This window comes from Gracilinanus agilis, chromosome 3 (assembly GCF_016433145.1).
Source record: "Gracilinanus agilis isolate LMUSP501 chromosome 3, AgileGrace, whole genome shotgun sequence".
NCBI lineage: Eukaryota > Metazoa > Chordata > Mammalia > Didelphimorphia > Didelphidae > Gracilinanus > Gracilinanus agilis.
In genome coordinates, this window is record NC_058132.1 from 559,113,507 (window position 1) to 559,257,685 (window position 144,179).

Genomic DNA, 144,179 nt, shown 5'->3' on the forward strand with positions numbered 1-144,179 from the left:
AAGACAGCTATGGGCAATAAGATGGTACAGTGGATAGAATGCCAGGCCTAGAGTCAGAAAGGCTCCCCTCCATGGCTTTTAGACAAGAGGGCAACAAGGGAGGGAGATGAAGGAAGAACAAGAGAGGGATTTGACCCTACCCTCAAATGCTAACTCCTAGGAGAAATACATCTGATAAGTGACTTATACTTCGGTAAATTTGAGAGGGAAATGACTGGGCTTTGAGTTCCCATATATTGTCGTCTACCAGTAAGTTATTTTTTCTGAGCACAAGTTAGACTAGAAATCCTGAGAACGGACATTTGCAGTTGCAGAGATTATAAAAGGGCCAATAAAACTTTAACTTGATAATGTCTGGTCTCTGTAATTTCTATAACTGCCTTCTCATATATATATATATATATGTACATATATATTTTTTATATAGAGAGATAGATAAAGATAGATATGGAAATGGTTTTTTATAAGACTTTTAAAACTGATAATGCTAATTTTTGTCATTGAGAAATTAAATGAATTAATATTGCTTGTATATAAAAATAGAATATATACATTAGAAGGATATGGCATAATATATGCATATATAGAATCTATACAAGTACAGAATATATACAGTCATACACAGTGGCATGAAAAACACCCCCGGCTTGGAAATGCCTGTTTCACAAAGTTTACTCATTTAGGAAGCATTTGTTGCCAAATAAAGGAATCTATATGAGAAAAAAAAAAGATCATCTCCTCTTTATTTTCAAATTTCTCAAATTCAGGGAAACCTTTTTGTACTTCTTGTGGTGAGTCAACCAATCTAGGGATTGTGTCGTAATTCTGAGTGTTAAAAATGTAAAACTTCTTGACTTCAAAAGTTGGACGTCACCTCCCAGAGGGAGAGAATTTGACTAAGTGCATCTCCCATGGAAGACTACCCTGTACTTAAGGTTCCAAAGTCAAGCCAAGTGATCTGGGACTTGATCTGTCAGATATTCTGTTGATATGGCTCTGAACAACTGAGCAGGACCAAGGTGGTGAGAAATATTTGTTTAGCAGGGTTTTTACCTTTTGAGGGAATCTGAGTATAAGAGATTGAATATTTTATAGTTCTGTATTTATTTATGAATTTCTATTTGTCCTTTCCATCTTGTAATGGTGGGGCACCAGGGATGTTAACTATTATTATTAAAATGTAATCTAAATGGTTTGTGGGTTCACACTGGGTTGAAGGAGAGACAGGACCAACCAGGATAGGGAGATCAGGGTTTACTGCCAAGCTTTTAACTGTCACAGGAATGGCACTTAGACCCAACAGTCACTCAGCCCTCCTAGGCCAGGGTCTATGGAACCAGCAGGCAAACGGTAAAAGTTTATAACAGTTTAATTGAGGGAAACAATAATGATGGATGGGAATAAGGGATTCTATACTGACAACCTAAGGGCAAACCACAGGGGCAAAGGAAGGACTTGACTACACTATTCTATTGACCTAAGCCAGGTAGGGCCCAAAGGAAGCAGTACTGAAGTCACAGGGAAAACTCCTCCAAACCTGGTTCCAGCCAGGTTTGGTCAGCTCAGCTAAAGGGCCCGAGGATGACTTTCAATTGGGGTCTCACGGTAAATCCAAGGATGGTCACAGGATGCCAGGAGCCAACTCCGCTAGGACAGATGATCCAAGGTACCCAGGTAGGGAGAGTGAGTTTGCAATGCTGTCCACCAGATCCCAAACCACTTCCCCACTTGGTGCTGCTCTGCAGGTCTGTTGTCCATTGCTGGAAGTCTCCACCTCTCTCAGGATCCCAGGGAATCAGGATGCAATTTTTCCCTAACTCTGAGATCTCCCAGGGTTAGCAATAGTTATGTCCCCAACCACCATGGAGTCTCTCTCAGAGTCCAAGCCCCACTTCCTGCTCCTTCATTCCATCTTGGAATCCTCCAGCCCTTCCTGCTAGGTCCAACACTAATACTACATTAATGTTCCTCACAACAATCTTAAACACTTTTTTTTGGTGGATGAAATAAAAAGTCTACCCTATATCTGCTGCTTCTATTATACTTGAGTTCTAATGTGGGAATCTCTTATACTTTGGAAAACTTAACTTGGAGGTGTACCTAAACTTTATTTTTATAGATTTTCACATTTATATAAATATATAAAATATTTATATTTTATATATTACATAATATATATAAATATATAAAATATATTTACATAAAAATCTATGTTTATAAATTTTTTTCAGGAAAAATTTCAATTGGAGGCACAAGTAATCAAAGAGAAATCATTCCTTTAAGACTAGACCTCCTTGATGAAACCTAGTTCATAAATAACCAGAGTCCTTGGTAGGGGTAGATGGAGAAGGATCCTGGGTCATATGTAAATATATGATATTAAATAAAAATCTTGTTATCTCATGTATGTATTATTACAATAGGTTTTTAATGCATCTCCCTGTTTTCATTGACTTCTTCCTTTCTAGGAGTTGATTCTTGAGCTAAGGATGGTTTTTATATTAAAAAAAAATTCATTGCATTTAAAAAAGTGAAAACCCTTCTTAGTTTGCAGGCTGTAAAAAACAGGTGGCAGAAATATTTTGTCCCCAAATATCTAATCTGTCTTAATTAGCATTGTCAGATTTTATTATATATTTTTAAATTAATTTTCAATGATTTTTTGTTTTAAATAATCTACATTTCACAATGTGTTTTATGGCACTTCCTTACCAGACAGCTATCCTTTATAACAAAGAATAAAAAAGAAGAGAAAAAGTTCAACAAAATTAACATATATATTTAAAGAATATTTAATTTATTTATTTTTATAAATCTTTACTTTCCATCTTATAACAATTCTGTGTATTAGTTCTGAGGCAAAAGAGTGCCTCATATGTACTTCTCATATGTATTGATTGCTTGATTGCTGTTTTCGTATTTAGTTTCAGTTGTTTTGTTATTTTTCTTCCCATTTATGTAGTTGTAGGTATTGATTTTGTTTTCCTATTTTTTTCTTACTTCACATCACTTCGTAGAAGTCTTCTCATGTGTCTCTGTAGTTATCACATTCATTGTTTCTTACGGCACAGTATTGTTGCATTGTTTTAATTATATCACAACATATAACCATTCTGAGCCTCAGTTTCTTGATCTATAAAATAAGAATAATAACTCTTTAAGTGTTTGCCTCACTGGTTGTGGAGAGGCTCAAATGAGATAATGTAGAGCACTTCGCCAACTTTAAAATGTCATATTCTCATTTACCAGACCTTTATGGAAAGGACACTGTGGCTATAAAGAACCAAAAGACCACACGGATGCCAGATCAGTGGAGCCCAGGTGGAACTAAACAGAGAAAATGAGATGACTCATAGGCAAGCGCATTAGGACTCTTACTAGGACCATGATGGAACCCTCCCTACCAAATTAGATGTTCCATTGACATGGCTCAGGTTATACAAATACAAATAACAGAGGAGAAACATCTGGGACTGATAATTCAGTGGCATTTGGGAAACACAAGGGAGAAGTCAGGTTTGGTTTATAGAATATAATGCCAAATGTTTGGGTAAGGAGCTATGATTATGTCAGTGAAGGAGACTTCTTCCATATCTCTTCAGAGGGAGTAGAGACTCAATAAATAATTCCAGAATTACTCAGAAACTCTAATGGTGGCCCTGTAGGAAAGGAGGAATTGGGGCTCTAAGAGTGGCAATCACTGGTCATCGGAGCCTAGAATTTATCAGTCTTGACCAAGAGGACACTGTTAACCAATAAAAGGATCTGGCTCTTTGCAAGGAACACCCAGCTCTAATTTGTAAGTGCTTTAGAATTTCTCGCCAACAAGTCAAGAGAGTTCTTTTTCAGAGTCCAACAGGGGCACAGGGACTTTCAGACCAGAAGAGAAGGCAAGTTTGCTGATGTTCCTTGGAGAGCATTGCAGTTAGGGGGACAGATATACCAGAGGATGAAATTGTATCTTGGGGAGCTAGACAGAGACAAATCTGGAGGGATTTCATATGAACAGGTCCCTAGGACTCTGCAAAGACATTAAATGAATAAATGAATGAATGAATAAATGAATGAATGAACATTTTCATGGTTTTGAACATGAATTATTTCTTAGTTGCCCTCCCCCTGCCTTTTATAAAAACCAATTCACTTTATACTCCCCAGAATTTTCTGTCAGGCTTTTTATCACTTCCCCTAAATCCTTTGGCCACTATCAAGGAATTGGTGATTGAACTATGCTTTTCTTCTCCCTTTTTCTTCCCTTTTTTAGCCAGCTGCTCCTTGGGCCTGGGGGATTTCTGCTGCATAGGTTGGGGGTGGGAGCAGGAATGGGAAAAGACTTTTAAGCTTCCTTAGAATAACCTCAATTTTTTAGCCACATTTATGACGCAGTGTTGTGAGCCCAGCCTGCCTGAAACTCTTTTTTTTACAATTAGACTTGAAAGAAAAAAATTAAAATCACCCATGTAAAGCACTTGCAAATTGGAGCTCCGTGTTTCTTGCAAAGAGCCAACTCCTTCTATCAGTTAATGAGTTTCCTCTTGGTCAGCCTGTGCCATCATGCTGGGACCTCACAGAAGCTGATACCACCTCTACCTGACACAGCTGGCTGCTCATTACATTCCAGGATTTTGAAATGGTGGGGAAAAAAAAGAATTTTTTTTCTTCTTCTAAATAGGCTACATTTTTGTTCACTCCCTGAAACACAGAGGGCACGTTGCAACATAAAAGGCAAAGGTTTGCTCCTGAGAAGGAGAGAGGAAGCAGAGAAACACTAAAGGGAAAAGAGACCCATCTATACATGACAGGAAAACCAAAAGAAATTGGGAATGAGGCACACAATGGGCCACATGGCCTTTGTTTCACTCCTGGCTGACTCCTTTTGAATTAGGGGACGTGCCAAGCTATGTGGTAACTCCGAGTCCCTTGCCAGGCTCTGGGTATTTCTGGCCTCTGAGCATCTGTCCTGTTTACTCCTCACAATGAATGTGAGGGGATTTCTTCCTGAACTAATCACAGGGCCTCACAGGATGGCAGACATCATTTCTACACTTCTTGTTTCCTGCAAGGGATGGGCTTCAGGGGAGACCCGGCTTTCCACTCCCTATCGCCCTCCCGCAGATCCATTTGAACTACCAAGACTCTGATGGAGCCATAGAGTAGTTGACCTTCCAACGCTTTCTTTCTAATGGCCTTTTCTTTCCTTTAGAAACATTTTGTAGATGACTTAGAAACATTTTGGGGTGGGGTACATATACATGCCATTCAGCATTCACAATACTAGTAATTTAAAATTAGAGCCAAATCATGTTGAGTTTATTTGGAATTATATTATGTACCATCTAAAATTAGGGAAATACCATGGTCCATTGTGGACAAACTCCTCTCTTTCAATTCCACGGTGGTTGTAAGGATCCAATGAGATGGCATAGGGAAAGGGCTTTGAAAACTTTAATTCACTATGTTATTTTTATTATTATTATTTTATCTTTCCTACTTCTCTTAAAATATTTTACTAATTTTTTAAAAAATACCCCTCTCACTTCCAATTAATTCCTTTCAGTAGAATCCTCCATTATATCAGATAAGTATAGTTAAAACACACACAGACACACACACACACACACATCATGTCTAAAACAGAGACCCAGTTCTTTGCCTCTAGTCCACCATTTCTCTGCCAAAAGGTAGAAATCATGTTTTACCATACGCTGCACTGATTAGAGTTCACTTGGCCTCAATTTATAAACATCTCCCCAAGTTTATCTGCATTCTCCAAATTCATCATATCTTATGGAGCAATAATATTCCATTACTTTCCCCTACCATAATTTGTTCAGCCTTTCTCAGTTGATAGACACCCATTTTATTTCCAGTTCTTTGCAACTACAAATGATTTTTTTTATATACATGAGACTTTTTCTCCACTGATTCTCAGTAGCTTCTCTTCTTGTGCTCAATGAAATTCATGTATATCCTTTGTCCCCATCTTTGTCACTTTATCTAACAGGCTCTCTCCAATTCTCTCCCATGATATAGCAGCTCTTTTTGTGGTGGTAAAGATTTGGAAACTGAAGGCATGTCCATCAATTGGGGAATGGCTGAAGAAGTTTTGTTATACTATTGTAATGAAATACTATTACACTGTAAGAAATGAGCAACAGGAAAATTTCAGAAAATCCTGAAAAGACTTGTGTGAACTGATGCAAAGGCAATGAGCAGGACTAAGGGAACACTGTACATAGTAACATCAATATTATAAAACGATCAACTCTAAATGGCTTAACTATGATGAATGCAGATTGAAGCATTTCATTTTTCACTTTATTTCCTTTGTGAGATTTTTTTACTTGTATTAGCAACATGTACCTTCTTTCTTAATATGCCAAACATGGAAATAAGTATTGTATGATAGCATGTGTATTATGTATATCATATTACTTGCCAAAGGGGAGGGGAGGGAGAGAAAGAACATAGATTGCAAAATGTGGGAAAAATTATTAAAAGTTATTTAAAAAAAGACCCACCTAGACTACCCATGTGGGAAGTATAAGGGCTACTCAGGTACCTGGTTTTAGTCTACTTGGCACAACAAAGGCAGGTTTGTCCTTCCTTGGGAAACCTTCCCTGGGGCTCAGAAATTAATGCTAAACTTAAAGTAGATATCTGATTGACTTAGCATGGCATCTTTTAACTGAGAATTTCTTTAGGCAATTTTATCATTTGAAGGTAGAATTTACAATAATGGAATCTAGGTCCATTTACCAGGAATTGCTTTGGCCAGTGTGTAATTCATTCTTCTGGCTTTGAAAAATCAGAACCTAGCTAGACCCGGGCAAGAATCAGTCTGTGGTCTGAGGATCCAGGCAAACACCATAATAATAATAATGACAAAAATATCTCCTGTTTAGGGCATTTAAGATTCACACTTTTCTTCACCATGATTTTATGAAATAACTAGTGCAAGTATTATTACTCTTACTAGTTAACATTTATTAAATGTTGTCCATAGTAACATGGCTATGAACAATTATTGGTGACATTTACATTGTACTTTAAGATTAAAAAAATGTTTCATACATATTATCTTATTTGATCTTCATAACCCTGTGAGGCAGGTAGTAGAGATAGTATTCTCATTATACAGAAGAGGAAACTCAGGTTGAATGATTTGACCATGGTTATACTTCCAGTAATTGATCAAAAGAAGTAGGATTCAGGCCCAAACTTGTTCAAGTAACTTAATTCAAATAAATGAAATCTCAGGGTTAATTAAGAAAGAAACTTTCATGAGTCACACAGCTTTTCTGAAAGACCTCACAGATGAATTGCTCAACTATTATGGAACATCTCTGAGGAATATGGGAGGATGAGAGAGAAAACAAAAAGACTGATTCATCAAGGAATAAGTTCCTGAGCTTGATATTTGTTCCTAGCAAATTTCTAAAACTGATGATTAAATTGATGATTTGAGGGCTGTTAGAAAGAGAAATAATTACCACTAGAGGCCAGCATGGATTCATTCTAAGTTTCCAAAGGATCCAGAGAAGTCATGCAGGACCAACTTCATTTCCTTCTTTGAATTGCTTACTAGAATGGCAGATGAGGAGAACGATGGAGATATACAGGGTCAAGATTTCAGTAAGACATTTAACAAAATCTCTCACAATATCCTAGAGGACAAGCTGGAGAGGTGTGAGTACATTGATTTTAGTGCAGTTAGGTTGATTTATAACCTATAGAACAATCAGTTCCAAAGAGTGTCAAGTAAATGAGATGTCTGGTGACATCTGAAGAATTCTGTACATTGTCCTTTTGTTGTCAACATTTTTATCATGGACTCAGATAAAAGATAAAAATGGCCTGCTTATCAGTTGGTAGATGACATTATGCTAATATGCTGCATAATAAAATCAGGATCCAAATCAATCTTGAGAATCCAGAAGGATGAGATAAATCTAACAAGATGAAATTTAACAGAAATAAATGCGGCCTTGTACTGAAGTTAAAAAGATCGACCACATATGTATAAAATAGGAAAGACATATCTGGACATAGTTCACATGAAAAAAGACTCTCTTTAACCTCAGATTCAATAGAAGTCAAATAATCAACAAGCATTTATGAAGCTCTTTTTATGGCATGCATTGTGGTAAGTACCAAGGAGAAAAGAACAAAAACCAAATAACCTCTACCCTCAAGGAGCTTTTTATTTTATTATTTTAATTTATCTTTATTTTATTGAGAGAACCCACATGTATACAAATAAATAAATGCAAAGTGTAACATGAAAATGGCAGGGTGGAATCCCTGCAAGATACAGGGTCAAGCCCCTCACCCAGAATTCCAGCCCCCCTGCCTGAGAACTCTGGGTGAGGAACAGTTTAGGTCAGTTGGGGGTAATTGGTTCCTGCGGGTTGAGGTGAGCAGATCTCTCTGCCTGCTGATCCCAGTTATTGATTGCTTTGGGAGGCCATTGTGGCAAAATCCATTTTGGTTTTTCTCTGCAGTTTGCCTATTTAGCTGAATTAGACCTTTCCTGCAATAGCATTATAGTTACCATTTAGTTATTTAGATATTAAAAGTGATTAATTATAGGCTTTGAGGGCAAGCTAGTTATAAAGTCTGCCACTCCCTCCTGGGAGGGAGGGGCTGTTTTTACCTAATAGTTCAGGGCTTCCCAGATCTTATCCTAATCCTTGAAAAACCTTCCCTTCCTTCCCCTTCCTCTTTTACCAATAAAACTTAATCTTTGAGGTAGCTGTGCCTGGATATTATTTTGGGGATACTCACATCCTTCATAAAGCTTGGTTCCTTTCAGTCATCAGCCGAATAAGTCAGATCCTCGTTCTGTCCCTGATAGCTACTAGACATCAAGCTTCTCCTATCTTCCCTAGTCAAACCTGTGGGGAAATAAGTTGAGAAAATAAAGGTCTTAAAGAGATTTGCCTGCCTAGCCTTATCAGAAGAATTCAGATCAACCACCATTTTGAACTGATTTCTAACTGCTTGTTGGGAGGGGGGAGAGTAAAGGAAGTACTCAGCCAGCTTGAGTCCCTTCCTTCTCACTCAAGCCTGTGTGTGGGGCAAGGAGTGAGACCTGCAGGTTTCTGGTCAACACTTCAGCTTCCCAAATATCTCTGTTAAATCAACATAACAAAAGCAAATTAATTGTTCCCAAGGGAACTCTGGGAGATGGAGGCATTAGCAGTAAGATCAGGACAGTCTCACATTGGAAACGAACTTTGAAGAAATCTAGGAATTTTAAAGTTGAGGATCAAGTGCCTTTTAGGCACAGAGGATAGACTATGCCAAGGCATGTCACCCAGATGGACAATTATGAAGGAGAGGAAGTAGGTCAGGGTAGCTAGAATGTGGAATATATGAAAAGAACAAATACGTTATACTCCTAGAAACGTAAGCTAGAATCAGATTGTGTAAAGGACTTTAAATATAAGTCAAGGGGCATGTATTTTATCTTAAAAAACATTTGTTTTTCCATGGGTTTAATATGGGCTGGCCTGTGTTTTAGGAATATCCCTTTGGCAGCTCTGTGGAAGCTGAACTGAAGAAGGGAGAGAAATGAGGTATGAAGTCCAACTAGGAGATATTGCAGTAGTCCAGGTGAGAAGTAATGAGGAAATAGAACAGGGAGATGTATATATAGAAAAAATATGACTCCAAGAGATAAGGAGAGAGTAGAAGCAATAAGATGTGACCACTGATTGGCTAACATGGTGAAGGAAAATAAAGAGTCAAGAATGTCTTGGAAGTTGCAAACTGACTGTAAAAAGGAAATGAATGGTGTAATGTGTCTTGAGGGGAAAAAAAGCTAATATAATCTGAAATTGCACAAAAAGGAGTGTAGTGCCCAAAATGAGGGAGATGGTAGTTAAATGTATATTGCCTTTGTCAGACCAAATCTAGAGTATTTCGTCAGCTCTAAGGATCACATTCAACAATACAAACAAAACATAACCAATGGCAAACTAGACTGTGAACAAAGGAAGGTAATTAGAACAACAAAGAAACTTGAAACCATGTTATTTTAGAACATAAAGATTTGTAGCTTTGAGAACGAGAATAATGAGGTGCTGGATTACTATATTCAAATATTTGAAAGGCTCTCTTGAGGAAAAGAGTATATTTCCTCTCTAGCCTCACCAAGTTGTGCGTTAGATTTATCTGTCCCCTTCTAAACACCTGTTCCATAACAGTGGAGATTTCACAATTAATATTCAATATCTCAAAAGTATAATATTTATAAAGATTTATTAATATTTAACTAGAGAGCTAGAGAAAAGAAGGAGTGCTCACCAAAACTCACTCATATGGAAGAGAGAGTGAGAGAGGCGTTACCCAAAACTTAAATACAATAATATAAAGGACCACAGCTAAACAAACAAGAAAAAAGGAACCTTGGGATGAGGGGAGAATTTTGGGAGATGAAGTTGAAAGGATATAAAATTTCAACTTATATGTTCCCCCCTATGATCCTTTGGGAAACCAGTCTCCCCAAAGGGATCATGGAAACAGAACTAACTTATAACTTTAACTAGAGGCATATACAAATATTACAGTTTTTAAAAGGGAAATTACAATAATCTGGGGATAAGAGGAAAATAAAAGAGAAAAAGAACAAAACCAATAGTAGGTGCATTGACAAAGAGCCAATTAGGGGGCAGTCCCCTTTTTGGCATAAGAGTGTACATTAAAAATAAATGCATTCAACAATAGACAGACTTCCTTTCATTTTAATCCTTCTATTTTTTTTAACCTATTTTTTTAAACCCTTGTATTTGGTGTATTGTCTTCGGTGGAAGATTGGTAAGGGTGGGTAATCCTTCTATTTTTTGAATACTCACTAAGACCTAGCACCCTTCTGATGATGTTTCATTGGCTACACTCTCTCATAGCCCCCATCTCATTGGTTGAAGTTATTATTATTATTCCTGTTGACTCCTTAGGAGCATAGGGCCGCAACCATCTCATGCCAGCGGACTCTGTTCTGGGCAACTTCCCCCAGCTGGGCCCATGTCATTCCGACTGTTTTTGTTTCATTTTCGGCAGATCTTCGCCAGGTCTGTTTTGGTCTTCCAACTTTCCTCCTCCCTGTAGAGTTCCAGCTCAATGCTTGTCTGGCTACGTTGTCCTCATAGTTTTCGTAGCTTATGTCCTATCCATCTCCACTTACGTTTCTTTATGTCCTGACTAATGGGATACTGGATTGTTCATTCCCAGAGACTAGCATTGGAGATCTTTTCAGGCCATCTGATGTTCAAGATGTGGCGTAGACATCTGTTAACAAAGACCTGGAGTTTATTGGTGTTAGAGCTCGTCACTCTCCAGCTTTCTGATCCATATAGGATGGCCTTTACGTTGGTATTGAAGATTCGGAGCTTAGTGACGAGGGACAGTGCTTTGGAGATCCAGACAGACTGTAAGGTGTTAAATGCCTGTCTGGCTTTGTTGATTCGGTTTCTGATGTCCTCATCTGCTCCACTGTCGTTACTGACTATGCTACCCAAATAGGTGAAGTGGTCCGTCTCCTTGATGTTTTCTCCCTGTAGTTGGATTGGCAGGTCCTGTGTGCTGTTGACTGGGATCACCTGGTCTTCTTCTTGTTGATCTTCAGACCTGTCTTCTCCGCCTCTTCAGAGAGTCCTGCAAGTTTGGCTTGCGCATCCTGCTGCTTGTGAGAAAGGAGACAGATGTCATCCGCGAAGTCAAGGTCCTCGAGCTGCTTGGTATGAGTCCATTGAATGCCCGTATTGTTGTCCTTGGTAATTCTTCTCATGGTCCAATCTATGACCATCAAGAAGATAAGGGGTGAAAGCATGCAGCCTTGCTTCACTCTGGTCTTCACTTTGAAGGCAGCCGTCAGTTTCCCATTGTGGATGACCTGGCAGGTAAAGTCTTCGTATAACTGCTGGATGATGTTGATGAGCTTCAGGGGAATCCCGTAATGCTGCATCAATCTCCAGAGGATGCTCCTGTCCACGCTGTCAAATGCCTTCTCGAAATCCACGAAAGTCATGTAGAGGGGAGACTGCCACTCGATGGACTGTTCGATGATGATTCTTAGGGTGACGATATGGTCGGTGCACAATCTGTGCTGACGAAACCCTGCTTGTTCTATTCTCAGCTTCTTGTCCAAGGCCTCCTTCAGTCTTTCTAAGATGACTCTGGTCAGGATTTTGCTGGGAGCGGATAGAAGCATGATTCCTCGCCAGTTGCTGCATTGGGATAGGTCACCTTTCTTGGGTAGCTTCACCAGGTAGCCTAGTTTCCAGTCTGTCGGGACTTGTTCCTGTTCCCAGATCTTCTGGAGGAGGGGTTGTAGCATCTCCGCTGACATTTCTGGGTCTGCCTTGAGTGCCTCAGGGGGGATGCCGTTTGGACCTGCAGCCTTACCATTTTTCATGGTCTTGATGGCTTTGATGATCTCAACTTTGGTAGGTGGGCCCGTGTTCACCTGAAGCAGTTCGGCGGCTGGTGGTATGTCCGGAACAATTGGTGGAGGCGGTCGGTTCAGGATCTCCTCGAAATGCTCTGCCCATCGGGCTCTCTGCCCTGCATCGCTTGTTATTGTCTTGTCAGTCTTGTCCTTCACTGGCTTGCTAGGGTTGTAATTCTTTCCCGATAGAGTTCTTGTTATTTCGTATAGCCTCTTCATGTTCCCCTGTCCAGCTGCTGTTTCTGCTTCTTCAGTCATATCGTGAATGAACCGTCTCCTGTCATATCTTGTGCTCTTCTTGACTTGACGGTTCATTTCCCAGTACTGTGTTTGAAGTTCTTCTTTCTCCTGTTGATCTTGGCACTGGCTGATCTTCTGTTTCAAATCTCTTCTCTGTTGTATCTTGGCCCATGTCTCTTGTGTTAACCATTCCTTGCGCTTTCTCTCTCTCTTTCCCAGGACTTCTGCGCAGGTGGTCTTCCAGGTCTCCTGGAGTTTGGTCCAGTGGTTTTCAGCTGTCTCTCCCGTGAGTCCTGTCAAGGCTGCGAACCTGTTCTTGATTTCGCAATTGAATGCTTCTTTTTCCTCTCTGGTCTTTAGATCTTGCACGTTGAACTTATGGTGTAATCTGCCTGAAAGGTCATTGAATGATTTCAACTTGGTTCCAAAAGTTGCCACCAGGAGTTGGTGGTCCGAGGCCACATCTGCACCACGTCTTGCTCTAACATCTAGAAGGCTTCTTCTCCACTTGCAGGAAACTGTGATGTGATCTATCTGATTTTCCGTCCTTCCATCAGGCGAAGTCCAGGTTGACTTACGAATTTTCTTGTGTGGGAATATAGTGCCCCCAATAACAAGATCATTGAAGCAGAAATCCGTAAAGAGCTCTCCATTTTCGTTACAGGTGCCTACTCCATGCTTTCCCATGATGAATTCCTTTCCTGTGTTGTCTTCTCCTACCTTTGCATTCAAGTCTCCCATAACGATCTTCAGGTCTCTTCTTGGTGCGCCATCAAGTAGTGCCTGTAGGGAGCTGTAACACTCTTCTTTTTCCTCTTCCTCTGCCGCATTGGTGGGTGCATAGCATTGGATGATGGTGATCTTCTTCCCCTTTGAGTTGAGCCTTGCTGACATAAGCCTTGACAAGATAGGTTCCCAACCTATCAGCGCCTTTTTTGCTTCAGGTGTCATGAGCAGCGCTACTCCCTGGGTGTGCGAATGGTCCGGGTCTTCATGGCCAGAGTAAATGATGGTTTCGCCTGATGTCAGTCTGGTCTGGCTGCTTCCATTCCATCTGGTCTCGCATAAACCGAGGACCCTGATGTCGTATCTTTTCATCTCATTTACCACCTGAGCGATTTTTCCGCTTTCGTATAAGGTTCTTGCGTTCCATGTCACTATTCTGGTTTTTGCCTTGGTCGTCAGAAGATTTATCGGCGAGCTGGCTTCCCAGAGGCTTTCACCAGCACGCGTCATGGACTCTGTTGGAGAGCAATCTTCCAGACTAGGCGATTGTCGGTTTTGTTGGTTTGATGAGGTTGCCGTTTCTATAGCAAATGTGATTTTTTACGGGGTGGGGTTGCTAGCCCCACGCCCAACCCTCCTCCTTTTTCAGCCGGGCTTGGGACCATCCTTGGCGGAGTTCATTGGTTGAAGTGGGGGAGTCAAAATATTCCTTGATCCCTATTGCCCTTCCAGACTCTCCCTGTACCACCATCATTCAGCAACTTCTCTTACTTTAATGATTTTGCTGTTCCAATCTATCCTCAATCCAGGTTGTGGTACCTGTTATTTTTGAGTGTCATGGCATTCCTTCAATGGGTTTAATGCTTGGCTTATTCTTTCTTTCCCAGTTCCTGCTCTCTTAACTTCATTGATGTTTTTTCTAACACTCTTAACTCCCTAGGTCCTATTGATGTTTTTTCTAACACTCTTAACTCCCTAGGTCCTCAATCTACTCTGCTCCCATGATCAACTCCTCTATTCTTCAATTACACATAATCATACCCTTGATCTTGCAATTATCAACAATTATTACACTTCCATGTTTGTGAACTTTGAAATTCCTTCCACTCACCCGAATATTTTAATGATTTCATCTTATGACTTTTAACACTGTTCTTTGTTTTCAACAGTCTCTACCTCTTAGTTCATTCTTGGTTATCACCTCTGCACTAATCATACTCTCCACTCTTTCCTATATCTACATTTTAGTGAACCAGTACAACTTTACATTATTCTCTACTCTTAAATCCCTTGCTTTGCTGTCCTATTGCTGATCATGCCTTGACAAAATATTTGTTTCCTTTGTCTTATTGATATAATATGTGGAATCGAAAGAAAAATTTAAAAACATTGATTTGGCCCATTACAAATTTATTATCAAGATTCAACAAGATTATTATCGAGATTGCAACAAGGCTATCTATTTTTCCTTAATCATCTTGCATTACCACTCTCTACTGTAGCTGTTGAGTATTGGTTCCAGTGCAGAAGAGCATAAGGACTAAGCAAAGGAGGTTAAATCTCTTGCCAAGAGCCACCCAGCTAAGACAGAAATCATTATCTTCCTCCCCAAATCCTTCCTATTTTTGAACTTCCCTATTAATGTTGATGACATAATTTTTTCAGTCACCCCCATTTACAACCTTGGCATCATCTTTGACTCCTTACCATTATATTCCTCTCAGATGTCCAATTCATTGCCAAATCTTGTTATTCCTTTTCCATGCCATTTCACATATGCTTTTCTTTCTCTCCACTCAAACAGTCACAATCCCAGTTCAGGACCTCAACATCTCTTACTTGTATTATTACAATAACCTTCTAATTGGTCTCTTGCCCTTTCAACTACATTTACCACTCATTGGCCACAGTGATTTTCTTAAATTGTTTCTTACCACAACACCTCTCCCAATACTCAGTATATGTCCTTTTCCAGTACTTACCAACATCCAATGCCTTCCTCTAAGAGATTACTGACTATATGCTGTATGTATAATATATGTATCTTGCTATTTATATGTTGTCTCCTCATTAAAATGTTTGCTTCTTGAGGTCAGGGATTAATTTTGTCTTTGTATTTCTAGCACTTAGCATATAGCAAATAGTAAATGCTCACTGGTTGTTTAACTAGACAAATCCCCAGCATTTTTGCCCAGTAGCTAGCAAGTAAGTTCTTATAAATGCTTATTCATTGGCTAGCCAGATAAGGGCATCTAGATACTACATTAGATAGAATGTGGAACTTGGAGCTGGGAAGTTCTGAGTTCAAATATAATCTCAGACTCTTATTAGCTCTGTGACAGTGAGCAAGTCACTTAATCTCTCAAAACTTCACTTTTCTCATCTGAAAAATGGAGATAATAATATCTATTTCCCAGGGTTTCTGTGAGGATAAAATGAGATAATATTGATGAAGCATTTTGTGAACTTTGAAGTGCTACATAAATACTATAAAGATTAAAATTAATATATAACAACTAAGTATTATATTTTATAAAGTTTATTAATAATAACTAAAGTAAAAAAAGCTAGCTAACCCAGCCACGGTCCCAAGAGAAGAGAGAAAGAGGCAAAGTCATAGCCAACTATATACAAAACATGGCCATGCAACGTGGAGGAGAGATTTAAAGGAATTTTGGGAAATACTAAAGAAATTCTGGGGAATGTAGTTCAAAGGTACAAAAATTCTCTAATTATACATTACTAATTATTGTTATTATTGTGATTGTTGTTATTTTCTGTATTGCTGATAAGGGGATACCAAGGATCAAAGATTTGGAGTTAGGAGAAGGCAGATTTCTACTTAGCAAAAGAAAAAAAAATTCCTAGCTATTAGATTTATTTGGAAAAGTAATAAGTTGTTTTGGGAAGTATTGAATTCTGTTTATTGGGTGTTCAAGATAAAGCTAGATGAGACTGGGGTTTATTGAGAGAGTTTATTCATTCAGCAGAGGTAGGAATAGATAAATTCTAAATTCTTCTCCAACCCTATTACTCTAGGATTCTCTGATCATATAGTGTCATGACAAGTTGGCACTGGTCTGACCCACTTATTGGTCATAAAGGACCAGCATTTTGCAAACTTCTGAGATGTGCAAAGTTTGTCTTCATTTTGGTCCAATCTTGCTTTTTCTCTCTCCTGCACATAACTGCCCTCTTTCCAGCTCCTATTCTAGGTTGCCATTCAATAGAGCCTTCATTTTAGCTGGCTATTAATTGATCCTGATTCAAGGGATAAGTTGACAGTCAGCATAAGTACTATTTGGAGATGACAAGATTCATAATTTGGTCTGGAGTTAAATTAGATGACCTTTGTGCCCCTTCTAACTCTGTTATTGATTCCTTGATTATAAGGTATAGGCTATTAACTGATTAAGGCTATAGCCTTCACAGGAGAATTGCCTTATAATAGTGGCCTTTTGAAGAAAAATAAAGCTGCAAGACTCAAAAGAATGTCAGGCACCACAACAGTTGGTCAGGGAGATATTTTTGGACCAGGAAGGAGATATCTGGCAGTTCTCAAATAACACCATGAAGTAGCTGCCTTCTTCAATTGCTAGCAAGGCCAAACCTTATTAGTTATCGCCAAAGCCAAAGAGCCCCTCAACCTTTTTTTCTTATGCTCGTTATCCAAAGGAAATGTGGCTCTGGTGTTTAGATTTCCTGCAGGGACAGTGGTGAAGGATGACTTTGTGGGAGGGGTCTGGGTTGGGAATCAGTGTGCAAATGGCATAGTGAATTCATGTAACTGATTATCAGAGTGTGACTAAAAATTCATACAGAAGAATTTGAGAATCTGAAACTGTGGAGGATCATGAAAGTGCATGGGATAGGGTCAGATCAGTGTTGTGCAGTATTCATGGCTAATATTTTCAGGACAGAGGAAATTTCTGTGGACTTGAAACTATTTTTCAAGTTAATAAAAGATCATGCAATTCTGGCCAGAGGGAGAAAATAAAACAGGGATTCTTCACCATTTTGTGTGTAGAGACCTTTGTGGCATGAGTGCTATGGTTCTCTTCCCAGAATAATGTTTTTTAGGTGCATATACATAGCCTTAGAAAGGAAAGCAAAGGTTAACGAAAATAAAGACAGAATTTTCCCTCAGTAGACTTCACTAATCCTCTGGAATCTATCCATGAATGCCTTGGGGTGGGGGCTGTCAATTCTATGTTAAGAATTCCTGGAATAGAAGAACACCCCAAATGTCAATGGGCTACAGGGAAGTTCCTTCTAACCTTTTGATTTTTTTTTTATGATCTCATATTTAGGTAAAGGGTCATGCTTCTTTATTTCTATAATTATTTAAGCAGTTACAATCATTTTCATATTTTGTAAAGGTAAGTGACTTCTCTAAGGTCATCTAGTCATCCAATAATAAAACCAATTGACATGATCTTTTCTTCTGACTTCTCAGTGCATTTGCTTACCTGGTCTATTCTCTCTCCTATAATTTCTGAAGATACCAACTAGATGTGTCATTAATTTCACAATGAATCTTGACTTTTACAAATGTGTTGGATTGCTGAAAGGACTTATAGCTTAGACTACAAGACACATGAATGCTATTAGAAGACCAGCAAAATGGAAAAATTACTAATGTTATCACTGATTGGTTGTTTTCCTCTTGTCTCTACTAGTTTTATTGGTTTTATTCCTAAAGGATGCACTCAGAATCTTTCCTAGGGCAGTGCATTTATTTTTATTTGATGTGTAATCTTTGGCATAGGTTCTAAGTAAGTCAATCAGCATTAAGTCCTTGTGCCACTACATTAATCACTATGTAGAATTCTATTGGCACATTAGTACAATGAAAAGTGCCAGATTTGGGGTCAGGGAGCCAGTGTTAGAATCCATGCTCTAATGCTTACTCTCTGACTGGGCTAGTTACTTAACTTCTCTACTCTGTATGTCTGATTCCTTTCCTGGAAAAAGAGGGTAACCCGACTAGATGATCCCCAAAGTTTCTCCCAGTTTGGAATCTATCATCCTTTAAGACTCTACTCTCCCACAACTCTTGTGTGTGTGTGTGTGTGTGTGTGTGTGTGTGTGTGTGTGTGTGTGTGTGTGTGTAACTCAGCATCACTTAAATCCAATTCTAGTGCAAGTCAAGATATCCCCCCATGGTGTCATTGGTCCTCTGGTGCTAACAAATAATAACCCTCCAGCAGTTTAAATTCTTAAGGGAGATGATAATAATGATATAAAGATAACAATAATAATAATGGCTAGAATTGATATAGTATTTTTAGGTTTGTAAAATGCTTTTATTAATATCATCTCATTTTATTAGATAGAAAAAACAAATGAATATAAACAAGAACTAAAATCAGAAATAAATGCTCATAACCAGTTTGCCGTTCAGTTGTGCCCAACTCTTTGTGACCCCCATTTGGGGTTTTCTTGACAAAGACATCATAGTAGTTTAGGTTCTTTCTTATTTTTAAGAATGAGGAATTGAGGCTAACAGAGTTAAATGACTTGCCTAGGGTCACACAGCTGGTAGGTGTCTGAAGCAAGATTCAAACTCATGAAGATGAATCTTCCAGACTTCAGTCCTGGCACTATATCCAATGTGCCACCTAGCTGTCCCATAACCAGTTGCAGCTATATAAAATCATATATACATAGAGCAATGACTTGGTAATTAGAACCAAGCGGGGTTAGTCAGGGAAGCTGATTGCAAGTATGGTCTTAATCAATGTTTCTTGAAAAAAGGGGGGAAAGCAAAATTGATAAGGACCCAGCCAGGTGGAAGTTTTCTGTTGTTAATGCCTCCTCTCTCTTTTCTATCAGCTCAGTGTACAACCTGCCTTGCCATTCTCATTCAGTTTTCTTGGACAAATAAGTAATTTAAAACCCAAAGCTCGGCAATTAGAGCCCATGACTCTCTTTTGTTAAGTTCCATGAATCTAAAAACAAGCAGCAGTGTGTTGGCTTTGTTTATTTCTTGGTATTCTCTTCTCATTTTAGTGCATTTGTAAAATGCAGGTTATACCTGGGATCAATTTCATTCAGTCTCCCCTGCCTCATTTATGGAAAAATAGTCATTATGTCGTTTAAAACATGTGTTGCCTTCTTCACTTTTGGAGGATTTGCATCTAAATAACACTACTCTTGGCTGCCCCAAGTCTGTGGGGGGTCAAATAAGCAGTCCATAGTAGCAACCTTCCAAAGCAATTAATAGAGGTTTTATGGGTGGGGAGGACTGGTAATGGGGCTGACTTTACATCTTAAAAGAAATACATTGGAATAGAATTTTTTGGAGAAAGAAAGAATGGAAAAAATGAAATAAACTATTTGTACTCTAAATTGGTATGATTATGTATTGCATATTTAATATTCTTTTCTCCTTGAATAGCTCAACTAACTTATGAATATACCAAGGGAGATAGAGAGATAGGAGATCATAGTATCAAAAATTCCAACCTAGAAGGGGACCTCAGAAACCTTCTAGATCGATGCTCTAATTTAACAGATGAAGTTAAGGCTCAAAGGTAGCTAAGTGACACAGATAGTATGGGATCATAGACTTAGAGTTGGAAGAGAACTTGGAAAGCCACTAAGTCCAATAGCCCTCATTTTTTAGATAAAATTGAGGCACAGAAAGGTTGTTATTTATATGTAGGATCATACAGTTAGCAAATTTCTGAGGCAGCATTTTTACCCAAGTCTTCCTGACATTAAATCTAATAATGTTACCACTATGGCAGGCTACCTCTCAGAAGTGGGACTTGAATCATTGTGTTCTACATCCACATCCAATTTTTTCCCCTTGTACCTACCAGCCATCCTCCCAAGAATCAGAATATACTACAATCATATCAGGGATTTGACTTGTATCTTCTTGCGACCTTTGCCTTATACATTCATTATGCAGATTGCCTAGTGGTTAGTGTTGGACGTGGAAGATCTGAGTCTGAATCTTGCCTCAGTTGGTTACTAGCTATATGATAACATTTGTAAAGTGTAAAAATAGAACTGTGCTTAATAAATGCTCATTCCCTTTCCTCTTTCTCTATCCTAGAAAGTCATTAAATCTTGATTCAGCATCAGTTTTCTCATCTGTAAAATTGGATGGATTAAAGTGCCTACATCATAGGATCAAATGAAATATGTAAAGCTCTTGGGAAACCTTAAAAAGTGCTCTACAAATGTTAGATATTATTATTTATAGCATGGCAGAATTAGCGTGGGGCCATAGGAATACAAGTTAGCCTAATTCTTCAGTCTATGCCTTTTCCTAAAGGTGGAAGTTTTGATAGAGAGACTTGGACTGAAAGTTTAAGAGCAAGGATTGTTTCAATTTTTTTTTCCTCTTTATATTCCCAGGATTGACCACAGAGCCTCTCACATAGTAGGTGCTTAATTTTTAATCTATTGAAAATAAATCGTCGTCTTCCCTTTCTCCGAGGCAGAAATTAATGATGGCAATGAAGATTAAATTATTCTGCCCCACAAGTACAGCCCAGGCAAGGGGAGCCTTTTGCAGATGTGCTTAAAATAGTCCTCTCCCTGGGGTACAGCCTGAGGGGACCTGGCTAGCCCTTGGAATTCTGGGAAACACTAGAACTGCCACACATTGGAGCTGGCTTTCATTCTAGCAGAAAGTCGGGACACAAAGCCTTAGGTAAAGCTTTTGTTCTCCGATTGGGTGGAGCTCCCCAGACTTGGCTTGCCAGAGATTGGCTCCTTCTCTCCTCTGCGTTTTGGGGGCACCAGGCTGCCAGCCCTTATCCCTTTGACCCTGGGAGTTCTATCCCTCTCTCTGGACTTAACCTGAATGCTTCTTTTGCCAGGGTGGATGTGTGGGCTCAGGATGCTCCTCAGAGTTGGCTAGTCTTTTGTGCTTCATGGCTTGGGAAAGCAGAAGGAAATAAATAACCTCCTCTCTTCTTCCAAAATCCAATTGTACCCTGAAGGGAATATTTCGGTTTCCTTTTCTTAGTGATTTCTACACAACACAAGGATATTAGATTGTGTGTGTGTGTGTGTGTGTGTGTGTGTGTGTGTGTTTATGTATTGGTCTGGGGAGGGAGGAGGCTTGGCTGTAGAAGAAGGGAAGACAGAATAGTCAGGCATTTCTATTTTCAGCCTGCCCTGTCTGAAATGTCTGGCGTCCAGCTAACCTCTAATAGATGAGCTAAGCTTTACTCTGAGACAACTTCCCAAGGAGACTTTGTGCTTAGGTTCATTCCCGTTATTTGCAGTAGGTGGCACTAGATTCCTTCAGAGCCCTGCCTCCGCGGCTGCCACAGAGCAAGCCTCCAGCTAGTTTTTTTTTTTCCCCCTTCCTCCCTATTGCCCAGGCAGGCTGGCTACCTATGTTACCGCTCAGGGAGAATGTAAATATGAAACAAAACATTTTATGCATTTTGAAAGAGCAGGGCTTTCTTACTGAGGCTGGCTCTTGAGACTCCAGAGACTTCTTTGGAAACTCCCTCTTCGACTGAACTTGTCATCGCAACCTTTCATTCACTCAGAAAAGCTACTACAAAAATCTCAGCTCATTTACCTTTGTCTCCTCTGACTTCTAATGCCCATTGGATGGCTGCCTGAAAAACAAAGATACAGCAGCTTTCCCCCCTCCCCTCTGACTTCTCCTCTCCCCCAACCTCCCCAGTGACTTCTCTGCCCATTATTTACAGTATCAAATAGAACATTGGTTTAATTGTATCTATAATATTTTTTTCTTTCAATATCTGCTCCCATGAGACAAAAGAGGGTCCTCAGAGGGTAATTTTTCTCTAGTCATGCACAAAGCAGAAGGTCACGTATCATTTAGGAGACCAAACATTTGAAAAACTAGCACAGTAAATGTATATTTGGGAAGGAGATATTTATGCAAATAAGTATAAATACCTGTATATATATATATATACATATTTGGGAAGGAGATATTTATGCAAATATACATAAATACCTGTGTATATATACATATTTTGGAAGAAGATATTTATGCAAATATGCATATATAAACATATATATACATGATATATTTGTGGGTGAATACTAACTCTGGAATCAGAAAACTTGAGTCCCTATTTTATCACCGATGCAATTTAACTTACTGGGTCTCAGTTTTCTCATCTATAAAATGAGGGGGATATAGCAATGGTTTGGGAGGGCCCTTTCAGCTTTTAATCCGTGATTCTTTTATCTGTCATCTATCTTTACATATTATAGATTATCTATCCACCCATCTGTATTATCTAGTATCAATTATCCATTTTATCTATTATCTATATTTCTGTCCATCCACCTGTTCATCCACCTATGGTCTGTCTCTCTTCACAAAAATTTGGTTATAGGCAAAGCCCCTAGGAGCTTACTGTAACCCTTTTGCAATAACATTATTAATATGCATATATTATTATTTTATAATATAGAATATATTACAAATGTACACATAAATAAATTGACATTAATATATGGAGAAAATTTACCATATAGTTCCTCAGACCTCACTATAAAATCATTTGAGCAGTTGCCCGTTTCTGACATCGTTCTCAGGAACTACAGTGTATGTGGATTATTTGGGACAAATAAAATAATTAAATTTGTTGGCATGCAATAAACTTAGCAATGCTTTGCATCTTTAGGAAACTGTTAATGCGCAGTATGTCCTTCTTTTACTTCAGTCATTATTTTACACAATTTGACATCGAGGTCACAAGATTTTGTCACATTCTTTAAGCTTTCATCAGGAAACCACACTACGTTAGATATTAAGGGTACCTTTAACAAGAGCCTGTTTTTTCCAGGTCAAACTTTGGTTATAAACCATAGGTTCAAATGGATTTTGAATAAGATAAATTTTTAGGCTATTGAAGCATTCTTAACTCTATCTCTTAGATAAATTTTTTAACCTTTCATGATATTTGGTATGTTGAAAGACTGCATTGCTAAACATTCCATCCCTATTTCTTGGGAATTTCTATAATTTTGGAATAATCGTGATTCTCAGGATATCAATGTATCTATAAGAGGTTATCATTCCCTCAATGGGGACAGGACCAGAAGTAAAAAAATTATGTATATAATCCCTCAAACATTTTTTGGGTGGATGTTTTACAATCTGATGAAGATGACCAGATCTTGTAGATTCACTTAGACTTCTTTTAATGACATTGGATCTTGTGATTTTGGAACCTGTTCATTTGTCCATTTTAAACTATGTAGACCTGGAACAGAGTTTCAAAGCTGAATGAATTAATTGCCTCAGAAAGGGAAGAATGATCTTTGGTAGTCTGGTCAAGAAGATGCTATTCCAAATGTGGAGAAGGAAGCAACAGTAGAACAGGCAGTATATAATGTTAAAAGTATTAGATTAGGAAGCAGGAGATGTGGATTCTAGTTTTGCATCTAGTAACTAGATCACCCTGCCCCCCTTGCTTTTCTCATTGGAAAAATGAAGGGAAATGCTCACGGAGAAGGGAGGATTGGATGGATAACTTCAAAGTCCCCTCTAGCTCTAATATTCTATAACTGATTTCTTTTATGATGAGAAAGCGGAATTCGGAAGCAGCATTAGAATTCACAATGCAATAACAGCTTCTAACTTATAGGTTCTGGATGATCTATTGTGCTCCCTATTATTTGTTGATTCTTTTTAGAGAATATTCACCAGATTCTAGATGAGAGGGGGAAAGAACCTCTGCTGCAAAACAAGTCTTGTGTCTGTGTATGTGGCTCAGCTATTAAACATCTTTTCAGAGGTCTTGGTCTGTTGCAATAGCCTCACCAATCCCTCAATTACTGTTTTTCTTTCATGAGGAATTGTTACTAGAATGCACTCACCCTTTTAGGGAGCTGTGAATGTGCTTATAATTGCTTGTTTCTAGGATAATTGGCTAGACTACATAGTCCTGGTAAAGTTACTCAAACAAATGGAATGTAGAGATCTTGAGTTTCATTCAGGTTTAATCTTGGCTGATGGATCTTGTTGCCCACTGAGTGACAGTCTCCCTGATGAATCACAGTGTGATTAGAAGAGATATGAACCCAGAAGAAAAGTTTTACAAATCAGACTGCCTCAAAATTCATTTGTTAATTGAGGTTTGACATTTCTGTGCTCTGCATGTGTATGTTTCTATTTGCCAGCAAATTCACTCTCTTTCTTTTACTAGGTTCCTATACAGAGGTAGCCAAGTGCTAGCTTCTCCAATTGAATTTATTTCTTGTAGGAGGTTTTGGAGATAATGGAGGTATTTGATCTTTAATCTCACACAATACCTCGTAGGAGCATAGAATGATGAGGCAGATAGAAAAGGGAGAATGATGATTTGATTGTAGGCATTAGATCAATGTTGCATTGGTCAAATATCCATATTATTAACTACAACAATAGCCTTTGATACTATTGATCTTGAAATTGTACCAGTTCAATTACAGTGATTAAAGTATTTAGACATGGAAGAGGACTCAGGGATCATTTATCCAGACCTGAAATTATACAGATCAATCAATCAATTAGCAAGTATTTATCAGTCAGTCACCTGATATGTGCCAGGCACTATACTAATACAAGTATAAACAATGATCTGATTTTTCATTTTCAATTAATTCATAATTTTATATGGGGTGGTGGTGGTAGTATTTGGGGTTCAGGGAATATTAGCATCTCTGTTGTGAGGGCTTGCAGAGCCCTTTTCAGGGTGATTTACCCACCTTTGGTTTCCATCCATCATTCAGCTCTTATTTGTGGCTCCAAGGGCATTGACCATACCCATTAAAACCATCTTGGCAGCTGGGCTAAATCAGGTTAAGGGTAGCCAACAGGCCTTAATCCTTCTCCAGGCCCAAAGAATGGGAAGAAAAGAACCATTTGTTCCAACAGCCACAAAAGAGACTGAAGTCAGCATTGTAAAGCACTTAGGGCTTGTCGACATTGAAAATGCCAAGATCACCCACTGAATCCCAGGCCATTGCCCGATATCCTGACTTTTGTCTTGCCACTAGACTTCAGTGACTCTGAAAGAGAGAATGTGACTGACCGTTTGCCACAACTCCACCTCACTTAAATCCAACTCACGCACAAGTCAAGATATCATCCCATGATGTCATGTCATTGATCCTTTTTGAACACTAAAAATGAACAACAATATTCTAATTCAGAGGTGATAAGTACATATAAAAACATACAGAGTGCAAAAATAAAGCTAATAAACACATACAAAGTAATTAAATATAAGGTATTAAGGAGGACGTTCACAGTTGTGGCTCAGGAAAAGCTTCATGTAGAAATGGTGCCTTTGTGGCATCTTAAAGTAAGAAAAAGACTGTGAAAATAGGGAGTACATTCTAGGCATGGAGAACAATAAGGACAAAGAAGATTGAGTGTCATGAATGAGGAACAGAAAGAAGGCCACTTTGGCTAGATTGCAGAGTGTGAATGGAGGAGTAATTTATTTGGAAATCTGAAGGAATTAAAGAATAGGCTACTGACTTGCCCAAGGTCTCACAGTAAGTAACAAATGTGGAATCTGAACCCAACAACTCTGACTCTGAATGTAGTGTTCTTATCACTAGAAAACATTGAAGTGGCTGAGTTCTTAGAGCTCGAACCTACAAGGAATTAGCTCCAACTGGAGACTTTTATATCATCTAATTCCATAATCCTTCATACCTGCCAATGTACTAAGCATCCTTGAGCTTTTCCATGTACCTTGCTGAAAGAACTTAAGAACCACTGGGCCTTTCCATCTGTCTATATATATTGTCTCTCCCAATTAGAATATGAACTCTTTGAGAGTAAGAATTGGCTCACTTTGACAATGTTTGGCTTTGCCTGTGCTTAATGAATCTGTTCATTCATTCACTGAGGAGAATCTAGAGACTGTCACATTCATTTATGCATCATACTACTGAGACTAAAGGCATTGTTAGAGCTGTTCTAAATTTCATATTTTTAATGGAGGGAGGTGGGAGAGAGAAGAAGGGGAGGGAGAGAAGAGAAAGAACATACCGTGTCGTTTTCCACTATAGCAAGATTGTTTAAGTGGGGCTTATTTGCTTAAACAATCTATCCCTTCTAAAGGTACTAACTTACTATTAGGAAGTTACTTAGGCATGCAAAGAGAATGGAATCCAGTATTATTATATTATGGAAGAACCCAACCAAAATTATCCTTGTTTTAAAAGCAGGTTGACCAGTCCATTAAAGAATATGTGGTAAGGAATAATCATATATTGCCAGGAGCACAAATGCAGTTTTCCAATTATATTTCAGGGTCTTTTTTGTGATAAATAAATCTTGTATATGGCCCTTCTTTTCTGCTACCACCGAAACCACTCATTCATGTTCTCATCATTTATCTCCTGTAAAAGCTTCCTAATACATAGGCATTGGAAGCACATTTTAAAACAGTTTGCACCCAGAGAATTTTATTTTTTGTAGATGAATAGTTATTGAGTATTTAATTCCAAAGGATATTAATATTAGTCACAAATAAAAATTTAAAACCCTAAACCTTAAATGAATTCAATTAAAATAATCATTAGCTAAGTTTTACTTTAACAAATTTTATGAAGTTTTCCTTTTAATCAAACTTTCCTTCCTCTTATACTAAAATACAAAATAACTTTTTTTTTTCTGCTATGATATAGGAATTTTACCCATGTGGAGATGCATCATGATATGGAGTTCTTTCTGGGTGAATAATGATAGATTTGAACAGGCATGGACATTTCATAACTGGTTCAAATCAGCTAATAACACGTTGAAGTGGAGCATTTTGATTGGCTGCAGAAGCATTCAGAAAAGCTTGTATCCTTCAGCTACAGTCTCCTTTCCTCATTATTTGCTTCGGTGGGGTCTTGGTGACTCTTTGCTTATGTTATCCCTGAAGGAATTGGAGTTTTTAAAGGGAGAGAGAACAAGCCACAGGAAGCCATAAATTGGAGTCTAGGCCAGGTTTCTTATTCAGTACAGCACTGATGCCCTGAGGACAAGGAGACATCTTAAGGCGCAACCTTTGAGACTCTCGCCTTACAGAAGGATTTGAGATTATAACCTATGTCACAGCCATGCTGCACCTAGACATAAATTTAGTGGGACCAAAGTTATATAGGAACTAACTAAATTTTGAGCCTAACTCAACTTTCTTTTTCCATTGAGTTGGTGAGGGAGACTTATGCCTCCAATGTATTGGAGGGGAAATGTTTGTTCTTTTATTTTTCCTATATATTTGAAGTATAAATTACTTCTTAAAAACTGTCTCATAAAGCAGAAGCAGAATCTTAGTTTCTGTCCCCTCCCCCAATGTAGAAAAAATGGTCAGTGGGGATATGAGCCCCTGACTTCCAACACCTCATCAGATCGCCTTGGAATGAACCTTGGGGAGAAAAATGTAACTGACCTGGCCCCGAAATAGTGGGGCTAGGGCCAATGACCTTACCTTTATCTTTTTGACTTAAAAAAAAACAACAAAAACCTCTCTCCATCCCCAAACTCCCATTTTTTTACTGAACTATGTCCCTTAGCCATGTGCATTGTCACAAATGGCCTATGATGACATTTAAAGACTGGTAACTAGAGGGAGCATCTTTTAAAAATGAGAGAATTTTTTTGCCTCCTCTGCTCATTCCTAGCAGAGTACCAGGATGCTGAACTGTGGGAAATAATATGGCCAGAGAAGTTAAAGAGGAAAAACAATGTTTACATTTTTTTTTATTTGTTGCATTCCCTAGTAATATCAGGATTATTGGTTGGGGTCCTTCTGGGAACAGGAAGGAGGAAGTGGACAACCTATCTGACCCAGACAGGAGCTAGAATCCAACACTCCAAAGTGTCCTTAGAACATGTGAGGCATCAATGAGGAGAGAGAATAAATCAGGGTCATAAAAGGTCTCTGCACTATGCGTGGGAGGGAGGGTAAGGACCAAGTCATCACACATTCATCACACATTCTTTCTTTTGTTTTATTTCTCCTCTGCTTAGAAGTATATTGTGATTTGAATATTAAATAAGATAAATGTTTGTTGCATAGAAGTTACTATTAGGCTTGATAATATACATCAAATATATATATATATATTATATAGAAATAATAATAATGAACTTAAACCTAGTTCTCCTAAAAGAAAAAAACAAACTTCCTAATCACTTATAATTGGATGATCTGCTTTAACTTCTTTTATTAAGAAACAAGAGCCAGAAAGGAAAGGGTTAAGCCACCTAAGGCATCCATAAAAATGGAAACTTATAATCACTACAGTCAGTCAGCTTCCACTTTGGTCTACTATCACTATTGATGAAACTGTTTCTACTTTGATGGGAAGGCAGTGAGTTTTGTTTTACTATTGGGAAAAAAAAAAACTTCCAGTTGGAACCACATTAACTGGAAAGAAACAAACAGTCTGTATTTGGATTCCCTAGGTGCCAGAGAGTCTTATTTTCTGAGAGTTTAATCTTTCCCCAAGTTGTCAAAAATCCTGAAAATGTAATAAAAAACACTTTGGCAAGCATATAGGTAATGACCTTCCAGTCAGTCCTGATGGGGGCAGAAGCACACGTCCTTAGGAGCAATTTGTGAGAACCTCTGCCTTGCAAGGATTGATTATAGACCGGACTGGAGATTCACTGACCATCTTACCCTGGGATTTCATTTTAGTGTTCGATATGACCTCTAAAATTTGCTACCAAGCCAGATTTTTTGCATTCATTGTAATTATTTGCATGTACATGTGTGTGAATATTTCTTTCTGTGTGTTCATGTACAGTTGGGTCAGGTTGAAAAGGATTTTTTGTCCTAGGAATAGGTGGTAGAGAAGGGGAGGAGAGCAAATCCACTCTGGCAAGCATACCGTGCATTGGATAGAATGATGAACTTGAAGTCAAGAATACCTGAGTTCAAATCTTGCCTCATTCACTTAATGGTTGTGTAACCGTGGGCAAATTATTTGCCCTCTCTGCCTTAATTTCTTCATCTGTCAAACTTTCTTTTTTAAAAAAAAGTAAAATATAAACTTTTATGTAGAATTAAAGCAAATACTTCAGTATCACAAACACAATATTAAACTTCAAGAAATATACTGCTAATTTGGAGTGAGCATTTATTTGCACAATCACAACATGCAGACATGTCGAGAAAAGATAATAAAGTCTGAAATTTTCAACATCCCACCACTAGAGCAGTTGGTCACAATATTTCGTACAAAACACAACATTAAATGCACTGTAATCGATGTTGACAAAATTTCTACAGACTCATCTTTACAGACAACGAGAAAGCTCTAAAGATGCAAAACATTGCAATCTAGTCTTCTTCCAAAGAGTTTCTCTCAAATGTGTAGGTCACGAAGCAAACATCTGGTCTCTTGGGGACAAGGGGATGCCCTGGGCTCACAATTTCAAAGCCGAAAAAGCTGAAAGTATGGAGCAATGCAGCTCTACCATCTCTATTCTTGTGGAAGCAGATAAAGATGTGATCAACATGAAGCTGTTCTTCTGCGAATTCCAGAAGAATTGCAAAACTACCTTTGCTCCTTCATGTAGAGCACCACCTGGAATTTCAATGTAGAGGCTGTTGTTGTTCAGCACTGCTCTCCAATCTGTCAAATGAAGGGACTTCTAGCTCTAAATTTATGATCCCATTATATAATCCCCTCCCTTAATACATAAGCACTGAAGTTTTGTTCCTCCTTAAAAGTCAACCCAAATGGTTAAGCAGTGTAAGTGTACATTTGTTAACTTTTCTTTCTTTTCCCCAGCACGGAGTAGCACTGGCCACCCATTAGCTATGCCTAAGTGAAACTGGTTTTGGTTTTCAGTAGAAAATGGCAAGGGAAGAACAGGCTTTCAGTGATCCTTCCACATGAAAATTGTCGATAGCCCCTATAAAGTAGTTTTGCAGCAAACTCTAGTCAAAATCAAACTTTGAGAACTTGGAAAACCCCTCAGTCTTAAAGGTGATGCCCAATGCTTTCCAATATAACAGAATTTATTTCTCCTCTTAGACACTGTGGATAAGATTGACCATTCTCCAACTTAGTCAGGATAAGGCCAGATGGATGAGAAACAAGAAAAGAGGACAGAAGAAACCACTTCTGTATAAAACCAGCATCTTCTTGTTCTCAATACACCATCCACTAATTTTTCCCTTTGTAAGTCCATAAAGAACAACTATTGAAATGTTAGTGGGGTAATGTCAATTTTTTAAAGTCTCCCATACATAACAAGCGTGTAAGATGTAAGAAGGACAAAGTAACCTTCTTATTGACTCAGTAGAAGCCAACTCTTTTTAAAGTGTTTATACCATTCTTCAACTTCACACTCAAAGAGAGACTTTGAGAGTGTGAAGAGGATTCACTGGATCACAAATAGAAAAGGATAAAGGACGGTTTTCAAATATGCTGGCTTCTTTTCTCCACTCAGTGGAACACACACATGTACCTACAACTTAAATTTTATAGAATTAAACTAGACGTTTCCTGAGATGGTTGTTGAGGAAGACTGTGGGAGGTGATTTTCTGAAGGTCTTTAGAAACAAGATTATCTTGTTTTCTGTCTCTGATAAAATTTAATGTCAAATAGTTCTTGAGCCAAACATGAAAGTGTAAAAGGATTTTCATTGATATAACATGGCTTTTAGGGCATTCTTCCATATCTGATTCCAGTTCCTAGTTATGGATTTATAAATTCTTTTTTGGTCTATATTAGTGATTCCCAAAGTGGGCACCACCGCCCCCTGGTGGATGCTGCAGAGATCCAGGGGAGCGGTGATGGTCACAGGTGCATTTATCTTTCCTATTAATTGCTATTAAAATTAAAAAAAAATTAATTTCCAGGGGCACTAAGTAATATTTTTTCTGGAAAGGGGGCAGTAGGCCAAAAAAGTTTGGGAACCACTGGTCTATACCATCCTTATTTCCATTGGAGTAAAGAATCAGTTTTCTCTTATTTCTTTTATTTGAATGAAAGGATCTAATTCTGGAAGGATCTAATCAGTTCCTTAGATGCCACCATACCAAAGTAATCTCTCACTACTATCATATTAATGTTATATTATTTTACTATGTATAAGATTTTATTGCGATTTACCAATCACAATTTGGGTTAAATATTCATATCATTTGAGTTGGATCTATCACAGGATCATAGATTTAGAGCAGAAAAGAATCTTGGAGACCATCAAATTAAATCTGCTTATTTTAGAAATGAGGAAACCAAGGCAGAGATAAAAGTTTAGTGATTTGCCTAGGGTGGTAATGGTGAACTTTTTAGATACTGAGAACCCAAACTGAGGCCCTCACATGCATATGAGTCCCTTGCCTTACCCCAGACAGGGGAAGGAGGAAGCTCTCCCATTGGGTTGCTGGGCAGAGGGGCAGGTGAAGTGAAAATTTCCTCAGGCATGGTAGAGACAGGGAGGAGACCAGCCCCCTCTGGCATGCATACAGTAGGTTCGCCAACATGGGCCTAAGGTCACAGAGCTAGTAAATGTCTTAAGGCAGAATTGGAACTCAGGTATTACTGACTTCAGGTCCATTGTTCTAAATATCATATTTTACAGAAAATCAAAGTCTATATCTTTTTTTTTAAATATTTTACACACTAATAGTACAAAATGCAGTGTAATGTTCCAGATACATCAACTGAATTGCTTCTGATGCTGAAGTTGTGATGGAAGTTGGGATAGGAATCTAACTGAATAGTTTCCTAGGCATATAATTGGGATTTTCAAAGCCCTGAAAATTACCCCAGAGAGTTCCCAGTGTCGGGAAGTATAGGCCACTTTGTTCATTTTGATTAATGATCTGTGATGAAAAGGCATCTATCTATGAACATCCAAATAAAAAATAAAGTTCTCTTTTCTAAATTCCTAATACACACTTTGCATAGAATTACAGTATGTCCCTTTATTCCAGCTGTACAAAAGGAGCTGCTGTGATCTTGTCCTAAAAGAAGACACATGGAGCCAGAAAAGAAAGTTTTTATTTGTAGTAATATTAAAGAATACATATTTTGCTTGATGAATATTAGACGCTAATTATTCCCATACGTGTGTAATCTCTACAGAGATGAAATTAGCAAAATATCCAAACAATTCATATTGGGTATTTGTACAAGTTACAATATCTACAAACTGGCCAAGAGTCAGACTGCTTTTTCCCTGAACCTTAAACCTGACTTCTTAAGGACAGTCATTTCTGAGGACTCTTCCAGAATGATTCCCCCTTAGAAGATTGCTTTCTGACATTTTTATATCTTACTGGATTATTTCTCTGGCACAGTTATCTTAAACAAGATTTGCAAATAAAATCCAAAAAGGATTAGACCCAGCATATTCTATTTAATCTGTAGAAGTTGCAGTGTCACCTTCTCCATATTACTGGACAAAGAGACAAAAGTTTATCTTAAGGAAATATTCAAAGTTTCTGAATAGACATATGTTCTTACAAAAAAAATGAAGAGGAAATTAAAGCAATGAGGAAGGTTAATATTACTACTGTGAACATTTATTTTTCATTATCTCTGTTGTCTGACTTTCATTAGGTCTTCAGCAATGGATATACAAGTCAGTGCTTATTTTTTTGGTGAAAATAGATCATTTGTAGGTTTCCTGATAGGAAAGGCATGATGTTTACTGATAATATTTGGTCAATAAAATTTCTAAAACATATCTAAATGTTTTAATGTTGTTGCCATCCTTTTAAGATTATAAGAGCACCAGTGCTGCTTTTTTTTTTTTAACAGTCTTTTGGATCAGAGAAGTCCTAAGGGCTTCTGAGTTCCTGTTTGGATATTGGTAAGTGAATTTCCCTCTGTAGTTAGAGAATTCTTCTAATCATTTCTTTTTTATCCTTTTCCTTTTCTATTATTCAGACAATGGGATAATATCTTTTATTTTATTTTGAGATAATGTATTAACTTGACCCCTCTATGTCTTAATTTTTTCATCTGTAAAAAGAGAAGATTCTTAGACTCATAGAATTTAAAAGCTAAAAATGACCTCAGAGATAATCTAATTTCAGATTTTTTAACCAGTCCATGAACTTTTATCTATATCAATATAGATACCTATTGTATAGATAGATATATCTATATCAATCTCTAGCTATATCTCTAAGTAACAAGAAAAAGATAAATCTATTTATTTATATATCTATCTTGATATAGAGCAATATCTACACATAGGTCTATATATCTATTTTTATAGATAGACTATATAGAAATTATAGGTATATATTACATATAAATATGTATAAAATAAATATATAAAATATAGTTACAGAGCTATATCTCAATATATGTTAACTATTGATAGAGATGAAGCTATAGATATATTTATGTAGATTTCTACATATCTAGCTATATAGGTTTATGTATAGATATTTCTATAGCTATATAGCTCGATCTTTTTGTCTATTGAGTTAAATTTATATCTGAATATACCTAACTGGATTGCAACAAAATTGGTTGCCTTTTTAATCCTAAATATATCATTTTATGCATTTTAAAGCATTATACTGAGTCCATAGTTTTCACTAGAATTCCCCCCCCCCAAAAAAAAAAACACACACACAAAAAAGTTAAATACCAGATTCAAATTCAATTTCCTCATTTTACAAATGGGAAAAACTGAATTTCAGAGAAGTACCTTGACCATCGTCACATAGTGTTTAAGTGAATGACAGAGCTTTGACTTGAACTCCTCTTCTCAGCCCTGGTCTAGTGCTTCTCCACAGCTGATTTTTCTATGCTATTGTTCTTTGACTAATTGAATTCTATGGTCCCTTTCAATTCTCTTGTAAATGCTTGTTGATGATTTTGAGTATTCAGGGAAGGTCTACTTTTCAATGTGCAATGGAATCCTCATTATTTTGAATATTCCTTTCATACTAGTTTGATTCTTTGAATGGCAGCAAAGTGGTGCAGGTAGATGACACAGAGGATAGAGGGCTAGACCTGAAGTAATGAGAACTTCATCTTCCTGAGTTCTAATCTGATTTCAGACACATACTAGCTGTGTGATCCTGGGTAAGTCATTTAACCCTATTTGCTTCAGTTTCCTCACCTGTAAAATGAGCTGGAGAAGATGGCAAACCACTTCAGTATAATTTGCCAAGAAAACCCCAAAATTGGATCACAGAGTAGATATAGACTGCATGCAACAACTGAATGACAACAAACCTACCAAAGGACCTTGAACAAATGTAAGAAAGGCAGACCAAAATAAAAGAAGTATTTAAAGAGTATTTAAGAAATCTAAATTATATAGTAATCAGCAGGACCTGATGATACACATCACAGGGAACTAATTGTACAACTATTAGCTCACATTTTTTTGAAAATTGGCAAATCTATTTTATTAAGTTCCTAATAAAGGAATAAAGTAAAAAAAATTGTTTATGGATTTTGGAGAATACAACTGTCTACAATTACATCCCATTATTGCTCTTTACTCCCTTAGCCACAATGATATTCTAGAATCACTGTTAAACTTAAGATTTAATACAATCTAATTTGTGGTTTTGAGAAAGTGATTCTAACTGCATCTGTTTCTATGAATGTGCTTCCTCTTGCAATCTCAGCTTATGTGTAAAAACCAAGAGGTTTCATTTCTATTTCTGCCAGGGAATTCACTGAGTTTTGGTCTTGAATTCAAACAGCAGATGTTTGGGCTAAAGAGAATATTTTGGAAACGAAGTGGATGTAAGTGTATTGGTCTTGCCATGGGTGTGCCCCAATTAATAGCTGAAAAAGACCCATATGTTAAATCTTTCATGGGCTTGAGACTTCTTTGTAGCATAAATGCATTAAAAACAGAGGGCTTTGCTACAGAAATTCATTTGCCTTTACTTCCCTGTTTTTCATCACTTCCATGTTCCTCTGGCTAATTACCAAAGGTACTTTTACCACTCCCTTCTAACAGCCTTGTCATCTTTTCCTCCTTGATCTAGCAGTAAAGTTGAAATGCTGAATTTATGACATTGCAATCATTTTCATGGCAACAGACTGTGGCATCATAAAAACAAGATTATGATGACTTCACTGCAGGATCAAGCAGAAGGAGAAGCTGGGTTCTGTGTGGGGAAAGCTCTTTTTCAGACACAAATAGCTTTGATAACAGCAGGAGAAAACATAGAAAATTACCGCCAATGTAAAATAACTTGTCATATAAATGCTTCTGTCAACTGTGCCCATGTTATAAGGGCCCCTGATGGATATGTGTCAGATCTTAGATATGTCTGATCGTGCATATTCAGTCATTGGAAATTAGTATTGGGAGCTCTGCAAGACTGATTTACATGTAAGACTTTCCATTACTTCTTGGCTTGTCTAATATTTGAAAAAAGTGACCAAAAGTGTTTTCCATCATATTTCTGGAATCTGAAAATTATCATGCATTTGAAGGTTGATTTCTTTTGTATAACTTAGAAAGTTAAATGTTTGTTTCAATTTGGAAAAAAGCTTGGAACCAAATTCCACTAAACTTCAAAACTTTATCACACTAGATCACACAAATTACCCTTTGTTGCTTGCAAAGATCTTGCAAAGTATGTTATTTCTTTTAATCCTCACAATCTTTCAAGGAGGCAGGTGCTATTATTTCTATTTTGCAGATGGGAAAACTAAGGTGGAAAAAAATTAAGTGACTTATTTAGAGTGGCATGACTAGTAAATGTCTGAGGCTAGATTTGAACTTAAGACTTGCTAATTCTATATTCTGTCCTCTGTGATGACATAGCTTAATGTTAATACCTCATTACTCCACAGTTAACTTTGGTTCAAATCACTTGTTTACAGAAGAAATGCAGAGTCTTTCGATGTCATGTATTAAGATCCTAACAAGTTTTATTCTAATATGAATTGTAGAAAAGATATAGCATTGCTACAGGTAATTCCCTACCTGTAAGTTTCCTACAACAATGGAAGCACAAGTCCAATCCCATTATCCATCTTATTTGAAATGGTTCAATTCAATTAAATATAACAAAAGCTTGTCAAAGTATGTGTGTGTGTACCTGTTTGTATGTGTGTAGGAGGGAGAGAGAGAGAGAGAGAGAGAGAGAGAGAGAGAGAGAGAGAGAGAGAGAGAGGTGGTCACATATGTGCTAGTATTGTCCAGCAGAAAAAAAGAGTGGTTTTGGAGTCAAATAATATAAAATCAGAACCTGGTTATATTGCTTGTTAGCTGTGTGACCCTGCACAAATCACTTGCCCTCTTCAGGATTTAGTTTATCTACAAAATGAGGGGATTGGACAGAATATACTCTAAGGTCCCTTTCAACTTGCAACCTAGAGTTTTATGATCTTGATTTGACTTATAAACCAGCAAAAAATGAGGAAGCATTGACAGATGGTTAGGAGGAGAACCAGGAGAAATCTGTGTCATGAAAGCCAGCGGAGCAGAGAAAATTCAGGAAGTCTAGTCAAATACTAGAAAAAGATCAGAGAGAATGACTATTAAGAAATAATCATTGGGGGGCAGCTGGGTGGCTCTGTGGATTGAGAGCCAGGCTTAGTTAGAGACAAGAGGTCCTAGCTTCAAATCTGGCCTCAGACACTTCCCAGCTGTGTGACCCTGGGCAAGTCACTTGACCCCCAATGCCTCTCCCTTATGACTCTTCTGCCTTGGAGTCAATACTTTGTATTGGCTCCAACACAGAAGGTAAGGGTTTAAAAAAATAATCATTGAATTTGGCAATAAACAAGCAATTGGTTAACTTGAGAGAGATATTGTAATAGAGTTATGGAGCTAGTACAAACTCCAAGAAACCAAGAAGAAAATATGTGATTAGGAAGTAAAGAACTCATGGGACATTTTTTAGCATGAGAGGATACCAGGAGAGCAATTTGCTCAATTTATAAAGAAACAACATTATAAAGAAAAACATCAGAAGATTTGTAAACTCTTACCAATGGAAAGACAGTCACAGTTCCAGCAGATTGATAATGAATAATGCTACCCTGACAAAAGTATGTACCTACTGACATAAAGATCATCATGGATCCAAGTTATAGAACAGAATGTATATTTTCAGATAATGCTAATGTACGAATTTCTTTTGTTTCACTATGCATGTTTGATATATAATAATAAAGAGAGCCTGTAACCAATGTTTGATAGAGGGGAGATAGAGAGTCTATAAAGGTGAGTCTCTCTTCCAGCTCTCCCCTGATGCAGAATATACACTGTGAGACTTTGAGGGGGTGTCACCCTGAAACTGGGTGAACTGGATGGTCATGCCAGCCCACAGGAGTTGGGGGCGAGGCTTTCCTATAAGATAAAGTATGTGGTACCCCAATCTGATTCTAAATGAGGGTAGGGTTCACACAAGCCTCCCCTAAGGTCAGTCAACTTTACAGTGGGTGGTCTGGCTTCAAGATGGAGGCAGCCAGACCAAGCTCTGGTTCCCCTCTCCCTTGTTGTCTCTCAGGCACTCTGGAACACTATCTGACTAATGAATGGCTTTTATTATTCACAATTCAGGGATTAGGGAAAGGGGTGAAGGGCAAAGGGATTTTAGGGTGCCCTCTTCTCTATTTCTGTGGGGTCTTTCACTCAGGAGGGAACTTTTGGGGTTCCCACTCCCAAGCTTCTTCCCCTGCTCCTTCTCCTTCTGTTTCTATTTCTAGTTTTCTGTTTCAATCCTTTTTCTATAATTGCAAATTTTGACTGAAAGGGAGTTGTCTCTCAACAAGGTTGGGTAATGAGAGAAGGAGACTAAGAGATCGCTCCCAAAATGGAGTACAAAAACTTAGTTAACTAGATGGTTGAAATCTTGATGTGATGGAATGGCTTTGATCAGGGAATCAGGGTTTCAATTTCCAAATGAAAGATCCTTAGGAAGCCCTCAGGACTGGATCTAAGCTGGGATGTCCTCATCTTCTCTCCTCCTAGTCCTCCACTGAAAGCCCCTCTCCTCTCTTCTTCTCTCCTGGAGAAAATACCCAGAATTCTCTCTGGTCTCAACTGTCACTAACTGTCAGCAACTGTCCGCAACTCCTTCTCTGGCTCCTTTCATCGCATCCCCCTTGCACAAATCCCATTCTTACAGGTGCAAGAGATTTTTTTCTTTATTTTTCTCCTTTTTTCCAATTAAGGATATGATTAGATAGGAGGGCTAGAGTAGCAAAAAAAAAAAAAAAAAAAAAAAAAAAAGGAAAGGAAAATAAAAGGCCATTTAAAAAACACACAGACGAAAATAAGTGGATGGATAGAAAGATGACTATATATATTTATTTTGATTTCAGCAAAATATTCGACAAAATCTCATGATACATAATTTTGGGCAAAATGAAGAGTTGTGGTCTAGATAATCATGGGATAAGGTATCATACATGATTTTATAATTGACCAATTTGGTAACTGAATCAACTAGTGCTCTTTTCTTTGGAGTATAAAATTTAAATTAATATCCAATAACTCCAAATATTATATTTTATAAGATTTGTGTATTATTTATAAGATTTATTATAATATTTATCAGTTTTAATATTTATAAGATTATATTAATAATCACTTAAAGTAGAAGAAATAAAAAGACAAAAGTAAAAGGCTGAGTAAAGAAAAGTTTTCCTAACCACATTAGCAGAAAGAGAGAGGCAGGGTCACACATCACAAACTTTATCTCCAAAATGTAAGGATGTAACATGAGAATGAAAGTGGGATGCTGGGAATTGGAGTCCTGGGGAACAGATTCTAATTATACATGAATGGAATGTTCCAGGAATCAGTCCTTGATCCTGTGCTGTTCAAAATGTTTATGGATCCCATGCTTATCATATCAATGGATGATGTGAAGCTAGAAGTGATAGGTGACACATTGTATGGCAGAATCACTGAGATGAAATCTAATCAATGTAAAGTTTTGCTGATGAGTTCAATTAACAACTTTAGAGGTATAAGATGGGAGAATATAGTCTAGATGAGAGTCACTTGATTCCTATAGAAAAGATCTCAGTCCTTCAGTGACTGCAAAATCAATATGAGCCAGCAGTCTAGGATGGTAGCCAAAGAAGCTAATACTTTTTTCTTAGGCTGCATTAAAATAGGAAGTGTTCAGGACAAAAGAGTTGATAGCTCGATTGTCTTCTTCTGTGGTCAGGGCATATTTGGAATAACGTTTTTATTTCTGGACATCATATTTTGAGAATGACATTGACTAAATGTAACATGCCCAGAGGAGAGGTAAGTGCAGTGGTGAGTTGAATGGAAAGCATATCTTTTAAAGATCAGTAGAAAAGTGATAATTTTGCTAGATAAGAGAAGACTTTGCTCTCTTCAAATATTTAAAGGGTTATTATGTAGAAAAATATGCTTGGTTGAATGACAGAGAGCTCTCATCCCCATTTTTTGTCATTGGGAGAAGCAGAAGATAATCTCAGAGGCATGTGGATAGATTGCATCATCTCTACATTTTAAATTTATTTAAATTTGATTTATTTTATACTTTTAAAAATAACCCTTTCCTTCTGTCTTGGAATTGATACTGTCAGTTCCAAGGCAGAAGAGCATTAAGGGCTAGGCAATTGGGGTTAAGTGAATTATCTAGGGTTACACAGCTAAGAAGTGTCTGAGGCCATATTTGAATTAGGACACCCCATCCCCAGGCCTGGTTTTCAGTCGCTGCCTCTATCATCTATACTCTTAAAAATCTTTAGTAGTTCACTTTTTTGTCACTGAGTAAAGTTCAAAATTATTTTCATGGTACTTAAAGCCCTCATGCCACAATTATATCCCATAATTCCAAACATGTACTCTATTTTTCAAAGTGGATTATTATCTGTTTTTTGAATATTCTATGTAAGTTCTGGCTTGAGCACCTTCGTTCATGTGATTTCTTTTTCTGTAATAGCTGTGTTTTTTTTTACTTAATTCCTACTCATTTTTTAGTCCAACTCAAATGCCATCTATTTCATGAAGCCTTCTATGATATCTTCTGTGAATAACAATTAGATTCTATGTAGTAATTTGTTTTTCACATTTTCCTGATGCACTTATTCTTTATTTTATATATAGTTATCTGTAATTGTTTCTTTTCCTTTAATTAGACTCTTAGCTTCATGAGAACAAGCATGATGTTTTAGCTATGCAGATTAAGCTCTTAATAAACATCTCTCAAACTTAATTGATAGTCATATTGTATTTTGAACTGGCCTCCATTTAAAGGATTGTCCTCAATGTTGACTGTTACATTTAAAGAGAAATATTGACAAAATGGAATTCATCTAGAGAAAAGCAACTAAGATGGTAATGATGATTGAAACTGTGTCATATGAGAATCATTTGAAGGAACTGGGAATGTGTAACTGGAAGAATGGAAGATTTAAATTGGGAAGTGTGTTTTCAAATTTTTGAGTATTGATCATTTGGGAGAGATCTTAGACTTCTACTTAATTCTAGAATTGAGGACTGAGACCATTGGATAGCAATTATAGGAAGGCAAGGCTCAGTATAAAAAAAATTCTCCATCATCTAACATATCAGTCTCTAAGTCAAATGAATTCTTCCATCAAAATATCTCTCCCTTATTTTCTAGTCTCAAAATATTCCTCTCTACATACTTCATATTGAAGCCAAACTGATTATCATCCAACATATCCATACCTTTCCCTCCATGTCATTCTGTAGGTTTGGAATGTCTTTCCTATTTTTACTTGTTGAAATTCTTTTCATCCTTTAAAACTGACTTTTTGATACTGTGCTTCCTGACACAAAGACTCACTTTTTAAAAAATGCCAATAACTAAAAATATATATGTATATACATATACATATATATATATATATATATAAATGGTTTCTGAAAGTAGACTAGCATATTTCCCATGATGCATTATTTAGGAAGTGTGTGACTGGAAAAGAAGGTGTTTTTGTTATATACAGTGAGAGTGACAGATAAAAAATGGATGGTTCAGTGCATTGGCACCCATAAAATAAAAAAAGACCTAGAGGCAAGATTCTGGTATATTGGATAGAGTTTTCATAGGGGACCTATGGAAGAAATGGACAAAAATTGCGTAGACTGGGAAGATGTAGTTAAGTTGTGATCTGTACCAAAGGAGACAAAAATCTACAATGATGTCATCACAGATCCAATGGAGTATTGAAATACACATTAGTTAACTTATTAGTACCCTCCTACTAACATGGAAGCAATTTTATTGGATAACTACAGTATATCCAACCTGCGATTACTAATTGGTTTCTACAAAATATCTTCCTATAGGAAACAGGGTTTAGGTTATAATTAGGTGCTCAGATTTGTAATTCTGGAGCTTAATCAAATACTATTACAACAAGATTTATGATAGTCAAGTTTGATGACAGTATACTAATTTTGCCACTGTAAAACAATGTTTGGAGGGTATTGTTAGGGGGTATGTTTATATTAACATGAGTTGGACTGACCTCTGGACTACAAAGTCCTCCTTCCTGCATTATGACCAATTATGACTTTATCAGCATGAAGAACTTTTTTTAAAGTGGCTTCTAAAATGTTTAAAATGTCTTTCTTTTACTTGAAGTCTTTAAGAGAGTGAGTTCTTAAAAATCAGTCAGTTTCTCAAAGGCCCTTAATTATATTTGGAGTCAGTCAAAAACCTTTTGGAAAGAACTAGAACATCATAGTGTTGTAGGAAAAAAAATGCTAAGCTTCAAGTTGGAAGTGGCATAGGCTCAAAGCATATTGTACCTTGAATATTCATTGCCTTTGTGACTGAGGCAAATCATTTGACTTTATAAGCTTTAATTTCCTAACCTGTAAAATAGGGATAATATCACCTTAGTGCTTATTTTACAGAATTGTTGTGAGGATAAACTATTGGTTTTTTCCCCTATAAATGGCAAATTTCTCTGACCTTGTTGGACACATAACTCAATTATCATAATAACTATTATTTTCAGTATAAAGATAGAAACTGAATCTGTGATTTTACTTGTATAAGAACTCTCTGGTGAAGATAACCCCCCAACCATTGTAGGTTGGCACCCTCTGGAACTGATAGTGTCAGAGATTTCCCAAGAACAAGGCTCTGGAGTCTATGATACATGCATCTACTATTTCTCTATTTTCTTACCTCCACAAGCAAACTTCAGATCTCATCATTCAACTGAAACTTCTCTATTCAAAGATCCCAATGATCTCTTAACTATGAAGTCCAATGACTTCTCTTAATCCTCATTTTTTCTTCACTTCTCTGTAGCTTTTGAAAGTGTTGATCACCCTTTTCTCCTCAAATGATCTCTTTTCTCTACATTTTTAGGATGCTCCTCTCTTCTGAGTACTCCAACTTATCTGACCACTTTTCAGTTTTCTTTGCTGAATCTTCATTCCGAAAATGCCTAATAACCATGGGAGACCCACAGATCTCTGCCCTGGGCTTTCTTCTCTTCTTCCTCCAAATTATTTCACTTGGTGATCTCATCAGCTCCCAGGCATTCAATTACCAACTTGATACTGATGATTCTCAAATCTCCTTATGCATTCCTAACCTTTCTGCTGACCACCAGACTCATATCTCCAACTGCTCATTAGATATCTTATACTGAATGTCCTAGAGACATTTTAAACTGGTCTTGCCCCCAAATGAAGTCATTATTCTGCCCCTTTCCTTCTTCTCCCAAACCTTCCCCTATTCCAAACTTCCCTATTACTGTCAAGGATACCACAATCTCTTAGGCTCACAGTCTGGGTGTCGTCCTTGTCTCTTCTTTTTCTGTAGCCACGATCTGCCAGTCTCTCCTCTTTATCATCCCTCAAATATGCACCCTTCTCTCTTCTGATATTATATATCACTGTGATGCAGGGCTTATTATTATTATTGCAATAGACTGCAGGTGGGTCTGCCAACCAGCTTCTCCCTCCCAGGACTGTTATGAGGATAAAACGAGATAATATTTGTAAAGTGTTTGGTAAACCTTAAAGTTCTATATTATTATTGCTAATTATTTGCAACATTAGCTAATTATTATCATCACTCATATTTATATAATGCTTTCAGGGTTGCAAAGACCTCTTTAAAGGTTGCAAAGACCTCTTTAAAGAAGAATTGTGAAGGGTGAGTTCTAGAGCATGTTTTGTTCATAAACATTCTAGGCAAATCTTAGCTATCATTACTTTAACCACTTCATATAACAGATAGAAATTGAGTTCCAAAGAGACACAAATAACTAGTAAAAGGCAGATTGGAAATTCAAACTCAGATTTTCTCACTCCAAATTTATGGTTTTTAATGTATGCTGACAAGTGGAATAAGACGTTGCTTTATGTAATGTTGGACAGTATCACAGAGCTAGGGAGGGTCTCAGATACCCTTATTCTAGACTGGAGTGAAAAGAAAAACAAAACAGAATGTCCTGTGAAATGTCAGTGAGACCCCAGTCTAGTTAGTGAAAGAGGTTAACTGGGAAGTCGATGTGATCTTGACTCGAATATTTAGGTTCCAGATAGGAAAGGGACTTCATCTTTCAAAGACTAGAAAAGAAACGAGTGCAGCAACTTGAGTCAAGACTGGTGGGTGAAAGTAAAATGGATAAATCAGAAGAACTCATCTATAAAATGAAGGGGTTGTACTGTCCCTGAAAGCTCTAAATCCTACGATCCCCTGAACTCTAACCCCTAAGATTAGGATATAGAGGAGGAAATTTGAGACTCGCTGGGAGTAAAGACAGAGAGTTCCTGTAAATGATTGTTCAGTGCTTTAACCTGGGTAAAGCTAACTGGCTAATATGAAATGGTGCCTTTTGAAGAAACTCAACTAAATATAGTTTTTATCCTGAAATTCCTTTATACTTTAGTAACGTTTAATTGTGTGTTTGAAACAGCTATTCAGAGAAAAAAAGGTAACACTGAAGAAGAGATGGTGGGAAAAGATTGGGGCCGAAGGTCAAAGTCTTTTACGGAGAAATGTTGCCATTTTTGCACTTGGAATATGGTGCCCATAAGAGTGAATCTAAAGTCCGCTGAGTAGATGGTGTGGAGTGCTGTGACCTCTTTTGTCCCACTCGCCGACTCAAGTTAATAAGGACAATTCTGAGGACACGTGGTCATTCCTAAAGCTTCTTTGTCCCATCAGACCATTTGAGAGGGAAACTAAAATGTGTGATGTGTGTACTATGAGCATCTAGAGGAAAAGAACTCTAGAATGTGCCCACCTTGATGTGATCTCTCCAAAAAGCCACAAATGAAGAAAAAAAGAAAAATTATTCTAATAGGAGAAAGGTTGATTTCCTTCGGCAGCCCTATGATTAGGCAGTCATGGATATAACACATGACCCAAATTGTGTGTAAAAGATAATATCTGTGCTTTGAATCTATGGACTAAATAGTCTGCTTCTGACAGGTTTGCTGCGAATCCACTGGGGGCTCAGCTGCCATTCCATAGGGCCACAGAGTGCAAATTAGCTATTCAGGCTCTATTGGCAAACAGAGAAAGCCATGTGCAATCTGTTATTTGGGCTAAATATCTGTGGCATAAACAGCCACTTTAAAATGATTATAGTTATTTGATCCTGCAATTTAATTGTGTGATAAAACTGTATGTATTTATGATCTATCTGCCTGGCTTATGAGAGCAAATACCACAAAAGACCCGGCATGGCAGAAACCACTCTATTTGTCAGTTACTTGGAGGACATGCCCACCAAATAGAGGTTTTTTTTTTTTTTTTTGAAGAAGGGTTAAAAAAACAACAAAAATCCAACAACAACAAAAAAACAACCCAGAAAAGTGTGCTTTGTTCTATTTAGGCTAATGATACAAAGTGACCAGGAAAAGACCAAGAAGGATGTTTTGGAGGGGAAAAAAAAAACCACCAAACAAACCCCATCCACACCCACCCACATCCACACACCCACATCCACACTTAAATGAAAAATTCCTTCACCTGTACTAAGAGCTGTACAGGCAGACACAAAGAAAGGGAGGTAAGTACATCATAATCTAATGGGGCTAGGGAAACCACTAGGCTGTCAATTCACTGAGCTGTAGATGTAGGAACAGAATGGAGCCTTTCAATTCTGCTGCCTTCTCCCTGGGGTTAGAGACCGGTTGCCATGGATATTCCGGATTCCTGCAGCTAATGGGCGGGAGCTCTGTAGCTGTGGTATCCTGGGGACTGGCTAGGGTGAAACATGAAATGGAGGCCTGTGGGTGTAGTGGTGGAGGACTGGGAAACAGGAGGTCAGAGGGTCACTTTCCAGCAGCGTTAAAGCTGAATTTTATTTCAAGTCACATTCATTTGGCAATCTGTATTTTCCTGAAAATCAGACCTTTTTGTCCTTCCCCTACTGTGCAAGAGAATCATCATCTCTTTAAAATGGTTACTATCACAGCACTAAATAGCATACACTATAATTAGATGTGCACCAATGGTTTGGATATCAATTTTTTTTAACATAACTTTTTTTTTTTTTGGGCAGCATAATTTTAGCCTGGTTCAGAGTTTAAACTGTTTTTGATTCTCAAACATAGTGCCCCAGAAAAAGAGATTTGTTCTTGCTTTATTTTATTTTTAAGAGAGATGATATTGTTCTTGCTTTATTTTATTTTTAAGAGAGATGATATTGTTTTGCTTTATTTTATTTTTTATTTGTTCTTGCTTTATTTTATTTTTATGAGAGATGATACCTAGCATTCTGCCAGTAGCCTATCACAGCCTTGGCCCTCTTTCCCTTAAGTCCCTCCTCCTCAGTTCTTAACCAGGTCACAGAAGGGAAAAAAAAAAATCCCATCTGTGTGATCATTTGGTTTGAAAGATTTTCCCTTCATAGCTAGATAATCAAGGTATTTTCTCAACACAGTGACTACAAATGCTGATACACTCAAGAGGAGATCATGGTCTTGGTTTTCCAAATTCTATTTCTCTACATGTTTCATTGAAACCATGACATATAATTTCTTAGATGATGTCGGGGAGTAAAATGTTAAAAGAAGAAATGTTGATGCTGTAATTAACTTTAAATTCCCACTTACTATCTCTAAAGGATTTGCTCAAAGGCAGAGTAAATAAATCTTTTTCAATTAATCTACCTCACTAAAAGAGAAGTATGTTGGTGGTGGTGAGAATAGAGGGATAAATTGTGTAGCATAAATTCATTTGGGGGATCCACTTGGTGTTTTGTACCTTTCATGTACAAGAGGGCATGACATCCTGTCTTCCTCTTCTATGTTCTAGCAAATTCTGGTGCAACTCAATAGAAGAGCAGAGTTGCTGTTGGTCTGCAATTGCAATTTGTCTTTAAAATGACTTGTATTTTTTTTAACGAGCAGTATGGATGGAGATGGTGGCCATTCTGTAGTTAAGAGAAAGGAACAACAGAGTTTTAGGAAATTGTGAAATTTGCAGTAAAGTGCCTTCATGGATTATGGGAATACTAAAATTATTTTCAAGTCACTCATAGTTAATTGCCAGCTGGCTCTCTCCTGTGTGTTAAACATGGAATTTATTATCTTCTCCCCTAAACCTACTTACCATCCAAACTTTCCTATTTGTCTTGAGGATGTCAAAATTCCATCCTCCAGATATGTAACCTTGGAGTCATCTTTTGACTCAGTTGCCTATTTCCTCCCAGTTGTTATGCTCTGTCTTTCCTCAATTACCTTATATTCACCTATCTATAAACATACTATGTTCCCAAACCTCTCAGCAGAAATTAAGCTTCTCAAGATCAGGACCTATTTTGTTTTTGTCTTCGTGGCCCAAATATTTGGAATGGCATCTTGCACATAGTAGGCAACCTAGTAAATATGCTCAAATAAATTCAATTGGCATTTCACTAGAAAACTGTAAGAACTTGGCTCTACAGAGGCTGAACTGAGCATGCACAGACTGAGTAAATATAGCTTTGTAAATTTTATGGATCTCCAAGGGCTCTGGTCTTTTTCTCATTAAACATCAAAGGTTTGTTTTGACTAGTCTTCCTTCTTTCTCAACTCCCTTGAAAAGGTTGATATGGACCCTCAGGTCTTCAGTAGATATCTGCTCCCTTCCCTTTTCCTTTTCCTTGTCTTGCCTTCTCAAGGTGGCCAGTCATAAAACTCAAATTCTGATATTATACAGATATTAAATAATTAGTATGTGCTGCATAACATTACATGAACCATTACTTTATCCGTAGAATATTATAACACTGGCATACTTGGGGCCTCTGCCTCTTTGTGGATCAGAAGCAATAGGACTCAGGCTGTGCCAAAGTGCAAGAGGCAAAATATTAGTGGAGGAGTGTAAAAAGCAGATACAATTAGCTTTTCTCCCCCATCATGATTTGCTAATGTCAAAACTATTTAAGAAGTCCAACTTAGGAAAAATGGCATCTGTGTAGTGCTTAGGCAAAAGCATTTAGTCTTTCTGGGCCTCAAGTTCCTTTTTTGTAAAATTAATTCCTGATGATTTTCTGATTTCTAAGGTTGAATTCCAGCTCCAAAATTCAACGATTTTTTAGTAAATAGTGGAACAAAATGTGCTTCTCTAGGCTCTCACTTCTAAATCAGCAGGCAACCATGTATATATATCTTGTGACAGTATTGACAGATTCATTAACAGATCTTTGGCAATGATGTTAATAAAGATTGTATATTTTTCAGTTCAAAATGACAGTATTCAATACAGAGACATGTCCAATGCTTTTTCAGCATGATCAAAGACATGTCCAAGAATCTGTGAGAAAATGACTATCTGTAGTAATCTCGATGTCAAGTATAGAAAAAATATATTTCACACAGCTACAGATGTTTTAAGATTAAATATTTCTAGGAAAAATTGCATATGATATTCAGCCAAAAATGTGCAAGTATAGTTTATCAGGTTTAATCTGGTTAAAAAGAAATGTCATTTAGCAAAACTTACAAGCATATTTGACTTTATATGTATATGTTTCAGAGAGTTGCCTTAGTCAGGCAGAAGGTTTGAGGGGTTTACCCTATGATTTCAGAGCTAATAAATATCAGAAGAACAGATTTGAAGCCCAAGTTTTCTTTACTTCAAGTCCAGCCCAATATCCACTAGCTTATACTATCCCTAATGATACTATTATTTATTTATAGGCTAAGCACAGTGGAGATTTTTAAGAAAAACTCAATAATTTGAACTTTTAGAGATAATCAAATGAGCTAGTATTTTTAAATTGCTTAGCACATTGCCTGGCACTTAGTAGATACTCTATACTTATTCTTTTCCCTCCTGCCATGCAACATAAAATAAATATTTTGCAGGAAATAAACTGGTTCAATTCTTCTCACTGGGACTTTGTCTAAAAGCACAAAATAAAATGAAAATTAGACATTTGGGGGAAAATTTAATCTAATCCAAATAAATAATGTAGATCAGCCCTAATTCAACTAGATAGTTTGTGCCAAAATTAAACCATTTAAAATCTGAATTTTTCAGTATCTACATTTATAAAATTAAATAGATAATTGCGATATCTTATTTTATTCCATTTTTCTGATCGACTGTTCCTACTTAGATAGGTTGCATAAAGTACTTATTTGTAGCTTGGTCTGCTTAAGATAGAGTTTATTAGGAATCTGTTTAACTATTCTTAACAACATTTCCATTGTCATTTGACTACTCTTGATGTGTGGCTAGCATTTTTTTTTTTACCCTTGTACTTCGGTGTATTGTCTCATAGGTGGAAGATTGGTAAGGGTGGGCAATGGGGGTCAAGTGACTTGCCCAGGGTCACACAGCTGGGAAGTGGCTGAGGCCGGGTTTGAACCTAGGACCTCCTGTCTCTAGGCTTGACTCTCACTCCACTGAGCTACCCAGCTGCCCCCTGTGGCTAGCATTTTAATATAGCACTTTAAGATTTGCAAAGCACTTTACACAATTATCTGAAAGGTAGATACTATTATTATCCTTCTCATTTTATACAGATGAGGAAACTAGGGCAGACAGAAGTCAAGTGACTTGTCCAGGGAAACACAGCTAGTAAGTGTTTCAGGTTGGATTTGAACACAGGTCTTCCTGATTTCAGATCTAGTGCTCTGTCCAAGACACCATTAAACTGCCTCTCTTAATAGGTCTCAGAAAAGGGGGCAATAAGGCTCTAAATGTGTCCAATGAGGAGTCCAATGTCTTTGGCTGATGAGGTTTAGTTCATTTGATACTTACTAGTCTTTTTAAAAGGGTTAACATTTTCCCAAAGGGACCTTCACGCTTAGTGAGGTGGATGGCTATTATCCTCCTTGTGTTCTCTGGTTCTGCTCCTTTTTAAGTTCATTTTGGGGCGCTTGGCATCTTCAATTATGCAAATCAAAGCCTGAGCCCTGACTAGTGCAATACAGAGATAATGAAAGAGCTTTTTATTACCAAGTCCAGCCATTCTACTTTTTAAATTCCCTTACTCCAAGAAAATCCCACTCATGCAGATTTCTTAGAGTTTTTTGGGAAATACAGCAATGAACAAGGATATTTGGGACCCAGTCATCATGGGAAATGTATTCATCTGACACTTCTCGACTTCCATGCTGAACTCATCATGTGTTTGAATGTGGAGACATAATTTTGCCTTGGATCCTCAGTGGAGGCTAAGTAGCACGCTATAGAGAGTGTATTAAGAAGGAAGATCATTCTGTATAACCTAAAGAAATTGGATGAAGAGGGTTGTAGGGAAAAAAACAGGATTCCCATCCTTTCCCTCATCTCTTCTCTCCTCTGTTAGACAGAAAAGCATCTAGATGGAGCTCTTTCCTACTCACTCTGATACCATACCAGAAGCTACAATTCTCTTTTTTGAGGTCACTGGTTTTCTTTTACGGCAGAAAATACAGGATCTGGCACCTAAAGATGTTGTCGAATTCCATTCTATATGTAGAGTTGCTTCTGTGCCTCCGTTTTTAGGGGTTTGTTTTTAAGAATTACATTTTAAAGAAGTAATTTTACTAAAGTATGCATTTTACTGAACTAGAACATTTCCCTCAAATCCATTATTTTACTCTAATCTTAATTAAATTCCTCCCTCCTCTTTCCTGTGTTCATAACAAAAACCTTGACTATTTTATTGAATGAGATTCAGATAGTTCAGTGATATAATTGGTACTTGCTAGAAGATCTCTGAGTTGCTGAATGGGAAGGGGAATCAGTTGTACCTCCAAGACCCTTATCAAAGCAATGTTGGTAATAGATTAATAGTTAATTCTAGTGGAGAATTTTTAAATCTCGAAGCATTCGTAATTCTGTTTCTATCCTTAAATACCTAAAGTAGTTCTAAAATTTGATACACCTGCATATTTTATTGTTTTTTTAAGTAGCTTGTTTCTCTGAAATATATTAGAATCCCTCAATGGTCCCTTCTAAGTCTTATTAGCACAACACAAGTTTAAATGTGTTTTATGGCCCAACGACTAGCTTTTATATGTTTTTAAAATGATAGGTGTAAACCATTTCAGTGACTGTTTCAAAAACTCATCCCTTTTAATGATGCTGTTTGAACACTGTTGGCCCTTTGCAAACTCTGCCTCATGAATAATACAGCAACCTGGCATCACATGAACTGCACAAGCGTCTTCCAGTAACCGTTCCAATTATTCATGCTTTTATATAGTTTCCAAAATCCATATTGGTGAGACTTGTAGTCGAACTTCTCCTCATTTCTATGTTTCACACTATAGTTCAAAAATTGCATTTTGTTAAGTCAGTTATTTGGTATATGTACACAGTTGTATGTGTGCCTCTACTCTAGGGACATTATTTCTTTTTACTTGTTTCTTTTATTTAAAAATTTTGTAATATCTTTTGTTTTTATAAAATATAAGTAAATCAGGAGATGGTGCACTGTGCTTGAAGTCAAGAAAACCTGAGTTCGAAATCTATTTCGAATACTAACTTTGATCCTGAGAAAGTCCCTGAACCTTAGTTAATCTCATCTCACCTAACCCTCACTCTCAGCCTCAGTTTCTCTATCTGTAAAAGGACGTAATAATAGCACTTATGTCACAGTGTTGTGAGGATCAAATTAGATAATATGTTAAACTCTTTGCAAAACTTAAAGCTCTTTCTAAATTCTAGCTATTATTTTTGGAGTTGACAAGTAATATGGAGGTTATAGAACTGGACTTTCACTCTGAAACACCTGAGTTTGAATTTTCAGACGCCAATATTTCAGTTTAGCCATCTTAATAATTTTGTTTTTAAAAGTAATAATAGATTATAAGAGGGAGCTTGATGTAGTAATGATTAAAATCCTGACTGGTTTCAAGTTCTGTCTCAGATACAGATGTGTGGTAGGGCCTTGAGCAAGTCACTGGAGCCCTCAGGATTCTGGGCAAATCTGCATATATTGGAGAGAAAGTGTTGACTGTAACGAATAAAAACATTCAAATACATGATGAGTTCAGCATGGCAGTCGATGACCTACCCTGGTAAAAGGATTTTCTGTATCTGGTTCTCTTTCCCAGGGAGCTTCATACTTTTATAACCAACATTCAATTTTCTTTCTCCTTCTGTATTCTCTCAGGAAATTGTAAAATCCTTGAGGGTGGGAAATATTTTTTATTTATCTTGTTATCCCCAGCATTTGGCACAGTGCCTGGCACATATCAGGTGGGGCTGATGGATTTCTGACTTCTTTGGCTCTGGGGAAAACAGAGTGGCCCAAATAGCTGTCACCAATGTCTCTGACCACTGAGAAGGGACAGAATAAAAAGGCAAGAGGGCATGGGTTATCACCGAAATTGTACTCCCAGGATGGACACTGCAATATTTGAAAGTCCGAGTAGGTCTGTAAATTCCTTTAGCTGTTAGAATAACAGCATGGGTTATTTTCATTTCCTTTCTCCATAGAGATATTGACCTTCTAAATAGATGATGAGCTGAGGTATATTAATTTATTCCTCGGACAAATATTGATTAGGCAATTTTTTGTCTAAAACTCTGTACTCAGTGCTTGGAGGTGATGCAAAAGTGAGCAAGAGATTCTTCTCAGGGGCAGCTGGGTGGCTCAGTGGATTGACAGCTAGACCTAGAGATGGGATATTCTAGGTTCAAATCTGGCCTCAGACATTTCCTAGCTGTGTGACCCTGGGCAAGTCACTTTACTCCCGTTGCCTAGCCCTTCCACTCTTCTGCCTTAGAACAAATACATAGTATTGATTCTAAGGTGGAAGGTAAGGGTATTAAAAAAAAAAGGAGATCCCTTTCTCAAATAATTTGGCCACTGTCCTTTTTGATGACTATCCTTCAATAACTCCTGCTTTTTTCAGAGGGACTTGCAGCTTAATACAGAGAAAAATGTCCTAGACTGGTTATTAGGAGCCCAGTATTCTAGCACAAGCTTTGCCATGAATTAGCTTCATAACCTGTGAGGTCACACTCAACCTCTCTAGGCTTATTTTCTTCATGTATTTAGTTTCCTTGTCTATTCCATAAGGGAGTTGAGAAAATGCTGAATGTTTCTCTTTCCCATCTTTATTTTTTCCTTTATGCAACTTACACTTAATATTTCTCTTTTCAATTTTATCCCAAATTAATTAAGAAGGGATAGTGCTGCCTTATAATAATTATTTTTATTTTAAAAACCTGGAAGTTCTTTGAACATGAAAAAAGGCATTCATTGCCACCATCCACTGTTGTATTTTCTTACTTGACTTCTGAGATGATCTTCATCTACTGAAGACCCAGAAAAGAAAGTTCTAGCCTCCGAAATCCTTAGGACTATCAAATGCTTCAACATTATAAACTGATATTATTTTATCAGTGGAAATGGCAATAAAAACATTAACATCTATTTTGCTTGCATGCCCTAAGTACCATGGGACTTTTCCATCTGCTTTGTAGTGGCAACTTTCCATATCCGTTTTCTCTTATTAGAATGTGAGCTTCTTAAGTGCAGGGACTGGTTTGCTTTTTCATTGATATCTTCAGTCCTTAGCACAGTAGCTTTCACATAATAAGCACTCAATAAAGGCTTCATTCATTCATCCACCCATTTTTGAGGTCCCTGCCCACCTCTCTGGCCTTTGGAAAGCCTCAGCACCAGTATCTGTATTTTAAAAAGTATAACTATTAAATCACTGGGAATAGGTTACTTGAGCATAAAATGCAGGAGAATGTGGATGGAGCTGTCTTTTGTAAGGGTGTATTTTCTTGAGTTTTATCCCAGGGTATGAATTACTCTCTCTCGTTCATATGGTTAAAATTTCTGTAACCAGAATTATAGTACATGTATGGAGTCACAAATGTGTAGTCTTGAAACTTCTGTTATGACTGGAGTCTGTCAAGTGGTGTCAGTGGCCAGATGTATGTGGTTATTCTCTTGGCATCAGAGAAATAGGTAGCATGTATTTCTGGAATGTGTTCTTAGATTGACTCAGTTTACAATTTAGTTTTTTTTTCCTGAAAGACAGAAAGTGACAGTTATAAAGAACTACGATGACAGACATTGCACAGACCATGTGGGGAAAGCTTACCCATGGTGGCTGGAAGGCTGATGGGGGAAATGACCACGTCTGTGGCTTTGTTAACATAATAAAAGACCAGTGAAGAAAATCTCCTTACCAGTGCAGATAGCACCTTCTCTGCAATTTTTAATCTTAAAGAATTATCTAGGGGCATCGAGAGGTTTAGAGGTTACTTACCATGGGTCACCCAACCAGTATATGTCAGAAGTGGGAATTGAACCCAGGTGTTTCCAACTACAAGTCCACATTCCATTTACTATACCCCACAGCCTCTCTACTAATTGGTTTAATAAGATGGAAAATACTCAGGTGCTCAGTTATTCAATTCATTTAAACTTGAATGGAGAAATCAAATTACCTGTGGGTAGATATGACAGGAGCAGACAGCTTTGACATTCTCAGTATTTCATGAAAGCAGAGATGTCCTTGTAGACTTGTTATTGTTCTTTCTCTCCCCTCCCTACTCCACATAGTTTCCCAACTGAAATCCATGTTCAGTACAAATCCTTCAGCAGTGAAGAAGATATTTTAATTTTGGATTTACCGGCCACATAATGTGCAAACAAGTAATAAAAAGTCTGTGTTGTAAAGGATTAAACAGAAAAAAGAGAGAACCTCTTGAAATATTATCATGTCAACCAATTTTCCCAACTTGTGGGGTATCTTAGCCTATAATGAGCATGGATATATGGATATGGTGTTTACGACTCATTTACCCTCACTCAGATAATTTTTGATTCATGTTACATAGAAAATAGAGCTGTCCCTGTTGTCCAACATTATTTTGATAAATCCTGGTGTTGTGAATTCCCTTTTGAATGCTTCAGAAGATAAGGAGAAAGAAAAGAACAAAGTTAGATTTCTTTGAAAATGGTCTTATTATAGCTTTTCAGATATTTCAAACATTTTTTTCTGGAAGGTTATGGCACTCAGGGGCTGAGTGTCAGAGAATAAAATAGTTAATAGTGTAAATGGATAATTTTTTTAAATTTTCAATGCACTTTCAAACCATTTATTGAAAAATGATTATTATGAGAAAACACCATCCTTCTTAAATGATTTGGAATATAATTTAAGGGGAAGAGGCAAGTGGAAATGAGAGAAAGAGAGAAAACAATTAGAGAAATGAAAGAGAAACATTCAATATTTTCATTCAGATCTTGAACAAACTTTTGTGGATGAAAAATTATTCAAAGTTCAAAGCTATGATTGTTTGTTAAATCTCCCTGTGTACTTTAAAAAAATTAACTTTGGCACTCACGGGATTCATGATTTTTTGGTGTAGATTTTTCCTCCCAATTCAAATCATAACCACTACTCATATTTTGATTCCCATGACATTGTTGCCATCCATATTTTCCCACAAATTTTCCATCAGGAATAAGAATTACTGACATAAAGCACTTGAAATTTGTAACATGCTTTACATCTGCCATCTTATTTTAGCATTACAACAAACCTTTGAGTTAGTTACAACAGCAAAATTACCCCCATTTTGCAGATGAAGAAGTTAGAGAATTTTAAGTGATTTGCCACATTCACATACCAGTAAGTGTCAGTGGCAGAATTTGAATGTAGGTCTTCCTGAGTCCAAATCCATTCTATCTGCTAGATCACACTGAGTTGGTATTTTTAAAAACAGTATCTTGCACCATTCTATATACACACCAAGTACTTAAATATGAATTTACTAAAGGAGTTGGAGGTTGAAGATAAGAGCAAATATTCTGGGGGCCAATAGAGATTGTTATAAGCAATGAATCAATCATTCAAAAAGCATTTAGACACCAGGCACAAATACAAATAATGAAACTATCTCTATAGTCAAGGAGCGTACACTGGTTATTCAAATTATTATTTCTGTTTAATAGGCAATAGATGACTATAGTACTGTTTTAAATATTGGATATGTGGGGATATTATATATCAATATTTTATGATCAATATATGGGAATATATTGTATTAAAGAACGTAATTTTTATGGTGTTTGAATCTAGCATTATATGATTTTTATATGCCTAACAAAAACTTACAGTGAAGGTGTAAAGGCTGAAATTCTCTGGAGACTGTATTTCTCAATTTAAAAAATATTAAAATGTTGAAATTTAAAAAACTAAAAAAGACAATTTATTAATAAATGACTCAAGAAAAAATAAACTAGGTGGTGGACTCCCTCCACAATCCAAATGGAAGCCAAAGAACTCCTAGCTAGGCAGTGGCCTGAGAGGTAGGGCAGAGGAGAAGGTTGAAAAGGAGTAAAAGAGAGCAGGCAACCCAATATATAGCCTTTGTGATGTCATCACTCAGTCTCTCCCCTGCAGATCATAGTCACTGAGGAGGTAGAGTCAGAGACTTCAAACCCTCTTACATTACTTTGTCACAGGAAGAGGCTTAGAATTTTAAGGATACTAAGAGGCTTGCTAATTTAATTTCCTGTAAATCTGTTTATTTACAGATAAACAAGGGGCAGGTCTCCATCCTATTTCTGACAAAAACAGGTCAGCCATACTCAAGATCTGGGACTAAAGAAAAATTGTGTATGAAAATGATTACAGTTCAATATTAATTTTCCACAGAGGTCAGGCTGACCTTAGAGACTCTGGGAAAAGTGGATGGCTGCAGGGAGGACATAAATCCCTTCCAGCTCATGTTTCGGGTCCACTTGTGTTTGAGGTTCCCCAAATTTGAACATAGCATCTGATAAGCACCTCAAATTGCCCTTCTCTGGAAAATGTCTGATGCCTATGAGCAATCAATCAGTCATTAAGTCCTTAAGCATTTGCTTGAACATTACATAACATAACTGCACAAAGACATAGGGAGTAACCCATACTTTTTCCATCTTTCTGCTATGCTAAATTACCTAATACAATTAGCTACCTCAGATTTGGGGGGTTTATTTTTGCTACTAACAGATATTAGGATTATTAATATGTTTGGTTTATATATATACGTATGATTGATATATATATATATATGTAGGCATGTGTGTGTTTCCTCAATATGCTATAAGGAATGATGCCCTCAATATAATGAATCTAATTACAGACATTCTTAATTATTGATGAGTCAGTTTGGGTATTATGGATGCTTTTCATCTTATGTCTTTGGGAAGCTTTTTAAAAAGCTTTACATGATTGTTTTCAATATTATAAGCAGATATACAGATACTACCACTTTGTGAGAGATCTCTCCTAATGAAGTAAAATGGTTAAATAAAACTAATAATGCAATGAAAATACATGCCACAATTCACTTCTGAAGCATTTTCCCACCTCTTTAAAAACAAAACAAAACATAAATCTATTTTCTTTCCATTTCCCAGTCCAAATAAATAATAGAAGGAAAGAAAAGGAGAAAAAGAAGAAAGAAAAACAATTCATTTTAGCAAGCATGTGTAGTCAAGCAAAACAAATTCTCTCAGCAGCTTCATAAAACAAAAATTATGTCTTATTCTCCTCCATAAGTCCCTCACCTCTCTGTGATAGAAAACACGTTTTATCATTGTTAAAATCATGGTCATTGTCTTGATCACAGTTCTTATAGCTTTTAAAGTTGTTTGTTTTTATGGTCTAACTGTTATTGCATAAATTATTCTCCTGGTTCTGCTTATTTCATTCTTCGTCAGTTTGTAAAAGTCTTCAAAATTGTTCAGTTTTATAATATTGATGCTATATCATAAAACATCGATTCTTCTCACTTCACTCTGTATCAATTCATATGTCTTTTTGAAATCACTTATTCCCTCATTTCTAATTGCATTATGACACTGACTTACATTCATATACCACAACATATTCAGCTATTCCTCAATCAATAAATATCTCCTTAGTTTCCATTTTGTGGCTAGCATAAGAAAGTAGCTGCTACAAATTTTTTTGTTCATAAAGGACCGTTTCTCCTTTATTGCTAGAATCTTTCTTGCATTAATATAGCTGCATCAAAGGGCATGTACTGTTCAGTAACTTTTGATGTATTATTCCAAATTACTTTCCAGAATGTTCATACTCATTCATAGGTCTCCTAACAGTACACCAACCTTTCTATTTTCCCATAGCTCCTCCAACATTTATCATTTTTCTTTTTTTTGTCATATTTGCCACTCTGATGGATATGACGTGGTTAATTTGTATTTTTCTAATTAATAGTGATTCAAGGCATTTTTAAAAACAGCTATATATAACCTGAGTTTCTTCCCTTGAGAAATATCTCCTAATAGTTTTAGACTATGTTTATAGATTTGAATCATTTTCTTATGTGATTCCCTCTTATATTTCGTACTACATGCCTTTTGGACATTTTAGTATAATTCAACAAACATTTATTAAATACTTGCTGTGATAGTTATAGGTATAGCTAATAAAATATTAGATAAGAAATAGTTCCTGCCTAAATGGATTTCATAGTCTAGTAGGAAGATATATGTAATGCATGAAATCTTATTGGACCATGTGCTTTGATCTCTTGGATAATAAGACAGTGTTTCAGTTCCTTTCTAAAAAACATGCACTACTAGCAGCTTTTGGTTGGTGTCTGTATGGCTTTCCCCCTTTGACTTGGGGGTTAAGGAGAGAGGATGATAGATCCATGTGAAGGAGATTATGAGCCTCCTGTTCAATGAACTTTTTCCCCCTTTCCTCTGAAGATATACTTGAGACTCCAACAGTATTCCCATGAAGTTCCCTCAAAGGAAGAAAGGTTCCCCTTCCCCATCTCCTCCAATTTCTTGCATGTGCTCTCCATGTGAGCCTGAGACTATTCTTCAGGTCTCTGCCTATCTCTTGTTCTTTTCTTTGACCTGAGCATAAGTGATTGAACATTGATTCCGAGATGATTGTTTCCTGGTCTTAGTGGAGATCTTGTGAGTTGTGGAGGTTGTAGAGATTCTAGATGTGGGTGCTTTTGGCTCAGCAGAAGCTCATTTCTGAATTGGCTTCTCAGAGGAGAAGATCCCCATCAGGAATCTAAATCTAATTATTCTCTAGCTTGCCAAAAAAAATATAGACATTGATAAAGTTAGTCAGATAGGACAACTATCTTAACAGCTTTGATAAAGGTAAAATGTATGTTCTATCATTCCACATATCATGTTGTTTTAACATTTTAAATAGCTGCTTCCCATGGCCTGCTCATATGTTTATGATACATGTATGCACATATATACACACTTATGCATCATAAATGTATGTATATATTTCTATAAATACATATTCCTATAAGAGTTAATAAAGCTATGTAGAATATACTTTAGGGGAGCTACAAATTTTCAAAATTGTTGTACTCTTTCCCAGGAGAGCGATTAGTTAGTGTTTCACGTTATAAATATTTATTGCTGTGGCTAAATGTGTTTTAAGAATTCCTTTTGTGGTAGAGGAATTAAATAGCAATCCTATATCTGATCAATATTCTATATTGGGTACTTTTCTAGAAGGAAGCTTGTTAATGAATTTTGAGGAGGTGCTAGAAATGTCTTCACCTAAATTAAAAGATATTTTGCCCAGACTTCATGGTAAGAGTAGAGTTCAATAAGTCAGAGAGTGTGAGAAGAATCTGACTCCTCTTGATTTGGGGTCAGGTTACCCCAGTATTAAATCCAGGCTACAGGAAAACAGGTTACCAAGTAGGAACCTCTGTCTTATGGGCAGCTTAACAGATACATATACAAATAATTAGAATGCAAAATATGATGTGGTAAATGCATGTGGTATTCTATGACTTGCATAATCCCTGGAAAACTGAATAAAAAAGATGCATATTTTTTTCAGGAAAAAGTTTGGCATCATTAAAAGCATTGTGGGATTTCCCAAAGACAATAAATACAGTCACCTTTTCTCCTGCTTTTTTCTGGATCCAGATCTACTCAATCTGCTGGGCACCTTTTTTCTATTAATATCCTGGGGATACCAATGTACTGAGCAGCCAGGTGGCACAGTGGAATAAAGTACCAGATCTGGAGTCAAGAAGACTTATCTTTCTTACATAAAATTTGACCTCAGATACTTACTTAGCCATGAGACCCTGGACAAGTTACTTAACCCTGTTTGTCTCAGTTTCCTCATCTGTCAAATAGAAAATGGCAAACCTCTCCAGTTTCTTTGCCAGAAAAACCCCAAATGGGGTCACAAAGTGTTAGACTTGACTGAAAAATAACTGAATACTAGTGTGCCATTCAAACCATTCATCTTTTCTTCCTTATTCTTACCAAATAATTAGTTTTATTTTCTGGTCACATATGTACTCTGTAATTTTTTTTCAAAGCTACTTCTGTGCACTGATTATCATTGGAAATTTTGGAACTTGCTTATGCTCACCATTCATATTTCCACAGTAATTTTAACTTCTGAAATCTTATTGTTCCACAATTCTCATAGTATCACCAAGAGAATATTGTTATTTGAGATGTGGGATTTTGTCTCAGTGAATAGTTTCAGATAATTAAAAGCATTGAACAATTTCTTTGTACTACTTAATCCACTTTGTTTTAGTTAATCTATTCATTGTGTGGTTTTGCTTTGGGCCAGAATTGCCCAGGCAGAAGAGTGAGTGAGTCAAGTCTATCTATAGCCTAACTTTTTCTAAGAAATTTCCTAGACTCTCAGATTATCCCATGTGTACATTCACATACAAGAAGACACCATTATTCATTATTTTCTTTTTATACTCATTTTCTTTTCACTATACTTCATGGCAGTGTTGTAAAAAGAGGGCTGATCTTGGAGTCAGCAGACTGGGTCAATGCACATCACTGTCATATCCTTGATCCATGATTATGGGAAATAACTTTATATCTCAGTGTTCTTAGCAACTTTCTAAGACTATACATTAAAAGAGTTGGACTAGGAAATAAAAAAGGTGTGTATGTTTTTGGTATAATACAATGACAATAAAGGGTCCCTTTCTTTTCAACTGTCTCAAGGACTATTAGAGTAGTAATTTCCCCTATTAGTAAACCGTAGTCATCCTAATCAATTTAGAAAATGAGATCCCCTCATATATACATGGTTATCAAATCCATCCATCCATCCATCCATCCATCTATCTATCTATCTATCTATCTATCTATCTATCTATCTATCTATCTATCTATCTATCTATCTATGTATTCATCCATCCACCCATCCATTCATTCGTCCATCTATTCATCCATTCATCTGTCTGTCTGTCCATCCATCCATCCATCCATCCATCCATCCATCCATCCATCCATCCATCCAGCTAGCTAGTTATTTTTCAATTGTGCCCAAAGCTTTGTGACTCTTTGGCAAAGGAATGATTTTTCATTTCCTTCTCCAGTTCATTTTATAGTTGAGGGAACTAAGACAAACAGGGTTAAGTGATTCCCCTGGGCTCACAAAGCTAGTAAGAGACTGAAGCCAGGTTTGAACTCTGGCTTTGAAGAAGATGAGTGTTCTTGACTCAAGGTCTGGCATTCTCTCCACTGCACAAGATATACATCTATTATTGTGTCATTATTTTATATACATTATGGAAACATACAAAAAGACAAAAGGATGTGATTAAGATGAAATATATAATGGTTTAAGTATGTTAGCTGTGTGAAAAACTATTGTAATTTCTAGGAAACATGACTAAATTTGCTTTATGATTTAGTACAGTGCTTAGCATATAGTAGGTGCTTAATAAACGATTGCCAATTGATTTTCAAATAAATTCCAACATGTGCTCAGGAAATAGTGTAGTTTTATAAATGATATTTTTTAGTAAAAAATGATCTATGTAGCTAACCAATTGAGACTTTTAATTCAAAAATATTTTATTTTCCCAATTACATGTAATATTTTTTAATGTACATTTTCCAAAATTATAAGATCCAAATCATCTCCTTCCTTCTCTTCATTCCCCCTGATACTTTAAAACTGTAAGATATACAATAAAACAAATAAGTAATAAAAATAAGAGTCAGTGAACATAATAGCTTTTCAGCAGGAGTCATGCTTTCTCTGTGTATTAGTTTGTTTAATACATATGGCAAAAAATACTAGGAAAAATAAGTTATCTCTGATTTCAGACCAGCAAAAATTTTTAATATAAAACCATTTTTTTAATTCTTTACATGGCTATGCTTAACAGATGGTATCATACCTTAATTTCTTATTTATGCTCTGATATTTAATTATGTTTTTGTGTGACTGTAAAAAATAGCAAGATGGCTACTAGCAAGGTGGCACTGTAGAGTGCAAGAAGGAGTGTATTGCTTAATAAGGTGGAAAAGGTAGGTTATGGCCAAATAGTGATGGGATTTAGAGGCCAAATAAAGAAGTTTATATTTTATATAAAAGTTACAAGTGCTACTGGTATTTATTGTATAGGAGAGGAACATGGACAGATCTGCAACTAAGGAAAAACACTTTGACAGATGTCTATATGATGGGGAAAGACTTGAAGGCAAGGAGACCAAATGGAAGGTCATTGTAGTAGGGCAGGTAAGTGGTAATAAAGGCAAGAACTAGAGCAGTGGCTATATGAGTAGAGAGAAGGGACTGGATATTAGAGATGTGGAGAGAGAAAAGACCCGATTTGGCTATTGCTTTGTTATATAGGGTGGATGAAAGTAAAGAATCAAGGAAGGCATTGTAATGATAAATTTGGGTGACAGGAAAGATGGTGGCACCCTTTACAGAAATCTGAAAGTTTGGAATCGAGATAAATTTTGGGGAAAAGATAACGTAATGTGATCTTTAGTGCAGATCTCAGGTCATGTAAGTCTGCTTAGCTTGTGGGATTTTTTTTCTATCCTGCTCAAAACAAAAAGGAGGAGGAGCTCTCTTATTGCTCTTGAACACAAAGTATGCCCTTCTGAGTAGCCCCTTACTGTAACCATGGAATGATCAGAGAGTGGCTGGGTGGTTGTTGTTGGTGTTGGAGTATGGAGTGGTAAGTGCTCTGGAGCAGCTAGGTGGTATAGTGACTAGAAAGCCAGACCTGGAAACAGGAGGTCCAGGGTTTAGGTATGACCTTAGACTTCCTAGCTATGCCACCCTGGGCAACTCACTGAACCTTAGCTGCCTAATCCTTGTTACTTTTCTGCCCTGGAACCAATACTTGTTATCAGCTCTAAGTGACGATGGCTCTGAGGGATTGATGAACTGTGCAAACGGGGTGTGTGTGTGTGTGTGTGTGTGTGTGTGTGTGTGTGTGTATACGTGTGTACAGAGCTTACGGAAGTGGGAAGGCAACAGAGTAAGAGTGTGTTGTTGTCCAATCTTGGTTTTTTAAGAATGACATTAGGGGGTGATGTCTTGACTTTTGCATGAATTTAAGTGAAGTAGGACCCATGAAGATGAAAGGCTTAAGGCAGTGATGGCAAACTTTTTAGAGACCTTAGAGACCAACTGCCCAAATTGCAACCTCACACCTCATGTGAGCCCCCCCCCCTGCCCCTTACCCCAGACAGGGGAGGGAGGAAGTGTTCCCCTTGGGCTGTTGGGCAGAGCAGTGGGTCATGTGAGAAATGTCCTCAGGTGTGCCTGGAGAGAGGCAAAGGAACAGCCCTCTCTGGCAGGTGTGCTATAGGTTCACCAACATGGGCTTAAGGCATGGTTGTTTTGGAGACAAGTCCCACAACTAGCAATGATGAGGAAGGTGGGATGCCTGAGCCCTCTTTCTACCCTCCTGGTAAGTGGTCCCACATCCCTTTGATGTTATGTTTCTTAGCACTACTTTGGAGACTGTTATGTTAGAGCAATGCTTTCTCCCTCCTCTTTCACCAAGGGTGTATTGTTTTCTCACCCAGCAGAGCAGGGAACTGATGATTTTGCAGCCATAAGAAAACTCCATCCCTCGTGTTCATGATGCCCTAATAATAACCCAGGCTTCAATTTGTGAAGAGAGATTTAGATTGCATGTTGATCAAGTATTTTTTTTTTAACTTCAGCGTGTCAATCAGGGAGATAGCAAATGGTTGAAAAGTCCTTGGAATTTTCTGACTGACTTATCCAATGCCTCTCTTGAAAATAGCAATTTTGTGGCCCAAGGAGATGTGTTAGATAAATGTGTACAGTCACAAATGTGAAGGGGGAAAAAGTGTGATTACATGGTATTTCTGATCAGTCCCTCCTTTGTAAAGTGTCTTTGAGGCACCATTGTGTGTGTTTATGTCCATGCTCTTGACAGACCAGCAGGGCTTTTATTTACTAATCCTTTCAGAGGCTCCAGATACAAATAAAAGATAGCCCTCCCACTCCACCCCAGTCCACCCCCATTTTATTCTATTCTCCAAGCAATTGTTTATACAGTTAAGACTGGGAACTCTGTCATCTGAGATAATGAGCTGATAAGGAGTTGGAGAATAATCTCACACAATCTGAGACCTCTGAGTTGGGGATGGAGTGGGGAGGTCACTGAGCCAGCTTCCTTGCTGTATCTGGCCTGTGCTTTTCAAAGGGCATTTTTAAACCAGGGTTCAATTTTCTTTAAAAAAAAAAATCACTATTTATTTTTTCACAAAAACCAGTCAGAAATTTCTGAAGTCAAATTAACTGCTTATAAATCCATCACTAATATGATGTGCAAGGAACTCTGGGGTCTTGAATGTTTGATGAAATTAGGGTAGGAGTAAGACCAATTAATTTAGACTCCTAGGACTATAACTTGCTATCTCCTTCCTTAGGACTGTGGCTAAGAACACAGTGACAACAATCACTGAGGAGAGATTGGGGCAGATGTTTTGAATCTTTACTCAGTATCAGTGGAGATAGCAAAGTCATCTTGGAGTCAGGAAGACTCATCTTGGTCAATTCAGATCCATCCACAGACACTACCTGAGAGACCCTGGGCAAGTCACTTAACTCTGTTTGCCTCAGTTTCCTCATCTGTAAAGTGAACTGGAGAAGGAAATGGCAAACTGCTACAATATCTTTGCCATGAAAACCCCAAATGGGGTCACAGAGTCAGACAGGATGGAAACAACAACAATACAGTATTAACATTACTAAGAAGAGAATTCTGTAATAACCAGATATAATCTGGATTAGATTTATTCTATGGGGAGCCCAGGTTTTACCAAACCAATCCTTCCCCAAACAAAAGACTTGTGCTTTATATGGGGTTTAAACTATAGACCATAGAGTATCTCAGAAGAGGACTCATAAAGGCTTCAGATCAGAGAATCTCTGGATTTAGAGCTAGAGGGGGAATTAAGAGATTATTTATTTCACCTCCTTTATTTTATGATAAAATTGAGTTGGGGAGAAGTTAAGTGACTTGCCTAACTGACTTTCATGATAAGTGACAAGACAGAATTTGAACCCAGGCTTAAGATACTCTACTAGTTAAAGGGGAAATTCTTAACTTCATTATCTTTATAATCCTATGAAGAACTATAGGGTGGGGGGGGGGGAAACTACCAGTTTTTACACTTCTTTTTAGGTACTTTTTATTCTTTGATAATCTAGTTCATGAATCATCCAGGCCCTTTGTTTTTCTTTCTCCCTTTTGCTGCCTTTGGGCTACTTGACTGTTCATTAACACTTTAAATCAAAGATGAAACCCAAACCAATCAGTTTGCCCTTTGCTTTGAAATACTTAGAAATCTGCACAGATTTCAGTTATTCCTACTGTTTCTGTACCCCCATGATTCATTATTAAGGAAGGATTCAGAGGTGTTACCAAAAAAAAAAAAAAAAGTACAATCAGCATTCTTTACTAAGCCCTCAGGAAAAATAATTGGTACACAGTTATTTTGGGGATGATGTATCTCTATGATATGCTAAAAGAACTGTATTTTTGTGGCTTTCTAAAATAATCAAAAACTAGAGCTAGAAAAGGGCTGTTTCTAGGAATAGGCGACTTCCTTAGTTAAAAGGTTAATTCCTTTAGCTGCTGAAAAGGCTGCCCTCTCAGGCATATCTCAGAGCAGAAAATTTATTACAAACAGCACAACCTCCCAGGATATGCAGAATAAATACTCTCATTAAGAAGGCTCTGCGAAGGAGACTGCTGTTTAACGAAGGTAAAAGAAACAGTAAAGTAAAGGGACAGATAGTTCACTAGAAATGCAGTCTAGTTCACTTGACTTATTCACTCCTCTTCTCATATTTTGTGCCTACAAAAAAAAAAAAAAAAAAAAAAGATTATGAGCCTAAATGTTTAGCCTCAGTCAGAGGCTCAGAAAGAGACCAGGTTACAAGGGCTGGAAGCTAGAGATCCCAATAGATTAACTGGAAGCGTGATTTGGGAATTGCTGTGGCGCGGTAGCTGACAACTTGTTGATTGAATTGGCTATAAATTTGTCTCTTCCTTAAACCCTTGGGAAAGTGTGAGTGTATGGGGAGCGGCAGAGACCGGAAGAGCTTGTGGACTTAGGAAATTTACAGATATGCGTTGTGTGCGTTCAGAGTAATGTCTGTGTAGCTAATGAGCTCAGTTTTCAATTGAGGACATTTACATAGTCAGTATCCCCGCTGAGCACTGAAATTGTCACCTAGACTCGTATTACTACAAAGGCAGAGTTAATAGGAGTCGATTTAATAAATGCTGATAGCCGCATTTTAGAAATAAAAAGTGCTCAATAAATGTCAAAAGGGAACATCAAATGGATACTTAAGAACTAATTGGTTTCAATGAAGTTGGATTTGAATTGAGGCATTTGACTGATCTGGAAGAACCAATCTTCCAAGACTCCCACATGAAAAATAGTCTCTTCAGGAGTTTCCTGGAAAGTGTGGTGTGGAGAGTATTAATATTAAAATCTTTAGATGACACTTAACCCCCATTGTCTAGTCCTTGCCTCTCTTCTGTCTTGGAACCAATACACGGAACTGATTCTAAGGCGGAAAGTAAGAGTTAAAAAAAAACAAAACAACCAAAAACCACCAAAAAAAAAAAATCTTTAGATGAACGTTTAATTTTGAAAATGGGTCTCTGATAATCTCTTTGTTTCTAGCCCTGGTAGGGGTGACTCTGTATCAAAGGGCATTTGTTGTTCGGCTGCTTCTGTCTTGTCCAACTCTGTATTTTGTGCTTTTCTTGGCAAGGATACTGGAATGATTTGCCATTTCCTTCTGCAGCTCGTTTTACAGATGAGGAAACAGAGGCATACTGGATTAGGTGATTTGCTCAGGGCCACACTCTGAGGCCAGATTTGAATTCGAAGTCTTTTTGACTGGCACTCAATCCACCGCACCACTTAGCCACCAAAGGGCATACACAGGAAAGTAACTTTTGGGGCGTAGTTCCAAATTGCTTTCTAGAATGACCAGACCAATCCATAGCTCCACTAACAGTGGAATATTCCCATTTCCCCCTAGCCCTTGAACATTTGTCATTTCAATCTGATGAGTATATGGACAGAGAGGATGTAGAAAATACGCATAATGAGACATCTTTTTGGACATGCCTAATGTGGGAAATTGTTTTGCTTGAATATGTATATTTGCATAACAAATGTTTGATCCCCCCCCCTTCTTTCCACAGCAATATTTTGCAAGGTAGGTAATACAAGTATTATTATTATTTTTAATTATATTTTACAGGGCTAAAACTGAGGTTCAAAGAAATGAAATTATTTGTCCAGGGTCACAGAGGTAGTAAGTGGCAATAAGTGGGATCTGAACCAAAGTTCTGATTTAAAGTCTGTCCTTCTTTCTTTTATTCCATGGTCATTCAGCTACTCCTACATAGCTAGGAGTGCTGTTACTTTTATAACTACACTGTGCAAACTAGAGGTAGAGATACCCTACATATATAGATGCATTTTATATAAATAAATATTAAATTAATATTTTTACATAAATAAATATTTAAAAAATTAAATAAATGAGACTGTGGCAACATGCTTCTTCACACTCCCCAAAATTCTTTTTCTTTTGTAGAAATTTCTGTTAAACAGAATTTAGTCAACAACTATTGTTTTCTTAGGGAGAAAATCTCATCGATGAGATTTTTTTTTCTTTTAAAGAAAACAGCAAGCACAAAATCTAAACTCTGGAGAAGGACAGGAAGGCATCTTCAGAGTTGATAAGAAAGTCCAGACAGTCTGTCAGCAGCCAACCCACATGGCAGACCTCAAGGCTACCCTAAAGCTGCCAGTCCAACTGCCTGGGGAGACTCCCATGGAACCAGATGGCACTGCTTGAAGACAGTTGTCCACAACTTGGCATCTGGGGTTTGTGAGTGCCATCCAGCCGAGTATTGTTCATGCAAAATACTAGGCCATATAGGCTTCCCACTGAAATCCATTTGATCTGCTCCAACATGATCAATTTTCTTTTTAAAAAGGGAATTTGTGGGGCTTTAAATCATACCAGCAATACCCACCCCAAGAAAATTTGTAAGATAAATTGAAAAATGCAGCCTTTATGGGAACAAATTTCAGACATCACTCAAGAATTGGTAAATCTGAGCAAGGTCATTCTTTAGAAGATGCTGATCTGGTTATCAGCCCCACAGCAGTAGAAGGACTTGGGATGAAGGTTTTAAATTAGTTTGGTTATTATTCTGATGGCTATCTCATTATTTGAGAGACTAGCACAGGTTTGGCTCCTTTGTGCTTGAGATGCAACCAGGAGAGGCAGAGCTGAAATGTTTTATTAAGGTGTGCTTCCTGCAGAGGGACCAGCATTCTCCTTTGCTGACCCAGAAGCAGTACAGATCTCCTATATGAAAAGTGCTAGGTACATAGAGAAAGGAGAAAAGGGTTATGGGAGGGACAAATCACAAAACTGTTCATAAAGCATGAACTGATTTAGATCTTATGCTTAGCAAACAGAAAGAAGGTAATAGTGTAAGCAGAGGATAGTGCAAATAAAATTACTCTTTGCCTGATTTCATATTTACATTTGTAGCCTTAACATCTATATGTAATGTTAAGTAAATCTTCAATTAGGATGAAATAATGAATTAAATTACCTGGTTAGAAAGGAAAAATATGTATTAGTTCTGCCCTGTCTTCTATTTAATTCCTCTGCCCACAAAAAGATGGGGTTAAATGTTAGTAGAATCAGATGGCTTTAAATGGCAGGGTTCAATGGATTTAAATGACTCAAAGAATAGTCATTAAGTCTTCAATGTCAACTTGGAAAGAAGTCTTCAGTGAAGTGCCTCAGATACTGTGCATGGTCTTTGGCTCTTTAATATTTTTATCAAGGAATATTTCCATGTCATTTCTATCAAATATACACATGGCACAGAGATGGGAAACAGTTGACATGCTGGTTGACCAAAAACATCTTGACAGGCTAGAATATTATACTGAATCTTATAAAATAAAAATGAGATATATTCCTAATTCAATTCCAGACCACTGTAATCAAGCAAATATATTTCAATAAAGTGAGTCACATGAATTTTTTGGTTTCCCAGTGCGTACAAAAGTTACATTAATACTACATTAAAGTCTACTAAGTGTACGGTAGTGTTGTGTCTAAATAAAGCATATGTACCTCAATTTAAAATGCTAATGATCATCTGAGTCTTTTGCCAGTCATAATCTTATTGTTGCTAGAGGGTCTTGATGGCTGCTGACTGGTTAAGGTGGTGTTTGCTGAAGGTTGATGTCATGGTGGCAAATTCTTAAAATAGGACAACAATGAAGTTTGCCACAATCAATTGACTCTTCCTTTCTTGAAAGTTTTCTCTATAATATGTGATAGTTTGAAAGCATTTTAATCACTGTAGAACTTCTTTTAAAATCAGTCAATCCTCTCAGACCCCGCTGCTGCCCGATCAACTCAATGCATGTAATTTTCTTCCCTGTTTTCCTGTCTCAGGGAATAGGGAAGCTTGAGGAGAGGAAGAGACATGGGAAAATGCATTTGGGGCAATCAGAACACATATAACATTTATTGCTTTAGTTCACTGTCTTATATGGGAATGGTTCCTGGGTGCTCCAAAACAATTACAATAGTAATATCAAAGATCACTAATTCTAGATCTCTATAACAGATATACTAATAGAAAAGTTTGAAATATTACAAGAATTACCAAAATGTGACACGGAGATATGACGTGAGCATAAGCTATTGGAGAAATGGTGTCCGTAGATTTGCTCCATGCAGGGTTGCTACAAACATTAAATTGGTGTTAAAAAATACAATATTTGCAAAGCCCAATAAAGCACAGTAAAAGGAGGTATGCCTGTTTCTGGGGGTGGTAGTGAACTGCAAGCTCAATGGGGTGATATCTCTGAAGTTAAGCTCATCACCATTAAAGTCTTCACCATCCTGCTAACTTGAGCTTTGATTGATTTCACCTTCCTCAGCCTCCGCTTCCCTCTAATTGGAAGACTGAAGGTTGGAATACCAAACTTCTCCCTAAACTTTCCTTTATAAAAGGCAGAAATTGGACTTTTCAGCTCTCATCCTTATGTATCTGCTGCCTTGCTTGGTCTCAACTCCATGGAACAAGATGCCCCCCAATCTTATCTCTTCCTCTCTGCCCTTACTGTTTATGTGTTGACTCTCTACATTAGATTATAATCTCCTTAAGGGCAGGGTCTGTCCTTTTTATAAATGATATCGCCAGCACTTAGCAAAGTTTCTGGCACATAGTAGGAGATTCATGTTTTGGATTAGGTTGATTTGGTGGCTCTCTTCTCCCTTCCGAATAAAATGAATGCAGTTTTGGGCTGAAATAAGAGGTAGAACTTCTAGGAATAAGGAGGCATTAATAGTTCTTCTGTTCTTTGCCCTGTTCAGATTTCTGCTTCAGGATTATGTGTAGTTGTGGGTTTAATAAGAAGTTTAATTTTAATTTTAATTTTTTTTTAATTTTTAATTTTTAATTTTAATAAGAAGTTTAATAAGAAGACTGATAAACTGGAGGACATCCAGGTGAGGGCAACTAGATGGTGAACTAACTGGAAAATCCATGCAACATGACACTATTTGAAGGATCTGGAGATGTTTAACATAGAAGAGATATGGGAAATATCATCACTGTTAATTCACTATCTTTTACTATAATAGCTGTTAATTAATTAAGAAACAGAGATTCCCTTAGTTTTTGTGAAGAAAACTTGTAACCATTGCCAAGACCAGTGTGTCTAGGAAGAGCCATAGCACCTGGTATGTTTGAAAAACAACTAGCTACAAGAAAACAATGGTTTACCAAGCAAGAAGAGAAACACTTTTGCCCCCGAGATCAAGAAAATGAAAATATGTCAAGGAAAACAATAATTTGTAAAGATTATTCATCTAAGGCAAGAATGCTTAATGAAGATAGAAATCATTTAAGAAATCTGTGGATGGATTTCAAGGGGTCTGTGAATCTGGAAAAAGATATTTATTCTTATTGGCCTCTAACTATAATCTGACCATTCCTTCCTAGATTACCAAAGAGGTCCATGACACAAAAAAAAAAGGTTAAGAAACCCTGATTAATGACCCTAGCCAATATACTTTTGGGAATCTTGTTTGTTGTAGAATAGTATGCCTGTTTGTTTTTGCCTGTTAATAAAATTTTCTTTTTCTCCATTGTAGCCAGCAAAGTTACAAATAGGAAGATGCAACTAGCTTCCTGGACAGTCCAGGAGAGACATTTCCTTAGATTTCTAAGAATTTGCTTGAGTGGGGCAGCTAAGGGTCTAGTAGATAGAGAGCCAGACAAAGAGATGGGAAGTCCCGGATTCAAATATGGCCTAGCTGTGTGACTCTAGGTAAGATTGTAAGGTTGATTTGTAAGGTAAAGTTCCATAACAAGAATCAAGAAGGACTTTGAATGAGCTGAGTATAGATTATCCAATATTTTCATTAAACAACAATAGCACATTAATCAGCTGAGGAATAGCAATAGCTTCAGATTACTCACTATTTTGAGTAAATCAATACTGGCTTAACAAGGTTATACTATAATGGATATGAAACAAATATTTGTTAAAACTCCAATCTGGAATGAGGAGGGTTGTAAAAGAAACATAGGACTCCCAAATCTAAATTAGACATTCACCTTAGCCCATAGGATCAAATCTAGCCCTATATGTGTCTTTATCATGGAATCATAAATTTCTAAGAATTTTTGTAACCATCTAGTCCATTTTCTACATGCAAAGATTCCATACTCAAACATATCAGCTAATCAGTATTTATCTGATGACTACTAATGATGGAAATCTACCACCTGTTGAGGCAGCTCCTTCAACTTTGGAACATACTGCTTTCTAATATTTAGAACTTCTCTATCAATGTCAAACCTAAATATGACTCTATGCAACTTCTACCTGTTATTCCAAGTTCTATCTTCTGGATCCAACTAGAACAAGTATAATTCCCCTCCCTCAAAACAGTCCTTCAGACATTTAAAGATAGCTACCATGTCCCACCTGAGGCTTCTCTTTTGTAGATTATATAGCCCTAGTTCTTTCAACCAATCCTCATATGACAGATTTCCTGCTAGTCATCCATATTATCCTTCTCTGGATGCTTTTCAACTTGTAAGTGTGAAGCTTAAGGAATGATATGTAAGAAACTTTGGGCAGTCACTTTGTTCAGAGACAGACATTATCTTTTGTGGAACCAAATAACTGAAGAAAATACCATTCTCATATCTTCAGTAATACTTTTAATTGGGGAATATTTCTCCTAGGAGTGATTGTGCTTTTTCTAAGTCAGAAAGCACATATGCCATTTTTATAAAGTAGCTATTTAATAAACCATGAATCAATTCAGTGGAATGATGATTGGAACAAAATGATTTTTCTCTTACTTTTCTTTATGATTCCCAGTTATCCTGTGATAATGAAATTAAATCAACCTTGCCCATCTTTAGATTTAGTCACCAAAGGTGAAAACATCTCCATTTAATCCACAACTTGGGTGGCCTGTAACCCACGTGTCTTAGAATAGTGACAAATCAGAATTTACTAACTGCCTCATGGGAAGTCCTAAGAAAAGCATCTGTTGTGACTGGACATGTAAACCTTTAAGAGGAAGCCACAGGAAGTGATGCAAGAGAGGCCCCTTTAAAAGGAGACCTCAGTCAGCTGGGCCCTCTCTTCTGGTTTGTGAACGGGACCTGAAGGAGCTCTGTTGGTGCATGACTGGACTTGGAGGAGGTCTGGAGCTGGTGAGATTGTTCCATGTGGTGAGTGTTAAGACTGAATCTTCCTGAACTTCTCTTAAGGAACTTCCTTTTAATAGAGACTGTGACTGAAGCTTTTGCTCCATTCGCCTTCTAGGCCCTTTGGGCCTCTGGCTTCCTAGCCTTGGGATCAAGGCCAGGTTTGTCTCAGTTGAGGGTTAATTAGATCTACCTGGATTGAACTAGGGGATCAGAGCAAATTACCCACTGTGTTAGATTACTTATCCTATCTTATCCTTTCTCTTATTTCCTTATTTCCACTTCCTCTTCTCATTTGTAAATAAATTTCCATAAAAGTCATTTTAGCTTGAAGTTAATCTTTAATTGGGGACTGGTAATTGTTCAGTCCCCTGGTGACCAACCTTTTAATTAATATTTACACAATCAAAACCCCTTTTAACCCCTTACAATCCTCAAAATCTTAAGAGATCTCATCGTGTTGACCAAGAATCTACTCAGATCAGTTTCTTGGTGTTGTGTAAACAAATTATTTGAATGATTGATGGACTTGTCTTGCTTCAGACTATGAAGGTATTCTTATGCCAAGATGAAGGCTACAAAGTGAAAAGAAAACTCATTCATCTGATTATATTTATTCAATAATGCTGTTGTTTTTTCACAAATAATGCCTTGTTGGAGTGTAGTGAAATTGATCTAAATCACAGATGGGGATGGAGTGGCTTAAACTGGTTGATATAGAAGTTAGTGGATATTTGGTTGTAGGAAGGAGGAAATTAGGTTTCTCTTTGATTCCTTCATTTTAACCTCAGTTTCCTTAGTTGTAAAATGTAAGGTCTGACTATTGCAATATACCTATAAGTATTTTTGCCTCTACCCTATTTTTAATCCAGTTCAGTCACAAAGTTCTTGCTTTGGAAAGTACCTTAGGGACCATCTAATTCAACGCTTATCCAATTTCTACTTAAAAGATCAAGAGGTACTTATAGACAACTAAGGCGGCCCAATTCCACTTTTGGATATTTCTAACTATTATGAAGTTTTATCTCATATCATACTTTCAGCATTAAAATCACGACTTTACAACCTCTACCTATTGATCCTACTTCTGTCCTCTCAGGCCAAACAGAATGATTTTGATTTTTCTTCCCCCTAAGAGCCCATTAGATACTTGAATAGAGAATTATGATGTGCCTTCTTAGTTTTATTGTATAGGCTAAACCTTCTTGGGTCCTTCAATGAATCCTTTTCTGTCATGGACCAGAAGCCATCCCATCCACTATCCTGAATGCTTTTATCAGCACATTCTCTAATATATCAATGTCTTTGGAATTTGTGGTGCCCAGAACCAAACATCATGTAATCAATAACTGTTCATTAAGTACTCACTATGTATCAGCGACTGTGGTAAGTATTGGGGATATAAATAGGAAAAAGGTAGTTCCTGCCTTCAAGGAGCTGACAATGTAATTGGATAAGGTAACACACAAAAGAAAGCTGGAAAGGGGAAAGGATGGTACCTGGTATTGGAATATACACACATATGCTTTTATATATACACATACGTACATATACTAGATACACTCCTTATTTTTAAAAGCTATAGCCCTCACCTCCACCCAAGATTACATTCAAATCACATCACTGACTCATACTAAATACGTATTCCATGAAACCCCCTAGATTTATTTTACAGACAAATTTGTGTCTTGCTATGCCTTCTTCAATTTATATTTGAGAAGTTGATTTCATGAACCCAATTGTAAGACTTTGCATATATCCATATTAAATTTAATCTTATGTGATTTAGCCCAATATTCTAGCCCCAAAGACTTTTGGTATCCTGACTTGGCACTTCCCTGCAAGACTTATTTTTCTAGTACATTGATTGGGTCATGCCACTCCTCCAAATATAACCCCTTTAATGGCTCTGTGATTGCTTGTTCAAATTTATTATCCTGACATTCAAAGTCCTCCAAAATATGACATCTGCTTACCTTTTCAGTCTTATCTCACATGACTTTTCCTTGTTCTTTATGCTACAAAGTAAATTATTTGCTGCTCCCTTATATACTCCTCTCTATTTCTGAAGTGGTGTGACTTTGCTTACTATTTTTCCTTATGACTAAATTCCCTCCTTCTGTCTCTGCCTTTTGATTTTTCTATCAGATATTCAAAATTAAACTCATATGCCACCTCTTTCATGACTTCATTCTTTATAAGAAAGTTTAATTGATGACTTTGCTTTTGATACCACAGACATTCTGATGAAGACCTTTTTCCATTGTGAAAAAAGAAAAAAAAACTATTGTGCAAAAATAATTGATATAGCAACTATATCTGACAGTATGTGTGATGGCTGATGCCTATAGTCTTTTACTTCTCTACTGATGGAAGGAAAGTTGATTTTAGCATCTGAGCTCTAGGATTAAAATGTCACTGAATTTAATCTGAATTCAGCTGCCTTTTAGTGTGGTTTTCATTTACATGATTGTAGTCATTCCGTGTGTATTGTTCTGGTCCTGCTTGCTTTGCCATGCATTAGTTCACACAAATTATTCTCACATTTTGCTGAATTCATTATTTTTTACAACACAATAATCTTCCATTATTGTATATCCCTTTGTCGCAATTTATTCAACCCATTTCTCAAATAATAGGTGCTCATTTTGTTTCCAGGTTTTTAAAAAAATTCTACAAAAGTGCTTCTATGAATATTTTGATATATAGGGGCCCTTTTCTTTTTTTTTTTTGACCCCCCACCCCAGACTTTGGAATGTTGAGCCAAGTCGCTTAGAGAATATAATGACATTTCTTGTATAGTTTCTATTTTTCCTGTCTACAGCTCCACCAACAGAATAGCCAGCTATTTGTTTTTTTTTTAATAATCTTTGCCATTTTGAGAAAACTCAATCTATTTAAACACGCTATTGACTCAGAAATGGAAAGCTGGTTAAGATGTTATAAAGAAGACATTGAGCATTATTACTGTCTGTCATTCGTTACAGAATTTTAATCAATGTAAAATAGTGCTCACAACTAGGAAGGAACCTAGGAAAAAAATGCCTAGAAACTTAAACAGCAAATAAGTTTATCTCTTTGCTAACTAGAGAGATGTTACAACCAAGGACATTGCCAGTTTTTAATACTAGCTTATTTGGAAAATATCATATAAGAGGATGATGGAAGATTATGAACAGTGTCACAGTAGAAAAAGCCAATGAAAAGCAGTTGAGGAGAAAACAATCATGTAGAGAGATTGACATGAGATCCAACAACGTTAGATTATTCTGAAAACATTGACGGATGAAATTAGGACAAAAAAGAAATGTAAAATGGAACAGATTTGTTGATGTTTCTGTAGGAGCCTCTATTTATCAATGGTATGGCCACATTTAGATTCAATTATCTCAGTACCCAAAATTCTACCTAAAGATGAAATAAAGAAGACTGGTTGGATTGATTAAATGCACAAAAGTAATTCACTCTCAGACTACATGATTTAAAATGTACTCAGATAACTGAATTTTAAGATTTCTTAAGAGGTTAAAAGAATGGAAAAGATAATAGACAATGAGGAAGTTTATAGAGAAGCTACAAGCAACTACTAGTCCATATGATTACTTTCTCATCTCTGTTACACCTTTATGGTAGGGGCAGCTATGTGGCTCAGTGGTCAGAGAACCAGGCCTAGAGACAAGGGATTCAAATCTGGCTTCAGACACTTCCTGGCTATGTCACCCTAGGCAAGTCCCTTAACCCCAAATGCCTAGCCCTTACTGTTCTTCTGCCTTGGAATTGATATCTTAGTATCAATTCTATAGCAGAAGGAAAGTTTTTTTTTATTTTTATGCTAAAAAGCTATAATCAATCAATATTTATTGAGTACCTAATTATGTGCTGACTAGACAGCTAATATATTAGTGGATAGAGCACCAGGCTTGAAGTTAGGTAGACATTTTCCTGACTTCAAATATGGCGTTAGACATTTTTTGTGACCCTAAACAAGTCACTAAGCCCTATTTGCCTCATTTCCCTCATGTGCTAAAATGAACTGGAAAAGGAAACGGCAAACCCCTTCAATATTTTAGCTGTGACCCTGGCCAAGTCACTTTACCTTGTTTGCCTCAGTTTCCTCATCTGCAAAATGAACTGGAAAAGGAAATGACAAACCATTCCAGTTTCTTTGCCAAGAAAACACCAAATAGAGTCACAAAGAGCTGGACAGACTAAAAAATGACTGAATAACCACATGTGCCAAGAATTGTGAGCAGAACAGATATAAAACAGGCAAAAGATAGTCCCTGCCTTCAAGAAGCTTATAATCCAATTGGGGAAACAACATGCAAACAATTATATACAAAGCAAATCTATGTATGAGATGAATAGAAAATAATTAACAGGTGAGGTACAGGAATTAAGAGAGACTGGGAAAGGCTTCCTGCAGAAGGTGGGGTTCTAGCTGAGGCTTAAAGGAAGTCAGGGAGGTCAATAATTGAGGCAGAGGAGAGAGAGGTTCCAAGAATGGAGGACCTCCAGGAAGGATGCCTGGAGCCAAGGGATAGAAGGTCTTATTGGTGGAACAGCCAAGAGGCCACAGTCTTTGGATCAATGGGTATGGTTGGGGAATAAGGTGCAAGAAGACTGGAAAGGTAGAAGGGGCTGGTTATGAAGGGCTTTGAATGCCAGTCATAAACTGGGGCTCAGAGACTCTTAATTTTCTCTGAGTAGATTAGTTTGAAAAGAAATCATGTTTCTGCTGCCACAGTTTTTTAGCCCTCCCCCCTTACCCCAGAACTCCAAGAGAACTCTGAGGAACTCTCTTCAGAGCTGCCTGTTGTTGCCTTCTGTTGCTAACTCCCTGGGTGGTCCCAGCCACCTGCTTCTGTTCCTCCTGCTGCTGCTTTTGCTGTTGCTGCTGCTGATTGGAACCTTTTTTCCCAGAGGCTTGTAAAGTATAAAATCCTGCTTTTCCTTACATTGCCAACAGCTGAGTGCTTCTTTGATGCTTTCCTTGGAAGCCCAGGTGTGTTTCCCTTAGGCAATCCCTCTCAACTCTCTGTCCACATGGCAGGGGAAGCAAGCTGCTCCCTGGCGTCTTATTCCTAGGGGGAAGGGGAAGGAAGGTTACTCTTCTAAACAGGAAGTAGAATTGCAAACATGACCCACTCTATGAAAGAGTAGTGTATTGCCTATTTCAAATAGCTCCCAGTTTTAGGATGTTTTTTCTTCCTACCATTCCTGGGTTCTCTGGTCCTTGTGATTAGCTTGCTTGAGATTCAGAGGAGAGATTCATCTCCCTACACCCCCTTGCCATTCTGGCCTGCCCAGTCTCTACAATACATCCAATACGGATTCCTCCACACTATGTTCAACATGGAATTCTCCCTCACTATGGGGGATCCCAGAGGTGTGATCAAAAGGAACCTAGATGGATGATGTTACAGTTCTGTTACACTATGTCACTTTAATTTACTGTGTTTTGACAATTAGTTATATGTACTGTATATATACTCTTTATTTGTACCTCCCCATATGATTGGACTGGAAAAAATACCATTGCAAAAGTACCTTTGAGTTGTTTGTAAGAAGAGGTAAGGCTCCATTTAGTAGCTGAAATGAAGTGCTATAGCACCATTACCCACCTCCACATTAAAATGGATGAGACATGTGAAAGACATGCCTTTTAGAGCTATTATACTCTCATGCCAAAGGAGGGAGTAAACCCAAGGAGTTGGTTATCCCTGATGGGTTATAATCTTATAAAGTTTTCCTAAGGGGCATGGGTACCACTAAATGGCTCCCAAGAGGGGACATTTCAGTCAAGATTGAAAGACATGAACTTCATTGGTTACCTGAGTGGATTCGAGTGTTAGTCAACACCCTCCTCAAGGGAAGATTGTGGAATTGTCATAGAGATTGCAACACCCTCCTCAGGGGGGATTGCATAATTGTCACAGGGATTTTATAATTGCCCTAAAACTAAAAAATCTTTTAAGAAAGAAACATTTCAGGAAAAGGAACTTGATAACTCTTTGAATGTAGAAGATGAACTTCTTGGAGAAAGCTCCATGGAGATGCCTACAGAAACCTCACACTGCACCAAAAGATCCAGAATGAACTTTGGGTTGTAGTGAAATTGAACTGTGGGGGGTTGTAACACATTTATTTTGTATGTATACTCTTATGCCAAAGGGGACTGTCCCCTAATTGGCTTTTTGTCCATGCACCTAGCAATCATTGGTTTTGTTCTTTTTCCCTTTTGTCCACATATTTATAAATTGGGTGGAGTTCTGTGTCTAGCCCTCTTTTACTGCCTGTTGGTGGCTTTGGTGGAGCGGGCATTTTGAGCAGGTAGAAAACTTAGTCATATGGTTCTATTTTGTCAGATAATAAACCTAAAAAAAAGATACTTGAAGTATCTTACAATTCATTTAAATGCTATGGTCTCTATCTCTCTTGTTGGACAGTCTTGACCTCAGTCCAGGTCAGAGCCAAGCCTGACAGGCAGGAGCCAGGTGGATTTCTGGCATCTTCCCTTAGAACTAATGTGTGGCCAGTCAAAGGTGAGGGGGGCTGATATCAACCAAAAATGGGTTTTCAAATGGGATAAGGGGGTACAATTTATAATAAATTTGCATGGCATCCTCTACTCTTAGCACAGTGCCTGGTCTCAGAGTGGGTTCTTAATTCTCATTGATTGACCAGCATATTCCTGCTGATGTTTTATGGCACAAATCATGAAATACCATCATTCCTCAGAAATCATGACTGCTGATGTCTCCAACACCAGCGAAGACAATCATGATGGGTGAAATAGGTAGTAAGATATTACCAGCAATAATTTGCATTCAAGAAAGTGGTGTGAAGGACTGTGTTAAGGGTCCACAGCCCTGAAAAGCAGAATTATGGAGGGAAAGCCAGTATTACAGAAGTTTTTTTGGTGTCCAAAAGAGACCCAGACCCCAGCACCCTCCCCAAACTAAGACAATCTAGAGAGAAGTCTAATTTGTTGATTAAATACTTTATGGAAGATTTATGGAAGGACATGAGAAAGCATCTCACACTGATAAAGGATGGAGCAGGAGAGGGAGTAACAACATTGATGAGATTATAAATACAACAAATATATGTGCATAAGACAAAGTATACATTATTTGTGTATTTGTATTATCAGACTATAAGCACCATGTGCATTAAACTTTATATCTACTCTAGTCCCTAGCACAATTGGAATTTAATAAATATTTGTTGAATTGAACCTATTTGATGACCTCCTTGGGTCCCTTTTACTTCTCAAATTCTCTGACTTCTTAAAGGAATCAAATATCATTCCAACTGTGGAATCAGTTTCAATTCATAAAATATGTTTCTAATGTTCTAAAGAAATGCAGTAAATGTCATTACATTGGTCCTTCTAATACAGCTGGAAACCTGCGGTAGCTAGTGAAAGTAATGAAGAGGATTATGAACACTTTCTGAATTGCCAAGTTGTCTTGGTTAAAAAAAAAAGTGACTTTCTTTGAGATAGACTTAAGACAGTAGTTAGACAGATGCTCCAAAAGAGTTCATTTTCTGACTTAAATGAGATTCAGGCATAAGCCATGCAATGAAGAAAGAGTCTGGGCATCCCTCAGGTATTCTCTTCTTTCTGAAATTTCATAGCCCTGACACTTCTACCACATCTGTGTGGTGCACAATTTAGGCAGTGATGATCATCCATCCACCCTCTTAATGTTGCTTAGAGCAGCAAGGAGACATTGACTCCTAGTGATTTAGGTTAAGATTTAAATAAACATAGCCTTAATAGAACACAGATATTGCCATGATAAGATTTAGGATTACTTTAGCTCTGTAGAAAACCTATTACTGTACAACCACAGGTCCTAGTCGGTAGTGGCTATGCACACATAAGTTATTTCTAAGGAATTATTTATTGAATGCTGGCAGGGCAGTTGATCCTAGATAGAGCATGAAGAAAGGTTCGGTCTGTGCTCAATGGCCTTTCCATCTCACAGGGCATGCAAGACAATTAATGGCAAAATACTCCTGAAAGGAGGATAAATTTCAAAGGTGGATGAAATGCAGAGTGTGCATATCTCTTACTCCTGAACAGCACACCAAGAAAGAATTCATTGGTTTCTGAGTAAAGACAGAGTTGGTACATCCCTTTTTCAAATGCTTATAATATTTCAATGACTGGCTCTCCATTCTTTATATTACCATCTAAGCAGTTATATGTGTTTTTAAGAAACAAGTCATGGATGTACAGAGAAAATTGGTAGGTCTCTGTCACCCAAAGCTTTTGGTATACATTGTGTAAAATTCTACCTGTGATTAAAAAAACAACAACTTCTAACTGTCTTACAATCAATACTAAGTATTGATTCCAAGAAGAGTAAGAAGGGCTAGGCAATTGGGGTTAAGCAACTTGCCCAAGATCATACCAGATTTGAAATCAGGACCTCCCATCTCCAGGTCTGGCTCTCTATCCACTAAAACACTAGCTGCCCCACTTACGCCTTTTTCAAACTGGGAAGAGCAAGAAGCAAAAGGAAAGGTGTGTGTATACATATATATATATATATATGTATACACACAAATATATTCAATCTATACTGAATAGGATTTTAAATTTCCATCTTCCACTTGTCATGATAGTTAGAGGCTTTCCAATTCCTTGCTATCACAGGAGGAGCTGCTTGAATTATTTTTGTATTTAGAGGTCTTTTTTTCTCTTTCTTTGATATCGTTGGGAAACAAATATAGTAGTGATATTGTTGGATCAGAGTATGCATAGTTTAATACCTTTTGGATTATAGTTCCAAATTGCTTTCCAAAAGGTTGGAATGGGTCACAGCTCTACCAACAATATATTAATATACCTGTTTTACCATAGCCTTTCTAGCATTTGTCATCTTCCATTTTTATTAGCTTAACTTATCTGAGGTATATAAGGTGGTACCTCAGAGTTATTTTAATTACCATTTTTCTAATTTAGAACACTTTTTGGTATGTTATTAATAACTTTGATTTCTTTCCCTGAAAATGGTCCATTCCTAACCCTCGACTGGGGAAATGTCAGTCCTCTTTCCCTTATATATAATACTTTCTCTACAAGAACTCTCCAACCCCTTCCCCTATACAGATTTTCTGAAGTTATCAATCAGTGTCTACTATGTGCTAGACATGGAGGACACAAAGACAAAAACTAAGAAGATGACAATCTGTCCATTCTTTCAAAGTCTTTCTCCTATATCCCAGACCTTTATTTCCTATTAAAAATCTTCATCTGAATGTCCTGCCTTGTCTTCTTTCTTAAAATATCCAAAATGGAATTATCTTTTCTCTTAAACTTAATAATCCTTCTTATGTTACTATTCTGTCTTTCATTCAGTCTTCTATATTTTAAACCTGACCTTTTACTTTTTCCTCTCTCTCCTTTTATATCTCAGGAGTCACCAAATCCTGTTGACATTATCCCTGCATTATCTCTGCATTATTCCCACTATCAGCATCACAGAGAGTCTCTCATTATCACCTGATTGTTACTTTTGCCTTTTCTCTTTCTTTATACACTGACTTTTTAATATCATTGACAATCTCTTCCCTATACTCAAATTTGGTCACTTTATTGATTATCTGCTGGACGAAGTTAAAACTTCTTAGCTGGATACTCAAAGTCCTATTGTTTTTGTATTGTCCTACCTTTCTAACCTTTTATTCCATCCTTCCTTATATCCTTTGCTATAGCCAAATTAGATTAGTCTTTGTTCTCTGAACATGTGCAGAACTTTTCTACCTCCATACTTTTGCCCATACTATTCTGCGTGTTAAGAGTACTCATCCCTTCCTCTACCCAATCCAAATACCCAATACCCAATCTGGAAACCTACTTTAATCCTTCCAGTTAGTAATATTCTTTATCCCATTAGAGACACAGCATTTTATACCTCTTTTGAGATTTTATCATTTATTTTTTGTAGACAAGCTATTTATGTATGTGTAATCATCCAGTAGATGTAAAAATACCAAAGGCAAGGAATATATATTATATTGAATTTGTATCTTTCCTAGTATCTAATACCTATTCTGTACATAGTTAGTGCTTAGTACATGTTTGGTGAATTGATTTGAATTGTATTGAGAGAAACTTACCAAGTTCCAATTTGTAAATGCATCATAATCATGTTTCACCAGGGCACAGAAACAAATGAGTGAAAATTGCAAAAAAGGGCAAAATGGGCTTGATATGTGGACAAGCTGTCTAAAAATGAGATCTATCCAAAAGTGGAATGGTTAGTCTTGAGTGAGAGATGAGTTCCCTGTCCTTTGAGGTCTTTGAGGAGACTGTGTGATCACTCATTGGCATATTAAAGTGGAGGTTCCTTTTGTTTTTAGCTTGAACTAAAAAGCCAGTGAAGTTCTTTCCAACTCTGTTTTGTAATTTAAACCCTTACCTTCCGTTTTGGAGTGAATACTGTGTATTAGCTCCAAGGCAGAAGAGTGGTAAGGGATAGGCAATGGGGGTCAAGTGACTTGCCCAGGGTCACATAGCTGGGAAATGTCTGAGACCAGATTTGAACCTAGGACCTCCTGTCTCTAGGTCTGGCTCTCAATCCACTGAGCTACCCAGCTGCATCCCCCCCCCCCCAAACTCTCTTTTTTAGTAATTCTTTTAATCTTTTAACTTTTTTTGCCTCATTTTCAAGCTGGCCAGTTCTGGCTTATAAGAAACTATTTTCTTATTTGGGTTCATGTGCCTCTGTTTCCAGATGACCTCTTTTGTTCAATAACCAAAAACTAGCATGCTAGTGGAGGGAATGATCTATAACAATCTTGATCTTCTCACTATAAGTCAAACTAGAAGAATGAAAGAAGTCACAAATAATTGGAAAGATAGCTTATAGGCTCTTTTTGGCAAGGTACCTAAAGGAGTCAACAGAGTTGGTATTATAGTGAACTAAAAGATAATAAATGATTATTTCATGAACTATTAGTTACCTTATATTCTATTGCTTGCTATTTTCATTTGCAAAAAGAAGGTTATAAAATAATTTTAGCTTATGCACCAAAATCTGTCATAGAGAATTATGAGATGGAATCATTCTATGAAAAAACTATGAAGAACTCAGCAAGATCCTCCAAATTAAATCAACATGTATAATGATACTCATTGACATCAGTGCAAAGTTGGGATTAGGCAAGAAAAAATTTGGAAAATATGGATGAGGAATAAGGAAAAGGAGTAGGCAAAGGTTTATAGATTATACAAGAGGCTATGTATTATGAAAAATTCCTTAAAGTAAAGAATTGGTAGACTTGGGCATGATAAATTATAAATTACATTAAAAATGAAGTCAATTATGTTTAAATAGATAGGAAATGCCTTGTTAATGATGTAGATATCATTACTGAATCAGCTATTTCTGTACAGTCAGACCACTGATTGTAAGATAAAAGGATAAAAATTAGTTAGAGACCAGAGGAAAGACTAAAAATGAGAAAAAAGATAGGTATACAATTAAAAGAATTCCACTGAATAATTTTAAACAAATTGTTGAAGAAGAGAGTCAATGCAATAGTAGGCAGAATTGGTTTTGAAATCCAAAAGACACGTGTTCAAGTCCCATCTTTGAGATATACTGGATAAATCATGCCCCATGTACTGGGCAAGTTACTTTTCCTTTCAGTGCCTCAGGAAACTCTTCAAGACAGGATTTCTTAACCATTATGCATATGTCATGGATCCTATTGGCAGTCTAGTCAGACTTATGTCCCTCCTCAGAATAATGTTTTTACTTGCTTAAAATTCAGGTGTTAATAAAGGCAACTAATTATATTAAAATATACCTCTTTGAAATAACAGGTTCATAGACCCCAGCTTAAGAACCCCTGTTCTAAGACTAACCCATCAGGTGCTATTCTGTACTGGAAATAGGAGTTTCCTTTTTGGGAGTTCCAGAAATATATATTCCATCTCCCCCAAAATGTGATGTTTAAAATGGGAAATAAAAAGAAAATGGATGTGATCTTTGAGTACAATAGTCTCATGTAGAGGTTTAACTGAATAACTAAATTATTATAATGAGGAGACCAATAAAGTGTAAGAAATACTTTGGTTGGCAAATGCTTTATTTGCTTGCCAAATGTAGAAATCACAGAAATCAATGGTAGTATTTGGTTATAGCATAATCTTGTTTATAAAATCTTATGGGGAAAGATAATGGAATTTTATGAATAAGATTATTTAGTAAAACAGAGAGAAACATTGAAAGGTAAAAATTAGATAAAGTTTTAAGCAAAAATAAAATAAATAAAAAATACACTAAGCAATGTCACCCCAATAATATGAAAAAAATGAAAATGTGAAATCAATAAGTAAATGACAAGATCTTTTGAACGTCAAGGACAATGGAATCACCTGATTTGTACTTATTAATATCAAAAAAGACAGCTTAAAGGTCATTAACACTATGAACACTATTATTAACACTATATGCCAACTTTACCCTCTCAAAAATTTTTAATGAGAATATTGTATGCATAACATTTGAAGTCATCCTTGACAAGGAAATTTATAGGAAATAAGTCAATTTTCAAACAATATTCCATAAAAACTATCACATTCTTGACTCTGAAAGAGGTAAAGAATACAGGATCTTATTTTCTATTTTGTGTGTGGTTTATAAAAATGTCTTTAATTGAGGGATGGCTTTCAAGGTGTTTCCTATGTATACAATCCAAACTATTCAAAATTTCTAGAAAGACACAATAGCATAGACAACATTGTTTATCAACCTTCAGATTATTAACATTAGGTGAGGCATAAAACTGGGATACAGATGCTTTCCAAAGATATTTATAGTGCAGTCCATTGGTCAGACACATTATAAGATTTGAAGACTAATATTCAAATTTCACATGATATGACATAACACTATCAATCCAAAAAAATTACTTAGGTGCATTAAATTATACAAAAGCAACTTTAAGATATGGCATTTGAGTTGGACACAGTTCAACCAAACCACACAGAGACACATTTAGGAAAAGACAAAAGACAATCTGCACTGTAGATCCAAAAAGCAGTGTGCCTTGGGTTAAGTGTATTTTATATGTTTTATAGAATGAATATAACATGCCTGAAGTTAAACTTTCCCTTCTAGGTGACAATCAGATGTCTTAAAGCTATTTCTTTTCTTAGGGTAGCACTGCCTCCAAGGCTACTTCCCTAATCTTATTTGCATTGGTGGGTTAGGTTCCTGGAGGACAGCTGGCTACTCTTTTTAAATGTTCTAATGCTTAGATTTCTAATTCTGTTACTCATGAGCCCCTACTCGTGTACTTTCCACTAACAATCAGCCAGACTTAATTAGCTTTTATTAGCAAAGGTATTAAGATAATATGGCATGAACAATAATTACAAAAAAATTCCTCTCAAAATTCTGGGATATGCTCTTCCACAAATAGACACCAGACCTATGGAGAGGTTGTGAATTAATTTAATGTATAAAAGTAATGAGGCAAACATGTAGAAAATAGGTTACAAAGAGGTAACCCAATTCCTTTGAATCACTGACTTGCTCTTTTTATGTGTAGTTAGAGAAATATGACTTGACTTTCTCATCCAATCAGAGGTTTTCCCTGTGTGGCATTATTTGTCTCTTTTATTCAATGTCCAAAAGCCTATAATTTTCTCAAATTGATTCAAGCCTTGTTCATACTTTGATTTATTGATTGATTTAATCAAATGTTGGGACTGCTATGATTACATTAATTGGGGTGGAGTTGAATCCTACTTTTAAACTAATGAAGTACTTTTAGGCTATTTGCTGAGGTGCCATTAGAAATGTATATGGCTACTTACAAGTGTGTCCTACAGGCTGTATTCACTTCAAGTGAGTTACTAAACATTTCTTATTTCATGACCCACTATAAGATATTTATCTCTGCCACAGAGGAGATCCAATGCAGAGTCCAAATTGAAGAGAATAATTCCTTAAAGAAAGTGACATCCTCCATAAGTTCCTGTTTATGAGTGTACCGGTTTTATTAAACCCTATAACAAAGAAAAACCTCCTCAAAGAAATCTGAAGACATGCAAAATAATTTTCTTAATAATCTACACAGGAGGAAAAAGCATGTGAAGGTTATATATTGTTTCAGTTATGTCCAGATATGTCCAGATGTGCTGAAATTCTAGCATTTGCTATCAGTGTTCATGTACTGGACAAACACTACAAGTTGACTAGATAGACATAAACTTTAAGTGGAGGAGGAAAACAGGCTGCATTGGCATTGTAAAATTCTTCAATGCCCCCAATCTTCTCTGAGAAACAAATACCTGTTTAAAAGCCACTACTATGCTACTAGTGATGTTGAATGGCTATAAGTCACAGAATTCTATAGTCTCTGAAGAATTAATAATGTGTTCAGAGGGCAATACATAGGATCATGTGGGTATGAGCAGGTGTCAATAGTTAACTAATAAGGAAATACAAAAAAGAACTGGCATCCACTTCTGTTTTATGGGAGAATTCATTCCATTCACATTTAAAATTATTATATATGTATTTTCCTCCATTTTTTTGTCAGAGGGTGATTCCTCTAATTAGAGGAGAGTGAAAGGAAGAAAGATACCTGGAAACTTTAATGAAACAAATAAATAAAAAGAACTGGCATAAAGGAGGTCATCCAAGAAGAATTTGATTTAAAGAAAAGATGGACTGGTCAGCTGGTGAAAGTGAAGGATAATTGGTAGATAGCTCTTATGCTTCATTTGTATACTAATGACAACAGATAAGAGTAAAGCCCCCTAGCCATTTGGGGGAATACCCTAAGGCAAACCTAAGAAGGAATGAAAGACCCGGTTGAGTGGCACTGATGAGGAGGGCCATATTGATTGCTAAAGGTATCACTGGAGAGAACATTCACATAGATAAACTCACACATCCATTTGTTATTTGAAAAAAATATATATACATACATACATACATACATATATATATATATACATATATATATATATGCTTCTCATGGAGGAGGAGATGCTGCAATACATTTGAAGAATTTTAGTAATTTAGAAGCATAGAAATGTAGATCAATACAAACCAGTCCTATACCCAACACTTAGTACAGTGCCTGGCATATAGTAGACATTTAATAAGTTTTTGTTTATTGATTACTGATTGATTTTATTGATTATATTCTTTGCAACAGGTGTGTCCCCTATGTTTTAGTATGATGGGGCTACATAGGATTGGTATTTTCACTAATTTCTTCTAAATTCGTGTTACGTAAATGGGGAGGAAGAGTAGTCTAATTTTTAAAATGGTAGGGTATTAGAAATCATTAAAAATTAGGAGCTACTCTTTAAGAAGATGTAGAGAAAAGAAAATCCCAAAGAATCAGAACAAGGTTTGTTTTTTTTAAGCCATATTCACTTTTTTAGGAAGTGAGAAAAATGTATTGTGCATCTTTCTTGGTGACAAGGAGTGTTTGTCCACATGACACCAAAACTAGTTGTTGACTCAGTCAATTCCATCAAATAACTGGTCGTTTTGGTCACTTTTAGGGGGGAAAATAATAATCAGTTACAATAGTTCTGACTGAATTGACGGGTTGTCTCAACTGTCTGTTTTACTTCAATCAAAACAGTCCAACTGGTTACAGTCCCACTTAAGCATAGCAGGGACTTTCCTATACTGGCAGCTTTAGGAATTAAATGTTGGAAATAGGGAGTAGAACTTGAGAAAAGGAACCAAAATGTGAATATCTACTCCATCATTAGCAAATATGATTGGAATTTTCATTGAATATCATGAATCAGTCAAAGGTCTACAGCGTATGTGACTATTTATCAACAAATGAATACAATAGAAAGAAAAGGATTACTTCTGCATCCAAAGCCAAAGTGTAGAAATACCTTTCTTTTTCCCTTCCTCATTCTTGGGAACGAATGATTATCAACTAGTTTTAAAGCTCAGGTGTCATCTAGTCACAATCAACTTTTTTTATTCTTCAAAAGTATTTTACTTTTCCAATTAATAATAATTTTCAACCTGTTTTCCTAAATTATAAGATCCAAATTGTCCCCCTCTCTTCTTCCCCTACATCCAGAGATTACAAGCTTTTTGATCTGGGTTATACATGTATTATCATGTAAAACATACTTCCATATTAGTCATTGTTTTAAGATAATATATTAAACCAAAACCCCAAAATAAAACCATAAATAAGCTAATGTGAAAGAGAATATGCTTTGATCTGCATCTGGGATAGAAATCTAAAAGATGGTGTTAAAACTGAGAGAACTCTACCTGCACCGAGCAAAAACACTAATTTTGAGTCTGAGCCCCCTCCTTCTACCTTTTGGGATGGTGGTGGTATTGAAAATAATCTGCTTTCTTGGAAGGAGGAAAAGAGGCTAGATATTAGATTAACTAGGTTCATATCTAGTCCTCTGAAGTTTATGGCAGGCACCTGTTGTCTAGACCTAGTTGTTTTTGAGAACTCAGTTAACTACTCAGGTGGGCTACCAGTCCTTTGAGAGCCGAGAAAAGTATTTTTTATGTGTGCAGAAATGTGGACCAGAAGGAGAAAAACTACAGAGTAATGTCACTTGATAATAGAAACACCTACACATATTTTTCTCAAGTGTTACCTTCACAAGTCCAATATTATTCACTCTCAATTTAAAAAAAAGTTTTTTATTCACCAAATGTAAAGAAATTATAATACATTAAGTAAAATTTGCATTATGTTCTATAGTATAGGGGTTATTTCTTTTTAAAAATTTTCAAAATTATTTCTTTATTTTTAGATTTAAATTTATTTATTTATTTGTAATATTTTTCTGTGGTTACATGATTCATGATCCCCACTCCCTTTCCCTGCCCCCTCCAGCAGTTGACAAGCAATTCCACTGGGTTATGAAAAGGATAATGATAACTATTAAGGTAAACTGATAAATATCTTGTGGGTTAATCAACAGAGTAACAAAACCTGTGGGTGAGTAACTCCATGGTGGTTTGGTAAAGGAGAGGAATAGGGAAATGGAGGAAAGAGGTAACCTCCAGGAGAATCAGCTGAGTTTATCTTGGTGGGTTCTTGTTGTCAATCAGGTGCCAAGTTTGTCTGGGAAAGGAGGAGAAACAAGGAACGTCTGTATAAAAGGGTTTTAATAATAAACTAGGATGGGGAAGTGAAAGGAAGTAGGAACAACTAATACTTAGGTTTAGTAAACACTGCCAGGGGATAGAGGGATGGTTAAGACTACTCTGAACACTAAAATATAAGGGCAAACTGCCAATGGTAAGCTCTGGCTTGTCAGGGGTAAGGATATCTCATGAAGATGTCCTTGGATTGTCTCAAGATGTTACAACTGGTCCCAGGAAACACAGGTTGCATAGCAAAGTAAAATCCAAGTGGGGAATGAAGAAAATGGATTATTTGTGTGTCCACCAGCACAGATATATCCATTTCTCTATCTATAATTTCTTGGTCTTGATCAAAGATCTGTTATCCAAGTTCATGGAAACAATTCCAGAGGATTGAGATCCCAAAACACACATAGGCTCACCCTGACAGCTGCTCCCAAAGCCAACTGTCAGCCCAGAGTCACTGTGAAAGTCCCCTGTGACAAGATTCCAAGTTCTCTTGCCAGCCAGCCAGGTCTGCTCTCTGCTAACTAAAATCTTTAATCTATATTTTACTATAAGTTATACATGTATCATTATTAAAAAACCTATTTCCATGTTATTCAGATTTGCAATAGAGTGATCTTTTAACATCAGAACCCCAATCATATTCTGATTGAACCACGTGATTGATCGTATGTTTTTCTTCTGCATTTCTACTCCCACAGTTCTTTCTCTGGAAGTTCTTCTGGATTGTCCTGGATCATTGTATTGCTGCTAGTAGAAACGCCCATTACACTCGATTGTACCACAGTGTGTCAGCCTCTGTGTATAATGTTCTCCTGATTCTGCTCCTTTCACTCTGTATCAATTCCTGGAGGTCATTCCAGGTCACATGGAATTCCTCCAGTTCATTATTCCTTTTAGCATAATAGTATTCCATCACCATCAGATACCATAATTTGTTCAGCCATTCCCCAATTAATGGACATCTTCTCATTTTCCAATTTTTTGCCACCACAGAGTGCAGCTATGAATATTTTTGTACAAGTGTTTCTCCTTATTATCTCTTTGTGGTACAAACCCAGCAGTGGTATGGTTGGATCAAAGGGCAGGCAGTCTTTTAAAGCCCTTTGCACATGATTCCAAATTGCCCTCCAGAATGGTTGGACCAATTTACAACTCCACTAGCAGGGCATTAGTGTCCCAATTTTGCCACACCCCCTCCAACATTTATCATTTTCTTTTGCTGTCATGTTAGCCAATCTGCTAGGTGTGAAGTGGTACCTCAGAGTTGTTTTTATTTACATTTCTCTGTTCAGGCGGGATTTAGAACACTTTTTCATGTGATTAGTTGATAAGAAAGTAATGGACACTGGAGATCTTTCTGTTAGCTCATAGCTGTTTCTCTGTCTCTCTCAATGAGCTTAGGATTTTATTTTTATAATGTATATCAAACCCAATTCACACACAAGCACAAAGGACTTCACAGTTGCACAGTCAAGCTGAAAGTTATGTCATGGTTTTACAGAGCACAATAAAGTTATAGTTTTACAAAGAATTTTCTCATGAAGATAATGCTGGATGAGAAAAAAGTCCCAAGGCTGAGTATTATACCTTATCAGGAGGAAAAGCACTTGCTGGAGGAGTCTGGTCTAACTTTTGTCCAGTTTTGAACTTGACTGTCTGAGAACAGTTTTGAGCTTAATTTTCTGCATTTCTGTCTTAAAGAGACTGTTAACCTCTTAACTGTTGGTTTGCTCAGAGATATTTTATAATACTTGAGGCTGTCTTCAAAACTAATTTAATATGTTTTCAATAAGGAAGAGCCATCAAAAGGGGTTCAGATAAAAATATCTATTTGAGACTTTCTCTTATTGGCCTCCCACAAATGGCTTGATTATTTTGGTAAATTTGATTTAGTTCCTTATATATTTGGGAAATTAAACCTTTATCAGAGAGTTTTGTTATAAAGATTTTTTCCCAATTTGTTGCTTTCCTTCTAATTTTGGTTGCATTGGTTCTGTTTGTACAAAACCTTTTAAATTTGATATAATCAAAATTATTCATTTTATATTTTGTAATGATTTCTATCTCTTGCTTGGTCTTAAATTCTTTCCTTTCCCATAGATCTGACAGGTATACTATTCTATGTTCAACTAATTTATTTATGATTTCACTCTTTATATTTAAGTCATTTACCCATTTTGAATTTATCTCGGTATAGAGTGTGAGATGTTGATCTAAACCTGATTTTCCCCATATTGTTTTTCAATTTCCCCAGTAGTTTTTGTCAGAGTAAGTTCTTGTCCCAAAAGCTGGGATCTTTGGGTTCATCAAACACTAGCTTACCGAGATCATTTACCCCTAGTCTAGTCTGTCTCTTAGCCAATACCATATTGTTTTGATGAACATTGCTTTATAGTATAGTTTAAGGTCTGGTACTGCTAGGTCCCCATCATTCCCTTCCCCCCACCCCCATTATTTCCCTTGATATTCTTGGTCTTTTGTTCTTATAGGTGAACTTTGTATAAATTTTTCTAATTCTATAAAAACGTTTCTTGGTAGTTTGATAAGTATGGCATTGAATAAGTAAATTAATGGGGAGGATTATCATTTTTATTATGTCTGCTCTTCCTACCCATGTGCAATTAATGTTTTTCCAATTATTTATATCTAGTTTTAATTATGAGAAAAATGTTTTATAGTTGTATTCATATAATTACTGTGTTTGTCTTGGTAGATTCCAGAATATTTTGTATTGTCTAGAGCAGTGATGGGCAAACTTTTTAAAGAGGGGGCCAAAGGAAAGGAAGTGCTCATCTGTCTGTTTCTAAGGCAACTGTTTCAAAGTTTCATTGTATTGTATCCTACTCATTGTATTCATCAGATTAGGAATAATGTCAGGCAGCCAGATAGAACATTTTAGAGGGCCACATCTGGCCTGCAGGCTGTAGTTTGCCCATCACTGGTCTAGAGTGATTTTTAAATTAAGTTTCTCTTTCTAACTCATGCTGCTGAGTTTTGTTGGAATTTTACAGAAATGCTGATGATTTATGTGGCTTTATCTTGTACCCTGCATCTTTGCTAAAGTTGTTAATTATTTTCACTACCCTTTTAGTTGATTTTCTAGGATTATTTACATAGACCATCATATCATCTGCAAAGAGCGATAGTTTAGTTTACTCATTGCCTACTTTAATTCCTTCAATTTCTTTTTCTTCTGTAATTGCTACTCTTAGCATTTCTAGTACAATATTAAATAATAAAAAAATATGAAAATGGGCATCCTTGCTTCACTCCTGATCTTATAGGGAAGGCTTCTAACTTGTCCCCATTGGAGATGATACTTGCTAATGGTTTTAAATTTATACTGTTTATTATTTTGAGGAATGGCACTTCTATTCCTATACTTTCTAGTGTTTTCAATAGGAATAGGTGTTGTATTTTGTCAAAGGCCTTTTCTGCATCTATTGACATAATCATGTGATTTCTATTGGTTTGATTATTGATATTGTCAATTATGTGGATGGTTTGCCTAATTTTAAACCATCCTTGCATTCCTGGTTTTAATCTCACCTGGCTATAGTGAATAATCCTTGTGATAACTTGCTTTAGTCTTTTTGCTTGTATTTTATTTAAGATTTTTGCATTTATGTTTATTAAGGAGATTGCTCTGTAATTTTCTTTCTTTGTTTTTGGCCTGCCTGGCTTTGGAATCAATACCATATTTGTGTCATAAAAAATTTGGTAAGACTTCTTATTTGCTTATTTTGGCAAATAATTTGTATAGTACTGGGACTACTTGTTCTTTAAATGTTTGATAGAATTCACTTGTGAATCCATATGGTGCTAGGAATTTTGTCTTAGGAAGTTCTTTAATGGTTTGTTCAATTTCTTTTTCTGAGATGGGATTATTTAATTTAATTTAACTATTTCCTCTTTTGTTAACTTAGGCAATTTATATTTTTGTAAATATTCACCAATTTCACCTAGATCATCATATTTGTTGCCATCTAATTAGGCAAAATAGTTCTTAATAATTGCCTTAATTTCCTCTTCATTAAAGGTGAGATCACCCTTTTCATCTTTGATGCTGTTAATTTGAGTCTCTTCTTTCTTTTTTTTTATTAGATTAACCAGTTCTTTATCTATTTTATTTGTTTTTTCAAAGTGCCAGCTCCTAGTCTTATTTATTAGTTTAATAGTTCTTTTACTTTCAATTTTGTTATTTTCTCCTTTGCTTTTTAGGATTTCCAATTTAGTTTTTGTCTGGGGATTTTTAATTTCTTCTCTTTTTAGCTTTTTTAAATGGCAAGCCTAATTCATTGATCTCCTCTCTCTCTGTTTTGTTGATATAGCCATTTAGGGATATAAATTTTCCCCTGAGTACTGCTTTGGCTGTGTCCCATAGATTTTGATATGTTGTTTCCTCATTGTCATTCTCCTCAATGAAATCAGTAATTGTTTCTATGATTTGTTCTTTGACCCACAAGTTTTGAAGAATTAGATTATTGTTTCCAATTAACTTTAAACTTGCCTCTCCATGAGCCCTTATTAATTATGATTTTTATTACATTATGGTCTGAAAATATTGCATTTATCATTTCTGCTTTTCTACATTTGTTTGCAATGTTTTTATGTCCTACTACATGGTCATTCTTTGTATATACACCATGTGCTGCTGATTTTTCCAATATTTCATTCACTTCCCTCACTTCTTTCTTATATTTTTGTTTGGCTTATCTAGTTCTGATAGGGGAAGGTTGAGTTCCCCCATTAATATGGTATTCCTCTCTATTTCTTCCTTAAACTCCTTAAGTTTCTACTTTAAAAATCTGGATGCTATAATGTTTCTCCTTTCCCTGTTATCCTCCCCTCCAGTGTTTTGCTTTTAGTCATTTTACCCCTTTTCCCCTCTCTTATATTACTACCTTTCCCACCCCCTCCCTTCTTATTCCCCTCTTACTATAGGGCCTTTTGAATGCTCCCAATCTCTCCCTCCCTTGTACTGCTCCCCTCCCCACTAGCCCATTTATAACTCTTCTAATTTTCTATAGGGCAAGAGACAATTCTTTACTCCAATGGATCTGACTGTTCTCTCTTTGAGATAATTCTAGTAAGAGTAAGGTTTACACATTACCTGTTACCAACCTCTTCCTACCTTCCATTGTATTAGTTTTCTCCCCTCTCTTCCTACCCCCCCCCACTTCTTTATGTAATATGTTTTACCCTCTTTTACTTTCCCCCCATTTCTTTTAGTATTATCCTCTTTTTCCACCCCTTGTTTTTTGTATTTTTTGACATATCATCCTAAACAGCTTATCACTGCAACCCTATGCTTTTTCTAGCTACTATGATAATAATAACATTGTTTTAAGAGTTACAAATATCATCTTTCCATGTAGGAATACATGCTATTTGACCTTATTGAAGCCCTTCAGTTTTTTTCTCTTCATTACTGCCCTTTTTATGTTTCTCTTGAATTCTATATTTGGGCACCAAATTTTCTGTTCAGGTCTGGTCTTTTTTCAGGAATGCTTGGAAATCTTCTATTTTATTCATTGACCATACCTTCCCCTGAAAGAATATAGTCAGTTTTTCTAGGTAGTTGATTCTTGTTTGTAGACCTAGTTCCCTTGCCTTCCAAAACATTGTATTCCATGCCTCCTGGTCCTTCAGTTTAGATGCTGCCAGATCCTGTGTAAACCTAATTGGGGCTCCATGATATATGAATTTTTTCTTTCTAGCAGCTTGGCCTGGGAGTTTTTAAGTTTGGCTATGAAATTCCAGGGAGTTGTCAATTGGGGATTTAATTCCAGAGGTAATATGTGGATTTTTTCAGTCTCTATTTTACCCTCATGTTCAAGGAATTCAGGGCAGTTTTCTTGGATAATTTCCTGTAATATAATGTTTCAGCTTTTATTTTGGTAGTCCAGTTATTTCTTAAATTATCTCTCTTGGATCTATTCTCTAGATCAGAGGTTGGCAATGTATGGCTCTCGAGCCATATCTGGCTCCACCTCCCAACCGCCAGTCCAGGCAGAGCCCCAGGATGTTCCCCAGGGGGCCCTTCAGCCCCCACCCCATATTCCAGCACCTTTCACCTCTATCCTCCTCCTTCCCCAGGCATTTATGGCTCTCACGGCCAAAAAGGTTGCTGACCGTTGCTCTAGATCAATTGTTTTCTCAATGAAGTGTCTCATATCATCTTCAATGTTTTTATTCTTTTGATTTTGTTTTATTATGTCTTGGTGTCTCCTGAGAACATTGGTTTCTAATTGCCCAATTCGAATTTTTAAAAACTAAATTTCTTCTATTACCTTTTGATTCTCTTTTTCCTTTTGGTCCATTCTTCCTTTCAAGTCATTCTTCCCTTCTTCCAATATTTTTTGTGCTTGTTTGTCATTTTCCAGCAGGTCAATTCTGGCTCTCAATGCCTGTGCCTTTGTTTTAGATGACCTATTTTGCCTTTTGGCTACTCTTTTCCTTTTGATGTTTTTCTCCAATTTGTCTTATTCGATTTTTTAAATTCCTTTTTGAGGTCTTCTATAGTCTGCACCCAATTCTCTGGGTTTTTTTTTTTGAGGCTTTTGGATTTTGTCCTCATCCGCTGGTTCTATTCTTTGGTTCTTAGCACTGTAGAAGCTTTCAATTGTGGCTTTTTTCCCATTCTCTTGTTTACTTATTTTATTTACTTTTTTTCTTCTGCCCTATGGACTGTATAGACTTGTCTACTGAACCAGAATGTTTGAACTGTTCTGCCCTGAGGCTAAGTCTTTTCTCTTCTCAATCCTTTGCTGGTATGCTGGTTTCAACTAGTTGAGCTAACTTGCTGAGCTGGCCTTCTCTGGGGCAAATTTTTCAGTGTAGCCAGCAGATTGAGGATATCCAGCCCAGGTACCCTACTCTCTTCCTCTCTGTCAGGCTTTGTTATATCCCTGGACCTCATATGGCGATTCAGAGGTGAACCCTCATGGCTACCATCTCTGCCTGGATCTCACATAGACAGTCTGGTCTTTTTGCAGGTTTTGGAATATTTGGTGGGGAAGGGTGTTCTTCCTGTTGACTCCCTTAAGTTCTTTCCTACCAGTCATTTTCAGAGCCCTGGGCCACGTGTGGTGGGTCAGAGGGTAAACCCTTGGGGCTGCCTTCTCTGTGCAGTGCTCACACAGTGCCCAATCTTATTGCCTATCTCAGTGTGATGGGTAGGGGGAGGGTACCTCTCTCTTTTCTGGTGAAAATAGACAGACTGTGCCTACCTTTCAAGTTGTTTTTAGTAGAAGAGTCTCATGACTTCTTCTTGTTGGGTTTGGATTTCTTTTTTACTTTTAATTGCAATATAAATATTGGTTTGGAAGGATTGTTGGAGAGATTATGGCTTTAGGTGCTCCTAAGCCACCATCTTGACTCTGCCCCCTATTGTGGTTATTTCAAAGTAGATTTTTAATGATATCTTTTGCTTTTACATTGCCTAGCTTTTCCCCTCTATCTTTCTTTATCTTGCTTTCTAGGGAACCATCTAGTATAATAATCTTAAAAAAATTAAAAATAAGAGAAAAAATAAGCAAAATGGATCGATATTGAAATAATCTGACATTATATGCACTTTTCACATATCTAGGACCCTCCTTTCTCTCTTAGTGTTTAACATATAGTCATTTAGCTAAGGAAGCACATAGACATTAGTTTCTTGACTCAGTATAATAGGGAAAGTTCCTTTTAGTTCTGAGAATTCCATGATGCTGACTGATGTTTTCAATGACATCCTAGGATGCTGTCTCTAAAGTCCGCATTCTCACTTCAAAGTATACTGCTTCCCTTTAGATAATAGTTCAGTTTTTATTACACATTAAGTAGTTAATGTTGAAAAAGCACATTAGCTACTCTTGTTTTATTATCAGGCTGGAGGGATTAAAAGTGAACATGAGTAAAAGAAAAATAGATGAGTAGCTATTGTTACCTTTGATCTACTTTGGGGACTCTGGGTACATCACTATCCTGAAGACTGGATTGAATGCTCCAGACAGCTTATTAGAAAGGTTTGGAATGTCAGAGCCTCAAGACTGGGATATGTAAAAACAATTGAACTGCTTGAATTTGCTAGGCAAGTTAGACCTTGGCTGGATTCATGACTCTTACAGTGGGGTAAAGGTGATTCGCCAGGGCACGTCCATCACTTACAAAAACTCAATTGTAAATTTGGATAAAAATTGAAGAAAGGAATATCTCAAAGTTTTTTGTCTCACTGCCTCACTCAGTGTTCACCCCTGGAGCATTTACTGATTGAGTACAAAAAATCAGAGAATTAAATATATTCCAAGGATTAAAGATCCCCTCAGTTGTACAGAGTACAGACTAAGGACAGAAGAGGGCAGAGACAATTTGCATTTCTGGCATTGAAAGTCAATAAATGGAAGGAGCTTATAAAGAAAAAGAGCCTCTACTAAAAGGGCAAACTCCTATGTGCAGAGTGTTATTCAGTGAAGGAAGAAGTGAATTTGGGCATTTTTTAGAGAATGATGAAAAGATATAGACGAGAAATTTTCTTTATAATTTGTTATCATTTTTATTTTCAAAGGGTCCAACAGTGAAAGCAAACTCAAATGATAGAGGAAAAGAATGAATATTTACATCATGCCTACCATGTGCCAGGCACTGTGCTGAACACTTTACAAATATTATTTCATTTGATTATATCCCCATTTTATATTGGGGAAACTGAGGCAAACAGATTAAGTGATGAGGCTGGTGATGAATCTTAGACTTAGTTGATCTGATCTTCATCCAATGGACATAAAGTCCATCATCAGATCCATTCTTGAACTTGCCTAGGATTACACATCCAGTAGATGTCTAAGGCCAGATGTGAATTCAGTTCTTCCTGATTCCAGGCTTAGTGCTCTACTGGGCCACCTAGTTGCCTCAGAACTGAGTGGAGTTATCTCTCTTCTGTCCCTGATCCTCTCACAATGTATGTTGCAGCAGGCAGCCCCCAACTACAGGCTAGGACAAACAGCTTTGGGGTAGGATGGAGTAGGTAAGGAATAGAAGGGGCAGAGTCAGGATATGTGCTTAATGAGGCCATTTTGCTAGATTCTTGTTGATTCTGCTAAATGGACTTCTTTGATGGTACCTTTTTCTCCCAGCACCTCTGGGCAATTTGGCAAGTGTTGCCATAGGTGACATAAAACTTAATGGTAAAGATGTTGGGATGGCAGCTTCCAACCTCCCTAGGGAAGTCAATCAATTAATAGTTATTCAGTGAGCACCTACTATGTGCCAAGAGATTAGCAGCCTAGCAAATGAGCATTTTTCTCTTAGTTTATGCTTGAAGGAAATAGATAAGAACTTGAAACAATTAGGTTGTATTGGCCCCCCAAAGCGTACAAATTCTTATGGTTGTGGGAAAGGGTATGTTTTTCAAAGGCAGACACACATTTATGCAGACTAATAATAAAAAAAAATCCCAATCTTCAGACTTTTCATTATAATAGTATTTATTCATTCAACAAACATTTATACAGCATCTATTGTGCTTTGCCCCATGCTAAATTCTGAGCCTTGGCCCAGTGGAATTTATAATCCAGCATAGGGCAAAGGCATGCAAGAAAATAATTGAGATATCTGGGGACATTTTCACTTTAGAGAATGAGGAATGGCTTCATGGGGGCAGGCGGCATCTGAGCTAGTCCTTTTCTGAAGAGAATTCAACATACAGAAATGGGATAGTGAGGGTAGAGTTCATTCCAAGATGGAGAGGACAGAATAAGAGAAGGAGATGGAGAGTAATCCAGTCAAAGAGGCATGCAAATATGTGAAAGGAATAGTTAAGAGGTAAGACTGGAAAGGTAAATTGAAGCCAGATTGTGGTGGTTTTTGAATGCCAGTATCAGGAGTTTATAGTTAATTTAGTAGACAATGGGGAGCCATTGAACGCTTTTGAAGGGAGGAATGATGTGATTGGAGTAGTACATTAGGGAGTTTACTTGGGCAATTGTGCTAAGGATAGATTTGAGAAAGGATAGACCAGAAGCAAGAATACAAATTAGTAGTCTATGGCAGTAATCCAAGAGAAGGGTAATGAAGTCCTGAATTCTGGTAATTGCAGTGGGAGTAGAAAGAGAGGATGGATGAGAGAGATAATCTTGGCTTGTAGCAGCCCATAGTGATCTTGCTTTCTTTTGAGTTCATATAGAACATATTGTCTCAATTACTCATTTGGCAGTTAATCGTGCATTGCCTTTTGAACTCTCTTGTGCTTTTAATTTAACTTTATTTAACTATACATTGATTCTACTTGCTTCCCTGAAGCCAAGGTTCAGGACTTACACTTGTTTATCCCCCCACAGAGTTTAGGATTGTGTTTAGGATTACACATATTTTTTGGTTATTGTTCATTGATAATTTATGGGTTTGTGACAATTATTTAAATTCATATTTCCAACTTTCTACCTCTATTTTCAAGCATTTATTGGGGATTCACTTCACTGATGCAGACTGCTGATCACAGTCCTTTTTGTAGCTTAGGATATGGTCTTCAAAGGTGTCTGTGGCCAAAGAGATGCATCACTCTGAAGCTAATGGACCAAAAGTCGATCACCAGATCCATATTTAAAGCCTTTGTCAAGGCTTCAGGTGAAGCCAACAAGACCCATGGTCATCTCCATGCCATGATAAGGCATATATACAAGGGAAATCTTTGACTTTTTGCTTATGTCCTAGCATAGTGGTCAAAAAGTAAATTTGCCTAAAGAATAACTTTGGGCTTTGAAATATATGAACAGAACCCATAAATACTAGTTAAACTGGGCTTTGATAAAATGTAGTAAAAATGGTACTGTAGAGTATATATCTATATAATTATGGCCATGAGGAACGGGGTTCAAATCCTGACTCCCTTTGATAGGTTATTTTACCCAAGCCTCAGTTTTTACATCTGTAAAATGACGTACATGTTCAATCATTTTTCAGTTGTGTCTGACTCTTTGTCATCCCCTTCAGGGTTTTCTTGGCAAAGATACTGGAATGGTTTGTCATTTTCTTTTTCTAGCTCATTTTACAGATGAAGAACTGATGCGAACAGGGTTAAGAGTCACATAAACTAGTAAATGTCTGAGACTATATTCAAACTCAGGAAGATGCCTTCTTAACTATCCATTGTGCCACCTAGCTGATGTTCTCTAAAATGAGGGAGGTAGAATAGATGATCTCTAAGCTTTTGTAATCCTATGAACTATAAATATTTAATAATTGAATGGATGTGTAAACTTAAAGATTTGGGAGGTTCCTTTCAATGATGAAGATTGCTAGTCAATTCTGTGGGACCCTTATCCAGAGATAAAGATAACATTTACCATAAGGAGTCCCTGAAATGTGCTGAAGACCATCACCTTCTCCTGATGTCACAAGAGTACTAGTAGAATCCTCTAGCTATTTTATCTGTTGTCTCTTATTCTTACTACAACATAACCAACTCTATTTTCTGTGATACAAGGCTTTGAAGATATTGTTTATTCCTATTGTTTGGAGTTCCTTATTGGTTATATGATGCAACCTGTTTTTACCCATTTCCATTGTTCTTTGTGTGGTACTCATCTTTAATTCTTCAGAGGCAATGCTATTTTATCTGAATTGAAAAGACTCATCTTCATGGCTCTGAGAAGATTCAGGCTAGTAAAAGGGCTTTGTAATTTCCTAAAAGCAAGCCAACTCATTCTTTTCCTATTTTTGAATTCTGGGTTCAATCCACTCTTCTTTTGTGTTGTCTACCCAGATGTTCATACTTTTCAGATGCATGTTGTAATCTGGACAATAGATTTCATCTACTTATTCATCTATTTGATCTTTTTAATGTAGATAGACATTCCAAAGCCTTAGTATATATTTTATAGCATTGATAGGACATCAATCAGTTTCATGTTTATGTCATACCTCCTGACATAATTTCTAAGCTTTTTAGATATTTATTTTTTACTTTTTTTTAACCCTTGTACTTCGGTGTATTGTCTCATAGGTGGAAGAGTGGTAAGGGTGGGCAATGGGGGTCAAGTGACTTGCCCAGGGTCACACAGCTGGGAAGTGGCTGAGACCGGGTTTGAACCCAGGACCTCTTGTCTTTAGGCCTGACTCTCACTCCACTGAGCTACCAGCTGCCCCTATTTTTTACTTTTAAAAAAGATGACTTGATGTGAGAAATATAATTTGGATTACTTTCAAGTTTTTGTAAGTTTGAAATAAGCATCTAATTTGGCTTTATTATGGAGATAAATTATTATTGAGTGATTTTACACATCTCTTCCAGAAGGTTCTTTTCTGTCTTGGGACTCCATGCAATCAAAACAATGTCTTTCACAAAAAAAAAAGCATCTGAAGAATCTCATCATCCATAGGAAAATTTTCCTTAATCTGAATTTTACTTTGGATCTTCTCTATCATAGTAGCAAATTCTTTTGGTGAATATGAGGATTTTTGTATATTGCCTCCTTTATTATCAGAGGATTTTTGAACATTGTTTCTTCTATATTTTCTAAGATTTCTTGGATGATTGTGATATGCAGATGAAAGATACCTTGTTATAAAGGTGCCCCTAAGGCAGTGATGGTGAACCTTTTAGAGATGGAGTACCAGATCCCACCCCATATTAACCCACACAGGGGAATAAGGATGTGCTCCCATTGGGCTGCTGGGCAGATGGGCAGCTGAAGTGAGGAATGTTCTCAGCAAGTATAAAGAAAGGGAGTGGAGTGGCCTGAGAGCTCTGCTCCCCTCCAGCTCTGCCACCTGTGAGACCTGCCCTTACCCACTGTTTGCTCCCATTGGATTGCTGGGCAGAGGATGTGAAAAAATGTCACCAGGCACAGTGGAGAGGGAGAAGGGAGCCACTCCATCTGAGTCCCTCTGACTTTCTAGTAACAAACTTGAGGCAGGTTAGAAGGGTTGGGGGCAGGGTGGGGGAGGTGGTTGTTCTTTAAGATGAATGATTTTCTTTTTTGGTAACAAATGAACCATGCTATCTTATATTCTTTGTATCTTTTAGGCAATTATGAAATAGTGACAAAGTTACAGTTGTTGAATATCATTTGTGAAACCCTATTTCTTCTCTATGAATTTATGCATCATGGTGCCATAAATATATAGCTGATTCTCGAAATAACTTTGCATAGTTGAGAGAGTGAAGATTATCTCTCTCTCTCTCTCTCTCTAGCTATCTATGTATCTGTCTGTCTGTAGTTGTTGATACTTTCATGTTTGGTATCAATAAAGTACAAGATTTTTTCCATGTGTTTAGTATATTTTCCCCCTTTTGGTAACCTAATCTGATCCATTATTTTGAATATCTTGCCAAGATTTCTTTAGATTTGTTTTACTCTTCACTGCTTTTTGCTTTATAAGATGATATGGTTCAAAATTGCCCATCAACCTTTGTCAAATTTTACACACTGGTTTATATTCCAACCTGGTACTGCCTTGGCAGACATCTCTCTCTACTTGGCAAGTAAGTCAAATGTTTGATAAGGGACATTTTTTCTTGTATAATTAATTTATATTAGTTAAACTTCTGGTTGAAATTATGATAGTTGTGTCAATGGAATTCCTGTTATTCATTTTTGATTTTCAGTAGCTTGTTTAAATAATTCAAGGTTAAATATTCTTAATTTTACACCACATATTTTTAATTGCTATTCTTTGTTATTTATAATAATAATTTATTTTATCATAATTGTAATTCAAGTGAACCAACGATCTGGCTATGTAGATAGATGACTCAGTAATATCTCTCATTTCCATAAATCTTTTATTTTTTGTTAAAATATAATCAGTTTTATTCTTCATTATGTCATTTGTTGCTTGCCATGTCCAGCACCTAAACAAAAAATTTTTTTAGTAAAAAGCATTTATGATATAAAGACAAGAGGTCTGTATATAATTTATATTTTTGACATTTCTCATTTCTTTAAAATATCATGAAACATACTTTTCATAGATTTTCCCCATCCTCATCTTTTATAGGCTTTGCATTGAAGTCATCAAGTGTTACAGAATATATTTAATTCATTTGGAAGACTTTTTTTTTAACCCTTAATATCTGTGTATTGGCTCCTAGGTGGAAGAGTGGTAAGGGTGGGCAATGGGGATCAAGTGACTTGCCCAGGGTCACACGGCTGGGAAGTGTCTGAGGCTGGATTTGAACCTAGGACCTCCCGTCTCTAGGCCTGACTCAATCCAATGAGCTACCCAGCTGCCCCCATCATTTGGAAAATCTTGTCAAGTTTCTCTTAGGATTTCTCTACCACTTTGTTTTCAACAATTGATATTAGTGTGTAAGATGAACTTATTTCCTTGGTTGCCTTTTTACTAATACTTGTCATTACTACTGAAATATATGATACTCAATTAAATAACTTAAAAATAGATTTTATCAATGTATTTTGGTTCCATATTATCAGAAATTTCCCCTGAATCCTTGTCTAGTCTCCCACCTAGAGGGATCTACTTTATAATAAAGAAAATAGAAAAATTGATATGTTAAAAATATCTAATGTTAGAGGACATATTTCATACCCTTTGACCTCTCAATTCTGCAAAGATGCACAGAGAATCTAGCTTCTCATATCTCTTTTTTGGAGCCAGCTTGTTTATAATTTCACAGCACTCACATTTGATTATTTTATGGTGGTTATTCTTTCAATTTATATTGATGTAGTTAGTGAAAATAGCTTTTTCTTGGCTTTGCTGAATTCACATTGCATCAGTTCACATAAATCCATCCATACTTCTCTATAGCAAATATATATGTAAATATAGTCATCATATTTATTGATTCTTACAACATGGTAATAATCATTTATTAATATGCCATAATTTGTTTAGCCATTTCCCAATTAATGGGTACCTACTTTGTTTCCTTTTTTTCTAGCACACACACACACACACACATGCATGTTGCAATTAATCTATACTATTTTAGTGTATATATAACTTTTCTTTTTGTCAATTGCCACCTTGGAGTATATGCCTTCTTGTGCAATCTCATGGTTAAAGTGTATGGATATGTTAGCTACTTTATTGGAATAATTCCAATTGCTTTCCAGATTTTTTTGTACTAGTTCCAGCTTTACCAACAATACATTAGTTTTCCTGTTTTTCCATAGTCCTTTCAACATTGACTATTTCCGTTTTCTGTCATCTTTGACAATTTGTTAGTTATAAAGTAAAACCTTAGCATTGTTTTGATTTACATTTCTCTTGCTATTAGCAATTTGGCACAATTTAATATATGTTAAATAATTAATTAATAGATAATAAAATTATATTTTATAATATTTGTTAATAGCTTGCAATTATTCTTTTAAGAACTATTTGCCTATACTTTTTTTTTTTTAGTATTTGTCTCTTAGGGAATGGTTTTGGTTTTATATGTTTCTATTGTCTATATATCTTAGACATCAGGTCTTTATCAGAGATATTTGATACATAGATACTCCCCCATTTGATCCATTTTCTTTTTGTGACCTAATTTTGTTCCTGCAAAAACTTCTAAGTTTTATCAAAATTTTATATTTTGTCTTTTATAATTACCTTTATTCTTTATTTGGTTCAAAATTTATCTCTTAATCCTAGCTGTGTGTGGCATATGATCTACTCTTTTATTTTTAAAATTATATAATCTTTAATATTCAAGTTGAAATAATTTTTCTCATTGCTTCTGACTATATGATAAAATTCATTCTGTCATCTTCTTCCTTTGCCTCTCCAGGGTGTATCTATGAACCACCTGTCCCTTTACATGCTACTTCCTTTTTTTTTCTGTCTTTGTTTATTGTAAGAATATCAAGGTTGATCTAAGAGGCATCTAGATGGCTCAGTGGATAGAGAACCAGAGTTCGCAGCATCTGAGTTCAAATTTGACCATAGATATCTCCTAGTTGTGTGACCTTGGGCAAGTCATTTAAACCCAATTGCCTAGTCCTTAACATTCTTCTACCTTGGAACCAATTCTTAGAATTGATTCTAAGGCAGAAGGTAAAAGTTAAAAAAAATCAATCAAAAACCTAATCATCTTTTCCAGCAATACTTCCTCTTTGTCAGTAGTCAAGGATCTAAATTTAGCAAGCAAACAAATTATATTTTACTGATAATCTAAAAAACATGTGATTTTTAATCCTCTTTCCCTCTTTCTCACTACAACTCTGCTACTTTGGAAGTGGTATAAAATACCCTTGGAGAATGATTCTATCAGATTCTCCTTGCTGTTCTTTTATGCCATTCCCTTCAAATTTCATTCTTTCTTTGCCACCCCCCCCCCATTAATGTTCTCAGTAGAAGTTTTGGAAAATATGAGAGTGGATGTTATTGAAAAACATTAATTTGACTGGGTATTTTTATGGTATGGAGAATGATTTTAATTGTTCTCAAATGTTATTTGTAAATAGTATGAAGTCTACAATCAGGGTTAGTATTATATCATTTGATTTGGGGATTTCAAGGACTACATTGAGAGTTTTGGTCTACATAGTGTAAGATGATGTCTCCATAATGCCAAACATTCAGATGAAAATCAAAAGATCCAGTTTTTTTTCTCTTCCTCATTTGATGTGAAAGTTCTAAATTTTATTAAAAAAGATCTTTTAAACAAATTGGTTCAGTTTTCAACAGGGCAGTTGACATTGCATAGACTTAGCTTAAGTCAATGAAAGATTGGCCACAAAAAGAATTGGGGAGGGGAGGAAGGAGGCACAGCAAGAGGGAAAGGGTTGTACATTCATTGGCACAACTCCCAGCCTGGAGCTGGTGAAGAGAGGCTGGGGAGGGAAGCAGAAAGAAATGAGGGGAATAGATCTGTGCTTTGGGAGGTCAGGATGGTAAGGACCATAGCTCATTGTTGTCAGTGATCTTTGCCTACCCTAAGAGACGAGGCACATTATAACCATAGCGATTTCGATATCCCTCTACTGAGAGTGCTTAGGATGCTCCAAATAATCCTAAGAGGTGATGAGTTAAAGGTGGCAGGGGAAGAGGCACTGTTTTTTTTTTCTTTTCCACACCTTCTGGGCACCAAAGAGGACACGGGAGTCCTTCATGTCATCATTATTTCCTTTATAAGCTAAGCCCATTTTCTGATCAAAAAAGGAATTTGTCTTAGTTTGACATTATCCTTTAAAAAAGTAATCCATGTTAGCTATTGTTTATTACCCTGTGAATCATGCAGCTCCCTTATAATAGAAGATAAGATGCCATGATAAGAAATTTCTTCTACTGAGAATAAAAGAAATGCAAATGAATAGTAAAAGCAGCACAACTCAAATGATAGGGTTTGACATAGAAGGACAGTATAATCTTCATGTGTAATTCACTTCTTTCTCCCAGAAGAAGATAAATATCTTGTAGTCTGTGCAACCATTTGGGAACATTGGCCTCAGCAAATCATTCATCCCACAAATATTTATTAAAGGCTTACCATGCACAAGACACTATACCATTTTCAAGTGTGATTATTGTCTTTTCTAATTTAGTAAGAGTGATAATGATGGGTAGCATGACATAGTGAATTGAGAGACTACCATAGGGTAAGGTAGATTTGGATTCAAGTTTTACCTCTGATAATTTTGGCTTTAAGACCATTTAACCCCTCAGTGCCTTAGATATCTCTTGAATATATCAAATTATTGAGTAGGTTTCATCTGAATTCATAGAGAGAGACTATTGGATATTACCAATACCTGTTTCCCCCTATCCCCCAAAAAGAGAGGGATAGTGCAAGACAGTTATATAATTATAATATAAAGCATCAAGTAATCATCATAGTATTTTAAGGATTATAAAGCACCTTCTTCGCAGTAACCCCAGGATGAGATCAGTAGTACAATATTGTTATCCTCATTTTTTCGTACAAGGAGATTATTGCTCAGAGAAGTTAATAACTTGTTTAGTGGCCTTCATATAGCTAGTGCCTGAGCCAGGCCCAGAATCCAGGTTTCCTGACTTTAAACCCAGGGTTTTTTCCCCTCCGCAGGATGATGGCTATCATGGAGAGGTAAACACCAAGTATTATAGGTAATTAGAGGAAGAGATCACTTTGGACTCTGGAAATCAGGGAGGGCTTGATGGAGGAGGCAGAATTTGGATGGCATGAGAAAGGGGAAAAAAAGAATGGGGTAAGCAGGAGTGAAAATATCTAGATCTCTATATATTGCTACCTATATAGCTATCCACTTCTCTCTCTCTCTCTCTCTCTCTCTCTCTCTCTCTCTCTCTCTCTCTCTTTATATTAGTCCAGTTTGAGTGCAGTGTAGAATAATCAAGATAGCTACAAGAGATTAAAGTTGGAGTCAGATTTGGTCAAACCTTGAATCTGGATGACAAGTTTGTATTTTATCCTAGAGGTAATGAGGAGCCATTGGATATTTTTGAGTAGGGTTGTAGCAATGGTCAAATGATTGCTTTGTTGGGATTGATCTGGTGGGTGGGTATGTAAGCTTAAATCAGAGATGTGAGAGACTGGATGGAGAGATACAAATTGGGAGGATATGGAAAACAATCTAGATGATAAAGACCCAAGAATTAGGTCTTTGTTAGTGGAAATGGAAAAAGAGGGAAAAGGTAGGAGAGATCTGATAAAATTTGGTGACTTATCTAATGTGAATGATAAGGAAAGAGGAGTTGGACATATACCAGTAAAATTGAGTTGCCATTTAAACCAATAGAAAAATTGACAGTTAGATCTATTTTTGAGATGGAGCATGATGAATCTAGTGAGAGATATATTATGTTTGAAGTATTCACAAGGAATCCACTCAATTTCCATTGAAAATTAGTTCCCATCTTTTCTTGTAAGCCTCCACTAAAGTTCTATTCTGATGGCTGATCCGCATGAAGGTAACCTTGTCTTCTTTAATGCTAAGATAGTAGAGCACAAATTCTTTCAGGTCCCAACAAGCCTTAAAGGCTTCAGTTACAAACTCAGTTGGTATCTGATGACTGAGTACCAATCTAACTGGAACAGTTCACCATCAGTGAGTTGGATCAAATGATGAATTTTTTGGACTTCAGCAACTTATGAAAGCCATCTAGTTAGATATGGAATACTTGCAATCTGTATCAGTGGGTGGAATATGTATGCTGGTGAATTCAAAGGATCATTGATTTAGAGTTAGAAAGGACTTTATATAATCATCCAGTCTAACCCCTTCATTTTACAGATGGAGAAACTGAAATACAAAAATGGGCAATGAATGGTCATGAATGGCAATGTCACTCATCTATTATGTGGTACTTGAACTCTTATTCTCTGACTTTAATGTTGTTTCCATCATATTATCCTGAAACACTGAAGTAAGTAACTTAGTATTGATTGATGAAATATTAGAAGTAATCATATTTCTAGTTTGGGAAACATGGGCAAAAATCTTAGCTTGCTAAGCCATGCTGGTCTCTAATGTATTGCCTGCTTTACCATCCTCAACTCAGTGCTGGTGCTTTCTCTCTCAAGTCCCACAGGCTAAAGTCATGCCTAATGAATAGCTATCCAATGGAATTACAGGTCAAGTTTTCAATGACTATTGTAGATAATCACTGTAGAAAACATTCAGTACAATTCCTTGGGTACTTGTTCTCTTGGTGACCTCTTGTGCGACATGTCAACCATCCTTTATGTTGGATTTGCCATGGCAGGTACCCCTTTAAAAGAAATCTAATTACCATGGTGCTATAAAGGTTTATTTAATGAAGTAAAATTCACAACAAAGAATGCGTCTTTTGTTTTTGTGGGGGAGAACTTAAGGGTTCCCAGTTTTAGTACTGTCTGAATGGTAGTTGCACGAGGGTAGCTATTTTGTAGATAGATGGCCAGAATCATTCAGATCAGTCCATTCTGGTAGTTTATTTGAGAGAATGTTAGAACAATATTTTGGAAACTGGTGTTTTGTTCATCCAGATGTAATGCCGTACATGGAAACAATCACTGCAGGGTTTTATGAAAGGCAGACGGTAAGTACAGTCAGCCAAACTGCATAAGTCTTCTGATGAACAGAGTTTGAACTGATGCCAGGAACGAAGTTGAGAGCAGATTTATCCATCTTGTTCACAGACTATTAAAGCAGAATGTGTGTTTATTAGGCCCTTGACTAGGCTAAAGGCAGGAGTCTCTGGAATATATAACAGAGACAGTTCTGAAAAGAAATCTAATGAAATGAAACTAATTGAACAACACTTAATTTGGTGTCCTCAGCCTTGCTTCTTGTCATCTGAATTAATAGGTGTGTAAAAATCAAAATGAGGCAAAAACCTAGCAATGGTCTGAGAAAAAGGACTCATTTGTGGTGTGGGTGATCAATCAAGGCTCTGGAGATGACCAAAGACAAAGGTTTTCTTGAAATTTCATAAATTGGAAACTGAAACCCCAGGGGCACTTGGAAGGCTAAGTAAAGCCAGCTGGTGGCTCTTTGCCTGACCAGTTGTGATGATGCTGGGAACCCAGTGGGCAGGGCGTGCAGAACCCCTCTCTGGACTTGCTGTGCCAAGCGTAGCAGTGTTGAGATGGTTTGGGACAGTGGAGGGCACTGTGAGCACATTGTGAGACTTAGAGGATGGGTGATGGGGAGGAGGAAGTGGCTCTGAATACATTCCATGTGCTGGAATTACAGCAATGTGATTTCTGTTGATGACATACATCTTGCATAAGTAATGGTCTTCATCCACTTTTGTTCTTGGCTTCCACTCTATCATACTGACTCCACCCAGGCCTGGGAAGCTTGTCTTTAAAGACCTAAAAAATAGTATTTAGCCTTTGTGCAAAACTTTTTTCATTTAAGAAAGAGGCCCTTTTTATGTGGACATCTGGTATAATTATATCATGGGAGTTCTCTTTCTATAAGAGGGGGAAAATCAATCTTGTTAACATAAAAATCACCCTCATAATTTCTTTTTCCAAGAAATCCTCTGGGTAATGTGGTGGTGTGGGCAAGGAGAGGGCACAAAGTATTTGGGTATTCTTTATAGATTTGAAAATTGTGCTGCCTTTTGTGTTAATGTACACTGGAAGCTTTGAGCCTTCATGATAACATATATGACTTACCACAAAATAAATGCCCATGTGTTATGGGCAGGGAAAGTAGAATTTCCTGGCATTAAAAATATTTGTTCAAGAAATCCACTGTGTTCTCAGAAACTCACATAGAGATTATTTTATATATTGCCTACTGTATAATCAGGATGGTGTAAAGGCAAAGACTCTTACTCTCAGAGGGAAAGACCATCAGCTCAGAGTCTGTCTAATCTAATCTATATCCACATGACCCTAAAATTTCACAATTAAGGAAATTGACCTTGGCCTAAGCATGGAATGAATGTTTTTCTTTCTTAACATCTTTTCTTGAACCCCCTAGTTTTCCTTTCAAGGCACAACTCAAATGTTGTTTACTACATGAAGCCTTTCCTTATTTTTCTAGTTGTTGGTTCTGTCCCTCAAACTCAAATTATTTTGCATCTACTTTATATTTACATCTATTTATTTATTTATCAAATCATTCACTCATTTATTTGTTTGTTTGTTTAGTTATTTATTTATGTGAATGTTGTTCATTGTAGTAGAATGTAAATTCCTTGAGGACACAGTTTTCATTTTTGTCTTTGTATGTTCAGTGATTAAGGTTAGTACGCTACATGTGGCAGGTATTTAATAAATATTTATTAAAAATCCCTTTTTATTTTTAAGGATTTAAAAAATGGACTTCATTTATTTATTTATTTGTTTACTTTAAAGGCAAGGTTCCAAGCTCTTGAATTTGCTTCTCCCTCCCCACTCCTGGAATTGACAAGCAATTACACTGGTATATATACTCAAACCCATTTAAATATTATTCATTTTTGTAAAAGAGCAATCCTTTAAAACCAAAACACCAAACCATATATCCATATAAAAAAGTGATAAATTGCATGTTTTTTTTCCCTGAATTTCTACTCCCACAGTTCTTTCTCTTGATGTGGATAGCATTTTTTCTCATGTGTCTTTTGGGATTATCCTGGATCATTGCATTGTTATTAGTAGCAGAGTCAATCACATTTGATCATCCCACAATGTTTCAGTTACTATGTATAGGGTTCTCCTGCTTCTACTTATTTCATTGTGCATCAGTTCATGGAGGTCTGAAAATCCCTTCTTGAAGAAGTCTTTTCTGGACCTCTTAAATACTCCTGCTTCCTCTGCAAGATAATATTTATTTACATAGTTTAATTCATATATATATATGAATATATATACATATATATATACAAACAATATTGGAGAGAGGCATTGAAAGGGTGTTGTAAGAAAGTATTAATGCTTTAAGAGTGGGTTGGCTGAGATGAGGTCTTAGATCCTTTCCAAAGGATCTAAGATATCATGATTCTATAATTTATGCAAATACATGTTCCTTGATAGAATGACTATTTCCTACTTTGCATAATGTCAATTTTGCTAACTTATTGATTTTTATAGCTCATGTATCTCTTTGGGTTTTATAGTCCTCTGCCAAGAAAACTTCACCTAACTTGAATTAAAGCCTAAGAATTGAGACAACCCAAGGCACAATGGGTAGAGAGTTAGGTTGGCCCTGGAGTCAGGTAAAAACTGAGTTTTAGTTCTCCTTCTGATGCACAGTGGCTGGGTTATCCTGGACGATTCCCTTAGTAAGCTTTGAATGCCACCAAGAAACTCTCTGCAATTATAAGCTACAGAACAGGTCCTGACCTACTTGCATTGGTGGATAGAATACCTCAAATGGAATGCCCTAAAATGATACGATCATAATTTCTTCATCACAATGAAATTCTAATGAATTAAAAATGTCTATAAATATATAGGTAAGGAAACAGAGCCACCAAAGAGTAGAAATGACATGTTAAAACTAATAAAGACCACATAGATCCAAGATTTGAGCTTAGTTCTGACCCCAGATCCAGCACTCTGTCCTGCAATATGCTGCCCCTTTTACCTTGTATAACATTCTCCCAGACTTTTAGATGAACCAGGAAGAGGAGATTAGTTAGGAATTTGGGGTCATACCCTCAGGGATATGCCAGCTTTTCATTTTAGTACAAGTTCAATTGACCTGAATTATCAGTATTATTAATGAAATCCAACAGTTTGCTAGGGAGCTAGGTGATGCCACTTGATAGAGCACTGGATTGGGAGTCTGCTTGACAACGAGCAAGTCACTGAACTGTCTCGGTTTCCTCATTTGTAAAATGGGGATAGCACCTAAATGACAGGGTTATTGTAAGGATCAAATCAGCTATCTTACTTAAAGTGTTTTGCAAACCTTAAAGCACTCTATAAATGCTATTATTTCATAAAAATTTTATTATTATATTTATATAACACATAAATATATAATAATTTGTTATGATAATATAAATATTATTGTTTTTATTGCTCAAGCATAATTCCAGCTTTAAACAGTAGAGAGAGAAATATAGCTAACTGCTGGGTGCCTGAGGCTATTCTGACAGGACAAATTATCTAGTTTCATCTATACTGGAGTGAATTGGCTAAGAGGAATCTTTCCGGAGGCAGTCTATGACCTAGTGAGAAGCATTGTGTCACAGAAGATAGAAAGCTGGATTTGATGAAGAAAATCCGTGTTCAAATCCCACCTGAGACATTTCTTAGCTGTATTCGCCCTGCAAAAATTGCTTAATTGCTTAATCTCTGGATTCTTAGGTTTCTTATCTATAAAACAGCTCATTCTAATCAGGGCTGTGATGAGAATCAAATAAAATATGGTAAGATGCTCTGCAAACTTTTAAATGTTCTATGAATGTGAGAGATAGTGTTGTTATTAAGACCTGTGTTGTTGTTGTTGTTGTTGAGTCGTGTCCAATTCTTGACGACCCCATGGATTATAGCTATGGATGGAGTTATCTGGGAAGGGTTACTTGAGTGGTTCCTCATTTCCTTCTCCATTGGATCTCTTTGTCAGGCAAGTGGAGGTTAAATGGCTTGCTCAGGATCACACAGCTAGGAAGTATCTGAAGCCAGATTTGAACTTGAGTCTTCTAATTCCAGGCTTAGTTGTTGAACCCTTGAACTGCAGCTGCCTCTACGAACACCTTTATTCTGTGACTCTGTGGCTTGGAATCATACCATAGCTTCTCTGGGTAGAAAAGGGAATGTGAGGCAGGGGACGTGTGTAGATGAATAATATGGAGCCCCTGCCTAGGACCACGGGACAAAATCCAGCCTAGTTTCAGATATAGATAGCATCTTTCTCCTAGAAAACTCAAAGTGGGCAATTTGAAACTCTTATCCCTTCTCTTTGCCTGTGTATGCTCATAAGAAGAGTAGTTTTTGAAGAGCTTAGGAATGTGAATGACCACTAACCTCAGAGTCTTGGGCAAATCTGTCTGTGATTGGCTAGAGCAGGACTGAAGAAATGCCTTTGAGACAATTTTTCAAATACACACAGAATTCTTCAGATGAAGCCAATGTTATTACACCATCTGCTATAGGTCACTTAACACCTAATCCATCCACCAAAGGAAAGTAGTGCCTCTCAGAGCCAGAATTAGAGGAGAAATCATCTCTTTCCATAAAAATCAGTTCATACTGGAATGGACTGTTCCTAAAGCTTAAAGAACAAGGCTTGACACAAAATTAGTAGGCATTCAAATAAATATCAGAGATAAATTCTCTCTAGCTTCTATAAAAGACAGGAAGAGAGAAAGGAAGAGAAAAAAATAAAAAGAGCTAAGAAATTATTTTTCTTCCTTGAAATACAGATTTGAAGGATGTGCCATTTTAGAATATCTTCAACGTGATGATCCAGGACAATTCTGGGGAACTTATGAGAAAGAATACTATCCATATCTAGAGAAAGAACTGTGGAGTAGAAATCTAGAAGAAAACATGTGATTTATCACTTGTTTATATGGGTATAGGGCGTGTGGTCTTGGTTTTAAAAGATTACTTTATTATACTAATGAATAATATAGAAATGGATTTTGAGTGATAATATGTATAACTCAGTGGAGCAGGAAGCGAAAAGAGGAGGGAGAAAACAAGAATCATTTAACCATGGACAAAAATTTAAAAATAAAATAAAACTTAAAAATTTAGAATGTCTCCTCTTTCTGTTTTCAAGGTTTTTCTTGTCGGCCCTAATCCTATCCCTCTTCTGCCAGTATGATGATGCTCTCCTTCGACCCTTTCAAGTTTTATTTTCTTCTCAGTCAGATGACCAAAGCTTTGGCATGGGTCTCCTCTGCCTGAGGCATATGACAGGACATTAAGTTGGTTGTCACTCTACTTCTATGTTTATGTGTGTATTTGTAAGATTCTGCTTTTCTCACTTTCAGGGGTTTCCATCCTAAAATTGTGCTTCTTGGAGCTTCCAGGGTAAACAAAAATCCCATAAATTTTGTTAGTGTTGGAAAGAAATGCCTTAATAAACAGTTCTGAATTGATGAAAATGTGTAGAACACAGCATGGCTTTTTTGGGATACTAATTGGGGTCTCATGAATGAAATGAAATCATTGGAAATGCATTCTAAGAAGGAACTACATCCATTCAAGTTTAGGTCCCTTAAAAACCCCCACAAGATTCTCAGGGCTCAATAGTCTAATTCAGTTAAAATTAACTAAGAACCCTTCTGGGTTTATCTAGGTCATTGCTTGGCAGTTATTTTACCTGAAGAAGTGACTATGGAATGGAGAAGGTAACTAGGGCAAGAGTGGCTTAATGCCAGAATCAAAATAACCATAGCTGACTCCTCTCCAATACTCTATAGTTTACAAAACACTTTCCTACAATAACTGAGGTTTAGGTAATAGGAAGAGCTCATATTTGTACGACACTACAAGGTTTTACTTAAGACTTTCTTCATAAAAACATCAAGCAAGGTTCATTAGTAGACTGATGTAAACTTAGAGGGAAGTTGCTAATGGGGTGCCCCAGGCATCAGGACTTGGTTCTCTACTGTACAACAGAGGCGACGAACACCCATGGTCTAAAACACTCCCTGGAGTTTAGAGAGAACCAGATTGAAATGAATAAAAATTAAATTTAATTAAATTTAAATTAATTGGAGAGACCAGGGAAGCTAAAGAATCAGCCTAGAGACAGAAGGTCCTGGATTCAAACCTGACCTCAGACACTTCCTAGCTGTGTGACCCTGGGCAATTCACTTAACCCTCTTTGCCTAACTCTTACCACTCTTCTTGATTCCAAGATGAATGATAAGGGTTAAAATGTAATTGGGAACTATTTAACAAAATAGATAAAAATGCAATAAAACATTGTCGTTATTCAGTCATATGCCACTCTTTGTGACTCCATGTAGAGTTTGCTGGACAAAGGCATTGGAGAAGTTTGCCATTTCTTTCTTCAGCTCATTTTACAGATGAGTAAACTGAGGCAAACAGAGTTAAGTGACATTCCAAGGGTCCTAGAGCTGGATTTGAGCTCATGCAAATGAGTCTTCCTGATTTCAAGCCCAGTGCTCTCTCTTTCCACTGTGCCATCTTGCTGCTCACAATAGAACATAGATAATGCTAATAATAATATATGGTTTTCTAAGTCAATATTAGCTTACAGGAATCCTTGGGATATGATTTAGTGGTACCATTTCTATTTGAGCTTGACACCACTGACATAAATGGCTTTTAAAAAAATTAAATTTAAATTCAATTAATTTCAATTTATTAAGTGCCAACTAAATGAAAAGCACTATTCTAAGCCACAGGAATACAAGGACAGAACCATGAAGAGTCCCATATCTCATGGAGCTTTCATTTTAAGTGATGATAGCTAACACATTAGATGAAAAAATAATTTTTCCAAAAGATCTCTCTCTATAAGTTAGAATGATGGGCTGAATGGACTAAGATGAAATTTAGTTCAGTTCTCCATTGGTTAAGAAAATACATTTCACAAGAATAGGATGGGAAAACATGACTAGATAGCAATTAAAAAAAATTCTGGGTGTGTTAGTGAATCAAAAGGTCAAAATATGTCAGTAGTGTCCAGATTGAGGGAGATGACAATCCCACTATATTCTATCCTGGGCAGAAAAATCTGGGTCCTATATATTTAATTCTGGGTACCACATTTTAGTGTGCCAGATATCTTGCTGTTGGCGGGAATTCACAACAAAAGCAATCAATGTGGAAGAAGGGTCAACAGATCTAACAAGTCAGGGGTCTTGGTGACAGATGGCTGATTTGGGATTAGTGACAAATTGTTTTCTATTAATTAAAACACATTCAATTAAAAAATATATGTTATTTGGTGTTTGCTAGGTCCAGGACCTCCTAATTATTTTCTTGAAGATCAAGGTAATGAGGTACCTAAGTGAGGTTTCTGTGTTGTAGTGGGGTTTGGAGGGCTTATTGGTTTTCTCTCTCTTTAAGAAAGAGATGTTATGTAAGGCATGGATTTTGTAATAAGTCAATAGCCATGCTAGAGAAAAAGAATGCCACCAATGCATAAACATGTAAATCTTAAGTCAAATACATTGGCATAAAAATCTGAAGGACTGTTGGAGAGTGTCTCAGTTTGCAACAGACCTCGTCAGTAGGTGTGTCTGTGTTCAGCCAGATCTGCCACGTCTCCGGGTTTGGGGACTGCTGCTGATGTCCCCAATGCCAAGGGCAGAGAAGCAGATATTTGAAGAAAGTGATAGATTAAAAGTGGGCTTTGCTTGTCCATATAAAAAAAGGAATTGTCTTGTGCAGAAATTAATCTTGCTTTCTCATTTGACTATCAGGTTTTTATCAGTTTTCTAGAGCTCTGACTTTGATACCTATGTTGTGGGTTGGGTCCTCCAGCCAGTAGCTCCATTTAACATGAAAAAATGTTAAATGAATGAAAGGATCTGGATATATGAAGAGATATTCTTATTCATTGACCGGGGCAAGATCAAAGGGGAGATTTTTCAGATGGATGCTTTATCTATGAGCTCATAGTTGCTGCCAGCACTGGAGTAGGTGGATACTGCATAAGTCATGGAATTCAAGGTCAAGAACCACCAAGAAATCCACAGTGGCATTAGTAAACAAACCAGAGCAGAAAAAAATCCCCCCAAACAAAAAACTCTACATACATATTCTCTCTCTGTTGCTCTTTCTCCTAGCATCCTACTGCATTCTAATACAACAGAGTTTCTGAGTAAAACTTTATAAGTCATAAAGCATAAAATTCATTAGCACAACACTTAGAGACTATATTTTCAGTAACTGCAAGTATAATAAAACATGTTTAATGAGAAGGAGCTTATAGACATACTTTCCTCAGAAAGTGGGATATTGCAGGTATATATTTTAACAAATATTCCTCTTTTGTTCATACTAAGAAGTGACTTGGAGTTCAAAGTAAAATGGATTTCCCGCAAAATAATTTTCTTAGAGGAAAGGGACACTCCCTCAGATCATCGTCTTCTGCAAATTAACTATGAAAGATGGAAAAAACCCCTACATTTGTTTTTAACTTTGACTTTTAAGAAAAGAGGTTGAAGCCAGGTCTAGAGACCAAAGATGTTGGGTTCAAATTTGACTTCAGACTCTTTCTAGTTATGCAACCCTGGGCAAGTCCCTTGAATCCCATTGTCTAGCCCTTACCAATCTTCTGCCTTGGAACATAGTATTGATTCTAAGATGGAAGGTAAAGGGTTTAAAAAAATCAATCAATCAATTAATTAATTTAGAATATTTTTCCATGGTTCCATGATTTATGTTCTTTCCCTCAAGGTAAGATTTTTTTTAAAAGAAAAGATTAATTTTGACAGAAATTGTATAGGTGTAGAATGGGATGAGAGATTATGTTGATTGATAGAGTAACTTGGAGCTAATTTTAATAAACCTAAATAGAAGACTTCTATTTATTTATTCCCCAAAAGTCTAGCTTTGTAACTCTGCCTAGATGCCTCAACCTCTGTCCAGGATTAAGGAGGAGAAGATGTGTCCATCCATCCATTCATACATACATACACACTCTTTCACAGATAAACAAATGGATCTACAACACCAGTTATGCAAAGCTTGGTTTAGTACTTCAGAGATCAGAGTGTGGAGTCTGTGAGATGTAGCAGCTTACATGAATAGCAGGTTAATGACAACACCAGTGCATACGCCTTTGGACCATATTTTCCAACACTTATTTGCCTTCTGAACATTTTTGGAAAAAAAATCACTGAGAAAGAAAGTACATAGTCATTTAAATAAGAGAATCTTATCAAATACTTCATAGAATGTCTTTACTTACTAATCCTCCACAACAGATGTGGCCACAGAAGCTGCAGATATTTTAATATGTTTTTGTTTTTTGTTTGTTTGTAAATACTTTTCCTGAGCACTGTGATAAGATATAAACAAATGTTCCATGAAGTGATAGTTCTTATTGCCTTTGGATACATTATTAAACCAGCTTTGCTGACTCCTTCATTAATCCTTTCAAAGAGAACTTTGCCAGCTGCCTTTACCTTTAGCTTCAACTCTCATTTGATCTTTTGGTTTTATTTATTGCAAGAATGTCAAGATCGACATTCACTGGTCACTAAAGAGTTCATTTTTAGACTATTGACAGCCAAGTTAATGTTTACTGATAGTCTAAAAGCTATGAATTTTAGGACTTTATGTCTTTTTTCCCCTGCCTCTGCCACTCTTACAGCAAAAGGAGAAGAGGACAATACATAACTGAGGGCAATTTTGCATTTTTCTTTATTTTACGACTGCCTCCACTAAGGAATAAATTGTTGAATGACTTGTCTGCTGATGAAGAGAGTAGCTGGACCTATACTCAAAGGCATTTCATAGGCTCAGGGATTTAGAGTTGAAAAGGGTCTTAGAGACTATTTTATTCTAAGCCTTTTATTTGTAGATGAGGAAATTGAGATCAAGAGAGTGACTTGTCCAAGTTCACACAGGTTATAAGTAACAGGGAGCATGATTTTGAATCTGTGTCCTCTAACCTTAAATCCAGCACTTCTCCCATAGAATCATTCTTTCCAGTAAGATAGAAACTGATAGAATTTGTGCTTTGCTGACCTTTTTTTTTGAGAACTGAAAGCCACACCCATGCCACAATGAAGCACTTGAGAAGGACTTTGATGATGATTCTACCTCTTCTGATGGGAAATCAGAATCACACACAGCTGTTACAATTCTGCTAAGCATGTTAAGATGGATCTGGCCACAGTTCTCATCATTGCTTTCTTCATCAATTCTGACACATACTGTGTGGAGATTCTGGAGGAGCAGGGAGCATGACCCTGAAATAACAGAAAAACGTAGGAGCCCCTCTCCTCTCCCTCTTTCCCTACACCCAACCAAGTATTTCAAGAGAAACAGAGCTATCACTAGACACAGGTATTCATCATGAGCATCATAGCTACCAGTCTTAATCATTCTCTTCACAGTGAAACAATCTTTACCCATCCTCACCATCAAGTTGGAACTAATTTGATCAAAGATATACCAAGTCCCATCCTTCAATACCACAATGAAACTACTAATTGATCTAGTTATTTTTTGCATTACTAAAATTATATTGAGCATACCAGGGAAATTTTCTTTTTTGGGTACCTTTCTTCTTCTTCTTTGTATACTGATATAGGAGTCTAGATTATATTATGCTGTAGTGGTTCTTCATGTTTTAAGTTTTTAACCCTTTCATGAATGGGCATTTATTCTTTGCAATCATGGATTTTTTCTTTTCTTTTCTTTTCTTTTCTTTTCTTTTCTTTTTTTTTTTTTTGAGCATATCCAGATGTTTGGCACTGTAGAGACAAAGTCTTTATGATCTCAGTTTTCTGTTACCATAATGAGGAGAGAGGTCTGGATTACTACCTGATCATCTTGTGTTTATTGTAGTGTGGAGGGAAAAATCACTTAGCGCGTTAACTACATGAATTGTGGTACTAGAATACTTTTAAAAAAATCCCCAAAAACTCTTCAGTAAAATTCATGTGTGTGTTTGGGAGTGTCCTGAATCTGGGGCAAGGAATAATAAGTATAATTGAGTAGCAGGTGGGTTCTGAATATTTTCTGGGAAAAGATAAGAGACTGGAAAGAAAATTTAGGAGGAATATCACTCTACTTTGTATCTGCCTAGTGTACCAATTCATCAGCATGCTGCTAACCCAAGCCTTGATTGACACCACCTCCCTTAGCCTCCCTGCCCTTCTGATAAGAAGGCTGAAAAGTAGAGTACAAAAATCCTCCCAATGCTTCTTTAACAATAGCTTGGAATGAAGAATTATTCCATATGTGTACACGCTCACACACACACACACACACACACACACACACATATATATATTCCATATATATGGATTTATGAGGCTCACTTCACTCTTCATCAGCTGCTCTTCCTGGTTTCAACTTCACAGCACAGGATAATCCCATGATGCTATCCTCTGGACTCCTCCCCTCCTTTTCATATTTGTTCCCCCCTCGCCCTCCTACTTACTTTGTTTTATTCTCCTCCTCCAATTACATGTGAAAACAGTTTCCAACATTTTTCAAAGAATATTGAGTTGTAATTCTATCCTCTCCCCCCAAACTACCTCTTTTGACATGGTAAGTAATCTCATATAGATTTTACATGTGTGATCCTAGAAATCATTTTTCCATTTCCCTTTTGTGGAAGGAAACTCAAATGAAAAAAAAATTAAGAAAGTAAAAAAAAAGTTTGCTTTTGGTCTGGATTCTGATTCAGTTCTTTTTCTCTGGAAGTAGATTTTCCCCAGGAGTCATTTGAGTGGGATAGTTTTGGATAATTGTATTACTGAGAATAGCTGTTATTTATAGTTGTTCATTGTAAAGTAGTCCTATCACTTTACAATGTTCTCCAGGTTCTGGTTCTTTGACTTTGCTTTAGTTCATGTAAGTTTTTCCATTTTTTTCTGAGCTCCTTCTGCTTATAGCACCATAGTATTCCAGTATAATAAAAAATTATAACTTAGCCATTCCCCAATTGATGGGCATCCCCTCACTTCCTAAATCTTTGCCTCCCACCAAAAAAGTGATCTGCTTTAAATATTTTTGTACATATAGCCTCTTCCCTCCTTTATATGTCTTTGGTATATAAACTTATTGATGCTATTGCTGTGTCAAATGGTATGTACTGTTTTATAGTCCTTTGGGCATAGATCCAAATTTCTTTCCTGAATGATTGAATCAGTTCACTACTCCCCCCAAAATTTATTTGTTTCCTAAGATTTCCCATATCCACTCCAAAGTTTTTTCATTTTCCTTTTCTGTCATAATAGCCAATCTGATAGGTATAGGGTGATATCTTAGTTGCTTTAATTTGCATTTATCTAATTAATAGTGATTTAGGGCATTTCTTACAAGATTGTAGAGCTCTTTGATTACTCTGAAAACTCTCTGTTTATATCCTTTGACCATTTATAAATTAGAGAATGACTTGTAATTTTATATATTTAACACATTTCTCTATGTATTTGAGAAATGAGGCCTTTATTAGAGAGACCTATAAAAATGTGCATCATTATGAATACTGTGTATTACTTTCCATCCTATTTACCCCTGTCTAATTTCTGACTACCACCTCCCACAATTTCCCTTTTTTCTATCAGTCTCACTCCCCTTTCTCTTATCCCTTCCCAGCCTATTTTCCTATAGGGTAACTTAACTAGTTACATCCAATTGATTGTGTATATCCTTCTATCATTGAGCCAATTTTGATGAGAGTAAGATTCACATGCTCACCTCCCCACCTCCCCCATCTTCACTTCCACTGTGAATGCTCTTTCATGCCTTTTTTATATACAATAATTTACTTTATTCTATTTTTCCCTTCCTCCTCCTCCAAATTCATTCTACTTTATCATGCATTACTTTAATTTTTTATATCATTCCATCATATTCAATTCACATGCTCACCCTCTATGTATACTCCTTCTAACCACTCTAAATATGACAAAGTTCTTTGGTATTATAAGAATCATCTCCCCATGTAGGGTTGTACACATTTTAACAGTATTTAGCGTCTTTTGATTTCTCTATCCTGTTTATCTTTTTATGCTTCTCTTGAATCTTGTATTTGAGAGTCATATTTTTCTATTCAACTCTGGTCTTTGGTAATGTTTGAGAGTCCTCTATTTCATTAAATACCCATTTCTTCCCCCTTGAGGAATTATGCTCAATTTTGTTGGGTAAGTGATTCTTGTTTAAAGTCCTACTCCTTTTCCCTCTGGAATATCATATTCCAGGCCTTCTTATCCTTTAATGTAGAAGCTGCCAAGTCTTGTGTTATCCTGACTGTGACTTGCTGATATTTAAATTCTTGCTTTTTGGCTGCTTGCAGTATTTTCTCCTTGACAAGAGAGTTTTGGAATTTTCAGCTATACTATTCCTGTGAGTTATCTTTTTGGGATCTCTTTCAGGAGGTGATCAACTGATTTTTTTTCAATTTTTATTTAGTTCTCTGGTTTCTAGAATTTCCTTGATGATTTTTTAAAAGATGATATGTAGGCTATTTTTTTAATGTGGCTTTGGAGTAGTACAACAATTCTTAAATTATCTCTCTTGTACTTATTTTCAAGGCCAGTTGTTTTCTTTGTAACTTGAAAACTAGGACCCTTTGCTTTCTTCTGAATCATGCATCTGTATGCATACTCTTCTTCTAGTATATTACTCTCAGAGTGAAGGGACCACATCTTATCTTCATTTTGTAATCTATTCACAAGTTGTTGCAAACTTTTCACACAGTAGGCAATTAAAAATGTTCAATTGAATTGGATTGGAGGATGACTTTACTAGTAGGGAGACAGTTTATATAAATATATTCTGCAAATGTGAGTTGATACTTTTTTCCCAGGCTTCATTAGAATAAATCTTTAAATCCAAGCAATTTCTGGAATGGTCTAGAATTTCTAAAAATCTGTGGAAGAAATAACTCTACCGTTATAAGAATAGCAACAGAAAATTATATGGAAGAACTTATGATTTCTTCAGTAATCTTTCTGTTAAACATGGGGAAATCTCCATGGGAAAACACTTGCCATCAATAGTTATTAGCTAAGTCTATGTCTTAGTAGAACAGTGATTCCCAAAGTGGGTGCTACCGCCCCCTGGTGGGTGCTGCAGCAATCCAGGGAGGCGGTGATGGCCACACTTTTTTTCTATTACATTCTATTCTGAGTTCAATAAATAGTTTCATAATTTCCAGAGAGTGCTAAGTAATATTTTTTCTGGAAAGGGGGTGGTAGGCCAAAAAAGTTTGGGAACCACTGTAGTAAAGCAATCCTAGAAATTTGCCTGAGGCATAAGGAAGTTGAGTGATGTTCTTAGAGCCATACAGTTATTAAATGTCAGAGGAATCATTTGAACCCATGATATCTGGAACATAAGCTTTTCACTTTATTCATTCCATAGTACTAATAAATGCCATTTATATTAGCTTTGAGGACTGTAAAACTTTTAGATACATTAGCTAGGAGGCAGCTAGGTGGCACAAGGAATAGAGTTGCAGTTTTGGAGTCAAGAAGACTTATCTTCCTGAGTTCAAATTTGGCCTCAGAAACTTACTGTGTGACTCAGAATAAATCACTTAACTTTGTTTGCCTCTGTTTCCTCATCTGTAAAATGAGCTGGAGAAGGAAATGTAAATCCCTCCCCTATTTTTGCCAAGAAAATCTCAAATGAGGTCATGAAGAGTTGGACGTGACTGAATAACAATTTTATTTGAGTCTCACATAGCCCTTAGAAGTAGACAATTTAGGTATTGTTGTCCTTATCTCGCAGATAAAGTAACAGAAGCACTGAGAAGTTAACCAATATCCCCATAGTCACCCAGGTTATAAGAATAAGAAAAGGGATTTTGAATCTTGGTCTTCCTGATTTCAAATACAAATCACTTTCCACTATATCATCCTTCCTCTCAAGGATAAAACTCACAGCAAGCCAGGACCAACAGACACTTGCAAAGTAGATAAAAAAGTTGATGTTACTCCTGAGTGTGTCATTCTTGGCTTTAGAAATAGATTTTGAACATAAATGTGTAGGCTCAGGATATTAGAGTTGAAAAAGACTTTAGAAGTTTAGTTCAGCCCTTTCATTTTGTAAATGAAGTGACTTGTACAAGGTCATACAGATAGATGGTGGCAGAACTATGACCCAGGTTTCCTTTTTTTTGGTATCTAGGTCATTAGTCTTTCCACTAGGCTATCCTGCCTCTCTATAAAGCTATATCAACCTAATTTAAAAGACACTCCTTCCAAACATACACACACATGCACACATAAGCATGCACATAAGTACAGAATAAAAAAGGCAATGAGGCATGCTAATGAAAGACCCATATAACATTGAAAACTACTGGACTCATTAAATAATAATTTCTAACAAAACGAATATCATTAAATGGTGTCCATAACAAAGTAGCCAGCTGGCATTTATTGCTGCTTTCTGAGTGACTAAACTACAAATGGAAATATCTTTCTATGTCCTCTCTGACTATGATGTAGACACTGGACACTGCCAAGGGGTTTCTGCAATTCTGAGAATCAAATCTTTTCAAGCCCACAATTATCTCAGATCTAGAAGTTCTATCTTTCTAAGAAGTTAAAGATGGAAATATATAGATTATCCAGAAAGAAATCACACACCTGCCAAGCAGTCCGACATTCTTCCCAAAGAGAAGGTCTGACCATTGATCTCAGCCAGAGGCTGTGCATACAGGGACTATAACAAACAAATGAATGAGCCCCCAATAAATCACCAAGGCTTGATTAATCAATTGGGATATTGATTTTGTTAGGGATATTTCACATTTCTCCTTCTATCCTAGGGATTTACACAAGTCACTGAAAGTTAAATTTATCTTCTGTTCTTTGGGACTTTTATTTGACCTGGTATAATAGGAATTGATCATTATCCAACGGTAGTTTTGGCTGAAATGCTGTGATTGGTTGTATTAACATTGCTAGTAATTGAAGAAGTGACTGCTGGCAGCATAGTATGCTGGACATAAGGACTGAGCCCTAGTTCTAATTTTATCCAAGTTGCTCTTGGGCTTCAGTTTTTTAACCTATAAAAGGAAGGGGCTAAACTTCAAGATCTTTTCTAGCTTTAAAATGCTTTAGCTACTTTTCCTTGTAGACAAAAAAAAAACAACCCAGAAAATAAAGTGAAGGGGAGGACACCTAATGGAGATCAGTAAAACAAATTGTGGTGTATAAATGTAATGGAATATTATTGGGTCATAACAAATGATAAAATGGGAGGTTTCAGAGGAAATTGGGAAGACCGGTATGAACTGATGCAGAGAGAAGTGAGCAGAACAAAAAGAACAATTTATGCAATACTAACATTACCAAGAAACACAACTATAAAAGGCTTTAAAACTCTGATTAATGTAGTGATAAATCACAAATACAGAGGATTGAAAATGAAACAAATCATCTCTTGCAAGAGAGGTATTTTGGACATGTTCTATATGGAACTATGTTTTGCTGAATTATATATATGAAGATTTTCTTTTATTTTCTTTCCAAAAATTATTCAGTGAGGGGCAAGTGAGAGGGAAGTTAATAAATCCTTTTACAAAATTGAATTTTATTTTTTTCCATTACACATAGAAACAATTTTTGATAATTGTTTTCTGACATTTTGGAACTCAAATTCTCCTGTTCCCTCCTTAAGGTTGTAACTAGTCTGATATAAGTTATTTCAATGCTTTTATGTAATACCTATTCCTATATTCTCCTTGTTGTGACTGAAGACATATATCACATATACAATAAAAAACTCATGAGGGAGGGGGCAGCTAGGTGGCTTAGTGGATTAAGAGATGAGAGATGCTGGGTTCAAATTTGGTCTCAGACACTTCCTAACTGTGTGATTCTGGGCAAGTCATTTAACCCTCATTACCTACCCTTACCACTTGTCTGCCTTGGAACTAATACACAGCATTGATTCCAAGATGGAAGGTAAGGGTTTAAGGGAAAAAAAACAACCTAACTCATGAAGGAAATAAATTAAAGTATGATGTGCTTTGATCTGTAATCATATTCCAACAGTTCCTCTTTTGGTTGTGAGCACTGCATTATTATGAGACACTTGGGGTTATCTTGGAACTTTGTTTTGCTGGTAATAGTCTAGTCTTCTACAGTTGATCATTTTGCATTATTTCTGTTACTGTGTACACTGTTATCCTGGTTCTTCTCATTTCACTTTGCATCAGCTCATTTAAGTCTTTCCCAGATTTTTCCCCAAACACATCCTATTTATCATTTCTTATGACACAATAGTTTTCCATTGCAACCATATACAACAACTTGTTCAACCATTCCTTCCTTGATGTACACTCCCTCAGTTTCCAATTATTTCCTACTACAAAAAGAATTGCTAATTATTTTTGTACAAGTATTTTTAGGAGACAGGGCCAGTAGCGATATTGCTGGGTCAAAGGATATACATAGTTTTATGGCCCTTTGGACATGGTTCCATATTGCTTTCTAGAATGGTTTATCATTTTATAGTTCTGTCAAAAGTCCCAATTTTCCCACATCCCCTCCAACATTTATTATTTTCCTTTTTGGTCATATTAGTCACTCTAATAGGTGTGTGGTAGTAGCTCAGAGTTGTTTTAATTTTCATTTTTCTAATCAGTAGTGATTTAGAGCATTTCCTCATATGACTCTAAGTAGTTTTTCTTGTCAGAACTACATGCTCATATCCTTTGATTTATTTATCCATCTGGAAATGCTCTGTATTCTTATACATTTGACTTAGTTCTCTATATATTTGAGAAATGAAGCTTTTGCCAGAGACACTTGCTAAAATTTTTCCCTAATTTGTTGTTTCCCTTCTGATCTTGGTTGATTGGTTTTGTTTGTACAGAAACTTCTAAATTTAATGTAATCAAAATTATCTGTTTTATTTTTTCATAATGTTCTCTGTTTCTTTTGATCATAAATGGAAATTACTAAGTACTTGTAAGATAATATATAAATTAAATTTTAAAAATGTTATAGCCATTTCCAAGTACAAGTTTCTTATAATGTGATCCTATGTAATTGACTCTGTCATATGGCTATCTCCTTTTCTCAAATACATATTAGTAAGAAAAGGAAATGGCAAAATACCATTATTCAGCTGCTTTTTCAGGACAGAATGGACCAGGGTAGGAAATAAGTTTAATTTCCTGTTTTTCAAATCCTCAGTTTCCCAAGAAGACCACTTGATAGAGTAGATTGGTACTAAAAGTCAAAGTTCTGAAGATGTCAGGAAATAATAAGAAATAAACAAGATGTAGGTACAGAGTGGGATAGGGGTCCTGCCAAGATCAATGGGTCCATCTCAGCCACACTGGACATCCATTGGTAGGAAGGGGAACTAGGAGAGCCAGTATATGGAACATAAATTAGATCTTATAGTCAGGAAGAACTTGACACACTTGATGTGTGATCCTGAGTATGTCGTTTAGCTACTCTAGATTAGACAGGGGATTAAAGGCTTAGTTTTTGGTTCTGCTTTTGATATGAGGCTCTAGGTCTGACCTGAGCATATTAGAAAAGCATCCTGTGCTTGGGTGACTTAATTAAAGCTTGGTCTTTGCTGTTTTTCTCCTTGTCCACATTGTTGGGATAAAACTGGAACCATGAACTCTGTGGTTTCATGTGGTTTTCAGTGAGAAGTATCATAAACAGAAAATAGATGAAGTGGGGGCAGCCAGGTGACTCAGTGGATAGAGAACCAAGCCTAGAGACAAGAGGTCCCCCATTTCCTAGCCCTTACCTTGCAACCAATATACAGTATTAATTCTAAGAGAGAAGGTAAGAGTTTTTAAAAAAAACAAAAAAATAAAGCAGTTATCCTTGATTATCTGAGATCTGATGATTTGCACAGAAGATTAAACCCTAGAGAATCTGAGAAGATTTGAAATGTATATCATTTAGATAAGTAGTATGCGCTAATTGACTGGACACTTCATTTTAAAAAATCATTGTTATTTATAGCTTTTGTTTTCATATCAGCTTCCTTTCTAGATTTAACCTTTTCTCTCTCTCTCTCTCTCTCTCTCTCTCTCTCTCTCTCTCTCTCTCTCTCTCTCTCCCCACAAAATCGTCCAAATCCAACAAATCATCTTGTGTAACAAAGGAAAAAAAGGGAAAAAATCCAGCAAAACCAAGACAATTAGTAGAGTGTGACATATATGCAATGTTTCATGCCTTTAGTCCTCATGCTCTACAAAAAAGGGAAAGAGATGCATTTTCTTATTTCTTATTTGGGGCCACCCTCAGCTATTATAATTGTAAATCATTCAATTTCCTTTTTTTGTTGTTCTTTTAATGTACATTGCTGTAGTTAGTCATTGTTCATATTTTTATTTAGGTTCCACTTCACTCTCCATCACTTCACATGTCTACTTGTGCCTTTCTGAATTCCTCCTATTGTTTCTGATGGTGTAATGATATTTAATTCCATTCATGTTCCACAATTAATTTAGCAATTATTTTACCAATGATCTTTTACCATGAGAAACTCTACTCATATAAATATTCCTGACAGTAAGGCCTCTAAAAGAGAATTGGACCTATTTAGAGTCTAACTGGGCAAAAGGGATGGAATGAGAAGAAAGGATGAGAGAAGACCAAGGAAAGGTGCTGTTAATTAAGAAATATTTCTCTCTCTCTGTCTCTCTCTGTCTTCCCCTTCTCTTCCGTTCCTCTCTTTCTCCTCTTTCTTTCCTCACTCTTCCTCCTTTTAAAAAAACCACTTACATTCTGTCTTAGAATCAATACTATGTGTTGGTTCCAAGGCAGAAGAGCAGTAAGGCTTAGGCAATGGGGGTTAATAGGATTCAGGCCAGATTTGAACTCAGGTCATTTGTAGACCTGGTTCCCAATCCACTCAGCTACCGATGTGGCTGCCATTTTTCTTCTTCTCTTCCTCCTCTTCTTTTTCTATTTTTACTCTCTCTCCTTCCTTCCATCCCTTTCTCTCTCTCTGATTATATCCCTCTATAGATAGGAATATAGATATATATCCCTCAAGTCACAGAACAAGTACAATTTTAATTATATATTGTAAATTATATATAAAGCTACAAATTTTATATAAATTATATATTACAAATATATAATTTATAGTTCAGTAAAGCATCCTTTTACTTGCCTACCTAGAATCTAAGTGCTTCATTATACCCAGGCTGGTCCTTGCCTGAAAGACCTGCTTTGCCTTCTTTGGAGGTTTCAGTCATAAAGTTCTTTCCTTGTCATTGTAGCTTACAACAGCATGATAGGATATTTTGGCTCTTCATTTCAAAGGAGCCTGAAGGATAGGAAAGAGTAGATTTGTTTTAGAACAGAAAAATTTCAGATTTGTGAATAACACTTAAAAGGTGAAAGAAGGAATGTTTTATATGGTCTCATAAAGATTCCACGTTCATTGCTATTTTTCCTTATTTGACTCTCGATTGATTTTTCTGTGGGTTATACTAGCTCTCCATACAAAAAATGTTTCCTATCCCTATGATAGCAGTTAACATCCACACAAGTGATTTGCAGCTTGGCATAGAAAGAAAACTTATAGATTAGTGGGAAAAGCATTAGACTTGGAGTGAAAATATCTGGATTTGAGTGTGAGGCCTGAGGTTCACTAGCTATGTCACCTTAGGTAAGTCACTTAAACTCTCAGAGATTAAGTTCCCTCATTTAAAAAAATAGAGATAATAATACTCATTTTTTACATCAGAAGATCAAATTAGATTATTTGTAAAGTTCTTTGTAATTGTAAAATGTGAGACAAATGCAAATTATAATATTATATGCAAATCTGAGTTGTCCATCTGAATGCCAAAATTCTCATTCTACCTCAATATAATTATTTTGGTGATACAGAAATTTATTTATAGGATAATGGATTTAGAACTACAAGGAGCCTTTTAGGCAATATACTCCATCTCCCTCATTTTACAAATAAGGAAACTGAGGCCCAGGAAGGAGAAATGATTTTTCTGGTTTCATACAAGCATACTTACTAGTGATAAGATTTGAATCTCTGAGTCAGAATCTAGGGCTTCTGGGAGGTGTAAAACAGGCTTAAATAAACAAGCCCTCTTTAAAGTTAATCTTGAAACAAATATAATCTCCTGGTGGTTTAATGGAAGAAGTGCATGGTTTAGAGTCAGAGAATGTAGGTTCAAGGTCCATCTTTACCACTTGTCACCTGTGTGATCTTGGTCACGTAAGTCACTGACACTCTCTGTGCCTCAGTTTCTTCATTTGAAAAATGAGAGGGTTAGAGTACAATGACCTCTAAGGTCCCTTTGATTCTGGGGAACCGCGGGCACATTGTTTCACATCATTGGCTAAGCATCTGTGTCCAAAGCCTGCCTGGTTTTTATAGTGGTAAAGGCTTATGGCTATGACTTGCAAAGGATAGCTTCATTTCCCAGAAGTTTAGTTTGCTCTAAGTGCTCATTATCACAGATTCTTTATTTTAAACTAGGTAAGAACATGGTGTAGGTCCCATGCCTAACGCTCCTTGACTCTGATCAAGGATTAAAAATGCCCAGGAGCTTCCAATCTCTGTGGAAAATTGACTGTCACATGGAGCAAGATATATACTGGCTGATCTTGCTGTGCAATTGGGTTCCTAATGAAAGTAGCATAAAAGAAAACTGCCCCCTCCTGTATTTCATTTGTGTGCCTTTGTACCTGGGAAAAAATGGTGCTGCTGTAAATCTTCAAGTTAGGTTCAATAAAGCAGTAATACTGTACTGTGCCAACTGACCATTTAACTTAACGACTGATTTGTTACCCCATTAACTTGTCCTCTGCTTTGTCTTAGGGCCAGTTTACTAACTGAGTGGTTGTTAACTACTGTAATGAACAGATCCTTCTGGGGAAAAATTTTTGTCACTATTGGGACAGCTCCGAGGGCTGACTTCTGGTGGATTGGCACTGTCCAAGATGGTGATGGAGTAATGACTAGATTAGGAAGTTACTGATACTTCACCTTGCAGACACGGAGGAGGCATGTTCACTCCAAGGCACCAATGAATCTGGGAGCCTGTCCGTGGGGATACTTTGTCCAGGGATGTCAGTAGAGCCCCATCCATGCATATTCCAGAAATTCTTCCCCAAGGACCCTTGAAAGTTTGTGTTCTCTTGACATCAGGGCACATTGTATCTCATTAGCGACTTATCATTTCCACATTGGGATTCATAACTGATACTTTTTAAACTTTGGCACTCAAATTGAGAAGCATTGTGTCTTTCTGGCTAGAGAACCAACCTTGGGGCCAGAATAGCCTGGATTCTAGTCTTGTCATTGGCATATACTAGTAGTGTGACTCTGGGCAAATTACTTAACCTTCAGTGCCCCAGGGAGCTCTCTAAAAGACTCTAAATCTCAGAGAAGGCGACTATCTATATTGGCTCATTATGGTGACTTCCCACATCTTATACCACAATTACACAATTTGGGAAACACATCACAGCTATGAGGAGGAGCACTAAATATATTTATGTTCTCTTTTAGGCTAATGTACTCCACGATGTAAAAATGTTCTCCATATTTTTTAGAGGAAATGGGCTGTTACAAAAAAAAAAAATCATTGAACTCAAAGTTAGAGAGCAGCTAGCACTTGAGGAGCTAAATTCTCAGAGAGGATAGAGTTAGGGAAGCAATAGAAAGAGATGAGACGACTCCAAGAAGGCCAGTATTACTGATAGTAGGAAAAGTAGCATCAATAGAGAAAATAGTAGCAGTGGCAGCTCACATTTATGGACACGCTTTCAGCATCTTACATATACAGGATATTCCAAAAGTTTTAGTGAGGTTTTAAACTTTAATAGTTTAAATAAAATTGCACTCAGACTTTGGGACAATTTATATTAATTCATTTGAGCTTCATATCAACCATGGGAAAGAGGTACTACTATTATTCCTTTTCTACAGGTGTCTTGCCCAGCATCACACAGCTAGTCAGTGTTTGGGGCTGAATTTTAATCTAGATCTTCCTGATTACAAGTTCAATGTAATATCCATTAGATCCTATTGCTTCTCAGTAGGGAAATTAAAATTATATTGGAAATGGTCATAAGTGGGCCAGGATAGAAGTTTAAACTGGAAAAACAAAACAAAACATTATCATCCTGAAATAGAAAAGATAAAAATATAGCACAGGTGTGTTGTTGAAAAAAAATCCACCAATACATATGCAAGAGTCTTAATATATACCCTGATAAATTGGAGATGATTTGAAAGGGATTCTATACTTTACAAAAGAATTTATCCCAGTGATCTTTTGGAAAGAAAGTTACATTGCTCTTATGAAATATGATTCAATTTACAAAAATTCTCTGTACATATACCCTTTTAAATGCATTTTTATATCTACATATACCATTGACATTGTGAGTTTGAGATGGATTTTTATTCTTGTTTCTTGATGTTGATCACCTACCATTTTAATCCCTATAAAGTTAGATACTTATGTCTTTCAAATTATGGACATCAATTTGATATTCAGAATTCCAGGAAACAAATTGAATGGGGTAAGGTTTAATGATGGGCTTTCTAAGAAAAAATTACACAGGACACACTGTTAAGTTTAATCTGCTTTATATTAACATTTTCTCCATCACTTTCTTAAAGTCTAGACAATCCACAAAACTATAAATCACTTACCTTACCCAGCTCCTGCCTTTCCTTAGAGACGCTGAAAACTATTTTCATATCGTTGAATTTCTTTATTGCTTGTGATATTTCTAGGGATTTTTAAACCAAACTGCCAGAATTTTTGAATGGATTTCTCCTTTTTTCTTTTCTTCCTTGGGCTGGGTGTTTCCCCCCTGAACTTTAGAGGTCCCTTCAACACTACTGTCCAGCTACTGCATTTCTCCCATTTCAGCATTGAGTGAATTAGAAATGTGTAGAGGGGTAAATCTTAACAAAATGAAGCTAGGCTTTTTTCAGAGGTGGAAGGTATAGATTAACAAACTTGAGTCAGTTGACCCAGAAGTTGTTCTTTCCAGGGGAAGAATGATGAAATGAGAGAAATTACCTACCACCCCTCCACACATATCCCAGGACCCTCCAGGAATGACCTCTAGCTATAAAGAGGGCACAAAAGGATATTTTTTTAGTGTTTTCTAGCAAATCCAGAATTAATTTTGCCATGTTGCCTTAGTGGCCTTTGGATTGAGTTTTTGCAACATGACCTATTATGTGCAAAATTAGGAGAATAGAATATTGAATATAGAATATCAGCTCACGCTAAACATTTAACATTTGGCTCTCTTTGATGAGCTGGTTTGATTGCGTTTCCACACACCATGTTTAATTAGTCAGGGAACTTATGGATCATGAAGCAAACAGCCAAGCTACTACTCAAAGATGACCTTTTGGGTAAATGGAAGTCAGGAAATAAAGTCACTTGTTTATGCACTCTGGGGAACTGAATAGTGTCCAGGAGACCAAGGGTTCCATTTTTCCTGTCTCTTCCATGTTTCTGGCTCTATTCCCTTTAGGGATGGTGCTGCTGAGGGGACAAGAAGCTGCTGCTTTGTGTGGGTCATTGTATCCATAGTCTATGTTTGAGGGAAGAGGATTCCCTTTTTCTATGGGGAGCTAGACATTGATTATGCTAGCACATTAGGGCTCTTCTGCTCTTCTCATGTTTGAAAGGGAATATATCTGTCCTCTTTGGAGAGGATGGCCCCATACCACTAACTCTCCAATATATCTGGCCTTAAGAGGATGTTACACTTGAATGAGAGGTTATACTGGCCAACTGAAGTAAATTTCAGCAAGTCATTAGCACCAAACTGAGCATATTTCAATTTGGAAAGTTGGATTAGTGTCTCAAATGTTTACATGACTAAATAATGTGTATCGAATTCAAATTCAACAATATTTTAGTCATCATCATTATCAGAATCTACAGAGTATTTTAAGGTTTGCAAAACACTTAATGCACATTATCTGTCTACGAATATGAACAACAGCTCTGTGAAGTAGGTTATTATGATCATCTCTAGTTTATAGACGAGACCCTGGGTGGCTAAGTGACTTGCCCAGGGCCAGCTCATAAGTGATTGATTCCCACCTAGGTCCTCCTGGTTCCATGTCCTGCACTCAGTGACAGTAAGTACCTAATAAGTGTAAAGCTTTGTGTACAAAACCTTTTTTAATATCAGTAGTGAGGAAATCCAGTTCCCCACACAAAGGACTATGGGCCAAATTGAAAATGCAATTCCCCACCTACTATAGAGAAGTAATATTTGAAATGCTGCTGCCTATCTCTTATAAAGCCTCAAACATGCAAAAATAAAATCTGATTTGCATATAAAACAGGTACATAAAATTGGCCTACAGCTTATCTCATGCTGTAAACATAAGGAAGGAAGAAAATACACATTTGTATGTGCAGCTCATGCAGAAAAGTCTTATTAAACCTAAATGATGCAATTCCACCCAGGACGGATAACTCCATTAATAGAAGGCTGTAGCCATTTTGCTTGATAAAACATCGTGGAAGTTCACATGGTGAGAACACTTCTCTCTGTTTATACAAGCTGCTGCTAGCATGCAAGGGCTTGAAATAATAATTTCTTAGCTGCTTGATGGCTATAACAACACAGTAGAGGAAATGACATCATTTGTGATGGTGGGGATATGAGGATCTTATATCAAAGTTTATTATAGATTGGGAGTCAGAGGATCTGCTTTGGAATTCTAGCTTGGCTATTTATTGCTTGTGTGGTCTTGGGTAAATCACTTAACCTCTCTTGGCCTGAATTTTCTCATCTATAAAAAGCAAGAGACCGGTCTGGAGCAGAGGTTCTAAAAGTCTTTTGTATCATGGTCTCCCTTGACAGACTTTGTGAAGCCCCTGGACATATTCACAGAATAATGTTTTAAAATACATAAAGTAAAATACAAAGGATTGCAAAGGAAATCAAGTTATACTGAAATACAGTCATAAAAATATTTTGTAAAAAGTTCATGGCTTCCAGTTAAGGCCCTCTTGGGCTAGATGATCTTTAAAATCCCTTCTAGTTCTACATTCTGCCATCTTAAAATAGGTCTTGATTCAGTACAGGCTCAAATGGGTATATGGCTAGTATTTGTTATTCTATATTTTTGTGATTTCTGACCTTATTTTTTATTGTCTAAAATCCTGCTACATAAACATATAGGCTGATAGCTAATATCTATGTCTCTACCCGATGGCTACAAATTATGTATTTAGAGTGTGATATAGATGAGTGGTTCCCAACTTTTTTTGAATATGCAAACCTCTTTATTTATTTTTTCTTTTCTTGGACTCTAATCTAGGTGGCACAGTGGATAGAGTTCTGGACCTAGAAACAGAAAGACTTAAGTAGAAATCTGACCTTAGACACTTAATAGCTGTGTGTTCCTGGGCAAGTCACTTAACCTCTGCTTGTCTTAGTTTCCTTATCTGTAAAATGGATATTGTTCATCTGTAAAGGGATAATAATAACATCCCCCAGGGTTATGGGTAAAGACATGTATGTAAAGAGCTTAGCATCATGGTCAGCACATAGTAGTTGTTTAATACATGCTTGTTTCCACACCCCCAAAACCCCCTCTATCCTCTTGATCGTAGTTGCACAATTAGTACCCACTGGAGAAAATAACATGTTGAAAATAAAGCTATTATCAATTCAGTACTTTGAAAAAATGAATTTGCATTTTATTAATTAAAACAGCTTCTAAATGTATTTGAAAAATAGTAGAACATATTGTAAAATTTATTCAGCCTATAAAAGGCATGTTTACTTATCATCAATTTGCATATAGATTCTTGGAATTCTTGCAATAAGTCTCAAGGCTCTGGGGTGCTTGGCCTACAGCACAGAGACCTCTTTCTCTAGACTAAATTAATTAAAAGTGAGAATCTGTCTATTGGGTAAACAGGGAACTAACTCCAAAGGCATAAAATTTTAGAGCTGAAATAGACCTTTGGCATCATCTAGTCTAACTGTCTCATTTTAGAGTTAAAACAAGCTGAGACCAGAGAGGCTGACATACCCAGGATTACAGTTACTTAATAGTAGAACCATGGCTAGAACACTATTTCCTACTATGCAATGTTGACTCTTTGGGGGGTAAGAACCAAAAAAAGCCTGCAGGTTCTGCTCTCTCAACAACCCCCTGACAATTCTACGAGATAGATCTCCCTATGTATGTGTGGTTCTAAATACTCCTGTAACCATGGGCCCAAGCCCCAAACCCTCCCCATTGGTAAGGCTCGAATTTATTCAGTTACTCAATGCTCCATACATGTGTGAGGGCTTGATCAGTGTCTGGGAGAGGAGGGAAAAGATCTTCTGGTTTCTAGCTTCAAGAGAAAAGGTATAAGTTTCCAGTTTCTCTTTAAGAAGTCCCCGAAAGGAGAGAGACTGGGAAGAAGCCTATGTGCAGAAGATCTGGCATCCCAATCAGATCTTTATTCCCCTATAGTAGGAACTATAGGGATTTTCCCCTTAGTCGAGATCTGGGATTCTCTCTTTTGGTTCAGGTAAGATCTCTCTTTCAATTCGTCTTGTTCATTCATCCCGTGTATTAGTATATTCTCATCTGTATAATCTCTTTGACTTCTGCTTACTATCACCTTGGATAAATGGTTTTATTTGCTGTTCACCATAAATGGTCTTCGTATAACTGAAATTTGATGGGAAGGGAGTTAAGTTTTGGATAGATAGCTTGGGGCATTGTTTCCCCAATTAGAGATAGTGATCAGCAATGCAGTTTGAACCTCAAAAGTACTTCCCTAGGAGAAGGTGAGATATAATTTTATTCTAGAGCCCTTTGGCTAAGGAGAGCAGAACCATCTTCATGGCATTAACTCCTGCATCACTCCTAGAAGGAATCAAAGCCTCCTTTGGAGAAGTGTGGTTAGAGGAGACTAGAGATATCTGTTCATGCATCCCTAGATGCCTACAACCACATCTAGGCACAAATAACCTATGTAGGTACCATACAAACACTTGCTACCCTCATTAATGCCCTCCTGACTTCACTTGCATGCCATGGGTACTTTGTAATTTTACCTTGCCTGACACCCACCATTATAGTTGTTATTAGGTCAGATAATAAAGTGAGAGAGGGAAGAATGTCAGAACCCTGATTCTGTTTGACTTATTAAAATGCACCAAAGTGGGTTCTGATGGTCACTTCTAATTTCCTTCTTGCCCTCATATTAGCAGAGATTAGGTGATAAGATTAAAGAAGCACAAAACAGCAAAAGCACAAGGGAATTTGACCCTAAGGAAATGCTCTATAGTACAGGTAATGTTCCAATAAGGAAGCATGGAAGAAACAAGACAATGCACTGGGCTAGGAAGAGAGGACCCTAGGTGAGGAATGGTGAACTATGGAGGAATTTAGAGAGAGAATTAAAGGAAGGGAGTGTTGAGGTGGATGTGTTAAGGGAATAATAAAGACAAACTTCATTTATTTGACTTGTTCAGGACCATCTCAGGCAGCAAAACTTGAGCAAGACCAGAATTCGCTCTTCTCTTCCTGTCTCCATTCCCTTCTATTATTTATTTTTTCCACTTCTCCCCATTCTTTTTGCTTTCCTTGCCTTTACTTTGTCACTCATTTGTTTTTCCTTTTCCTTTTGCTCTCCTCCAACTTTCTTTCTTCTTCTTTTCACTTTTGATTAGATTTCTATGACCCTCCAACATACATTCCCTATCAAATAGTAAATTATCTGTAAGAACAAAGAGAGCATCTTAGAGCTGAACCTGTGGTATCAGAAAAAAACAATTACATTTCAGTTCAACTACCTCACAAGTTTGGATTTTCCAAGTCATATGCTTCAATGTAGGGCACACATGACCTAGTCCACAGTCGGTCATTTTGCACAAAGTCCACATGCATAAATAACCAAGGTATCATGTGTTAAGAAGTACCAGATTATATGACTGTCCCTTATTGCCCATGACTTACATCAGGGACCTTGTCATTGGTTCAGCATAGTCTATTGCTTTCACATCATATATCTTTACTCCCTACATTGAGTAGATGTCTCTTTGTCCCCTTGGGTTATTACAAATCTTATCATTAATACTGCAGAACAATTTTCTACTCCCCTCAGTTTTGCTTGTATTGATTTTCTTGAAACCGTATTTTATGAACGTTGCTTTTAAAGTAATGCATGTAGGCTTTTTCTCATCTGAGATGACCTGATGACAGAGCACTTGGCCCATTGTCCCCAGCAATTTGTACTTTCTAATTTGAAATCAGTATTTATAATTTAGGTGGGGCTGAAGCCTGAAGGTTTCTTGTAGTAAGATGTCACTTTAACATGCTCCAGTCACTCTGATGACCATTAAATGTGATCAAACCACAAAATAAACAATCTGTAGACCGTCAATCCATGTAGTACAATTAACTGTAATCTAGTCATACACATTAACATCATCTTAAAATTCCAAGACTGCTCTCTAGTTGTGACATGACTGGACCTGAGGAGGGATATATCTATATAACAGAGCCAAGACGGGTAATCAGAGAGCATTGTAATGAGAAATGTATTTCATAAATATTATTAAGATTAAGTGGGCTAGAGCTTTCAGTATTTAGCATTAAAAGTGACCGGCTGTGTTCATGTACTGATTATCAAAGCCAGTGAGATGGATAGAACAGGCAGAAGTGTGGTCCTTAAGCAGAGAGCAAGCCAAGACAACAATGGGATCACTTCTCCCCAGATTTGTGCCTGTGGAAATTTGCAGTTTGATGCGACCTTTTATCTGTATTGATGGATCAGAATTTCTCTTGGCAGTTCCATCTTGAGTTATCTCTTATGTACCCCCAACAAGTCTCAGGACACTAAAACCATTCCCCTAGTATTAGCCATTTATGTGCATATTGAATACTTATAATATCTCTTCTGATTGAATTCAGCATATACCCAGAGGAAGGTAGAGTTTAGTTCTTCCGACTCTCTAAGAATTTCTTTTCTCAACTCTTTCCCTCAGACAGGATCTGGGTTTTTGATAGTAAATATTTTGATCAGTATTCTCATAATATCTCCCCTTCTAGCACTCTATAAAATGTGGAAGAGGACCAGGAAAATGAGAGACAATAATGTAATGTTTGTAATAGAAGAGAAGCATGGATGGAGATAATGGATGCTCAGGTATAGTCTTTCTTCCAAGTCTCTAAGTGGAATACTACCACTGCCAAAGCCAGGAATCCAGCATGACCTAAACTTTGACTGCACATACCCCCAAATCCAAAGAAAACAAACCCCAAAAAACAGCAACAAAAATCATTAATCTAGATAGGAAGCAAGAATATGTGCTGGAAATCAGTTGAAGAGAGTGGAAAAGGCATAGAGGTAATTGCAGTTTTCAGGCTGGGAGGATGATGATTTGCTGCTGAGAAAGAATGTAAAAAAGGAGGTTTTCACCATTTTTTTTGGAAAGAGGAATTTGATTTGGATACTGTGTGCCAGGCAGTATTGTACAGCTGAGAATCCAGTGCATTGCAATATAATCCAAAATGCTTATTAAGTGGTTTCTATGTTTATCAGGCTTGGCGCTAGGGTTACAAAGAAAAAATTAAAAAAAAACAAAGGCTTCATATCCTCAACAGACTTGTGTTTCACTGGGGAGCAGGAAGGCATTTGTAAAGAAATAAGCATACACCTGCTAACTTGAGGAACCTTGGTTGGGCTTGATGGGCTACCTTGGTGGAGAGTCAAATTCAGATATGGTTATTACTGTGGAAACCTGTCATGATGAAGCAAGGGGAAGGTCCAGAAATGATCACTAGGCAATCTCAAGCCAGCAAAAAGTAAAGAGCAGGATATGGAGAGGAGATTGCAACCACCAGTATGTGGTAATTGCAAACATATTGAGCTCTTGTCCCTAGACTACTCTTAGACATATTTGCAGCTGTGGCAACAACAGGATGTACAGCAAGGTATTGGGCAGGGAGCTATACAGGATCCACTGGGAACTGCCATTTGTCTGCCTGGTCTCAAAGGATCCTTTGGATTGTTGGAAGAGTTCTTTTGATTGGCTTGAGCTTGGCTCTCCCTCTGCTACTCTTTCATGGTCAACACAAGTACAGGGGGTGTTGCATAGAGGATGGGAAGTTTCACCTAGGAAAGCCATAGTCTGTGTAGAAAGGAGTATCTGTGTAAAAGAGCAGACAGTTTAATTATATAAGAATCTAGTAATAAGCAGCAACTAAACTCAGTCGTACTTGTCATAGATGATGTAGTTTTAGAGAAATGCTCTCCAGGGTGTTGTTTGTTAATAAGAGTAATAACAGATAGTCTTAGTGCTTTAAGATTTTGCCAAATACTTTATGAATATGATCTCATTTGATCTTCACAGTAACCCTATGAAATGGGTATTATTATCGCCACTTCACAGATGAGGAAACAAAAGATCACAGAAACTTAGAATAACTCAGTTCTATTAATAAATGTCTGAGGCAGGATTTGAACTCAGTTCTTCTTACCTCCAAGTTCCAGACCCTATCCACTTTTCCATCTAGGTATTCTCTTTGACTGTTCATCAGGGGTGGTGTTTTAATGATAAGTGGATTCTCACTCATAACAGGTATCATGCCTTGAGGAACTTCTACTTTGGGCTCAGGAAAGTTTTGTCTCATCCCTTTTCTCACGTCATCTTCTCCAGAGCCTTGCTGACTTGAATACTCTTTCCTCCTTCTGCTGCTTTCTTCAGTTCTGGAAGCATGAATAATGGCCAATTTCATTCTTCTATCATTTCTGGTCCCCCGTCTTCTGAATGTGATCCTTCATATTAGAATGTGAGCTGTTTGAGTTCACACACTGTTGCTTGCTTATCGTGTATTTGTATTACACATTGGTTGGCACCTACCAAGTGCTTAATAAATGTGGTTTCACTCATTTATTCAAGAAAAATATGCATACAACAGGAATCGAGAGCTATGGACTGAAATTATCTGGCTGAGAAGCCCATGAAGGCTAAAATTATTCTGAGAGGCCATGGGCATTGCAGTGACTATTTTGGTGATCCCTTGGCATGGGAGAAAATGGGTTAGCTTCATGAATACATCCATATCCACAAATATTTTGTTGTTTTGCTGACAGTTGGGATATTAGTAGTGAAATCCCTGATTGTGCTCTATGAAAGAATGAATGAATGAAAGTACCATTAAGAACCTTAATAAATATGTTTGGCAAATGGTAATCTGGCCATTCCATTTGAAGACTCATCATCATAAAGTAACCTATTCCACTTTTGGATAGCTTTAATTTTTAGACAAGTTTCCCATTACATCCAACCAAGATCTACCTCTTTATTTTATTTAATTTTACTTTTTATCTCTTTATTTTATGGACTATTTCTAGTTCTATCCCCTAGAACCAAATGGAATGTCTAATCTCCATACTACCATGAAGTAGATCCCTTTCTCAATATTGTAATGAATACTGTCAAAGAAGTTGGACTAGATGATTTACAAATTTTAAACTTCTGAGTTATGAGACATCTTTCTGTAGCAAGAGGATATTTCTTCATTTTGAGTGATAATGACCTCTCTTTGTATCACTCCTCTCTGAAGGACAATGTATGTAGTGGGTAAAGTGCCAGGTTTGGGCTCACAAGAGATCTGGGTTTGAAACTCTACCAAGACGTTTATCAGGTATGTAACTTTGGAAAAGTCATTTCATTTCTTTGGATCTTGATTCCCTCATCTGTAAAATGGGGACAATAACACTCGTGCTGCCTTTTTCAGAGAGTTGTTACAGGCAACTAGGTGGCACAGTAGATAGAGTGCTAAACAGAAAAGCTTGAGTTCCAAACATCCCTTCTGCACTGACTAGCTGTGTGACCCTGAACAAGTCATTTACCCTCTGTCTCAGTTTCCTCCTCTGAAGAAATGGAGATAATAATAGTACATACCTCCCAGTATTGTTTGAGGATAAAATGAAATAATAGTTGTAAAGTGCTTTATAAAGGTGAAAGTGTTATGTGTTTTTGTTTATTCATTTCAGACATGTCTGACTTCTTGATCCCATATGGAGTTTTCTTGGTAGCCATATTGGAATAGTTTGTCATTTCCTTCTCCAAAAGTGCTATATATAAATACTAGCTACTATTATTGTTGTGAAGAAAAGGTTATAAAAATGTGTTATTTTTATTTGATCAAAACATTTCCTGTTGTTTTCTTATTTACAATGTGAACATTTTAAAAAAAGGCAAAAATTGAAATTTGTTTTGCTCAAATGGTTATAAAGCAGTTGCATCTTTGAAATGTTGCTTGTAGGAAAGTGTGATGTAGAAAGTAGCATATTTCTCATTAAGCTAGCATCTGCTCCATTAACTGGAGAAAAAGGATGCTTCTAAAATCCCAAGAATCAGGCAAGAGTATTGCCTGGGCATCATTCTGCTCTTGGATGAAACACCCATTTTTGATGTAATACAGTAAGACTACACCAATAGCAATAATCATTTTGACAAGAAATGTAACAGTAATTTTTTTCCTCTTTCAGTGTAAACAGTGAGTTTATAGTCTGCTTCACACTAAAAGGTAATTATCTCTTAATGAACAGAGGAGTTGTAAAAAAAATAAAGAAAAAGAATCATGATATAGGAAGAGAAGTGACTAACTTTTTTAATAGGATTATGCATGCCTGATTCTTATTATCATAATTAGCTTTTCCCCTGTTCCAGGCTTCTTGGGTTTGTATTCTACTAGACTACTAAATCAATAACAGCCTCATCAGTGTCTAAAATGAAGTTCAAGACAAATGAACATTCCCATATGGATGTAAAATGTGGTACCATAAATAAATCTAAAGGTTTTTTCATGTGCTTTTAAGAGCCTGAAATCAGCTGGAATGCATCCTTTTTGGAGACACTCTTAGATCACATTTGGGGAAGAAAAACAGGCTGAACAAAAGAAAATAAATAAAGATTGGGTTGTGGTTTCTCCTATCCCCCTTCATCCATCTCAGATTTCATGCAGCACTTAGAACAGTGGTTGGCATAGAGTAGGTGCTTAATAAGTGTTTATTATTGACTGACTTCATTTATTATGATGATATTTTGAATTCTTGCCATTAGAAGTCTAAGGAATTTAGACTTGTTGCGTAAACTAAAATGAAATCAACATTTAGAACCATTCACTATGATTGGATCTTCTTAAGGCCTAAGATTCTTGTTCTTTCTCTTTCTCCTCCTTATCTCCAACACTCTTATCCTCATCTTTACCTTCACCCTCACCGCCATTAGCAAGG